Below are 140422 nucleotides of genomic sequence, written 5' to 3' on the forward strand. Positions count from 1 at the left end.
TGCTTATAGTCTGCTGGAGGTACACTTACAGTACAAATGGGATCATGGAGGCCTGAACAATTAGGTTGGAAAAGAAATATCTAAGTAGAGTAGGGGTCAATAAATCACAGATCGTGGAGCAAATCTAGCTCACTGTCTGTTTTTATACATAAAGTTTTATTGCTGTACAGCCACTCCCGTTTGTCTATTGTCTCTTGACTGCTTTTGCACTGCAACGGTAGAGTGCCGTCATCGAGACTGAGGCATTAAGTGGCACTCTCATTGCTCTTGGCTTGTATAGCATAAAATGTTTACTCTCTGGTTCTTTACTAAAAATGTTTGCCAACCCCAGGCTAGGGGAATTAAAGACTGCTTCCCACACAGGGGACATTGGAGATGAGATTGGAGGAGCATGAAAGTACTTTCACTGAAGGGAGCATCCTGAGATAAGCTATGAAGAGATATAGCATAATACACTGGAGTGGAGCATTTAGTGGCGTAAGACTACACTAGGTTAACCCTCAATCACTGCAGCTTACAACCATAGGAACTGAAGGAACAAGATGCTAACAGGAAAACATGAGATACAACATAAACACGGCACCACAGCTCCCAGCCCACATCCCTACTTTCCCCTCCTCCTCACACCAAGATCCAAAGAAAAGCTTTGAAGGCTACATTATTGACTTTAGTTAACTTTTAGTTCAACTGAGTTTTGACCACAACTGAGTTTTGACCCCAAATTTGATGGGGTAGAGCATCTGAAGAAAGGAGAACCCCTAGAATCCCAACCCCGCTGACCACATCGAAGATGAGATGTTTCACATCTTCTAGGCAAAAAGTAGTAGGTGTGCAGAAGGCCAAGCAATAGACAAAGCTAGAAATGTGAAAATCTGAAGGGAAAAAAGTCAAGGAAAAAACGCAAAACCCAACCCAAGGATGGAGTTGGCTAAAGAGTCATGGAATAGTATGGCTAACTGGGTAGAAGCGGTGTGGGTAGAAACTCTAATGCGGTAGTATACATGTCATTTATAACACAGCCTACAACTAACCTAAGGCAGAAGCAGAAAATAGAAGAAAACAGGAATTAACTGAGGAAACTAGAATTGGTGCTTGTCACGATTAATGGGATAAGGAAGAAACACTAAAGAATCAAAGGCTTCAAAAAGCTGCTGTAAATACTAAATAAGAACTGAGACAAGCACAATTCTTATTGTCATGTATTCATCAGAGGCCCATGCCATCGGCTGACGGACCGTGTGAATAGGTCCTGTGACTTAAGTCATCTCATATATCTGCATGGAAGACCCTGTCTGCTTTAAACCAGATTGACCCTCTACCTATCTTCCAGAAACAGGTATTTTAGAAAATTGCCCAAGATTTCTTCTTCTTCTTTTTTTTAAGATTTACTTATTTATTAAAGTAATCTCCACACCCAAAGTGGGGCTTCGAATTCACAATCCTGAGATTAAGAGTCGCGTGTTCTTCTGACCGAACTATCAGCGGCTTCATCTAAGATTTCTTCTTATTGAACTATTTCTGTACTTGTTCTCACCAAAATTTCAACTCTATATTCCATCAACCCAATATTTGCCTTTGCATCTGAATGGGGTGTTCATATCCCTGAGAGCCTAATATTTGAGCATTTGGCTTTCCTCAGATGGCTTTAGGTCTGCTCTTATGAAACCCAATAATGGCCTTTTAAACATACAACCTTTGGCTCAAGCTGGGCTGGTCCAAGTCATCCCCAACCCCTCCTTCAAGGGGAGATTCTAGTGGCTGAAAAGAACCACTTTCACTTTATCTTCAAATAATAATTGTTGATTACAGACACGGCTGGTTGGTTACATTTATCACCAATAGGCCCATGGTCAAGTTGACCACAATTATCAGAATACATGCTGAATACCCTCCTATTACCTCTCAAACAATCGTAGAAGGAAGGCAGTTTGGCTTAATAGAAAGGATGCAGACTTTGAGAGTAGCTTTCTAGGTACGGGAATGAGGAGTGAGGTGGGTAGAATTAGGGAGATGGGCATCCCTGGTCCCTAACCCTCATTCATCCAGGGGCATCCAGATCCCCTATTTCTCCTTTCTCTCAACACATGGGCATTTGAATTTTCCTTGCCTGCTCCTGTTTGGCCACTGCCAATCCAGAGCAAGTTGGAACAGATGTGTCTGAGACTGAGTTTTGACCATGTAAAGAGGTGAAATCCCCATAAAAGAGAGCAAAACATCAATATGAAAAGAACCCAAGTCCTTGATTGACCAGGTGGAGCAGAGCTGCCTGCAGTCCAGAATCTTCTAGACCATTATTTGACAAGTAAATTTTTGTTTTCTGTTTTTATTTTTATTTTTTTAAAGATTTTGTGTATTTATTTGACAGAGAGAGAGAGACAGTCGGCGAGAGAGGGAACACAAGCAGGGGGAGTGGGAGAGGAAGAAGCAGGCTTCCAGCAGAGGAGCCTGATGCGGGGCTCGATCCCAGAACATCGGGATCATGCCCTGAGCTGAAGGCAGACGCTTAATGAATGAGCCACCCAGGCACCCCTGTTTTCTGTTTTTAAAAAGAAAAAAGAAAAGAGAGTCCAGACCGTTGATTCAGGATTGGATTTGAATCTCGGCTCTTATACTTATTATTCCTATAACCCTGTTTAAGTCACTTAATGTCTATTAGCTTTAGCTTCCCACAAATGTAAATTAGGGTTGTTACATATTTTGCAGAGATGTTCTAAGTAGAGAGAAGAAAATATGTACACCTGGCATATATTGGACGCTCAATGTAAAATGGCAGTTGTAACATTTTTTAAATTGAGTATGTTGGTTTTATCTTTTTATTTTTAAAGATTTTATTTATTTATTTGACAGAGAGAGAGTGTGTACAAGCAGGGGGAGCAGCAGAGGGAGAGGGGGAAGCAGGCTCTCTGCTGAGCAGCGAGGCTGATGTGGGGCTCTATGCTGGGACCCTGAGATCATGACCTGAGCCAAAGGCAGACACTTAACCTACTGAGCCACCCAGATGGTTTTAACTTGGTTTTAACTTAAAACTACAACTCAGACGTTTTTCTTTTCAGAAAAAAATATCGTATTTTGAAAATTCTCTGTAATCTACAAGATCTTGAAATTTTACCAGGTTTCTAAGTTATTTAGGTTTTCTTTATGCCCATATTGGAAGGACTAATGGTTTCTAAATCAGAAATAAGGAGGAACTAAAAAGAATAGTTTAGAAACAAAGAAGAACTTTAAAAAATATATTTTATTATTTTTTATTTGAGAGAGAGAGAGCAGGAGCAGGGGGAGGGGGAGGGGCAGAGGGAGAAGCAGACTCCTTGCTGAGCAGCGAGCCTGACATGGGGCTCGGTCCCAGAACTCTGGGATCATGACCTGAGTGGAAGGCAGATGCCTAACCAACTGAGCCACCCAGGTGCCCCACCAAGAACTTTTGATGAAAAAAAAATCGCATCTGGCTGATAGCCAGATGTTAGCAGAAAAGTATTGTGATAACACCTCAGTTTTCTAAAGAAAGTAATTTATCTAACAATCTAGGGTATCTGTAGGGAATTGAGAATATTGTAGCAAATAAAAAAGAACATTGAGGGGCACCTGGGTAGCTCAGTTGGTTAAGCATCTGCCTTTGGCTCAGGTCATGATCCCAGGATCCTGGGATCAAGCCCTGTGTCAGGCTCCCTGCTCAGCGGAGAGCCTGCTTCTCCCTCTCCCTCTGCTGCTCCCCCTGCTTGTGCGCTCTCTCTCTGTCAAATAAATAAATAAAATCTTAAGAAAAATTTTTTAAAAAAAGGAACATTGAACTGCTTTGAAAAGCCAGTACTACTCATTTTTAGGAAAGACTCTCAGATTCAAAACCTATTTGCTCTCACTTTACACACAATGCTAATAAACTTGGTTATCTGGTTTCCGAGGACACAGATTAGGTAGAGGACTGCCAAAGCCAGGCACCCAGGAAGTAGTAAGAGGTACTATTTAATATCTTAACAAAATAGGGGGCAAAAAGCCAGAAAGAAAGTTATTAGTGTGGAAGCAGCCCAAGTGTTCATTGATAGACGAATGGATAAAGATAAAGATGTGGCGTATGTGTGCGGTGCGTAATGGAATATTACTCAGCCATAAAAAAGAATGAAATCTTGCCATTTTCAACAATGGGTAGATCTGCATAGTATTATGCTAAGTGAAATAAGTCGGTCAGAGAAAGACAAAAACCATATGATTTCACTCATCTGTGGAACTTAAGAAACAAAACAAATGAACAGAGAAAAAAAGAGATAAACCAAAAGCAGATTCTTAACTATAGAGAACAAACAGATGGTTACCAGAGGGGAGGTGGATGGGGGGGATGGGCGAAACAGGTGAAGTGGATTAAGAGTACACTTATTGCGATGAGCATTGAGTAATGTATGGAAATGTTGAATCACTACATTGTACACCTGAAACTAGTATACCACTGTGTGTTAACTCTACTGGAATTAAAATTTAAAAATAAATAAAGTGAAGATTAGGAATGCAAAAAAAAAAAAAAAGAAGAAAAGAAAAAAGAAAATTATTAGAAGGACATAAAAGAACATGAAAACACACCAACCTTGGACCATTTGGGTTAGAGCAAAAAGCCTAGACTATATCTGTGTTTCTTGAAGATGCATCACTTTGCACTGTAGTTCTTTTTTTTTTAAGGTTTTATTTATTTATTTGAGAGAGAGAGTGTGTGAGAGAAAGCATGAGAGAGAAAGAGGGAGCACAAGCAGAGGGGGAGGGATAAAGGGAGAAGCAGACTCCCCACCAAGCAGGGAGCCCGATGCGGGGATTTGATCCCAGGACCCTGGGATCATGACCTGAGCCAAAGACAAGACACATAACGGACTGAGCCACCCAGGCGCCCACACTCTAGTTATGAATGCTAATAATAACCAAGAAAATAACAAGTTAAATTAAATTTGCTATATGTTTCAAGAATGCAGAAATCTATTTTATTTAAAATAATATTTTATTAAAGGCAGATTTTTAAGCATTTTATTCTTAAAGGGATTACTTTCAATTATTTAGAAAACAGATTCAGACTTTTCACATTTTTCAAAGATGTAGATAAATGGAGCTTTTCTGAATTGTAATAGCAAAGACAGAGCAAATACACACCAGTTTATGTTGACAGGTCTTCTAAATGCGTCTTTAGATCTGGTTGGTTGCTTTGACCCCCAAGCAAGAGAAAATAAAGAATGCATTCCACTACAAGCTGACCAACGGTAAAAGTTTAACAAGCTCCCATTGGCACGCCCCGCTCTGTGGAAGACAAAAAGTAGAAAATAGAAAAGGTATGCAACACCTTTTCTTTTCTTTATTTTTTTTTAAAGATTTTATTTTATTTATGTGACAGAGAGACAGCCAGCGAGAGAGGGAACATAGCAGGGGAGTGGGAGAGGAAGAAGCAGGCTTCCAGCGGAGAAGCCCAATGTGGGGCTCGATCCCAGAACGCCGGGGTCTTGCCCTGAGCCGAAGGCAGAGGCTTAACGACTGCGGTACCCAGGCGCCCCGCAATGCCTTTTCTAAGTTCCCAAGAATTAAAGATGATCATACAAACAAACCCACAATGTGAATTATGTTTGCTGCTACATAATATGAAACCATATAAATTCACAGAGATTATACATAAGAATAATGTCTAAGCAATGCCTAATACACATAAGCTATTATTTAAGAACTCAGTAATATCACGAAGTCCATGAGCACTATGGTTCTTAGCCTTTGTGATACCTCTGTGGCTCTCAGGTTATTCGAGTGTCAGAGTAAGTTGAAGGCAGAAGGTTCTGCAAGGCTACCAGCCAGGACCACACGAGTCCATCTGCTTTTCTTCCTGATGTCCAAGACAGCAAGGTCTTTCTTGCCTGCTTTCACTCAGAGAGAGCGGGATTCATTAAGACACACTGAGGGAATCCGCCAAACACATGACAGGTCTACTAGGGCTGCAGGGTACCATCAGACACCCTCCTCCACATCTCCTTGCGCAGAACAAGGGAGACGGACGGGATCCTTGTCTGCCTTGCGTACAGCACAGGGCTGCTGTGTGGTAGCGTCCAAACATTTCTTGAAGGACTGCGAGGATTGGCGATGAGAGCTCGAGGTACCCGAAGCCTTAGCTTGGAAACCCTTCCCCAGGGCTAAGGGCATGGCCTGGGGACATCTGGGCTGCTCAGGGAGTACAGGGCAGTGTACGACAATCTGCAGTCAAGCTACATACCCCGAGATGAACTCAGGCAAGGTTCCAAATCCGGCTGCCAGCAACAAGGGGAAGTGTTTTTGTTATTATGCTAGTTTTTCTTTGGGACTGATCATTTACGTTTCGTATCAAGAATTCTTCATTTATTAAAGAGCATCTTGATTTTGGAGAACAAAAAAAAACCTTTTCCTTGATCTGCTGTTTAGCGGGGCAGAATGTAGAGACCGACTCTGTCTTTTAAGAAGTAACTTGGCATACCCAAATGCCTAAGTACCCAACCGTTGTGCTACTGGAAGCACAAGAGAAAACAATCCAGGTAGAAAGGAAAGGGGAGAGATGTTTAGGTTCCCTATTCTGTGAAGACTAGCATAGGGAAATGAAAGTGAACTGAAGAGAGGAAGAGAAATGGTAGCTGGAGAAACAGCCGAGAGAATCAGGAAGAGAGATTGCAAAATCATGTCCCCTTTAGCCCCAAGTGCGTTTGCACTTGTTTCTTTCTCTGCCTGTCGGTTGTTTGAAGGTACCAGGAGTGTGTTTCCACACAGCACACCCTCGACCTCTCCTGGTCACACTCTGTCATGAGTCACAACCTTGACTGCTGGGGAAACAGCAAAGAGCAGGGCTCTGGGGAGGAAGACAGTGCCTGACCCCGTGTCCACTGCTTCAAGAAATGGGCATAAGGTGGCAGCACTGGTAGTGGCTGCAGGTGTTGTGGAGAGAAACTTGGCCAAGGGCCAGCTGTACTTGAGCTGCGAAATCCCAGGGAGAAGATGGGAAAAGGGAACTCTGTGAAAGACCTCCTTATTAGGACAGCTAGTAATGGGAAGAGCAAGGCTTCTCCTAGGGGAGCAGGGGCACTCGGGAGTTGCCCAGGGAGGAGTGGCTGATGGGTCCCATTGCCTGGCACCCACACCTCTGTTGAAGGAGTAACTACCACTTATGAGGAAGGATTAAGACGGACTGATGAACAACATGGATGAAGTCTGAGAACATGGTAAGTGAAAGAAGCCAATCACAAAAGACCATATATTGTTTTGTATTGTATTGCATGAGAGGTCCAAAAGAGGCAAACCTGTAGAGACAGAAAGATTAGTGGTTGCCTAGGGTTGGGGCTGGGGCGAATGGGGGTGACTGCTAAAGAGTATGGGGTTTCATTTGGGGGTGATGAAATGTTCTAAAATTGTGGTGACAGTTGCACAACTCTGAGTAAGCTAAAAACCATTGAATTGTGCACTTTAATGGGTGAGTTTTAATATACCTCAACAAAGCTGTTACTAAAAAAAAAAAAAAGAATGACTGATGAACATTTAGTTAAAAAACAGAGAGGAAAGGTAATAATGTGAGTTTATTCTTACCATTCCCTCCCTCCCTGGTCTTAGGAATAAGGACGGCCTCAGTATGGGGGAAAGGTATCCCTTTTTCTGGAATCACCCATCTCTAAGACAGTGCCACTTAAACTTTAAGTTTCATACAAAGCACCTAAGGATCTTGTCAGGATGCAGATTACGGGGGCGCCTGGGTGGTGCAGTCGTTAAGCGTCTGCCTTCAGCTCAGGGCGTGATCCCGGCGTTATGGGATCGAGCCCCACATCAGGCTCCTCCACTAGGAGCCTGCTTCTTCCTCTCCCACTCCCCCTGCTTGTGTTCCCTCTCCCGCTGGCTGTCTCTATCTCTGTCGAATAAATACATAAAATCTTAAAAAAAAAAAAAAAAGAATGCAGATTATGTTTCAGAAGGTCTGAAATGGGACCTGACATTGTGCATTTCTAAGAAGCTCCTAGGTGAATCTGAAACTTCTAGTCTTAGAACCACATTTTGAATAGAGAGACTCTAAGACACCCAATGAAATTATGTTTATTGTCTGATTGGGATCAGTATTATGTCAGCTCTGAACTAAAGTTAAGAGATCTGGGGCGCCTGGGTGGCACAGTTGATGAAGGAGTCTGACTCTTGTTTTTGGTCAAGTCTGATCTCAGAGTCCTGAGATAGAGCCCCGCATCAGTCTCCACTCTCAGTGCGGAGTCTGCTTGAGTTTCTCCCTCTTCCTCTGCCAGTCCCTCCCCCCATCCCCACTTGTGCTTTCTCCCTTTGAAATAAGTAAATAAATCTTTAAAAATAATAATAAAGTGAAAAGACCAGTTAAATAGTTTTATTTTGACCTCATACTTGATAGTGGCATTTATATGTATAGTGGCATATATATATATATGATGCTTTTAATAACAGTTTATACTAATGTCTTGAAAAAGCACATTACTAAAGTACACTATGGAATTTATTATCTATTTTTATTGAAAAGTTAAGATTTGGAATTTGTAAGAGAGCTAGGTTTGAATCCTGACTCTGTCATTTACCGGTGTCAGGGCCTTGGATTACTTTATCTGAGTGTCAGTATCGTCGTTTCTAGATTGGAGACAATGCTATCTATCTCAGTGGATTTTGTGAGTATTAGAGACTATATGGTGTGCACATAGTGGTCACTCATAAGATTACTATTATTTTTTTAAAGATTTTATTTATTTATTTGAGAGAGAGCATGAGCAGGGGGAGGGGCAGAGGGAGAAGCTCAATCCTAGGACCCCAGGATCATGATCTGAGCCGAAGGCAGATGCTTAACTGACTGAGCCACCCAGGCGTCCCAGGAGCGCTTCTTTAAGATTATTTTTCTTTATCCATTTGAAAAAGGCATTGTTGTTTAGAGCTCTAGTAAAATCCATATGAAATATAATTTTTCATACATAGAGTTATTTTTTTAATTCGTTCTGATATGAAGGAATTCAAAGTAGAAGTTCAGATATTCGATAAGGAATTTTTGTCTCCTTGATTCTCTCTTTTTTTTTTTTACATTTTGTTTATTTAGGTAATCTCTACACCCAACGTGGGGCTTGAACTCATGACTCCAAGATCAAGAGTCACATGCTCTTGAATGAACCAGCCAGGCGCCCCAGTCTCCTTGGTTCTTAAGTGTGAAGCTGAAATAATTCAACAACAAGGATCTTTACTTCTGTTGAAAAAATTTTCAAACTGAGTTGCTTACTTTCATTTTAGGGCCTCTGTTATTTTCCTTTTCCTTTACAGGTACCGCAGGCAAGTTCTCCTAATGCCTGGCCCTTGGGGAAGCCTAGAGAGAGAGGCAATTTGGAAAACCCTGTTTTGGAACGGAGCTGCTCCTTAAAAGCTCCCCGTGGAAGAGGGATTCCTGCTGCAAACGACATGACACCCCAGGCACGCGGCTTGGGCTGGTGCAAGGATTGTCACTCCTTCCTTCTTGAGGCTCTCTGACCTAGTAGGTCCATGGCCTGCACTGCTAGGTGAGTACCCAGGTGACTTGTTCCCTTATGTTATGCTTGGGCTCTTCTCTGGAAGTTACAGAGATACAGAGGCTGCCCAATGTGTCTGTTTACTTTTCATATGCTTTTGACTTTTACGCTGACTTCATCTCCTTGTGTTTCCTGGTTTCTGGAAGAAAATGTGGCAAACATTGTCACTGGCAAGTTCCCGCCATGCAGCATTAGTAAAATGGATTTCTTCCCTTTATTTACACTTTTATAAATTTAACCTCTTGCCAACACATCCTATCACCATGTACTCTTCATCACCTATATGAAGGCCTAAGCAGTATGGAGACGAGACTTTGTTTTCTTCCCTATTTGATTTTTAAATTATAGAAGATTCTAATGCTGTCAACTGGTAAATGTTTAGAGTTTAAGGTAAACATCACTCCAACTTTTATAATGTTTAGAGTTTAAGGTAAACATCACTCCTACGGAAAACTGGTTTTGAAGATGACCTTTTTTAAAAACCTACTTTACAAAGAGTTTTCTCGAACACATATTTTCAAATTTGATAAAGAAAACAAGGGGTTCTACCTGTTCAATGCAGCTTTGAATATTTAGAATTTCTTCTGTTAACTGTTCTGTTTTCTCATCCCTGCTGCACTCGGTGCTCAAAGAGACTGAACTGGAGACACCAGCCCCCTGCCAGGAAAAGCCACACGTTCTTGGAGTGAGGAAGTGCTAGCTGCTGGCTGGGGACTTCCCAGGTCACTCATTTTGAAACCCTCCAAACACTGACCTAAAGATCAAATTCTTGTCCTCAACAGCAAGGATCAAAAGGTTGGAAGGCTGTGTGCTGTTTCCTCATCCAGCACCAGGGTTCTGTTGCAGAGCTGCAGTTAAAGGGACACTAAGTCCGGCTTGTTCTTTTCTTCCTCATCTTTCCAATTAAGGACATTATTTGATTTGGTGCATCTTAGCCATTCATTTTGGCGGACAGTCGTTTCTCTTGTTAAAAAGACCAAAGACCGTCCTAAACTTGGAGTCAGCCAAGTAGGTAGAGCAAGTGTGTCATCATTCCACAGAGCTGCCCGAGGAGCACCGGGTTCCAGTCTACGCGGGAGCCCCTGTTATGAGCGGTGTTACGTACGGGAGCCGGAGCTCGGAGAGCAGCCACGTGGCATAAGTCGTACCTCGTGGACACTTTTGTACTGTTTAGTCCAAGCACAGGTGCCAGACATGAGAGCCTATGTGACCCTGAGACCAAAAAAGAGGGAAGAGAGAAAAGAGGGAGGAGCAGGAGAAGTTCTCCTAATTCACTTCTCTTAATTCTCACTAGGGGAAGAGAATGACTAAAACAGAACCTGCATCTAAGAGCATTAGTATTATTAATAATAATGCCTTTGATAACTAGGCCAGTGATCTCACAGCACTTTTATCATCCATTATTTTCTCTGTACTCACCCAAATCTCAAGGACCTATAGAATGGGTATCGCCGTGTCTTAAGTTTTTGTTTCTCTTTTCTCTTTCTTCATCAGCTTTGTTTGAAAATGAGGGATCTTGACCTGAGCGCTAAGAACTTATAGATTTTGAATGAAAAAAAGCCTCTACTATTTTGGAGGCATCGTCTTTCCTCTTAGGTAGACATCAGCCTACAGTACTTTATAGGAGGTACAAAGGTAGTGTATATGCAATATCGGACATCACAGCAGAGTGATGTCCAAGGGCTCCCATTCATAGTAAACTCAATGAGAGAATTTATATCCCAAATCAAAAAGTGGAAAATTCTAGACTGGTTTTAAAGCATCATAGCCCAGAGATAGTCAGTTGACTCATGGAGAGCCTCTGTTCTGATGTATCTGAGCATACATAGTTCACATGATTAGATTTCCTGAGTCTGTTTAAAATCTTGGAGGTGCCTGGTGGCTCAGTCGGATAAACGTCTGCCTTCGGCTCAGGTCATGATCCCAGGGTCCTGGGATTGAGCCCCGCATCAGGCTCCTTGCACAGCGGGAGCCTGCTTCTCCCTCTCCCTCTCCCCTTCGCCCTTCTTGTGATTTCTCTCTCTCACATAAATAAATAAAATCTTTTTAAAAAATAAAATCTTGATCATTACGGTTTATAAACGAATTCAGCCATTTGGAAATCTGACTTAAAATGAAAGTCTGGACATTTGTCTCAAATGTTGAGATAGCTCTCTCAAATGGTAGGCTCTTTGCCTTGAATATTAGGTAGGTCATCCTCCTTTAAATCTTGTCCTTCCTAACTCACCCCCACCCCACTCATCTCCCAAAAGAAGACCCCTAACAGAGTTTTCATCTGTCTTTGTAGTACTCCATTCCTATAAATTCCTTCTCCATGTTTTTGTTCTGTTTCACTTAGTTTGGAAAATGGCAGCACAGAATATGTTTGGTAATGTTTGGTATAACCCTAATCCTGGCTGGCACCTGTGATCCCTTTTTTAAAAAAAAATGAAGAAGCCTTTTTTAAAAAACCTATTTTATAAAGAATTCTCTGAATTCTTTATGTATGTGGAATATGTATATTTGTGTTTGTGTATATTTGTGTGTGTGTGTCCTGGGGTTGAAGTATAGGAGTAAAAACCTTAAATAAAGTAGAAAACAAGTGTCCTTTATTATCCAGTCCCCTTCATATTTTTAGTTGTTTAGAAAATGTTTCTCCGGTTGTTCCTATCAAATATTTCTCATTTTGGCATCGTGATGTCAGAGTGTGTGTGTGTATGTGTTCGTGTGCGGGGTAGAGGTAAGGGAGACACTAGGTCAGATCCTATAATGCGCAACGGTGAAGAGCCTACTAAGTTAATTAATCTTCAATTAGCAGATCATTGAGAATATGAATCACTCACAGGCAGTCAAAAGGTGATGTCAGTGAGTGGTTATGGCTCAGCATGACTGTTCCTGTTTGTTATTGCATTTAGTCTTAGCACTCTTGCTATCACAAGGCTGTCCTGTGAGTTTTACTCTGGGACTTTAGAAATGTCTATGCCAAAGAGGCATCTGGGTGGCTTCCAACTCTTGGCTCTGGTTCAGGAAATCTCAGGGTGGTGAGCTAGATCCCTACATCAGGCTCCACACTCAGCGTGGAGTCTGCTAGAGATTCTCTTTCCCTCTCCCTCTCCTGATCATGCCCTCTCTCTCTCTAAAAATAAATAAATAAATCTTAAAAAAAAAAGTCTATGCCAAACATAGCATAGCTATGAGCTATGGGTAGCTCAGAGAGTTAAGCATCTGCCTTTGGCTCAGGTCATGATCCCAGGGTCCTGGGATCCAGCCCTGCTTCTCCCTCTCCCTCTCCCTCTCCCTCTACTGTTCCCTCTGCTTGTGCTCTCTCACTCTCTCTGTCAAATAAATAAATAAAACCTTAAAAAAAAAAATATATATATATATATATATATGGCAAGGGACAAGAAGGATGTCTGGGTGGCTTAGTCAGTTAAGCATCTGCCTTCAGCTGAGGTCATGATCTCAGGGCCCTGGGCTTCAGGCTCCTTACTCAGCAGGTAGTCTGCTTCTCCCTCTCCCTCCACATCCCCCCTCCCCAACTTGTGTTCTCTTTCTCAAATAAGTAAATAAAATCTTAAAAAAAAAAAAAAAAAGCAAGGAACAAGGTACTGAATGAAGTATATAAATATGGCTTTGGAATGATCTTATTATTAGCAATAGTCATGCTATTTACTTCCAGTTGAAATAGTGACATGCTCGCAAGATTTCTGAGCCTCAGAAGACCCATTTTGGTATAAATTGGGTCAGAACAGCACATGCAACTCAAGGATTGCTGGAGAAGGTCAGGTGCATACGGTAAAGTTGCTTCACCATGAAAGGGGAATATTCAAGGGGGAAACTGAGTGCCCGTGATCTATAGTATTTGGTTAAGTTTATAAAAATGGTTTCTATCAAACCCCTCCACGATCAGTTACAAATTATGCTAATGATGGATTTACTAAGAATCCTCAGTAGCCAGTCAGGGTTACCTCTTTACCTCTAAGTATTTTCCTAGAGAAGATCTTTTTGAAGGCCATGTAGTACTCCAACTCTCCCATGATTCCATCTTAGAAACACTGGCTGCTAGTTCATAAAAAAACAGAGAGTAGGTGTGGAGTCAACTATAATACTCCTTTTCTAGAATACACCAGACTTCCAACTTTGGCTGGGCTAAAGGGGAAACACGCCATTAGCCATAAACTCCAGTTTTTGCTGGACAGAATATCCATATTTTTAGGTAGCTGTGGTTGGTCAGGTAAAAAAAATAAATGAGTTCTTGGACTGTTCTGAGTCAAAAGGGACCTCACATTTAAGAAATGTATAATCTACATCCTGGGCTTGGTGTTCAGGACAAAAATAATGCTTAATGTCGCACGGCATTGTATATTCTTCTATTTGAGGGTAGTTCGTGGATAGATTCTATTAATGAAAACACACTATGGTAGAGAGGAGTATGTGTATGTGTGTGTGGTGGGGGTTCAGTGCTGTTTTTCAATGGCTGGCCGGCTAGGCTCGATGAAGTGTGTTGGGTTGTTTCTCCTTTGTCTCCTGTTTTCTCCCTCCACAGCAAGACTGGCTGAACAACACATTTGTACACAGGTTTCCAGTAGTATCTTTGGAGGAGTAGGCCGATGAGCACTAACCTGCCCGTCCCCACCCTCCAGCCCCTCTGGTAGCTTCTGAATCCAATGTTGTTAAATTTCCAGGCAGAAAGTGATAATTTGGCAAAGTGCCAAAACCCACTGTAGTTTTTCCTGGCAGCTTTCCTTTGGTGTCATTGGTACGTTCTGCATCTCACTGGAGTGCCACAACACTACCACTACAGTATCTCACGGCTCACTTTTTTGTTTGGTCCACTTTTCTTTTATCTTTGGAAGAAGCCACTTTCTTTCTGTAGGGATAGTTGGGTTTCAATTCTATTAAAGCTAGTCAGAATGCTTTCCCTTAGGGGCCATTCACTTCCTGTCTTATGCCTAATAGGTTCCTTTGGATTTTCTTTGATTCTTACATAAAAAGCCTGGGATGATCATGCTGGAGTATTCTCTTGAGGGGGCTGTGTTGCAGAGAACAGGCAGCACATTTGCTGTTTCAGCCTCCCATCCTGTTTTACAGAGCTGCAGGCCTGCCTCCCTCCATTTTGTCAGTATTCACAGTGTTTCCTTCTCTTTCCCACTCTCTTCTACAGAACTTGTGTTGGAGCAAAAGACTCCATTCCAGATCCATTCCAGAGTTGCTACGAGAAATTTCCCCACTGACTCTTTTTCCTATCTCAGTAAAATGGCAGTGTACAAAAGCTTTATGCAATCAGGGCTGAAGGAAATACCCACCTAGAATATTTGATTTTCCTTCTGATTTTCTCCTCTACCCTCAACTTTCAAAAATTTCCCTTACAATCATTCTACATGTGTGAAGTTTTCCTAGATTGGTTTTAAAGTAAACCAAAATAAAAGCAGCCTACATTGGTTTAATATGGGAAGTCAAAGATAACAGACTTTTCCTGTTCCTGAGGAATAGCCTTCAATATTAAGATTGCTGACCTTATCTTTTCTTGGTAATATTGTTGGTACTTAGCTCTCCAAACCTAAAAACAACTTAGTGTAATAAGTACCAAATACAAAATCATTAAGTTTCTCTTCTGATGGACTATAAAGTGGCTTACAAGCTTTTTTGCAAGTAGATTTTTCATATACTATTTTTTTTTTTTATCAGTTAGTGAATACAAACCTTCAGTGAGGCTCAGCAGAAAAGTTCAAATTCCCTATCTGCCTAGTGGTTTTATAAAACTCCAGTTCAGGTATGTTTGCTTGTCTTTAAAATATTGTTAGTAGTTTTACTCTGTCTTCTCCAAAAGACTAGGCAGCAAGCTCACCAATGAGACTGATGGATAAGGAAAAGGTACATATTAGAGTGTGAGAGTTGGTACCTATTTCCTAATGTTAGATTGAACCTGGGTTTTGTTTGAAATCTGCCAAAAACCAGACCAGCCTGGATCTTTATTTTATTTGATAGTGGGTAATTCTCATTTTATATTGGTATAAAAAAAGCAAGTTGATTTACATCCTAAGGTATTTTTGCAGAGCTACTCTTCTCCTAGGGGAAAAAAAGAAAGCCTCATTCAAAAATTAACATTTCTCAAAATGTTTCCCTTATTATTCTAAATGTAAATTCCTCCAAACTGTTTTAAAACTTTGAGACAAGTGGAGGAAAGCATCTACACAAGCAATTGTTGAGCGCCCGGCAAGCTCGATGCCTCTGGGGTTGCTGCTTCAGGATTCTAGGTGCTGGGCAGGCATAATTTTACCGCTAAGAGCTATTGAGAGCCATTTAGACTCCATTCCATTTTTCTCCGTGGCGATCCAGTTCGTATCTTACGGCTCCCATCTGGGAGCAGATAATATAATGAATTGCCTTGACTCTCGCTTCAATCCACTTTCCTCGCTTAATATGCAGCCCAAAGTTTTGCTGCTCGCTGTCAGATGGTAGTGCTAGACTTTCACACTGCTCCCAAAGCCTCCACTGGGGCTGTTTCTGAACACGGAGTTACAAACTTTAAGAAGCAGGCAGTTCCAGACGGAAATCCACGCCAGGATTTGAACTCTGCTTCTGGCTTCCGTCAACTGACATAGTTGCCCTTTTGCTCAAACTCGCAGCTCCAGTTCGTACTCGGGAGAGCTCCGCTGGGTGTCTGCTGCCTTGCCGCGGCGGGGACGCGTGTGGGGGCCACAAGCCAGCTTTCCACCGATACCCCGCGCCTTATTCAGAACCGAAGCAGACCCTCACTAGGATCCCGGGGCTTAAAACGCCTCTTCCCAAAAGAAGTGGGGAAGGGAAGGAGCCGAGCCCGATCTTTTGTTTGTTTGTTGAGTTTTATATTTCGGACACTTAGGGGAAGCAAAATTGCGAGAAAGGAAGGGCTGTCCTCCCAGCAAACGTTTTCCTCTCTTAGCAAGTCCTCCAGGCCTCGGTTCCACATTTTGCATTTGCCTGCGTGGATTTTAATAGGGTTGTTCCCTTATTTCGGGCCCAATCCATGCATACTGTACAAGCCGGATAAAATGAGAGCACATCCTCTGCCATTTTCAGTCGGTTTGTCCTGGCAGCCCTGCCCCCCTCCTTGGCTGCAGCAGCCGCTGGAGTTAAAGCTGAGCGCAGAAACTCCGCCTGATCCGCTGGGCGGGAGATCCAGTCCACGTTTGCCAAGTGCTGTGCGGTCGTGGATGGCGATAAGAACTCTCCTGTGAGGGAGCGAGCAAGACTTTAGTCCGGTTTCCATGTCAACGATTCAGTCCATATTTGCCATCAGGCTGTTGGTGGCTGAGGCGCTTTCGTGAGGGTAGCGCTGTCCTAGTCCTAGTTCTCCAATCTGCGCCGGGATTCCTGAGCTGCCTGGGTGTGGGGTTAAAACACTGGGGCTGTGGGGGAGAAAACTCCACGGGGAGAACCCGCAGCCCCAAACCTGTGTCTTGGAGCTCCGGCCAGCCACGTGCCCAGCTCCTCCCCTCCCCCCCTTTCCCGCTGCCATTGCCCCTAGGGAAAGCTGATGGGCCAGTTTCTAAAAAAGTTCCCTTCAACTCGGCAGTCCCTGGGATAGTGGTATGGGGCTCTAAAGGTAGGGGTGGAAGAGGACCCTAAAGGATTTGAGATTTTTTTTCAAATGATAAAGGAGAAATCCCACATTACCTCCTCCAGCCCAAGTGGATAGATTTTTGTGCACTTTACCTTATTGCTAGATAAAAATGGTGGCTGTTTTCAAAACAGCGTGCCCACGTGTAGGAAAGGGATTTTGGCACTTTCCGAATTTCACAGCCATTGAAAAAAAGGGGATGAGGGCTTTCTCTGGAGACAAATCCATTCTGGCTTCCAGATTTTCACTGGGCTCCAGGTTTCCCATTACACTCCAGCTCTGAGGAAAATGGCAGGGTAATTGCATGTAAAAATTCCTCATTTGTGTGCAGGACTCGGGACTGTTTGCCAGCTCAGAAGCAGTTGATTAAATAGCCAAGCTCCATTTATGAGGCAGCCTATAATTTGGTTTCTAGGACCTAATGCACCAGGAGAGTAGCTGCCCCTGAGGATTGTGAGTGAAATGAGGGCACTGGCCCATTCCAGTCAGTCAGAGCCTGGTAGTTTGGTTCTTGGCTTGAGGGGGAAAAAAAAAACAAACCCACCAGGCTTAGATTAACAGGAAGGTTTTGCCTTTTTAGTGTAAGATGATATTAAGTTTTCTTCAGAGTAGTAACGACCTCAGGTTTTTGGAATTATTCACGGTGACCGGTGGCATGGCCAGAACTTGTCCAAGAGGCCTGCAGGATCTGGAAGTTCTAAGATAATGGATCTGTGGCTATGAAGTCTCCATTTATAAAATCTGAGGGGAAAAGAGGCCCTGGCGTCCAGTGACTACACTGGCCTGGGCCTCTCCCAAGGCAGCCTTGGGCCTGGTGAGGAGCTGGAATCCCCTCTGGCTTTTGTAGCCTGTCACGTCAGAGCATTCCAAGTCAGCTTGGAGGAAAAGGCTGTTGCTGGGATTTGGTAGGGCTGTAGATCTAGAGTTTTCTGTGTATACCTCTAGCTCAATCTGCATCTCTTGGAATATAATAGTAAACCTTGAAGAATCTTTACACTGGAGGATAGAAAACAAATTTGGTTGCGTCCATTTTTTTAAGTGACCTGTTAGACTGCCCCCTTTCTCTCTTGAAGTAAGGAGAAAATGGTTTCCCTCCATGTGGCCATCCCTCTTCTGCATTGGTTCCTTTGAATGCTCAGTTTCCTCCAGTCCCTGGAGCCTTTTCTGTCTGCTGTTCACAGTCTTATAGGTATCGTCTTCGGAGACCGGGATTATGGTCATTGTGGTCTAAGTTCTCTTTTTTTTTTTTTTTTAAAGATTTTATTTATTTATTTGACAGAGATAGAGACAGCCAGCGAGAGAGGGAACACAAGCAGGGGGAGTGGGAGAGGAAGAAGCAGGCTCATAGCGGAAGAGCCTGATGTGGGGCTCGATCCCACAACGCCAGGATCACGCCCTGAGCCGAAGGCAGACGCTTAACCGCTGTGCCACCCAGGCGCCCCTGGTCTAAGTTCTCTTAAGAGGAAAAGACTGGGCTTGGGTTCTCCTGCTAGAAGGCTGTCATTTGCCCCTAAATTAGCTTCAGTGGTGATCACTTTATGTTAGTGTTGAGATAATCTAAGGTTGAGATGATCAGCTTTGATCTCAAACCCATTCTTACATTCTGATCCCATTGCTGAATATGGCACGACTTGATCGTTTTTTGGTTGGTTTTTAAGGCTAAGTAGACGGGGACTCTGCTACTTTTTAAAATCACCCTCCTCTGCCCTCTGACAGGGTAGTCCCTTCACCTCTGTCTTCCAATTCTATAAAATGGGGATAATCGGACCTCACGCGCCCAGGGCCTTACGAGGCCCGTCTAATGAGGGAGGGGAGTGGGAAAACGGAAAGTCTGAACAATGATCTGTCATTCCGCTGGATTTGCAAAGGGGGTAAAATGTAAGGCCCTGCTCGCTCACTCAGCTGGGTCTTTAAGAGCGGGTTTGTAAAAGGCTTTGAAGAAAAGTGCTGTAGAGGTGCTAAGTAGCAGCCAAGACACCAGGCCCGCTGCCAGGGGGTCAGGCCTGGGCCGAGGCGGCCGCGGTCTCGGGCTCAGGCCAATTTTGCAGCCGCGAGTAAAGTTCACGCTGCCCGCTCCCCTCGGTGCGGCCTGGAGGGGACCGACCCGGATAGGAACGCCAGGAGGGAGGCGGAGCAGGCTCCGGGGAGGCGCGGGCTCCGGGCCGGGTTTTTCCCGAAGCCTTCGGCGGCGGCGCTGCCGAGCGAAAGCGGCAGAGGGCCTGCCGCCGCCGCGGCTCGTTCTCTCCCCTCCTCCTTTGTGAGGGGAAGGGAGCGAGTCCGTTCCATGGCCTGCGCCCGCTCCGCGCTCCGTTCCGGGTTTGCCAGGCGGCCGCGACGGCGCTGGGTAAAATGGCAGTGCTGAGCCTCGTGTCGGAGTGAGGGGGACTCGGAGGAGAGTGGGGCGCTCTAGCCGCTCAGTCCGGCCGCCCGCCCGCTCGCCAGCCCGCTGCCGCGCAGCAGCCTCGGTCCGCGCCGCGGCCGGGGAGGGGAGGCAGGGCGCCCGGCCCGGTCAGCGCTCCGACTCTGCCTCCCGGCGCCCGGGCTGCTGCCGCGCGCCCTCCAGCCCGCCCGTCCCGGGTCCCCCTCCCCCCGCTCCCTCCCTCCCTCCCCGCCCCCTCCCCCTCGCCTCCCTCCCTCCCTCCCTCCTCCTTTCTCCGGCAGCAGAAAGCGGAGAGTCACAGCGGGGCCAGGCCCTGGGGAGCGGAGCCTCCACCGCCCCCCTCATTCCCAGGCAAGGGCTTGGGGGGAATGAGCCGGGAGAGCCGGGTCCCGAGCCTACAGAGCCGGGAGCAGCTGAGCCGCCGGCGCCTCGGCCGCCGCCGCCTCCTCCTCCTCCGCCGCCGCCAGCCCGGAGCCTGAGCCGGCGGGGCGGGGGGGAGAGGAGCGAGCGAGCGAGCGCCGCGCAGCAGCGGAGCCCCGCGAGGCCCGCCCGGGCGGGTGGGGAGGGCAGCCCGGGGGACTCGGCCCCGGGGCGGGGTGGGAGGGGGGGAGAAGACGAAGACAGGGCCGGGTCTCTCCGCGGACGAGACAGCGGGGATCATGGCCGCGCAGGTCGCCCCCGCCGCCGCCAGCAGCCTGGGCAACCCGCCGCCGCCGCCCTCGGAGCTGAAGAAAGCGGAGCAGCAGCAGCGGGAGGAGGCGGGGGGCGAGGCGGCGGCGGCGGCGGCAGCGGCCGAGCGCGGGGAAATGAAGGCAGCCGCCGGGCAGGAAAGCGAGGGCCCCGCCGTGGGGCCGCCGCAGCCGCTGGGAAAGGAGCTGCAGGACGGGGCCGAGAGCAATGGGGGTGGCGGCGGCGGTGGAGCCGGCGCCGGCGGCGGGCCCGGCGCGGAGCCGGACCTGAAGAACTCGAACGGGAACGCGGGCCCTAGGCCCGCCCTGAACAATAACCTCACGGAGCCGCCCGGCGGCGGCGGCGGCGGCAGCAGCGATGGGGTGGGGGCGCCTCCTCACTCAGCCGCGGCCGCCTTGCCGCCCCCAGCCTACGGCTTCGGGCAACCCTACGGCCGGAGCCCGTCTGCCGTCGCCGCCGCGGCGGCCGCCGTCTTCCACCAACAACATGGCGGACAACAAAGCCCTGGCCTGGCAGCGCTGCAGAGCGGCGGCGGCGGCGGGGGCCTGGAGCCCTACGCGGGGCCCCAGCAGAACTCGCACGACCACGGCTTCCCCAACCACCAGTACAACTCCTACTACCCCAACCGCAGCGCCTACCCCCCGCCCCCCCAGGCCTACGCGCTGAGCTCCCCGAGAGGTGGCACTCCGGGCTCCGGCGCGGCGGCGGCCGCCGGCTCCAAGCCGCCTCCCTCCTCCAGCGCCTCCGCCTCCTCGTCGTCTTCGTCCTTCGCTCAGCAGCGCTTCGGGGCCATGGGGGGAGGCGGCCCCTCAGCGGCCGGCGGGGGAACCCCCCAGCCCACCGCCACCCCCACCCTCAACCAACTGCTCACGTCGCCCAGCTCGGCCCGGGGCTACCAGGGCTACCCCGGGGGCGACTACGGCGGCGGGCCCCAAGACGGGGGCGCCGGCAAGGGCCCGGCGGACATGGCCTCGCAATGCTGGGGGGCTGCGGCGGCGGCGGCGGCGGCGGCGGCAGCCGCCTCGGGAGGGGCCCAACAAAGGAGCCACCACGCGCCCATGAGCCCCGGGAGCAGCGGCGGCGGGGGGCAGCCGCTCGCCCGGACCCCGCAGGTACACAGCTGAGTGGGGAGGGGGCTGGGGCGAGCGGGGTCCTGGGAGTGGGTGGCGGCTGCGGGGAGCAGACCACAGCCTTGGGCTACCCCCAGTCTGGGGCCCCCACTGCTGGGGAGCTGCCATTGTCTGGCTCTTCTCTTAAAATGGCTGCCTGTCTGCCTTCCTCTCCTTCCCTCCTTCAGCCTTTGTGTGGGGCTTTCCCTGAGGTATATGCTCCCCTTCTCCCTCTCCCCTGGTCCCTTCGAACTCCTGGGGTCTTCAAGGGGGTGCGGGGCAGAATGTGCGGGGAAGGGCCTGGCCCGGGGTGAGGGGGGTGCTGGGGGCTCAGGTTAGTGGTGTGCAGTGGTAGGAGCTCGGGAGTTGAGTGAACAATTCTTTGCTCACCTGCCGCTCCTCTCTGCCCGCCCTCCTGCCTTCCTCTAGGCCGTTCCCCATCTGTGCTTTCAAGGAGGGGCCCCTCGGGCTCTGGGGTATCTCGGGGGAGGGCAGGGGCCTGCTTGGGGGCAGCTAGAGGCCGGCTGCGGTTCACCCAGGGCAGCCCGGGCCATCTCCTGTCTTAGTCTCCGTCGGCCCAGTGGCCTGGGCTTCTCCCTGGAAGTGCTGGTAAACAGCTGAGTGATTGGAGTAGTAAGTGCAGATTGCTTTGGTTTGGGATTTGAATTATGGAGGTAAAATCCTTCTGTCAAAGCCAGGAGACAGTTGGTCTTAGGTTGACATCCTATCTGTGATCTGATTGGCTCCCCATCTCCTGCTCTTGGCCATTTATAATTGCCTCTGATGTAATGGTACAACAATCCTGATGAGCTCATAAACTTTTACACTCTGCTTTTCTGCCAGTGATAACCCAAACCATCGCTGCCACTATCTGCCTTTTATTCCAGAGCTGAAATTGGCTGTGACCTTGAGGAGGGAGGTTTAAGCAGCAATACTGTATCAGCAGGAGCAGAGCCCCAGACAGGCTGCCCTTGTTACATTGTGCCGAAACAAAAGAGGAGGCAGTGGCATTTTGCTTGTACCTTGGATTTATTTTGCTTGTTATGTTTTATGCAGCCTGAAATAGATTCTGTGTTGTCAGAACAGTAGCTGAGTTTTTCTCTACAATGGGTTTGCTGTTTGTTTTGGTTTTGTGACTTTCCTGATGGTATAAATGACTTCTTTGATGGCTCTGAAGATGCGTTTGTCTTGAGTAATTTTGACCCTGTTCGCTTTGCAGAATTGAAATTATTTTACTGGGTTTTTATTGAGTGACAAATGTGGGATCTTTATGGGAGGGGGTAAGAGAAAACTTTTTTTTTTTTTTTTTTTAAAGAACTGGAAGCTTTCTGAGAGAATTTCATATTAGGTTCAAGTGTTCTGTTTTAAGGAAGACTGGCCTCATTCTTTGTTTACATGTTGAATCTTGTTAACACTTCTTTTGTTAATTGAACTTTGGGAAAACAGCTCAATTTAAAGAGAAGCTGACATCTTTCATGATCTTGTGAGGGACTTTCTCCTAAAGGCCTGGTTTGGTAAAATTTATCATTTGTTCCTGGGATATTAAAAAGGCTAGTTTCCTGTTTTGTCGTCAGTCATTTTAGAGCTTTGAAATAGAGGTCATCTATTTTTTTTCTTTGCATTTTAAGGTATGTTCCATTTTTTTCTATCTTCCAAGATAATAAAGATATCACCTATAATGATATTTGATGTTTGCTTAGAAATGACAACTTTTAGGTACATTTTTATGCATTCTGTTTATTTTGCTCTGAGTACCTGTTCATGTTCTTTCTTCAGTATAGTCAGGAATACTGGATATTCTATGGAGTCGTGTATCTTTTGAAAGAGGGGAAAAACTCTTCATGGCCCCAGCCCCCAGCAGTACCCAGTTGTACCTTCCTGTTACGAGATTTTGTTCACTGATTAGCTGTGTTCCTTCCTCATCCTAGAACTGCTTTTCTCTTCTCTTGAGCTGGGAATTTTGAAAATAGCTGTGTTAAATGGCAGATTTAGAGCTCTGTGCCTTGACTCCACATTGTCTATAATGTTGTGTTTGGTCAAGAAACGGGAATTTTAAATGGAATTTCTGGTTCTAGAGGATAAGTTTGTCTTCGAAAAGAGAACATTCTCTTGTCTCTGGATAAGTGACATATTACATCTCTTTCCCCTTGAGGGGAGGGAGTCTGAGCCATTTACCTTTCTTAAACTATTAGAAGAAATAATTTGGGGGTAAGTCAAGACTCATTTAAAAGCAAAAATTAATTTGAATTCAGCTGGTTTGGGGATATTCAGGCAAACACTTTGTTTTTAGGGGGGGATAAAACCAACTTTTGCCATAAAGTGATTTCTGTTTTTCAGTCGTTAAATATTTGAGCACTTTCTGTATGCTAGGTACTGTACTCTGTGCTGAGTAAATGGTAGAAAAATAGATGTAGTCCCTGTCTGGAAGCTTGTTTGTGCTGCCTCTGGGTGAATTTTTGGATTCACTTTTAACATCACCATACCTAGCACTTAATACAACATGGGTTCCTATTCAACTTCAGTTCAGTTGCCTCCTCACTCCCCTGATGCCCAGAGAATGGGCTGGTGAGCATTCACTTGTGGAAGAGACCGCACAACTTGCAGTTTTGTGGTAGTCTCCATGAAGGATGTAGGTGGATAGATTTTGATATGAATTCCTCTTTGCTACTTAAGGATAAAGCTCTTGTCAGACCATGAACCCTTATTCTTAAGCATTCTTAAATAACAGGGTCTTGTTCTGCCCCTTTCTCAGTCTTGGATTAAGACTGTTTTGCAGAGAATTGATTGACACAGCTAAGGTGGTAATGTTCTCATTTGACTCTGCCTTTATGAACTAAAGATTAGCTAAGTGTTTGTGTCGTGGCTCTGTCTTTTTCACAGGAGCGAGAAGATCCCAGCAGGCAAACTTTTCGTTTATTGCTTTCCATAAGTAATACTGTGTCTCAAGGTGTTGAATCCTGCTACTGATGAAATACTTTTTGGTCACCTATGCACTTGAACCTTATGCAAAGCTTTTTATTTGGGATGCTTTTAGCCGTAGTACCTTGAGAGTAGTATCAGCTCATCAAAGTAAAAAATGAAATAGAATATGTAGCCCAGGATCAAAATGGATTTGACTGTAGAAATTTGGCTGTTAGTTCTTGCTATGGAAATATCAAATGATATTTCCGACTCCTGGGAAACAAATACAGGAATCTTGAGCTTATTATGGGAATGCCTACTGGCAGAAATTCTGGGCTGGCTAAAATACAGGACTCTTGGAGCTCTCTCAAGTAGGAGGGACCAGGAAAACCACACTGAGACAGTACTTAGTTGTGAGGCTTCATGTTTCTCTACTGTCCATGAGAGAACTAGGGGTGATGGGGGTTGGGATGGTGGCAAGAGAAGAGAAAGCATCAGGACCAAGGTTGGCTTCTTTATATTGGGCCATAAAAGGACTTTTCAAGGTTCCTTCCTTTGTGTGTGACACAAAGTAACCATGACAGGGGGCACCTGCTGTAATAAGATGTTTTGGATTGCATTAAACTTTCATCTGTTGGGTTGATTCCTGTAGGGTGTGATGTCTACAGTAGGCTTTAGCAACGAGGTTAGTGATCTTTTTTTAAAATGTGGAAATAGGCTAACAAAGTATGGTCAGGCCCCCCCCCCAAGATTGTATTGATTGGCTTCAAATCCCAAAATTCTAGAAGCCACCGAACTAAGCAAATATATGGTTAAAATATGTTTTCAAAATAAATTGGCCCTGAATTGTTCTTTCCTGCCATTGAGCTGGGATACCTCAGTCTCTAAAATGGAGTCCTGATTCCCATGGCTTTTATCTCTGGGTTTCTCCCTGTTTAGATTCGTCATTATCATTATTGATGCACACTGAGTCGTGTGTGACATAGTGGTGAGCGGTAAAGAGCACAAGAGTCAGGAGCGAGAGGCTTTGGTTTCACATGCAGCTCTAGATCAAGCTGTGTGATTTGGGGCAAGCCATTGACCTCGGTTTTATTTTCTCTTCATCAGTCAAGTGAAGTTGGTGGACTGCATGGCCTTCTTCCTCTCTGATGCTACACATTGGGCTGTGCTTCCATACCTGACTTGTTATGAGGACAGCTTCTTCCTGTACATGGACCAGTAGGGGTCTTGAGACCATCTTTCTTCCCTTGGGCCTGAAGAACTCAAGGCTGTTTTCTCCTGAGGATTTACAGGAACCAACTCCGAACAGTTGGGTACCACAGTGATCTGTGGCCCTTTACAGAAAAAGCCCTACCAAACTATTTTGCTTTGAAACTGTTTATGTTGTTATTAATCATTCCACCTGGCTGGTGGATAAAACACTAAACATTAATTGAAAAATTGGGCAAACTTCCTTAAAGCAAGACTTGAAAAATAGTTGCTTCAGAATCCCCAAGAGGGGATTTTGGGAGTAGATTCAGGGTGGGGTAGGGAGTAGATATTCATAACATTAACACTCTGTTTCTTTTAGGGGGGATAGGAAGGTGGGGAGTGGTAGCTTTAAGTTCTCTAGACTCTTTGGGTGTTTGGGCAGGTCTAGGTCTGGTTTGGGCAGTTGGTTGTAATCTGAGTGCCTGAACTTGCCCTGTAAGTTTTGCTGAGAGAGGAGCAAAAGTTCCTGAGACTGGAACAGGAAAAGCTAAGCATTTACGGGGTCAATTTCATAGGCCTGTTGCCTTTTCTCATACCTTTGGTTTTTTAAACGACGTGGTGTGATTTGCAAGTGCTCCTGGAAATGCTGTTCTTGCCCTTCTCCAACACACCTGAGTTTCCATTCTTTCTCCTCCTGGCTTAGTAGTTTAGGCATCTTAGAAGTATGCTAGAAGGAAGCTTTCCTTTATAAAAGAGGGGAAAAGGTAGAGGAAAAGGTGTTTGATAATTCTCCGCTTGACACAGCAGCTTCTTCCTCTCTGAAGGAACCAAATGTTTCAGAGCTTTGTGTAAATACTTGCTGAGCTGTCAATATGTACCCAGGAGGGTTCTGTAGTAAGATGTAAACGGCTCTATAGAATGTTTGACAGGCAAATTAATAAACAGTTTTCAAGCAAAGATAATGCTAGTCTGTTCTCATGTGGTGGAATAAAATAACATTGGAGAGAAAGAAATGTGGGTAGGGAAGGGGGTAGTACAGGGGGTGTGGAGACATGGAGATAGGGAGAGATGATCTAAAAGAGATTGGAAGTGAAAAGATGCTGCCCTGGAAGAGAAGCCTCCATGGTGCTGGCTCCGGGCTAAGTTCAGGGCACATGGAGCCCCTGTTCGAAATGGATTGCAGTTTCAGAGTGAAAATAAACAGAAGTTTGGAAGGAAGATCCTAAGTTTCAGTAGTGAGGTAAGTGCTGCAAAAGCTTGGTTTATGAGACTTTGAGTTTTAAAGCCTTGTTCTTTCGGAAAGGTTTTGTAGTTTGGTGAGATGTTTTTAGGGTTGGGTTTGCATTTTTGGAATACCAGAAAGGAGGAAGAAAAAAAAAAGATACTGCAACTTCAGCGTCATCCTCAGCCTCTGTTTTGCTGTGGCTCTCAGGATTATAAGCCCACTTTATGTGCTGGGTTTATTTGTATAGTTTTTACTGGACTCCTTCTGTGCAGCATATATATATATATGTGTGTGTGTTAAAATTAATGTTCCCAGTTTCCTGGGTTAGTACAAAGTCCAAATGTTGAGGGACTCACTAAATCCTGCCTGAAGGGTTATATGGGTAGATTCAATCTTTGTTTTTGAAATTGCCATTTTAGGATTAAAAACATTTCTGGGTTCCTTCAGTGAAACATTCTTTTTATGGAGGAAGAAATAGTTTAGAAGTATTTTAGCTGTGTGCCTGTGGTACTCTACTTTGGTAGCCTTGTGAGATAACCAGATTTATCTTCTCAAAGTCTCTTTTTAAACAGAATCCACTGACTCTGACACCAGTTTTCTTCACGAGTGTTTTTATAGACCAGAGTCCTGGAAGTGCCTGTTTGACTTAGCATAGTAGTAGGGAATATGAATGTCATCATGGTCCTGACCGTAATTTTTAGGTTCCTCTAACTTAACTTACCAAAGGCTATCAGCTTGTTTTAAAACAAAATATAAAAACTTGGGTTGCACGGACATTGGTTGCCCAGGCCTTTCTCAGTGATGGTGGTGAGGGTATTAGAACATCAGGCTCATTGCTGAGAGCATGATTTCTAGCTCAGGAGGATTCGGAGATTCAACTGGGAGTAGGAAGTAGCCCTGTGTGAACACACCAGTTAGATACTAGGAAGGGACTTAAAAGAGACAGTGTCTACTTCAGAGGAATTTAGTTTTCTTGGGGAAGCATGCTTATGTGCACCCATCTGGAAGACTTGCAAAGCAGGGTTTTATAAATGGGTGTAGACCAAACTAAGCGTATGGGCTGAAGGAGTTCAAGAATAAGGAGCAATCAGAGTTGGGCAGGGTTAACCTGGGACAGCTTTTCAGAGGCGGTGATTCGTGAAGCTTAATGTTCAAGAGGGGGAAAGTTAAAATATTAATTTGCTTTTTCATAATGCTACCCTGAGTGCCATGGGCTTTATAGGATCCACATTACACAACCATTTCCAGACCTGTAGTTGCTTCATGCTGGTGACTTTGAGAATTTGGACTGTAACTGTAAAATTCTGTGAAAGAGAGTGGCTCCAGGGTCTTAGTGGTTCTTGTGGTTATGTGGGGCCTTTAGTACAACCTGCCAAGTTCTTGGCCAGTTTCAGGGGCTCTTTTGTAGTAATTTTGGGTTTGGAAGGTTGTGTCACCTTCAGGGTTGTGTGCCCTGGACAACTCTGCAATGACGGTGGTTCAACTTTGGTTGGAGAGCTTGGGTTTTTTTTTCTTTTTTTGGCAGAGTTAATCAACTTTTCTTAAACAGAACAAGAGCCGCGAAGTACCTGTCCAGACACTTAGGCTGCTGCTATTTCTAAAGAGTTGAGAGCTGTGCTGAAGCTGAGTTGCTTGGATCAGACCTTATATTGAGGGTTGATGGGTGGGTAAGCCTGCACATACGCAGTTTGCCCATCTGTTCACAGAAATGGCCTTTAATATTGTTTTTGATTAGGTTGGCTGTGGCCAGGAAGCTCATAAATGCTGCAAACACATGCTTATTCCTTACGGGAACCTCTGAAATGGCAGTGATTTGGGTTTCTCTTTACCTGCTGGTCCATGTGCAATTGGACCACACATGATTTCTGGCACTTTTCAAGGGCTGTAAGTGGATGCTTAACAGCTGAAGACACATGGAGTCCAGTGCCAGGCTACTACAGTGCTTTCACCTGGAAGAGGAGGCTAGGTCACACTGTTCCAGTATACAAGTATGGAGTCTTGAATGCAGATTCTAGTTTAGAGATCTCTCTTCCAACTTCTTTTGCCTTGGCATTTGGGCATTTTGCAAAGTGAGTTTCCAGTAACTCAGAATTGGGGCACAGTGGCTTATCTGTGATGGATAGCAGGTGAGTAGGGGGCCTGAAATGAACTCCTTAGTCTGTCTAGGTTTTAGAGGAATCCAGGTTAGGGTGAATGTTGACTTAACTACCTTGAGTATTCCCCGAAATTGTTCCTCCCCCCATTCAAATGGGATAGAATTAGTTTTTATTGAATGTTAAAGGACATCTGAGTGAACTTTCATTTGTTTTTGTTAGTCATTTATGCATACCAGAAGATGGTCTTGGGACAGGTTGAGTCTTTATTTCCCAGTGGCTTCTGCATTTTCCAAGGGTGTACTGTGATGAGAGGTCTAATGCCAAGAATGCATTCCAACACGCTGCAGAGTAGGAAATTTGATCCCTAAAATGTTGACTTAGTGTTGGTTATGGTACATATTAGAAATCACCCAGTAATCCAGGACAGATTTTTGTCGCCCTCCAGGAAGTTAACGTTGATATGAAATACTAAGGGGCTTTGGACACCGGGGCTATGTGCTCTGCAGGCCCAGAGTGCTGCTTAAATTGCCACCCATATGAAGAGGAAATGTGCCATGTGCTTTTTTCCCTCTTTTGCATTTGGGCTTCCTTATGGCTTCGTTGCTTCTGGGTTCCCAAGTCTGCAATGTTAGATATTAGACTTCCTCCTCCCTTGGCACGGGCACATTCATGATTTTCTGTGGCTCATCACCAGCCGCCAAGATTTTGTATGCTTTTTCCCTCTTAAACTTGTTAGCTTTCAGCTTGCTTGTTTATAGACATCTCTGTTAAAAGGAACTCCCTGCGCAAGATCTAGCACCAGCATGACGGCAGCAGGGGGGTTTAGGGTTTGGTGTGATATCAGTCATTTAAAAACCCATTTGCTGTGTGCTTGGTGTTTTTTATTTTGCCTCCTGTTTTCCTTGAGGTCACAGCTTGCTTGCCGGGCATGAGTGCATCTGGGTCCAGCTGTTTACTCTCAACGGACTTATGCCTGGTCTACTTTAAGCAGAGTGTGAGTTCAGCCACGTGGTAGATGATTAAAGGCTACATAGTGCCGGGCGCTTCCTTTTAGAGGAAACAGATGTGTCTTTGGGCTCTTCTTGCACGGTGATTTCTCTCTCTCTCTGGGTGGACCTTATTATAGCTTTCTCTTGTCCTTAGTGAACAAGTCACCTGAGCAGAAATGCTGGGAATTAGTTGCTGTTCGTTACCCTGTCTGGTCTGGTGCGTACAGATTGCTTTCTCTCTGTTCTGATCCTCAGGTGGTGAAGTTCTTGGGTTGGACCGGCAGTAGTAGACGTCTAACTTTTTACCTGTTTAGGAATCTGGCTGCCAAAGATAGCTCTTTGGAGCTATTATAAAGGATTTGGGGAACAGTTCTGTCCATAACTTTGTCGTGGGCTGGAGATAGGTTGAGAATCTCACTGATATCCCAATTTTCAAACGATGGCATTCTGAGGATGAGTTTTAATAGTAACAACCATGCATTTGTGCACTTACGATGTGCCAGTTGCTATGCTGGGTCTGTCTATGAATTTACTTATTTAATCTTCAAAACCGTGAGAGGCGAGTTCTATTGTCACTCCTCCACACTACAGATGAGGAAATGGAGTAAAAATTAGAAATTTGCCCTAGAGCAAAAAGCTAGTAAAAGGTAGAGTTCTGATATGAATCCAGGTTTGTCTGATTCTCCAGAGCTGTAACATTATAAAATACTAAATTTGCTTCTTCAAAATAAATTATTTAAGCGCTAAGACTTATTGGGACATTATTTTTGCAATAGCCTGGAACTCTTAAATGGGGTGAAAGACCGAAAAGCCTTTAGTTACAGTTTTACATTATGCCTAGATTTCTGTCCATCTAGAATTTTATTTTAAGTTTCTGATGAACAGCCACGTGCCCCCAATGGTAAGAGTTGGCAGCATTTGGTTGTCAGGCCATTTTTCTTTTTGGGAGGGATCTTTGAGAAGAGTGAGGGTAGGGGTGGATTGAGGCTCAGAGATAGACTCCTTCACTTTGATCTAAGTGAGAGTAACCTGTATTATGAGAGTGTTTGCAGATTGATTTTACTTTCTATGACTTGGAGTACTTGCGGGAGAGGCAAGGATTGTTGTCTTAATTTCCACTTGGGGAAAGTGAACACATAAAGATTAAGTACCTCACACAAAGTTTCACAGCAGAGTCAGCTCTAAAACCAAGGTTTAAATTTCCTTTAGGCTGTGTGACTTTAAGCAAGTCACTTAACTTCTCTGAATCTGTATCCTCAACTATATAATGAGGAAAAATATCTACCTTGCAGATTTCAATAAATATTAATAAGATATGTGAAAGTACTATTATCAAATAAAATTTGAACATGACTCCCAGTTGGTAGAGGCCCTTACTTGATAGGGGAATAGTACTGAGTGGTTAAGGACAGTTGGTCTTCACTGAATTAAAAGCTATCCCATAGTTCTTAGCTACATGTAAGTTATATTAATGCTTAAAAAAAAAAACCAACAAATTTTGTTAAGTACCTCTTATCCTAGTTTGAGAGAGAGATTAGTGCAGTGGTTCTCCTTGGGGTCCCTGACTATTAGCATCAGCATTACATGGGCCCTGTTTAGAAACGTAAAGGGGTGCCTGGGTGACTAAGTTGGCTAAGTGTCCAACTCTTTTTTTTTTTTTTTTCCTAAAGATTTTATTTATTTATTCGACAGAGATAGAGACAGCCAGCGAGAGAGGGAACACAAGCAGGGGGAGTAGGAGAGGAAGAAGCAGGCTCATAGCGGAGGAGCCCGATGTGGGGCTCGATCCCAGAACGCCGGGATCACGCCCTGAGCCGAAGGCAGACGCTTAACTGCTGTGCCACCCAGGCGCCCCTAAGTGTCCAACTCTTGATTTCAGCTCAGGTCTTGATCTCAGGGTCATGAGTTCAAGCTCCACATTGGGCTCCGTGCTGGGTGTGGAACCTACTTAAAAGAGAATGAACAAAATGCAAATACTCATCCAGACCTACTGAATCCAGGACTCTAGCAGGGTGTTTTAACAAGCCCTCCAGGCCATTGTGATGCACACCCAAGTTAGAACTACCGGATTTATGCATTTATGGCCAACTGAGCTACAGAGTATATCTGAATTACTTGAGGGACTTCTTCCAGATTACACCGTAGGCTAGTATCGCAGAGGTATCTGCTCTTCCCACGATGTGAGAATTACTGGATAGAGAAAAGGTTAAAAGTGCTTGGGGTTGGGGGAGAAGAAAGGAAATACTTTTGAGATGAATCTTCTGTGCAATAATGATGAATTCAGTGACTAAACAGGTCTGTTTCTTTATAGGGCTTGGGGACTCCCTGCCTTCCATTTCTCTTTCTCTTAGCTCTTTGGTGACACGCAGCATGAGGATAATCTGAATCTGTGGTACTGGTTGTTTGATGAAGGTGGAAATATTCATTTTAGGATTGTGACTGTGTGGTCAGCAAGTATGACCAGCCAAGTAAATTGCTTAAGAAAGTGAATCCTGAAAATGTTACTCAGCCCAGTTTTGGAAGCTTCAATTACACGCCATGATGTCCCTTCTGCTCGTGATGGCCAGCTGATCTGAGAACAGGGCCTTTGGTGATCTGGTGGTCTCTTAGTAGGTCATCCTCAATGACCTCCCTCCCTCTCTCAACCCTTAGACCCCAGTGGCTAGCCAGAGTTTTGCTGTGATTCCTTTCCTTGTGTCCCTTGTGAAGTCCTAGCAATAAACTCTCTAAGTCAGCTCCTGACAAGCTGCCCATCTTCGAAGTAGCTGAGGTCTCTCTGAGGAGTGGACGTTTGAGCCAAGACCTGTCCCCAGTTGTATGACTTAATAAATAATGATTGTGCTTGGCACAGAAATGGAAGTTTGAGAAATGGTCTGGTAATTAATAGTAACAATGCAAAGACCTAGCAGAGAACCAGTGTTCAGGTACACCTGCGCTTTCTGAAAGCTGATGTGGTTTCTGTATCATTCCCATTAAAAACAAGTTTCCTCGTACCAGGCATCTTTTCCCTCCTGCCTAAGGAGTGAAGCTGTGATCACTATGGCCCAGCTGCGATGAATGCCAGGGGTTCTAGGAGGCAGTGTGCTGACAGTTTGATTTGACATTCGTAGGTACAGACAAATAATTCTAGTAGCGAGTCATGTTCTTTGTCTGTGCTTGTGTGTTTTAATCTCACTTTATCATCCCTCTGCCTTCTAGCTTGATTTTCTGTTTCTTGTTTTTTTCCCTTTTTCATTCTCTCTTTTGATGTCCAACTCTGTTGGTAGAATGCAGAGCACATGGAGGCCTAGTATGTAGAGCTGGTAAAATGTCTTTAAAGTACTGGAGATGCAACTTACACCACTTTCAGATCGGCTGGTACCTGTGTACCTCTGTGGGAGGCGCCTGCCCTAAGTAGAGGCAGGAAGTGCCTTTGTTTAATTAACTAATAAACAGAAGTTTTCCTAAATGATCTCTGCCTCTTCTACTCTCTTTCCCACTTTATTGCCTTTGGTCTGGAGACTGACTGTTTCTTAGCCCTCCTTAATCTGTTTTTGGGGTTGTGTTGGTATAGGACAGATTTGTAACATTATTGTTTTTCTTTCTAGTCTGTGATTTGAATCCTCTGCTTTCCCAATGCAGCTTTGAATCAGCTTCTTTAAAACCCCTACATAAAACCTCAAGTGACCAATATGTGGTTTCGTTATGGTATTTTGGGTTAAAATAAAATGAGATTGAGATAGCTGGGTTCATCCACCCAGACACATTCACCAAAAGGAAATTCTGTGTGCCTTGAATAAGACAATCTCCAAAGAGTGTATGAGCTAAAACTAAAACAGATTTGGGGGTGGGGGGTGAAGAAAAGGAAAATTTTAGCTAGATTTGCATAACTTAGCATGCCAGGTATCCACCTTAATTTGATTATCTGGGCCAGAGATAGCAAATAAAGAGGAGAGACAAACTTCAGAAAAGATAGCTGGTTACTTTGGTCCAGGTATATTTCTGGTATAAATGGTGAAGCCAGCCAGGGTCTCCTGTACACATTTGTGTGAACTGTGCTGTAGAGGAGGTTGGTACCAATGTACTTTTGGAGCTTTGAAAAGAACTGGAGAATTTACAGGACTATATGGCTTTTCATTCAGGGAATTGCTGACCTTAAAAAAGCCTGAGGATTTGGAGGCACCTATAATCTTAATAAGGTTGGCCGTACCTGAGCCATTCTTTAACTTATTTGATTGTGCCTGTTATAGTTGAGAGTGGACTTAGGGGGACCAGGTGAAAGACGGGCATTTTTGGAAAGTGGTCCAAGGCAGCCCCAGGAATTAAATAAACACAGTGGCATTGCTGCTTCTCAGTGTCTTTACAGGACTTGATTGGATTGATGACAAACGGAATCTCCGACTGCATGTAAATCAAGTTCTACAGCTCAGTGATGTGTCACAGATACCTTTTTTAGTACAGAAGGAGAAATTTTGGCAGGATGTAGAACTGTGCACTTAGAGAAATTTAGGATCTTTTTATATAACCCATGCAAGACCAGTCCAAGTTTGGAGTTATAGATAAAATAAAAGGAGTGGGGGAAAATGAGAGCTTTTTAAAGAGAAAGCAAATGAGGCCTTAAAGTTTTGCGACTAGGAGCAGTTTTTGCCTTTGCCTTTTTTGTTTGTTTTTGAGCAGTTACCTGCGAAGTAGTTTAATATGGAAGGAGGAGGAGTATTTTAGAAACTAGGTCAGAAGTAGTAGGTGTGACTTAGAAGTGTTGTCTTTATTGAAAAGTTGCTATGTACCCTCCTGGGTGAAGCTTTGTTTATAAGGTTACGTGACCCTTGGCTCTCTCTGTGTTCCTGAAGTGCACCATATCACTTAATGATAAGGGACAAGTAAACAGGGCAGCAAATGTCTAAGAGACTGTGCCACTCAGTTGGGCTTGTGGTCCATCCACAGTAAGGTCCTTTCCCTAAAAGAAACACGAAAGAATGGTTTGTGGGAGGAAGTACCTTTTCCTGGTGTCAACCCATACCACCTCATGTGGGTAGCAAGGTCTATACATTGTTTTTAATTATTGAGCACATACTGGGATGCAGTATCCCAACCTGTCTTTCTTGCATACCATCAAGATTTCCTAGACACTTCTCAGGAATTTTTGGGATAATAACTTTTTAGCTCACTTAATTGCCCAATCCTGTTATTGACTTACTTGCCAATGTAAGAAGTCTTACGGCAGAACTTTTTTTGGAAAACCTGTGAGTACCTACCTTCCATTTGCAGGTTGCTTACAGTAATGCAACAAATACTTACTGATCATCTACAATGTATCAGTCACTGTGTTGTGAACATAGGATTCATAATTTCTGCTTCCATGGAGTACTTTCTAGTGGGGAAAGATGTAAGTAAATAATTACAAATAACCATGATTAAATTGTAATAAATGTGCTGGAGAAGTACCGCCTTCAGTAAATTATCTTCCAACTACTTTTTAAAGTAAGTTTTTATTTATGATTACCTTGGCTACTGGGTGGCTTTGTAATGTTGGGCTCTTGGGATGGGTACTGGTCAGTTCTGATTCCCTTTCCCTTCACTGCTCCAGGGTCAAGTGTTACAGGAAATTCTCCATCTAAGATTGGACTTGTAATGGGCTAGAGTCCATTGTTTCTCATCGAGGCTCTTCTTTGTGTGGAGATGCATTGCAGGACATTTGGCATCCTGCTCCCCAGGTAATAAATGCCAGTAGCACCACAGAGTTGATGTGATAACCAAAAAAAGGCACTTTCATACATTTATTTCCAAACACTTCTCAGGGGTTTAGTATTGTTCTGGTTGAAAACTATTGGGCTTTACTGTCAGGATTCTTGGGAGGAGATTCCTTGGGCTTGCTTTGGGAGAACAGACTGAAAGTAGGTAGAGCTTGAAAACTGGACTGATCAACCCTTTTGATGTCTGACTTGTGTGTTCTTGATTTTTAAGCAGGTATTTTGAAACTGCTTTCAACCCATTCTACTTTTTCTCTCATTGAGGGTAAAGGGAAGTAGTGTCTGTTGTATGTGTAGTTTATGAACTGGTACGTTAACAAGCATTTCACATATTTAATCGTTTCAGCTCTCTTGTATCTTTGTTAGACAGTTTTTAATCCCCATTTTACAGATGATTCTGGTGCCAAGGGAAGTGACTTGCTCAATGTAGTATCAAAGCCTGTGCTTTTTTCTCTTTTTTAAAAAGCATGACTTCAGTTTGTTAGCTAACCTCTGATTGACCACTTCGGGTTTCTGGTCTTGAGTGTATGGGACCAGACCTTAAGTGTTCTAGTTGCTAAGCTTTGTTTCTAGAAATTTGGGACTTGTGTAGGATGATAATAGCTAACATTTTGGGTGCTAGAGGCTATAGCAGTCAATTAAACACATTCACCTCTAGTATCTCTAGACACATACCCACTTAAATATTTGAGTCTAGGATATAGACATTAAACAAGGTAAATAGTAAACCGTAGAGTATTCTAGTGATACATCCTCGGGAGAAAGGTTAATCATGGACCAGGTCTAAGAGGTGTGCAGGATTGAAATTTTGGATGGGTTTACCAGGGAAGGCCAAGTTAAAGTGTTATTTGATGTGGAAGAGAGCTATACTAATACCTGAAGAAAGCGTATTCCTGGTGGAGAGATGGGTGAGGCCAGAGCATGTCCAGCTGGTTTGAAGGAGAGGGTTTTGCTTTAATGTATTCATTCATTCATTCCGCTCGGAGGGCACTACTACTATTGTCTCTATTCTGTTGATGCAGAAACTGAGGGACAGAAGTTGAAGGCCTCGGAAAGGCAGAGCTCTTAACCATTGTGTAGGACTGGCCGCCCAGGGCCAAAGCATTTCCTCTGCATGAACAAGGTTAGGAATTGCAAGGCCTCTAGAATTTCACTTTCTCTTCCACAGTCCCCTTTCCTTTCCTACTTTTAAAGGAGGAAAGTTTGGTTTACACACACATCTTCACCGTCCCGGAGCGTATATTCTAGTCTAGGATACACACCATGAGCAGGATAAGTAAAGTATTTAGTATGTTAGTGATACGTGTTTAGGTGAACAAGACAACACAGGGACTCGGTGTGGGAATTTGGGAAAGCTTGGCTTTGACTGAGAATCCTGCTTATTTAGAAATCTGGGAATCTGAGGTGCATTCCTGGTGGTTTCTCTATTAGCCAGGCACTGCCCTCTTCAGACCATTGTTTGGCTAAGGAAACTGAACGTGCATCTTTCTAGAGTCACTTGGTACTGGAGATGGGAGGAGTTCGGAAACAGGGCATGTAGCCCAAATGCTCCCAGACTGGACATGAGAATCACCTAAGGAGATTCCTGGCCCTATCCCAGAGCTGCTGATTCAGAATCTGGAGGGCAGGATTCCATTGTGTTGCTGAGGAGGTTAAGGTACAACCTGCCTAGTGCTTTGCTGCTGCCCCTCCCCACCCCTCAGCGCACCCCAGGGAATTGGTCAGAGAACTAGGATGGGGACCCGGGTGTCCTCAGTCTAGTACTTTTCACCATGTTGTGCTGCTGCCTTACTCTTGAGATTAAAAAGTTGTAAAGAAGGGGATGTTTAATTTTATCAAAAGGCATTTCAGTTCCTGTGTAATCGTCTTCTTGGGGCCTTACTGTTTTAAAACCTGGGATTGAGGCAGTACCTAAAGAGGAATTCTTTCTCAAGAAGTTGTGTGGTTTCCTCAGAGGCTTTTGTAATTCATTAGAAATGGGAGAGATTGGTTAGCTAAATTTGGTCTTTCAAAAAAGTGATCTTCATCATTTTCAGAAGAGCATTTTCTCTGTGAAAGGTGGCTAAGGAAAGTGCTCTGGCTGAGAAGGACTTTATCATTTGTTGAGTTCGTTAGTTTGGTGCTGTTGCGGCACTATTTGAAGGGCTCCTTCTGGAACCAAAGAAGAAATAAAGAAAATACCAGCCACCTGGTTGTGGTTTTTCTGGCATGCCTCTTTTGGGTGGACAGCTGTGAGGTGGTTATTACAGTTGGCTCTCATAATCTGTTTGAGTTTTGCTAGATGATTCAATGACTCTTACCCTTTGGTCTCTTTTTTTCTACCCTTAGTAAGTTTTCTTGATCATCTGATCTGGAAGGATGGAGCACAGTAGCCTAAATAATCTCTGTGCAAGGGAGAGAAGCGCCTTGTTCTCCGTCACTTGTAGAGACAGCATGGGTCGAAAGATCAAGTCCGAGGTCTGGGTGCGGCCCCACCTAGGGATTTGGTCAGGCTGGTGCTTCAGGTGACGGCTTTGAAATGAGTTCTTAGTCTGCAAAGAGGAGCATGCCCTAATCTTTAGAATTATTTCTGTAAACAGAATAAGGTTGATAGAACTTTTCATTGAGTTTGGATTTTTTATAAAAGATTTAATTAATTAATTAATTAATTAATTAGAGAGGGCACAAGTGGGCAGAGGGAGAGGGAGAAACAGACCCCCTGATGAGCAGGGAGCCCGATGTGGGACTTGATCCCAGGACTCTGGGATCATGACCCTAGCCAAAGGCAGAGACTTAACTAACTGAGCCACCCAGGCGCCCCTGAGTTTGGATTTTTAAATTTATATTCAATTTGGACACTTAGGGAATTTTGAAAGATTTTTTTTAAACCTCTTTGGAGTGGTAGTTGTTCTCTCTCACCATAGGCAGATGACCAGTTTATTTAGAGCTTGAATGAACTAGAGCTAGAATGAATTGGTTTCTATCTCTTGTGAAGTAGAAAATTTGGGGTGTGATTCTCAGGGTAAGAAGAATAAGAATCTTGGGCCAAGTGGGTTTGATTTCCTGGGTCAGGTGTTGGTATGTCTGAAGAGGTATCTTTCTTTTCCTATTATCAACTTAGCTTTAGAAAATCTTAAATAATGTCTCTGGTGAGGCCAAATAGGAGGTTAAGGAATGTCTTATTGTTGTCCTAGGTCACGAACAGGGAAACCTGACTGTTAAAATGCAAAACAAAAGGAAAGAAGTCTCTTTATTTTAAGAGGCAGAGTTTGGGGATGAGACTATACAAGCAGGTTTCTGGGCAATTTCTCTTCAGGTCGGGTAGGGGTCCTTGACCAGTTTTCAAAGCCATGAAATACTGGAAGAGTAAGAAAAGGATGAGGCGGCTCTGGATACAGATGTCTGTGTGGCCGGGGGGAAGAGTGCACAATGAGAATGATTTATTCTGGTTAGCTAAGGTGTACCAGGGTATAAAGGGTGATTCTTTTTAGGGGAGTCTGCTCTGTCCATCCTAGGATCCCAGTGGAGCCACGTGGAGCTTAGGGGAAGCTGAAAGCGTTGATTGGGAGAGGCCTTACCTTTTATATTTGTCCCTGCCTGGAATGCCCCTCAACAGGGGAGGGTCCCGAATGGGAACTGGATCAACAGCTGCCGCCTGTCCCTGTAATCACAGGAAGCTGAGGCCGGGTGCCTTTGTATGGGAGCTCCGCAGCCAGACAATAGTTTGTGCTGGCGGGGCCATGTGGCGAGTCACGTGACCTGGGGCTGTTTTCTGCCGGGGTCCTTACCCATCTGTTCTCTCGGCTCTTTCTGGGTTATCAGGCGCCAGTCCAAGTCCTCCCAGGCAGCCAGCTTCATGGCCAGAGATTACGAGCACTAACCTTCCTGGCAGGGGCGGTGTGGCTTCGCGTTTATGCAGATTAGCCATGTGTTTCTCACTTCAAGGCGTTCCACAGGAAAAGCCTTTTCCTGTGTTTGGCTCTCAGTGGGCGGTTCCCAGCTTACTGTACTGGGACTCAGCAAGCAGCAGGCGTGCACGAGAGGGATCACAGTACACTGGCCCCCTCCCATTCCACCTCCAGTGCTACGTCACCACAACACAACCGCTCGCGCTCTCATACTGTTGGTGTCATTCATTCGGTGCCAAGATTGCTTTAAAAAATTCCCTTGGCCCCAGTTCAAACAGGAGTACAGCTGGGATGTGTTAGATTTTAGGCAGTCTGCCCTCAATTTGAGATGAGTTATAAATAGCAGTGCCGACTTCCTTAACTACCGCTCTCTGAGGTAAAATGCAGGTTAATTACTGTGGGAATCAATTAGGGGGTTCTTTCGGTTAAAGAGCCAGGGATGCTTTTTTTTATTGTTATTATTAAAAGTCATACAACAAATCTGGCCAGGAATGAATTGAAAGCACAAGGAGTAAGAAATAATATTTAGACGTCCAAATTCCAGGTTGTGGCACTAAGTTTATACTGGCCCCAACTAGTTGGCATTTAGGATGACAGAGCAAGTGGTAGTCAAGACTTCTGCTTTCTGATGGACGCCTTTTCCACAGCCCTGGCCCGTCCCTCTCTATTCCTGTTCTTGCCAGTCTTTGGGTACCAAATCTGGCCCCTTAGGTTTGTTGCCTGGTCACTTCCTTTCTGTATCTTTGGATTGGGACTGAAGTCTGGAGCTTTCCTCCGGTTGGACTTTTATTTCAAGAAAATTAAGTTTATCTTTCTTGGTGTCAGGGGAACATGGAGTGATACATTTTGGTGAATAGTATCTTTCTGCTTGGAAGTTTGAAGGAGGAGGCATTGGGGGCGGTCTTCTCTGCTCGCTTCACAATCAGTCATGGTCAGAAGTTGGAGAATTTGAAGTCCAGTTTGTTATATCTTGGCACCCCTGAGGGTTGTTATGGCTCTCCTTGGTGCAATAAGTTGTTCAGGATTCCATTAGCCCACTGGTCTGGGCTAATTCCTTTTGCCTGGAATAGGGGGATTCTATGCAAATGGTTAGTCCACAAGCTGTTCTGAATATATTCAGAGGGTCCAGCCTACCAGGCATCCTGGCCTTTGATGCCCCTAAACTGCATCTTTTGATGCATTTTTTTTGGCAGGCGGTTTGTAACATGGCCAGTGATCTGGAAAGAGATAAGTGGTGGATGGAGATGGATTTTTTCCCCCTATGGCTCTTTTCCCCTTTTTTACTTTTATTTTTTATGAATGCAGGAGAGTATATAGCAAGGGGCCTGACTTCCCTGATCAAGGGGGCATCATTTTCCTCTCATTTATGTGTCTTTGTGGCAGAGCCTTTGCTTTTGAAGTATAATCACAGTAATCTACTCCTGTGGTTTCCCATTGAAAGGATTTCCTCTCCATCATTCCCGGAGTGGAATCTCTGGCTCTTTGCAGCCAGAGTTTGGTGTTTCCCTGCCTCTTCCTTGGTGCCTGCAGACTGCTGATACTGGCTTTTCTGTCTTGCATTTAGTAGGGATTTTTCTGGCTTGAAATTGCTATTTTCCAATAAAACTGATCAGTGATGATTTAAGGCCCCTTCTCTGTTATGAGAGATTGTAAGATGGCATTTCATCTATAACTGCAAATCACAAATCTTTCACAGTGGTTTTAAATGTCAGAAGTGTGAGTTAGGTCTCTACTTACCTCCCATTCTGATATGAGCAGATGTTTAACTTGACATGAGACCAGAATAGTCAGATTATTTGAACTGAATATGTTTTAGTTTGCAAAGCTGCGTATTCTGTTGATTATAAACCTTTGGTGAAGGGAGGGGGTCAGAAACCTGATGTCTGAGAAGGGGAAAGGTCCTAATTTTATTTTTAGAATAAGAATTTCTTTGACTTGCATTTATTTTTGGTCTGCAAAGATTTCCTAAAGTTGATGGAGGAATCCTTGAAACCTGTATTAACTAGCCCCCTCTAAGTAACTGTCCTCCACTGGGAGTACAGGACCCTAGACGTGAGGGAGGAAAAGGTAACTTGCTTTTTATTTTTAGCCTTTTGTTTCTAAGCTGTGTTCGGGGATACCTTTGCAGTTTGAAGACCTCTCTGGTATACCATGGCACTTAAGATTCTTCTCAAAAGTGTGCGTGTTCTCCCTTGGCTGCCTGTTCTACCCTGCCCTCTTTTTTCTTTCAGTTCAGTCCATATTTTTTTTCTTCCCTCAAAGTCATAGCCTGGTTTAGGGTGTGCTCCTGGACCTATGGCTAGATGGTCTGGCCTGGGCTTTCTCCCCGTAGCATCCCCTACCTACTTCTTACAGTAGGGCAGCCTAGGACATTGAAGTTACTGAGCCCTAGCTCTGCAGTTGGGGTCTGGCAGGGGGTCGAGGGGGATGACTTTGAAGGTAAAACACCCGATCTCTGGCTTCCTAGAACATAGTCTTGAGAGATGCAGTCAGTTAACTAGACAACTAAGTGCCAAATCTTACGATTCTGACAGAATTTACTATAGGAAATTTAGAAATGTGAGAGATCAGAGTGTGCTGAAGAATGGGAAGTGCCTTCATGTTGAGGGGTTGAGTTTCTGCCAGTGGAAGCCGTTGTGGACAGGAGGGCAGGGCAGGGTCCATTGTGCAGAGCTGGGCATGCCCCATGTGGGTGTGAGACTGAAAAATGTGTAGAACTGGAGCACACCGGAGGGCTTTAGAACCAGGCAGCAGCGCTATTTATCATTATTGATAATAGCTACTGTTCATTGGGATTTAAGTGGCACTGTGTGTAGTGTGTTATGTGCATTTTATTTTTTAAAGATTTATTTATTTATTTAGAGAGATTGCGGGGAGGGGCAGAGGGAGAGGGAGAGAATCCCAAGCAGACTCCCATCTGAGGGCAGAGTCCAACGCAGGGCTGGATCTCACAACCCTGAGATCATAACCTGAGCTGAACCCAAGAGTCAGATGCTTACCCAGCTGAGCCACCCAGGCGCTCCAAGTTATGTGCATTTTAGGTGAAAAACTTTTCACTGTTTAGATGGACTTACGATCAAGATCAGACAGTGATAGAGTTAGAATTTGAACCCAAGTCTATAGATTTACTACATTCTTTGCTCTTTCTGTGCAATACTGTATAGGATGTAGACAGGAATTTTGGAGTATTGGTGTGAACAGGGAAAGATGAAAATGATTTGGGAGCACTGCTCTAGAACTGTGCAGTCCAGTATGACAGTCACTAGCTACATGTGGTTATTTGAATTAAAAGGAAATAAAAATAATTTTGTCCCAGGGCATCTTGGTGGCTCAGTCAGTTAAGTGTCTGCCTTTGGCTTGGGTCTTAATCCCAGGATCCTGGGATCAAGCCCAGCATTGGGCTCCCTGCCCATATGGAGTCTGCTTCTTCCTCTCCCTCTATACCCCCCCCCCCCCGTTGGGCTCTAGCTGGCTCTTTCTCACTCTCAAATGAATAAATAAAAAAATCTTTAAAAAAAATAATTCAGTTCCTCAGTCACACTAGCCATATTTCAAGTACCTAATAGTCACATGTCACAGAAAATTTTATTGGACAGCGTGTCTCTAGATCTCACTTAGTAATAATACACATGAGGATCATCCAAGGATCTTAAGGGGTGGAGGGGGTCAGGGAGCCCAAGCCCTTCCAGACTCCCTAAATTGGAATCTATGGGGAGAGACCCAGGCATTTGTGCAGCTTCACAGACAATTCTGACCTGTAGCCCTGGTTGATAGCTACTGCTCTAGAAGCTCCACAGTAACCATGGTAATGACTGCCCCTCTTGTGTTGTGGGGCCACCTGGATTGACAGAGATACCTAGAGTGGGCTGGTCTTTCTGTTGAGCAAATGTAGTCTCTTCACCTGGGGGCCACATGGACAGCAGCCGCAGTTGGGGATGAACTGAGGATCTGGTCGTTGTATGTGGCATAATGTGGCTGTGTAAGCCCCTGAGCTCTTTATGGGAGAGACTGGTGATGTTTTGGCTTCATTGCCAGGTGTACCTGGGGAAGACCACATGCTATTTATTACTTACCAGTCCAGTTGTTGTTAAATTTGAATTTCCTAAATAGTCCCAAAAGAATTCATGTAGCTCCAAAATTAATGACTGAGATTTTATTGGAGCTTCTGATACAGAGGCAGGACTTGGGCAAAAATTTGGTAGGTATGATCGTTGGAAACAGCACTTTAATAATATTGACATGTAGTAGTGATTTGGGATACAGTTTTACTGTGGTTCACTGCAGTTTAGAAACTTGAAGGGTGCTTCCATCCTCACTGTTAACCCTTTTAGCTGAGACTTTGCTGCAGCTTAAGAATTTTGCCTCTCTTTTTTTCCTTTTGGTGTTTAGAAGGATAGTTTCTGTGGCTTTTTGTCTTATCCATTTTCCTCATGACAGCTCAACTTTCCTTCTGTTATAAAACACTTAGGTAGTACTCTGCCCCCCAAAAAAGACATGTACAGAGAACCAGTTATCTGAATGTGCCTCCCTCCACTTATCTTAGAGGGCGTTTATTGTTTTTTAAGGTCTTATCCACCTTTAATTATAGAAAATTACAGAAAAGCAGAACAGGAAGGGACCCTAGGTGTAATCTAGACCAGTGGTTCTTAACAGTGTGGCCCCTGGACCAGCAGCATCAACACCACTGGGAAATTATTACAAGTGCATAGCCTAGGACCAACCCTGAACCTATAGAATCAGACACCCTGGGGGTGGGTCTCATCAGTCTGTATTTTAAAAAGCCCTCTAGGTGATTTTGATGCATGCTAAAGTTTGAGAACCACTGAACTCCTTAATTTGAGAGCTAATGATATTCAGGCCCAGAGCATTAATATCTATTCCCCATTCCCAATTTAAGATTCAGTTTTCAAGTTTTGTGTCAAGTCCAGGCCTACTCTTCAACTCGGGTGTATCTACTTAAAGTGTTTAGAGATGACATCCCCTCCACCCCCAGCCAATCAGTATAGGTAGGCATCTCTGGCTGGAAAACATGCTGGGCTCTGTCCTATATAGCTCCAGTAGGATAGAGTTATGTCAGAAAGTGAATGAGCTGATTGAACCTGTTGTCCCACAAAGAGCTGAAAAGAAAGCTATGTTTGTAACCAAATACTTGTGAATTATACTTTGAGCTTCCATTATTGGTGTACCTTTATATCCTGTCCTATAAGGAGACAAAAGTTCTATCCTCCTTACACATTCAAACTCTTAAATATTAAAGGAGGTGAACTTTTCAGTTGAGATGCCCAAGGCTCTAAATTCAGAGTCAACAACTCTAACTTAGCCATGTTACCCATCTAGAAGCATAAATTTAAGTGCTTGTGCCATAGTGTAAATAAACTACAGATACGCAAGAAAAAAGATTCCATCATTTAAAGAATGGAAGCATCTAGATGCTTATGTATTTGAATCCCCAACCACAGAAGCATTAGTTTTGGTGGTGTTGAACAGATCATGGCAGAGTAGAGCAGCACCACCTTTTCCAGCTGAAGGGCCTTTGTTCTGATTTTCTGTACCAGAGTGTACATGTATTCCTTGCTCCACACCTAGCCTGTCCCTTGCGTCTCAAGGAGTACCGCACTTACAAAGTAGTGCATAGCTTTCGTAGTGGTAATTCCCTTTCGCATATGGTAAAATCAAGGTTATGAGGAAGGTTAAATGACTTGCCCAAGAATTACTGGGTCTGTACCACTACTTTTTCACAATAACTGTTCTCCTGTGTGGCATACAGACCTGTACACTTGGGTTTATGTACATATATTGGCCAGTGGTGACTAAAGCTTTAGGTTAATAAAATGCTTTTTATTTTGTAGCCATCCAGTCCAATGGATCAGATGGGCAAGATGAGACCTCAGCCATATGGCGGGACTAACCCATACTCGCAACAACAGGGACCTTCATCAGGACCGCAGCAAGGACATGGGTACCCAGGGCAGCCATATGGGTCCCAGACCCCACAGCGGTACCCGATGGCCATGCAGGGCCGGGCGCAGAGTGCCATGGGCGGCCTCTCTTATGCACAGCAGGTAGATGGTGACTCCAATTACCTTGACCCTTGTTGCTGTCCGTGATCTGGTCTTGAACTGTAGAATCAGAATGAGTCTTTGGCATGTAAACCTCTCTAAAGGAGCATAGGCCAGTGGGCTCAGTTGTCTGCAGTATGCTGCTTACAAGGCCAAGGTTGTGGGCATCATCTCACATGTACTCGAAGAACTGTTCCCTGGCCACAGGCTGTACATATCTGTGTCCTTTAACCTGGCTGAGATCGTGTAGATCACTACATGAGTAGTGATCTCTGAAGGAGGCGGGGGAGAAGGCAGGGGTCGGGCACCTATCCACTGCAACCAGGAAAAGCCCCTTGTGCCATGTGCCCTGGGGATGGAACAGGCCCTTCTTGTTTCCCAAGGCGTTCGACATATAGCTGTCTGATTTAAAATGAAAGATTAGGAGGGACTGGGAATAGAAGAAAAGGGGAAGATTGAATGGTAGTGATGCTAACAGTGCTGTTATAAATGTTAAGATTTCCTTCATCTCCTTTGTCTGGCCATCTGCACCACTATCTCTTTATTGTCATTTTTTGTTTTGACAGCATTTTCTATCATTTATATTTGAGTAATACTCATACTGAAAATGGTGATGGACAGAATATAAAACCTAACTTCTAAGACTTTAAAGCAAAGTATGCCCTTAAATATGGAAAATAGGATACTGTCACTCTGGGGTTTTTTTTTTTCCCCCTCCAGTGAGCAGATGGGGGAGAGATGGGTGGATATTACTGGGTTGGTTGTTTTTTGTTTTTGCCTACTTACCAGATGTACCCCCAGTGCCTAGAACTGAGCCTGGTACAAGTGAGCAAGTAGGCTTTTAGATATTTTTTTGAATGAAGACAGAATGAAAAAGAGAACCGGAGTAGTTTAGCGATTTGCACACTGTCTGGGTTACTAAACCCTTCGTTTTTAGTCGGCTGAGCCAGGCTGCTGTTGACTATTCGTTGTGGCTAGGATACAGATTCCTAGCACTTACAAAAACAGTCTAGGCCACGATAAAGAGGAGGTTCACTGGTGAAAACGGCTGCTCTCAAACTCTTGTAAGTTGCCCAGATATTAAACGGTATAAATTTTCTGTGGATGAATGCAGTCCACTTGTAAACGAACCAACTAGTAACCCAGCTGGGCTGTCTGTCCTGGCTCAGTTCAGAGAGGGATGATAGGAAAAATCATGGGCCTTCTAAGTGGCAGGCTTGGCTTGCCTGCTTTCTATACCCATCCTCAGACTGTAGTTTCTGACAGAATACCTTTCTTAATCCAGAAGAGTCTGTGCTAAAAGTATCCTTTCCTTTCCTACAGATTCCTCCTTATGGACAACAAGGCCCCAGTGGGTATGGTCAACAGGGCCAGACTCCATATTACAACCAGCAAAGTCCTCACCCCCAGCAGCAGCAGCCGCCCTACTCCCAGCAGCCACCATCCCAGAACCCTCACGCCCAGCCTTCCTATCAGCAGCAGCCGCAGTCTCAGCCACCACAGCTCCAGGCTTCTCAGCCTCCCTATTCCCAGCAGCCATCCCAGCCTCCACATCAGCAGTCCCCGACTCCATACCCCTCCCAGCAGTCCACCACCCAACAGCACCCCCAGAGCCAGCCCCCGTACTCACAGCCGCAGGCACAGTCTCCCTACCAGCAGCAGCAACCTCAGCAGCCAGCCTCCTCGACGCTCTCCCAGCAGGCTGCGTACCCTCAGCCCCAGTCTCAGCAGTCACAGCAAACTGCCTATTCCCAGCAGCGCTTCCCTCCACCACAGGTAAGGTGCCCCTGCCTCTCGCCCTTCCCTGCATGTGACCACAGACAGCTTGGGGCTTGGTGTCAGGAGAACTTTGCCATACAAATTGGTTCTCTAATGTGCACTTAAAAACCAATTAAACTCTGGGTAAACATGCTAACTGGATTGATTGAACTAATAAAGGCATAACCTTCTTAACTGCATAAAAACCCGTGGCTCTTCTAAGTGATGAAGAAATAGGGCAATGGAAAGATGCATAGATCCGATAAGAAATTAAAGATAATGGGACTGGTTTTGTTTTTGTGTTTTATAAACTAGCATTCAGAACTTGAGCATCCAACTGAGTTTGGTGTTCTCAAAAAGTTTCTTTGGGAGGCTGTACTGTACGTTCATTCCAGCTGCCATTACATTCTGCTATTGCTCAAAATATTTTGGACCCCTTCGTTTGAAATTGCCATCAGTGCTGACATCACATTCTTTGGAATATTCTCAGTGGTGGCAAGTCCTTTCATTTGTTGAAGGTGGACTTGATTTTAGGAAATAGCTAAAAATCATTTGTAGCCATGTCTGTGAACAAGGTAGGTGATAAAGCCTAAAAATAACAATTTGGGCTTTATTCTTTGAAGAGCACAAAAGAGGAGAAATGACCGAGTGTTGACAGGTCCACTAAAGATTCTGTGCATTGGTGGCATTATTCAATAAATAACTCATCCCCAGGTAATACCTTTGGAGGAAGCAATACTCAGTTTAATGCAGAGGTTCTAGCATGAGTTTTTTTTTTTTTTTTTAATTAATTGGTTTCCTTACTTGATAGATTAAAAAAACTTGTAGGTAGTCCTACTTTAGCATTTAACCCCAAGGAATAGCTGTCTGTGGCGATAAATGGTCAGCAGTGCTGTTCAGAGTCTTAAATCCACTGTTGACATTCTTTCCTCTTTTTTCTTTTTAATTAAACAACTTTAAGTTTTTATTTTACTTCCAGTTAACGTACAATGTCATATTAGTTTCAGGTCTACAGTATAGTGATCCAACCCTTCTATACGCCACCTGGTGCTCATTGACCTACTTGTCTTAAGAGCCACACCTTGTATTTTTCTGCCTTCAGATAATATTGTGGGCTGTTGGGCAGTTTTGCTCCCTCCTGCCCTCTGTGAGACAGTCCTGTAGCCCTTTCACCATGAAGCAAGCTTGCCTGGTTTACCAATACCGGGCCTTCACAGCATTTGTTTTTCTTATTTTAGGAGTTATCTCAAGATTCATTTGGGTCTCAGGCATCCTCAGCCCCCTCAATGACCTCCAGTAAGGGAGGGCAAGAAGATATGAACCTGAGTCTTCAGTCAAGACCCTCAAGCTTGCCTGTGAGTATTCTTGCCAACCTCTAAAAGATGATGGGACAGAGAGGAAAGCAAAGAAAACTGGTTTCTGGTGGATGTTTTGGTGGTATGACCTAAATAAACAATGAGCTATTCCTTGAATTCAGGTTGAAAATTCTAAATAGGAATTTATGGACTGACCTTGTGGAATGTCTGTTTTGGCTGGCTGCCTGGGGAATAGGTTTGGTGATCGCTATTTAGAGTTTTTTTGGTTTTGCGTTTTGTTTTTTAAATCTTGGGCTCTGAGGCATGGACCAGGTAAGGGACAGAGAAGATGAAGGTATTGTAAGCACTGTCTGCTCTCCATCAAAGTTGAGGGAAGTTTCAGGGTTGTTTTGACCTTATTTTCGAGGGTTTAATTTTTAAGTTTTCGTCTTAGTATTTAGCTAGGAGGTACGATCTGGGGTGCATCCAGCATGGATTGTCCCATTGAGCACGGGCTGAGTCAGAGCAGTTTTTCTGGTGGTTGTGTGTGAATAGGTGCTTTGGTCTAGTAGAGTGCCTGGTGCCCTGATGCTTGATTGCTGTTTATGGATGGACTGACTGTATCCTGAGAAAGGCAGTACACTCTGCTGATGAAGAGCTTGGGCTCTAGAGCCAGAATTCCTGGGTCTGCGTTTTGACTCAGCCACCAACTCCGTAGCCTTGGGCAAGTCGCTTAACCTTCCCCTGCCTTCGTTTTTGCATCTGTAAAATGAACCTAAAAGTACCCACTTCATGGAGTGGTTATTAACATGAGATAGGTTAAAATAGAGCGCTCATGCATTGTGGGCACTCCATAAAGGTCAGAGATTCCCATTATCATCTCAGAGGGCAGAGGGACTCTACTTGATACCTGAGAGACAGCACCAACTAGTTAATAGTAGACTGGTTTTAGGAACATTTACACCTAGTCTTAGCTCTGGGTACTATATGTGGGCAAGTCACACAGACTCTGAAAATTAATCTGCTGGGCACGGGATTAAAATAGGCTGCTCTAAAGTCTAGTAAGACCATTGGTAGCAAACCCTCCATTACAAATCCTGCTTCAGTTAGTAAATAGACATGTTTGGCTGAGTTTCTAGATAAAAAAGTCTTTTGAAATTTTGATTCTACTCCGATTTGAAGTCTACCTCTTCAGTTATTCTGACTTGGGAGAAAATGGTCTCTGGATCTCTAAGGAATAGTTAGGAGGCAGGAACTCTCTTCATCATGAAGCCTCTCCTGGCTTCCCCTGAATATCTCTGAGCCATAATCTGCATAGGGCAAGGTCCCCAGAGTCCCTCAGTACCCGTTGTGCAGGCATCCCAGGCCAGGATGAATAGCCACTGTCAGATGGGACCCCTGAGACTGTTGACTTTCTCAGTTGAGGAATTGGGCGAGGTTGTGTCTGAATAAGGCAGTCCCTCTTTGTTCCCTTTTCATTAACGACTGTTGCAATCCTTTTCTGCATCCCAAACTTCACTGGAATGTGTTTTTTAACCTGATTCAGTCAGAAATGTGTAACTACTCCCTCATCATCTGTGGTCTGTAGCTAAATCTGGGTGAGGTGCTACTGTGGCAAGAAACCAAAGTGTTTGCCAGTGTTTTAAGTTGCTCCCCATCAGAAAGTTTCTGCTTGCTCCTAGTAATCTTCCAGCGGAACTGTATTTGTTATTTTTCAGTCCTGAGAAGCCTAGCCTATAAACACATCTCATGTCTTCTAAGGGTTGAGAGCCTTGTACCGTCAAATCCAGAGTTTCTGATTTGACCCGCTGAAGCGAAGACAGCGGCAGCTCGTGGGCCCAGGGGAGGGTTGTTCCTGGGCAGCCTATCGCAAGGAGCATTCCCAAGCTCAGGCTTCTGCTATAGATTCGTCCAAATGGGTCATTTACTCTGTGGTAGAAGCTCTACATGGGAGGTGAGCTGGCTGGGTTATTGGCATCTTGTTTGTTGAATTGCTTTTTATCCCTCTGCTATTTGGACTAAGAAACAAAAGGTGGTTATTCTTTGAAATTTTGGTTTGATGCCAGGTTTGCCTAGCCAGGCTGGGAAACGGTCACATTTGAAGAACGGAGAAGTCGAGATTCCCTAGAAGGGACCCACTCTTTTCTGAAGCAGTTGTGTCAAGGGATCCCCAGATTTGCGGTGGATTCTTTCACTCAGCAGATGTTTATGGGGCACCTCTTTGTGTTTGGCCCCAGAACAAAAGCTAGGCTGACTGGACGGCCTCTCCAGTTTTCCACATCCTCCTCTTTGCTCATTCACCTTCCCCACTTAGCCCTAAAGGCCTTATGATTGTGACCCTTGATTTAAAGACTCATTATAGTTTTTGATCCTGATTATTACAAAAATTAGATTTTGAGGAATTTTTGCTCAGCTATTAATGCCAAACCATTTAGCTGCTATTATCCTGATTATGTTATCCCTCTATTTAAAACCTCTCAATTATTTTTCATTAATCTTAGAATAAAATCCAAAATCCTTAATATTACGTAGGCTGCCCCCCGCTTCTGATTTCGGTCTGGAATGAGGCCTGAGACTTTGCGTTTCTAACAAATTCCTTGATGCTGCTGATGCTGGTAGGCCAGGGATGGCGCTTTGAGAACCTCTACTTCATCCTTTTTTGCCCTTTGCCTTGTTCGACTTTGTCTCAGTTTTGTAAGGCCCCGTGCTTTTTTCTGCTTCTAGACCTCTGCACAGACCCTTCCCTTTGCCTAATACACATTTCTTCCTAACTCCTTGTTCATATTTCAATAATCTTGTTCAAGATTATTTCCTCAGAAAACTCCTTCCAGGGGCGCCTGGGTGGCACAGCGGTTAAGCGTCTGCCTTCGGCTCAGGGCGTGATCCTGGCGTTGTGGGATCGAGCCCCACATCAGACTCTTCCGCTATGAGCCTGCTTCTTCCTCTCCCACTCCCCCTGCTTGTGTTCCCTCTCTCGCTGGCTGTCTCTATCTCTGTCAAATAAATAAATAAAATCTTTAAAAAAAAAAAAAAAAAAACTCCTTCCTAATCAAATGTCAAAACAGCTTAAATAGCTTCTATGGTGCCCTCACTGAATAAAGTCAGTTTTTATTTTTAAAAAAATGCAATATTTAAGACCTATTAAAAGGTATAAAGAATGATTCAGTGCCAGAGGACCCATCTTTAGAAATCAAACCTTGGTAAAAGCACCTTATACAGCCCTCTGGGATCACTTCCCCATCCGTATACCAGGAGAAACACTATCCTATATCTGAGGTTTCTTTGCTTTATGTCAGCAGAGCAATTTGCTCATACCTCTACACTTGGGTCTCTTCCACTTGATGGTAAGCTTCTGGAGGGCAGGCACTGTGTTACTGACCTGTGTGCCCCTAACATCTATCACGTGAAGTCCCAGACCAGTGGTAATCTACCTTGGTTGCACGTTAGCATTACCTGGGGAGCAGATGATCTTAAAAACCAATGACTGGGGTTCACAGAGTTCTGAATTGTTTGGGGTTGATGGGGCTTGGGCTTTGCTGTGGTTAGAAGCTGCCCCTGATGATTCTGATTTGTAGCCCTGGTAGAGATCCACTAATCCAAACTGTTTTTTGTCAGTATTTATCTCAAGCGTAATTTTAATTACATATTTAACACAAGCTCAGTGAGGGCTGACTGTCTCTGTCTTGCTCATGGCCACCATAGTGCCTGGCACAAAGTAGGCTCCAGTTCAGTGAACAGATGAACCTGAGCAGTATTTATTACAGTGTTCACTCAGAAAGTGTACGTCTGACAGGGGACAGCTTGACCATATTGTAAGATTGTTGTTTTCACTGCGAGGGCAAGGCAGGATCACAGCCTGTTAGGGGAAGGCCTAAACTCCATTTTAGAGGATGGATTAATTTATTTGTGCTTCCTGACAGTGACCTTAGGAAGAAGTGAGGTTAGGGTTTGTCATCTATCTTGTAAAATAGCTACTACTTCACCTTATGGTAAGAAGGTTCTTGTAAGGGATGGGTAAGCAAACCTCTAGATGTTTCATTAAGTCTTTAATTTCCTTTAGTTTGGGCTAAATCTTTAAGGGTCTTTATCTGAAAATTGGTATCTGACTTTTGATTATAATCATTTCTGGGAATGACTTGGAGTTGCATCTTTAAAAGCTTCTGTTTAAGTGATTCATTCAAGTGTATGTGGTTTCCCTAGAATAATGAATGCTTCCCAATTTTTTTCTTACTGAGGCGCATTTGTAAATTTACATTATAGTCTGAAAGTGTACTTGGGATAGAGTTTCCATTCAGTGGTGGAAAATAGATCAGGATTGAAAACCCAGATCTGGAAAGGTTAACTAGATCAACGCTTCTCAAACTTTAGCATGCACTGAGAATCATCTGGAGATTAATTAAAACACAGATTACTGACCTACCCAGAGAGATTCTGATTCAGTGGGTGTAAGGGTGGAAGCTACGAATTTGCATTTCTAGCATGCTCTCAGGTGGTGCTGAAGTTCTAAAAACCATACTTGAATAACTGAGCTTAGGTAGTAGTAGTCCTTTGAAAAGGGAAGAAAAAAATCACAAGACTAGGAAGCCATGGTGGTAATTGAATAACAGTGGTGACTTACACTGTAGTTTGACTCTTGGTGATCTGGAGGGAAGGCCGTGGCTTGAAAATAGTGGAAAGAAAAGAGACTTGGGAGAAACAGACTGCCTGCAGCCGCGGCCTCAGTGCAATCTATTCCTGGGGGTAGAGCAGCCTTTGACTGCAGTACCACCCTGGAAGTTTTCCATGTGGCGCTCACTGGATCCCTTCCAGAAGTTGGTCACCAAATCCCAGTCTACCTCAGAAATGGCTTTTTGAATCTGGTTTCCCCTGTCCTACCCTTTGCCTTTTTTTTTTTTTTTTTTTTTTTTAAGGCCCCTACCTCCCACCTAGTGTCTTACCCCTGGCCGTTCTGTTTCTTTTCCCTCCAAGTCTGTCCTCATCATAATCATCAGAGTACTCATCTTAAAAAATCAAATCTGGGGGCGCCTGGGTGGTTTAGTCAGGTTAAGTGTCCGACTCTTGGTTTCAGCTCAGGTCATGATCTCAGGGTCCTGGGATTGAGCCCTCCATCGTTGTCAGGTTCCCTGCTCAGTGGGGAGTCTGCTTATGTCTCTCTCTCTTTCTCTGACTCTCAGATAAATAAATATATCTTTTTAAAAAAAATCTGGCAAGTTAACATTACTGCTTTAAAAAAACCTCTGGCTACCTGTTGCCTATGGGTTTAAGCCCAAGTATGACACAAGTTCTTTTGTGATCTGGAGGATAAGGATATTTAAAAAAAAAAAGTGGCTACGTTTCCTGTCCCTCGAGTAAAAGCTAGTACACTGTTTGCTGTGGGTATTCTATAGAAGGCAGACAGGCATTAGACAAGGGTTAGGCCTTGATGACTTCTGAGGTAGCCTGTGATTTGAATATGACATGGTTGCTGCCCTCAAATATTCTTCTTTGTTTCGTTAGTAAAACAGATAGAAGAATGTATGCCTGAATGTTACAATGGGTGCTTTCCTAGTTTGGTCAAGTCAGTGATCATTTATGTCTAAATAGTTGAGGGAAAACATGGCAGAAGTTTAGAATGACCTAGACATGGATATACTTGGGTGGTTGGAAAGGAAAAGTACAGCATGAGCAGTGGCCAGGTGGGGGTGGGGTATAGTATATGTGATACTGGGGGACTGGTCAGGATCAGGCTTCTAGGGGGTAGGGAGTAACAGGAAGGAAAACTAGATTACAGGGGTTAAGGCCCTGGTGGGCCAAGTAAGCCATTTTAGTTTGATCTTAGAGGCCTACAGATACGCTATTAGAGCAGTAACATGATAAAACTAATGTTATAAAAAATAATCCATTCATGTGTAGTGTGGTGAGACAAGGGGAAAGTCTGGAAGCAAGGGGAGAAGTTAAACTGTTGAAATAATTCTGGCGAGAAGTGTGGAGTTGTACCCCTCTGTCTTGTTTGCATAGCCAACTAGTCCCAGTTCTGAGCTGTGCAGGAAATATTCTGCAGAACTGAGAGAAAGTGAGTAGAAAATTTAATGATCTTCAAGGGGGGTGGGGAGAAAGATCTCATTGACAGAAATAGAAAGGTTAATAGGAAAACTCATTTTGGGGGAAAAGCTAAGTTCCATGTAGTGAGATGTTTAAAAACAAATGCTTAGCTGCTAGTTGGAAACAGGAGACTGCAACTTGGATAAGAGTTGATTGAGTCTGGGTCGAGTCCAAGAGCAGTCTGTGGAGTGATTCACAGTTAAACCTCGGAATGAAGGAGGCCTCCCAGGCCATGGCTTATGGAGGGAGGAGCCAGTGGGAGCCCTGGACAGTGCCTGTGGTCATCAGGTAGAAGCGCCCAGCAGATAGCTGGTGAGCTTGGAGGAGGACTAGGATTGTGTCCTGTTTATGGAAGCCCAGGGTGGCGGGAGAGGGGGAGGGATGGTCCACATCACATTTATATTTCAAAGAATATAAAGTTGGATTTGTCAGGAAGCAGGTTATGGGGTTCCTTTTTACATGTGGAGAGGATCTGATTTCTGAGGTCTGGAGGAAAGGAACAAGGGAAAGGTGTAAAGGTAAAGAGCATTCCTGAAAGGCATTGAAGGGAAGGGGCAGCTGAATCAGCCCAAATTCCTCTGCTTCACCTGAAGACCCGCATGTGTATAAGGCAGATAGAAGGGTGAAGATGCTGGCAGAATATTAGGAGGGTATAAACAGACTTATCTCTCAGGAGTTGTGAAAGAAAGGAATCAAGGGCACTCACTGGGTTGGCTCACAAAGGACACTGTACCCTTGACTGGAAAAGTCTTAGAGGCTGCTGTTGAAGAGCTGGATCACACTTGTTTCTTCTGGTTAGGTGGTGGTGGAGGTTATTGCTGCTGGGAATGAGGTAGAGAATAGGATTAGGATTTTTAATGTCTATTAAATTATCTACAGATTTTTTTTTAATCATTTGGGTTTCTAAGTCCTTCTTTAGATTTCACATAGTAACACTGTAGCTATTAGCACTCATGTTTTACTACTCTGATGTTCTCAGACCCCAGGAGCTTGGGTTACAGTGATCTGGAAAGAGGAAATGGGAGGGAACTATGTTGTTCCCATAGAATCCAGATCTTAAGAGGGCAGGAGAGAGGCCAGGAACGGAGCTTACAGGCAACACCAGTCCTCCTAGAAGAGCAGGAATTGAAATGTACTGAGCAACCACTCCTTTTTTATATTAGAAGAAACTAAGGGTCAGAACCAGGATTTGAATCCAGCTGTCTCTGCTACTTCAGGTGGAATATTTCCTCTAGCATCCCACCCAGCAGAAGAAAGACAATCTGATCCTCTCTTCAAGTTCAGCCAAAAGCCTCAACCCCTTTGCCATTTAATATTTACTGGTCTTGTCCTGAAAGGATTTCCATTTCTTTCGTTTTCCCAGGCCTTCTTGTCGCGGAGGCACAGATGAGTTGTGAAAAGGGCAGCTGCAGTACAGGGAAGGATGGGAGAGGGAACATGTCCAAATCGATAGGGCAGGTCTGCTGGAGGAACTAACCAACTAGGGAATCCCCTCAAAAAGTGGAAAGTTGACTAGAGTTTGGCTCTTTGGTTCCCCTTGAGTTGGACGGGAGCAAGTACTTTTCTGTGCCTTTCTTCTTAGAGCAGTGTCCTGATTAATGCTAATGTTAATGAAGTAGAGCCTTCCTTCTGAAAAAATGGGGTCCATTATCTACCAGCACAGACATCACCTGGGAATTGTCTTAGAAATGCAGGTTCTTGGGTCCCGCCCAGCTTTATTGAATCCAATACTGTTAACAAGATCCCCAGGTGATTCATTTGTCTAATGGTTTTAGAAGCAAGGAGTTAGACCCAGAGAACGGAGAGTAAAATATTCAAAGGAAGTATCAAGCTGGGGACTTTGGAATACAAGGAGTTTTACTGTGTCTAGTAACATTTAAATAATCTCTGAGTGTGGGGGATGGGAGTGGGAGACCACCACCACTTGTTTCGTGGTGCTTTGGGGTCCTGGTTCCCCATGCCTACAGGCCAGAGCCCACTGTGGGACCATCCGCAGCTCCCAGCAGACCTGTGTAGCCTTCTCTCCAGCCGCCCGGGTGTGCCTCAAGCTCCTCACAATCCCCAGTCCTTCCTGCCTTTGTCTTCGTGCTAGAGATGTCTGCCCATCCACTTTCCTGCTCTCTTAATACCTGGCAAACTCCTATCTTGGCTTCAAAACCTAGCTGAAATACTTTCTCTGGGATTTCCCCAGTTTCTTCATGTTGGCCTGGCATGACGCAGGCGCCTCTGCTTGGGCATCGGGTCTGCATCTAGCACCTGGGCCAGGCAGCTGGCTACTCGGTAAACCTGTGCTGAGCAGCCCCAGGTTCTTGCTGCCCACCTGAGCTTGGAGGCCAGCTTTTTGTTGTCTAGGTTTACTGAGGGGAGTGACAGAAATCCTCTGAAGGCTTAAAAATTCCGAATGCTTGAAGGATTTAAATTTTACACTGTGTTGCCTTTTGTCACATTTCATGGTAAAAGGAAACAGGCTGACAGTTTTTGCCTAGGCTTTTGATGGCTTATTTTTGAGGGACCAACAAAAATGCCACCAGCAATTTTGGTACTCAGAGAAGCTGGGCCTTTCTGAGATTGGTGACCTGTTTTCTTTATATCTGACTGTGTATCTGTGCTTGCTCCCCTTGAATTATAGCCCAGGTGCTCTCAAAAAGTCTCAGAAAGGAAATCCCCACCCCCCTCTGTCATATCTGCCCAGACTGCTCAGAGCAGCGTGTACTTCGTGCAAGTAGCCGTCCCTTCTCTAGAACGCTGGTTCTCTGGCAGGGCTAGCCAATCCGCTTCTCCATCTCAGTCACGCTGCTCCAGCCCTGATACTGCCTGGTGCCTGCTGGAGCCTGTGCTTCTAGCCGTGCATTTCTGTATGCTTGTTCCTGGGCCCATTTCCTGTTTCTATTCTAGTCACTGGTGGCTCAGCTCTGCTTCCTGCCTGTGTGTCTCACACAGATTCCTCTTGCTAGAGCCTTTTGTTTTCTTCAGAACAACTTCAGTCTGAAAACGAACTGAGCCTTACTTCTGGTGTGATGGCCCTCGGGGTCAGTTAGCCCTTCTGAGGACGGGCAGGAAGTTCCTCCTTCCCATCAAGCAAACCATACCCCTTGGATTTGATCTTGTTCTTTAGTTTGTCCCCAGCCCTGCTACAGGAAGCTGGTGGCTCATTGCTTAGACCAGAAATTGCTATAAGAAGACGAGCTGGGATCTTTTGTAGCCAAACCTGTCTTCACTCCTCAGCTGTGCAGGGTTGTCAGGACTGGTTCTTTCTCACCTGGAGCTTATAAACATATTTCTTGCTGCTGCGGAAGATACTTGGTACCGTTTCTAGCCCAAACCTCCCTAAAGTCCAGAGATACTTATACGGGGTTGGGCAGGTAATACTATCCTCAGCAGAGTAAAAGCTTGCAGAGAGTGTAGAGATGGAAAGAAAGCATGTGCTGACTCAGCCTTCTATCCTGTGTGAACAGTTCAGCAGCCCCCCGCACCCCCACTCTGGGGTTCGAGTGGGAGGGAGAAAGTACAGGGAGGTTGTAAAAAAGGGAAGAAGTAAAGGAGCTTGTTCTGGACAAGTGTATTTTAAAGTTCTTAGACTCTTCCATCTTGCCTGTTTCCCATCCAGAAGATGCTGTCTTGGCAGAGAATATGCCTTGTGAATAACTGTTCTCTCTCCTTCACAACTATTCTTTTGGGATCATCTGATAATCCTGTGTCAGGTGGAGTGGTTTCTACAGTGAACCCTAGGCTTAGGTATGTTTAATAGAGAGGGATTTTTTTTTATTTTATTTTTTTAAGATTTTAGTTATTTATTTGACAGAGCCAGTGAGAGAGGGAACACAGGCAGGGGGAGTGGGAGAGGAAGAAGCAGGCTCCCAGCAGATCAGGGAGCCCAATGCAGGGCTCGATCCCAGGACCCTGGGATCATGCCCTGAGCCGAAGGCAGACGCTTAACAACTGAGCCACCCAGGCGCCCCAGAGAGGGATTTAATATAGGGATTTGGGCTTATTGGAAGAGGAAGCCGGCATGCTGTTGCAGGAACGAGTGAAGGAGACAGAAATACGGTCTCTGCCATACTTTGATCTAATCTTGAGTTTGCTCCTAATTAGTAGACCTGAATTGTATCTAAACCCATTCACAAGGGATTCTGGGAAACGTGGTTTTTAGCTTTTGAACCTCTACAATTAAGAGTAGAATGGGGACAGCGTGAGCTGGTCCACAGAATGTTCACTACGCTAACACAGACATTACACTCCTCCCCTTTACCCCTTAATCTTACATATGAGGAACCTAAGACCCAGAAAGGGTAAAGGACTTGTCCAAGGTCATTCAGTAAATGAGGACATTAGGTTCCCTGACTTCCAGTCCAGTGCTTTTACTTTTAGGACCAACTCCTATAAAGGATCGGTAAAAATCTCCTTTAAGAGAAAGAAGAATGCCATATTCTCTTCTCTTTGGAGAGGAGGAAGAGGTATGTAGAGATGTGGGGCTATTTCTAGGCAAAGGTAGTGATACTATAGTTTCTGGATTTAGGTCTGCTCTCCAGGAAGATGTAGGAAATACCCTGGAAGGAAGAAACCTCAAAAACTAGAATTTCCTGCAATTTCCTGAGTCAACATATGGATGGATTCAGTTGCCTTGGTGACCATGGCTTTCTTCCACCCCCCACCCTACTTCCCTTTCTCTCCTATTGGTGCTTTTTTTTTTAAGATTTTATTTATTTGAGACAGAGAGCGAGCCCGAGCAGGAGAAGGGGCAGAGGGAGAGGGAGAAGCAGACTCCCTGCTGAGCAGGGGGCCTTATGTGGGGCTCGATCCCAGGACCCAGGATCACGACCTGAGCTGAAGGCAAATGCTTAACTGACTGAGGCACCCAGGAGCCTCCCTGTTGGTGCTCTTATAACCTTCTGCAAAGCTGTGTGGGAGATTACCTCAGTGAAGTACATGCCCTGGCTTCTGCCATTGTCCTTCTCCAAGAAGACCCAACAAAATCAGAAAGCCAGGCCCCAGATGTGTGCCAAGTTGTGTCTCATCTGTCAGGGGGTGGGGGGACCAGGCTAGAGGAGTGTTGGGCTTTTTGAACAAGAAATAAACCAGGCCGTCCTAGAAATTCTATCCTTCAGAAACCACTAGGGCCCCCTACACCAGAGTGAGAATCTGTTCCACCAAACTTGGTCCAGAGGGGAGGAACCCTGGGTATGGAGCTATAGTAACATACCTGATAAATCAAGCATAGTATTAGTTCTGTTGTCTTTTTTTCATGTTTCTAAGATAGCTGGCATTCAATCTTTGGGGACCAGTGCTTGCTCTCTTGTGCCATCCACGTCCACAGCCTGAACCTCTTCCATCTTCCCCACTTGGTGTCAGCATGGAATTGGCTGGTATTGTGACATAGTCTCTGATTGCCATTGGGCGGAGCTCACCTTCAAGAGGCTAGCTAGCTTGCTTCCCATTTGACCTTTCCCAGGAAAGCTAAGAAGCTGTGCCTTGTTGAAAGTGGAAACTAAGAGTTGAAGGCTCAAGCTGAGAGTCGGCAAACCTGTCCCGTAAGGCCAGCTTTGATGTGGGAGGAATATTGAATATTGTTTACTGAGATAAGTGAAGGTAATTTCCTGACATTCGGGGGAAGGTAGGAGAAAAATCAAGTTCCAAATAAATGGAATCAGTGTTCAGAGGAACTGTTATTAAGAGTATTTGGTCATTTTCCCCTCATCTTTTACTTTTAGAACTTGACTATGTCTTTCCCTATGTTCAGAGTTGTTCTTCTGGTTTAAGATGCTATTCAGTCCTTACTCTCAGGTCTGTTTGTTGCATACCTTCCCTCAAATCTTCAGATTTTATCTAGACCAGTAGGCCATGGTAGGGAAGACCACTGGCAAATATATATTTAGGGGTTTAAATAGCAAATCAAGGAGTCCATCGAGCTCCCTAGACCTTGGTCTAAGCTGTGTTCAGCACAGTGCCAACCTCGCCTTCCCAGTTGTGCACGTTGTATCCTTGCTTGCTTTCTGGTTGCCTATAATTCTGAGGAGCGGCTAGGTGAGGTGGAAGCCTAAGGCCACACCCCCTCTCCCTTACACTTCTCATATCTAGGACTCTGTCTTCTTTTCTGTGTTTCTTTCCTCTCCCCCTTCCCCGCCCCCCGCCCCCGCCTTGCTCGAGTTCTAGGATTTCAGCTGATGATCATGGTGGAACAAGGTCTATGTGGTTGGCTTTCCTAGCAGGAAATGCTTAACTTGGGGAAAGTAGGGAGTTCCTAACTTCTTTGCTTTCTCGAGCTTTACAGTGCTTGTTTCCTGCTGGGATTAGAACAGCCCTTTTCCATAAATATGCACTGTTCTTGACTGCTCTAACTCAGGCCCAGCTCTGACCCAGTTTCATTTTTTTTCAGATTTGAGTCTGTTAGCTAGTGACCCTTAAAACACTGTACATTTTTGGCAAAGAGGTGGTTTCTGACTAATAAGACATTCTCTCCTGGCCCAAGTGAGAAGCCATTGCAGGGGAGGGGTGTGTGTCCAAGGCTGGTCAGGTAGGTAACATGGTAATTTACAGGCCTGGGGGGGACTGTGACAAACTGGAAAACAAAGTTTCAACTGATGGCTGCACTGTGGGGAGTTCTAGGATCTATTTTTTTCACCAGTTGGGAAACTGGAGTTTTTAATGTAGGATCTCGGAATTATTAGAAGGGTCTGTATGCAGTGTTGTTCAGTGGGTTAAAAGGTGCTTTGACACCTGTGGGTCTGTCCCTGCAGCTTCGTGTCGAGAGCCCACGTAGCCTTGGCTCCCTTGGAGCTGGTATTTAGAATTTTCTGGGGGTGGGGGCCAGCTGTGGGGAGAGCCATCTACCCATTGCCGACTCTGCTTGTGTTTGGTGTTTGTTTTATTGGTTTGGGGAGGGGGAGGTGCAGGGGAGATGTTGAGCAGAAGCACTCAATGTGATTAAACCTCTAGCCGAGCAGATCTGTGGGAGCGGAATATCGACCCCTGGAAAATCAATGGCCGCTGCAGTGGCCAGGCTGCTGTTTGCAGGGGCTCCCACCGCAGGGGTGCAGGCAGCGCCACAGTCTTTCTTCTCCCCTTTCTCACCCCAGAAGCGCCCTCGGCCCCCACCCGAAGGGGTAGCTCTACCTCAAGAGATTTTGCTGAGGTGGATTAGGACAGCGGGTTCTCGCATTTTTGCAATTAGATTGAAATTTCTCCAGTGACACAGAGCCCCGCCTCCCAACAGCCTCCTTTCCAGACGTTCCTTCCCTGCACTGCAGTTCTGTCAAGTGCTCTCACCCAAGTGGCTGGGGCCTATTCGGGGTTGTACTTTGCAGTTTTAGATAGGAGAGTTCATTCCCTTGATGGCCAGCACCCAAGAGTCCCTCTCTCCATGTGCAGGTCTAGAGCTCAGGTATGGGATTATGGTGGGGGGGGGGGGTCAAGGTTAAAGGAAAGAGAGAAGACTAATAGCGATTGGGTCTACAGAGGATGCTTTTGAGTAGAACATTCATTGAGTAACTTCTCAAACGTGTTGTCTTTTGTGTGCCTGGCATTTTTCTGGTCACTAATAACATAGGATCTAGCCTGGTCCTGCTGTGGTCCCCCAGGCAGATTCAGCACATTGCCATCAATCCTGCGACAGTGGGTCCAAGAGGAGCCCTTGGAGAGACTCTGAGCATCGCCTCTGGGGTGAGGGTGAAGGGCCAGGGAAGTTGTGCTGACTGTGGAGGCTTTGTCCCCACAAAGCTGTTCTTATCTTTGAAGTCTCCAAGGCAAAAAATGACTTTAGTCATTAGCACCTATAGCTCGACTTGAGGTAATTGGCCTTCCCACCCAGTTCTCTTCAGTGACTGGGCAATGGGCCACCCTGCTTTGTTAGAGGAGAGCTCTGGTGCCTTCCCCCCACCGGCAACCCCGGTGGTTCACAGCTGCGGACAGGGGGTTGAAGCTTGTTTGGCCTCTGCCCCCCAGAAAGTAGCTTCCCCACCTTAGAGTTTGGGGAATGGCGCCCCTAAACAAGGCCTAATTGTCCTACAGTTCAGAAGGGTGACTGCAGGGCTGGGTGAGGGTTTGAAATCGCCTGAGATGAGGCCATCTAGAGGCCACGGATGTTTTGACTTTTCTCTCTGGGCCACACCTCTGTGCCTGATAATAGGGGTAGAGCACATTCAGTATGAATACCAGCAGAGATCAGATACCAGCCTACATGGGACTTAGCTTCCTGAGGGTGTCCCTAGATTCTATGACACTCTCTCCTTCCCCCTACTCCCTGTACATTAAGTACCCTTCTAAGCACTCAGAGGTGAGAAAAAGTACTGTACCATTTATTGTAGCAATAGTAAGTTTAAATTGAGAGTTATGGATGAAAGGGCTGATTTGAAATAAACTATGAAAGAAGGTTTAGAAAGGAAGAATGGTTTATGAGAAAAGCGAGTAGGCAAGAGGGGAGTGTAGCATTGTAGATTTGCAGAGTTAAATTATCTAGTCTTTTCCTTCTACAGAGGAGCCAAGCAAGGCCTGGTGAGGTTGACGTGTTAGAGCCAGGGAGGTAGTCACTCAGCATGTCCGGAGGCAGACTGTGGCCAGGCTTTGTTTGGCGCGTGGAACCTTTAGCGTCTGGTAGTGGCACGCTTCCACCTTACAGTAGAAAGAGCTCTGGAGTCAGAGGAGTGTGGTTTGAACTCGAGTTCTTCACGTCGTATCTCTCTGGCCTTGGGCACGTCGTTTCACTTGTGAGCTCCTTCTCTGGTAAAACGGGAGAGGTATCTGCATCTAAAGGGTGGTTGTGAGAATTACATGTGAGCCAGCCATGTACCTGAGGGCTAAGCACGTGAGAGCCACGTATTTGTGTCCGTTCTGCTTCCCTTCAAGGGGGAAATACAAAGAGACTTCTTATATTCCGCTTTCCAGCATCCTTTAAATTTAGAGATTTGGTCTCCCTGAGTTTTATTTTATGAATTTTGACATATATACATAGGGGATTTCCTCTTGGAGGTGGGCCCCTGAAAAGCGTTCTGGAGACCAGAAGAGTTCTGACACTTCTTTACTGTGCATCCTCCATCAGGCAGCCAGAAGGTACTGGGAAGAAATGACCCATTATCCCCAGAACAATAGCCTATTGTCGAGAGAGAGAAGAGGAGTTTGGTGAGGGATTTTTGGAAACTTGGGGTAGGGGTTAGGAAATCAAGTTCTCTTAGCTTTTCCCAGAGCAGTTCTGCTATTCCAAACAGTGGGTGTAGTTCAAGCAGGAGCTGGTGTTTGGTCCTAAGCTGGAAAGATGGTGCCAGCTTCTGTGTCTTCCCTTTCCCCTTTTCAACCGCCTGCTTAGCCCCTGACTCGAAACTACCGCCGGTAGTAAGGGGCATCCCATTCTGTGTATTGATTCGGTCTTGGCATTTCAGCCAGCGCTGGCTATCCTGCTCTCGGGGCAGAGGTGGCAGCTCATCTGTTGGGCTGTGACCACTCATCAGAGTTCTGTAAGTCTGGAGTCCCCACCAGTCTGGGTGGGTCAGATCACCCTTTCTTCATTTAGCAAAGACTGAGGAAAAGAGAACCTATGAATGAAGCTTTATTGTACTGAATATTTTTTAGAACTGTTTGGTAGAGGTAGCCTCTTCTCCCCTGACCCTTGACAAATAAGTTGCTTAAGGAAGTCTTTATGGTCTCCCCAAAACTTACTTGCCTTAAGTAGTTCCTGTATAATTATGTTTGCCGTACTCCTTTTTCCTTGAAGTTTCTCTCCTTTCCAGACAGAAATGCTGTCTGCCTTTCTTCAAGGGTCAGGTCTCCCAACCTTTTCTGTGTTCTTCAGGATTTCCTCCCATTCTCCGGCATGGGAGCAGCCTCCTGCCGTGGCCATGGATCTGTTAGGTATGCTGCCGGAAAAACACTTGAGAAATGCCAGTGCAGATTTGGTCATTTCAGGCTGTGCGTTTGGTTTTTTTTCGTTCAAGGAAAAGTCATTTAAGTGAGTGTGGCTGAATTGCAATGTTCCCAACACACACACACACACACACACACACACTCTCTCTCTCTCTCTCTCTCTTTCTCTAAGTATATACGTAGAATTTACCTGGTTCTCTTGGTGGGTGGTTTCCCCGCCAGTAGTCAGCACAACTTGGCAAAAGCTCTTCTCAACTGAAAGAGAACGAGAACTCCATCTGGGGGTTAACAAAGCTCCATTTCTCAAGGACTCATCCAAATTTATGAGAAAACCCTGATTTGAGTGTATCCATGAGCCTGTTCTTTAGACTTGCCTGTTGATGTTATTTAATCTGCTCGGCAAAATGAACTGATGTCATCCTCAGGCTCTATCAGGAGACTGTTTAAACTCCCTTCCTCTAACCATGATCTGGTATCTTCCTGCTTGAAAATGTACTTCATCAGGCAGCCAATTCATGTTAGAACTTGCAGCCCTTCATGTGAGAGCACTAGCAAGCCTCCCCCAACCTCCCTCCCCCCAACGAGGTATGGACTGTGTGATTTCAGGCATGGTTTTGTTGTGGTGTGAAGAGAAGGTGTTAGCTGCCGAGTTCTGTTTGTCAGCAGAGCCTGACAAACCCATGCTGGCACTTGCTGGGGCTGGGCAACCAATCACAGCTGGAACGGTTATCGTCATGGAGTCCCTGTGGGCTTCCTCTATCAGGTCACATCCCAAAATAACATTGGGCAGTATTTCAAGTGAAGAAACGAAGGCTTTCGGGGCTGTAGCCAGCCTGGAGTGTGAGATTCTGTGTGAAATAGTTGGACCTGCTCCAACGCTTTTGATCTGCATGGTAGATGAGCAATAAAATGCATGAAACACGTTGGAAACACGTGAGGAAATTCTCCCTGGCCCTTCTGCTTCCTTGGAACTGGCAGGGCACTGAGTGGGCTGATCCTCACCTCCCATCTCTCAGCAGGATTATGCTTGGAAGAGAGCAAACCTGGGAAAAGAGATCTTTCCACGTGAGGGGCATTGCTACAGTTCTTTCAGTAGACCTCCTGGAAGATACCTGTTAGGTGGGCCCATTTGGAAGAACCGAGACAGACACCTGAGTTTTGAAATGCTAAAAGTAGCCCCTGCCAGGGAGAGGAGGGGCTTGGGTTGATTGAACTTTGCGTGATAGGTGTGTTGCGGAAAGCCAGACTTGTCCGGCACATGGAGGTCTGACTCAACAATCAGACATCCGGCTTTTTGTGGAACAAAAGACCTGAAAAACTGGCTTTTTGTGGGGTAGAAAGCAGAGGTGTGTCCCAAGTAGTAAAAGGACATGGAGTTCAGAGCAATATCTGTTCATGTAGAGGGGAGACACTTCTTTTGGAGTCTTCCTCCCCACCAGGCCCTCCCATTGCCCAATGAAAACATTTACTGTGATTAGGCCACTGGGACTGATCGATAGGTCTCACATCTCACACTGCTTGTGCGTTGTCATAGCTCTCGTTCCAGCCTGGTACTGCTGGTACTGCATGTTCCATATGGCCCCAACCATATAGTGCCAGTGGAGTTTCATGCGTATGACCCTGGGTTACCACAAACTCCGATTTGTCCAGTCCCCCTATTGTATAACAGAAAACCAGGCCCAGCTTGTTGCCAGCTTGTCCAAGGCCACAGATGATAAGTACCAAGAACTAGGTCTTGTTCTCTTAACTCAAAGGTGGGGTACTTTTTCTTAGTCCATATAGTATCACAGCATAATGGAAAGAGAAAGAACATAGGCTTTGGAGTTCAGCAGACCTGGGTTCAGAATCTAGTTTCTGCTGCTTACTTGCTGGGTGCCTTGGGCGTGTAACCCGAACTCTCCGAGCATCAGCGCGCACATCTTCAGCATGTTAATTGTAGTAGTGCCTGCTTCCGAGAATAGTAGAAAATTAAGGAACTCCATGAAGTGCCTGGCACATGATACATGCTCAAATGGTAAATGGCAAATGATTTGTCCCTTCCTATGCTAACATTCTGGTTCCTTAAAAAAAAAACAAAAAACAGGGGTGCCTGGGTATCTCAGTCAGTTAAGCACCTCCCTTCAGCTCAGGTCATGATCTCTGGGTCCTGGGATCGAGTCCCGCATCGGGCTCCCTGCTCAGTAAGAAGTCTGCTTCTCCCTCTCTCTCTGCCACTCCCCCCTGCTTGTGTTCTCTCTAGCTCTTTCTAGCTCTCCCCCACAATAAATAAATAAAATATTTTTTTTAAATATTTTATTTATTTATTTAACAGAGATAGAGACAGCCAGCGAGAGAGGGAACAGAAGCAGGGGGAGTGGGAGAGGAAGAAGCAGGCTCACAGTGGAGGAGCCTGATGTGGGGCTCGATCCCGTAACGCCGGGATCACGCCCTGAGCCGAAGGCAGACGCTTAACCGCTGTGCCACCCAGGCGCCCCAATAAAATATTTTTTTAAAAAAACTTTTTCTTTTAAATCAACTACCCCTATGCTGACCAGTAGCCATCTGCTGAAAATGACAGTTTGAGAGATTGGCCTCAAACCAACCAAATCAGAGAGATAAGAAGGTTAATGCTGCTTCCTTCCCCACTATTATTCTGTGCCCAGGCATCCCAGCCCACGTGGGGCTGCTGTTGACAGTGGTTTATTTAGCACTTTTTCTCCAAGGAGCTCAGGGCACTTTACCAAAACTGACAGTCCTGCTCACAGTGCCTCTGTGAGGGAAGCCACCACACTGCCACCACAGATATCTCATCTCCAGGCTCCCGAGAGCCCGGTCCCAGAGTCTGCCAGTGTTTTCTTCCGGCTCCTGGGATCTCTCAGCTGGACTAGCACATTCACTTGTGGATCTGTGGAGAACCTGGTTTTTAACAGAAGTGGGGCTGAAGGAGCCGTCCATAGGCCCTGCCCGTAGCAGTGGTTAGTGGGTTGTTGTTGGGTGTTTTCCTTCCTTTTTAACCACCTCCCCCTCAGTTCCTCAGATTTCCAAGGGTATAAACCAAGTTGAGCAGGGATTCCTCAGTCGAAGGCAGCAGAAGGAGAGCAAAGGGGAACTTTGGCTTTACCTATACCATCTGAACTATTTTTACCATGAGAATATTCATATTTTGTTTAATTAAAAACAAAAATATTCAGGGGTGCCTGGGTGGCTCAGTCGGTTAAGCATCTGACTCTTGGTTTTGGCTCAGGTCTGACCTCAGGGTCCTGGGATCGAGCCCTGCCTAGGGCTCTGCCCTCAGTGGCAAGTCTGCTTGAGAAATCTCTCTTTCCCTCTCCCTCAGCCCCTCCCCCCACTTGCATGTGCAAGCACGTGCACGCAAGCTCTCTCTCCAAATAAATAAATAAATGTCCAAAACACTTAATTTTCCGAAGTCATTTGAATAGGGCCAAGTTCTTATGGATGGACCTTTGATTCCTATTCTGTTTCAAAATACACTGATTTCTTTTTTCTGTGAGCAGGTAGTTCATATTACCGGAAGCTGGCAGATCAATAAGGAATGGGTACTGAAGGAAGGAATGCTTAGGGAACCTACTGGTCCCAAAAGAGAGCTTTGAGCTGTGGTTTATGTTACAGATCAGGGCCTAACAAGTGGCTTTCAGGGTCTACACAGTTGGTTTCTCTTGTCTTCTTGCTGCCTCTTTGAGTTTATTCTCCTGGGCTCAGAAGTCAGGTGTCCCTTGTATAGGTTGGTCTTCAACATGGGGGTGGAATCCTCCTTTCTTGGGATGAATCCAGGGCTTTTTATAGCTCCAGGTACTTTAGTCCTTTGGAAGGGAAGACCCCCTCGTGATACCTACAAAAGAGCCTTCTTGAGTTCTTTTCCATGCTGGGACTAATTCTTATGCATATTTAAAGCATGCTCTGGGGTGCTAGGTCTGCTTCTTACAGGAATGCTAGCATTTTCTGACTTCTGAGCTAACATTGGAGAGCTGGATACAGGCACAAATGCATACCTACCTGCCTGTCTTGCCTTCAGGGCAAGCTTTATTCCATAGAACTCAGCAGAAATGTTCCCAGCTTGGTGAAGTAACCAGCTGATTTGCAGAAGGTCCAACCAGCCTGGTACTTGGGGGAGAGCCTAAGAGGTGCCCTCTGGCCTTCAATGTTATTGTCAGACTCCAGGGTCAGTGTCATCTTGAACTAATCTCATTAGGGTGAGCTTGTTGTAGGAATAGGAATAGACTTAACTCAGGCCATTTTGGATCTCCTTTCTCTTCAGGTGTGTCTCTTTAAGAGAACTTCTTTTTTAACTGTTTGAGCATTAGGTTTTTCCCAGATCTGAGCCCCTACCCAAAGCTCTCATCCTTTGTTCAGGGCATAGTTAGTTCCCAGCCTGAAGTTACTGCGTGGTGTTGAACCAGTGATATTGCTGGAGAATGAAGTTGGGGCTGGGTGTGCATTTCCTGTGGTGAATATTTTTCATATTGAGCTCCTGGTTGCTAATCTCAGGAGTTTACTAACCTAGAGTGAACCTTTTTACTGATAAATTCAAGGTAAGCAAAGCCCCTAATAAGCATCACGTTCTCACTGAAAAAACAAAGCTAGGAGGAAAACTGTGATTTGTTTAGCTGGTGAACATTTGTTCATCCTTGTTATGGGCCACTTGTTAGGAATATAGTCCCAGATTTTCTTGGCAGTTAAGGAATTGTCTTTCCTATACAACATATCCCTTTTCCACGTCCTACCCTGTATGTTTACTGTGTGGTAGCTTGGAGCAAGTGCATCCTTGGTAAATGGAGGTTATAATAATCTGATGGAGAGGGGATCTGTGAATGTTGCCCAAACTTGTTTAACATTCTCCTATAGCTAGCTCCTGGTGCCATCCTGGCAGTGTTTTGTCAAGTTTCCCCATCGGAAAAGAACTAAAGGCTCACTGAAAGAGCAGCTTTCTTAAGACTATAGAAGTTGGGGACAGGAGAGAAGATGAAAGTGCTAGATGATCTGCTCTGGTAGATAGACCATGCGTCAGCAAACTACAGCTTGTGGGCTAGTTACTTGTTTTTATAAATAAAGTTTTATTAGAACACAGTCCACCCACTTGTTGATGTTTATCTGTGACTTCTTTTGCACTATGGTGGCAGAGTTGAGTAGTTGTGACAAAGACTAATGGCTCACAGAGTCTAGAATATTTTCTGTCTGACTCTGAATACTCTGAATAGAGGTTGCCATCTGTAAGCTTTAGTATCATGACTACGTAACTTGTGCAGTGTGTTTGCTCTTGGTTGTCTAGGGAAAATATTAATTGTGTAGTACAGCTGTTGAAAGAATAGTCTTTGTGCCTAACACTGCTAATCCATATCCTTGTGTGTATGTTTCAGGATCTGTCTGGTTCAATAGACGATCTCCCCATGGGGACAGAAGGAGCTCTGAGCCCTGGAGTGAGCACATCAGGGATTTCCAGCAGCCAAGGAGAGCAGAGTAATCCAGCTCAGTCTCCTTTTTCTCCTCATACCTCCCCTCACCTGCCTGGCATCCGAGGCCCCTCCCCGTCCCCTGTTGGCTCTCCCGCCAGTGTTGCTCAGTCTCGCTCAGGACCACTCTCGCCTGCTGCAGTGCCAGGTACCTTCAAGTGCTGGACTTCGGGGAGAGGGAAAAGGGACTGGCCCCCAGTGATATCAGGAAGCCCTAGCCTTCCACTGCCACAAAGAGCATCTCTGGTTCACGTCTGCAAAGTTTCCCTTCAGCATTTGAAGAAGAGAGCTAGGATCCCCTTGGTGGGGTCCCTCTGTATATGTGGTATTGGGAGGTTTGGCCTTGCCAGGAGCCATTTCCAGCTCTGAAATGACCTCCTAGCTAGAATTTCCAGGCTTAGCCATGATTGGCTTCTTTCTCTGTTTGGAGCAGGCAACCAGATGCCACCTCGGCCACCCAGTGGCCAGTCGGACAGCATCATGCATCCTTCCATGAACCAATCGAGCATTGCCCAAGATCGAGGTGAGACCCTGGGCTTTCAGGGAGGTGCAGAAGTCTGAGGGAGCCATTTGATTATCTTGTGCAATTGCTTTTGGAGAATTATATGACCAGGAAGCTTAGGACAATCCCAGCAACAAATTGTGAAGTTAGAGTGGGCTTGACCATGTTGGCGGCTCCAGTACTGTGTTACCCCCAGCGTTGTTCCTCAGTGTTTGTGTTCTGTTGGATTCCTCCCTACGTTGTGTCTAATTTGGTCAGCAAATACTGAAGACTTGGCATCAAATCTTTACCCTTTAAATCCTGTCCTATTTTGTTGTCATTGCTGTTTGTCTTTTCAGACCCCCATTTAGTAGAAACAGTTGGCATGCCCTGGTTAATGACTATGTCACTTTGGAGGGTGCCTAAAAGAGCACATAATTATATAGCAAATAAGATAGAGACTTCATGCAAGTAGTTGCTAAAGAAAATGTAGATGTGAGGTCCTATGTGAGGTCCTATGATAAGGGAGAACTTTGTTCTCATTGTACTGAGGTAATATATGGGCACTACCCACGAACAGGTTACATGCAGAGGAACCCCCAGATGCCCCAGTACAGTTCCCCCCAGCCCGGCTCGGCCTTATCTCCGCGTCAGCCTTCGGGTGGACAGATGCACACAGGCATGGGCTCCTACCAGCAGAACTCCATGGGGAGCTACGGTCCCCAGGGGAGTCAGTACGGCCCGCAGGGTGAGTATGCTACCCTGTTAGGAGTACACAGAGGTGTATACAGACGCTGCTATCTGGGTTGTAAGAGTAGGGCTGCCCTTTGCTTTAAATCCACCAAAGCCAGGCCCTAGAATGGGGCGGGACTGTCGCCATGGGAAAGTCCCTGAATATCCCTGAGCCTCTTTGATCCATAAAATGGGGAGAAGGCGTTTAGCCCAAGACTGGGCAGACACTTAATGGTCATTAAAGTAAATTAGTCTTGGGGCACCTGGGTGGCACAGCGGTTAAGCGTCTGCCTTCGGCTCAGGGCGTGATCCCGGCGTTATGGGATCGAGCCCCACATCAGGCTCCTCCGCTGGGAGCCTGCTTCTTCCTCTCCCACTCCCCCTGCTTGTGTTCCCTCTCTCGCTGGCTGTCTCTATCTCTGTCGAATAAATAAATAAAATCTTAAAAAAAAAAAAAAAAAGTAAGTTAGTCTTAATAGAATGTATCTTTGCTCAGAATGAGCCCTGGATGGATCTAAAGCTGAGTGTCTTACACAGAGCATGGAAGAGACAGGAGATTGCCCATGTAGAAAGGAATGAGTTCTGGGAGTTGGGCCTGGGTAGCAGCAAAGCTACTCTTGCCTGCCAGCCAGCCTTGCTCTGTGCTGTGCTGGCCTTAGGATGAGAGGACAACTGAGGCCTGCCTTTTTATGTTCCTGGCCTCCCCTTTACTTTTTTTTTTTTTAATGGGGTGAAGGCTGCCATGAAGTTGGTCTCTTATCAGACCAAATAGTGAGTGATTCCTATCATTTATTATCTTTGGAGTTTTAGAGCTGAGTGAGATTAAGGAGTTGCTAATGAGTCACTAACCAAGTCTCTGCATCTTCTCTTCTTCTTTCCTTCCCAGGAGGCTACCCCAGGCAACCAAACTATAATGCCTTGCCCAATGCTAACTACCCCAGTGCAGGCATGGCCGGAAGCATGAACCCTATGGGTGCTGGAGGTCAGATGCATGGGCAGCCTGGCATCCCACCTTATGGCACACTCCCTCCAGGGAGAATGAGTCATGCCTCCATGGGCAACCGGCCTTATGGCCCTAACATGGCCAATATGCCACCTCAGGTTGGGTCAGGGATGTGTCCCCCACCAGGGGGCATGAACCGGAAAACTCAAGAAACTGCTGTCGCCATGCATGTTGCTGCCAACTCTATCCAAAACAGGTAAGGCCTGGGAAGTGAAGAGGGTGTCAGCGGAAGGAAATAAATTGTAAAGTGATTTGGGTTGTTGAGATGCTTCTGGATCTGAACCATGCCATCTTGGTAAATATGTATTTTATTGAGAGCTCTTTAGAAAACTGGGTTTCCTTACAGTGGAAAACAACAACAACAACAAAAGTGCTGATTCTTAAGCATCTTCATTTGGTATCCAGTTTCACATGACTAGATATTGTATGTAAAGAACTTCATAAAGCATAGGTTATTTTGATAAGTAAAATAAGTTTTCAGAGTTATCCATTCCTTCTGTCAATCTCGTATTTTCATTTCCAAAAGGATTTTAATGATACACATGATTTGGATCTGTATTGTGAGAAATAGAGGATGGTAGGGTTGTGGTTTGCCATTTCTCTACCGTTCTGTGTGGTTCTTTGTGTTTGAATCTGGCACTGAAGTGCAGAGAGCTCATGTGATTTGGTTTAATGACTTTGAAGATTCATCCGTTCTTCCTTGGACACTCACTTTGGTGGCCGTTCACTTCAGTGAATATGCTTCCACTGGCTTTTGAAGGCTCTGTGTACCCCATTGTTGGTGGCTACAGGTCTTACAGTGACTCTTGTCTTACTGGAATGCTGATGAGCTAAGGTAGACTAGGGTGATTAATGGTAAAGAGATGGGTTTGGTAGTACTTCAGAACGATGGAAGCATAGAGTTTGCAGTAGGTCCATCAAGAAAGCACCTCCAGGTACTACGCAGTGAGGGGTCAAGGTTGGTTGGGATTTGTCATGACAGAGTGGTAAAATCTAGGGCTTTTGCCATAGAGAGGGCCCTTAAATGGAAACACATTTTGGCACTGGAGGTGCCTTAGAGAGAGACAGTACTTAAGAGACACGGTAGGGGTCCCTTCTTCAAGGATTCTATCCTTTAAAATTGAGCTATGTTTTCCTGTTTGGAGCCTGAACCATCTTAGAACCTTTCATGAGAGGTAGTAGGTAGGAATGTCTAGGTCAGGTGGTACGTGGTTGTGGTTTGGGAAACTCATAAACTTTTTCCTTGTAAGCCTTACTAGATGATCTTGGCTCACAAACTCTATTTAGCTCAGGTCCAAATCTGAAAGCTCAGTGTCTCTAACTCTTATCTCTCTCTCACTTTCCACCTTCTTCCTCAGGCCACCAGGCTACCCCAATATGAATCAGGGGGGCATGATGGGAACTGGACCTCCCTACGGACAAGGGATTAATAGTATGGCTGGCATGATCAACCCTCAGGGACCCCCGTATCCCATGGGTGGGACCATGGCCAACAATTCAGCAGGTAGGTCCAAGTCCTTGCTCACCCCAGGAATTTCTTCCAGCATGATCTTCATGTCACAAACTTATTGGACTTGGGACTTTTTTTCTCTTTTATAGGGATGGCAGCCAGCCCAGAGATGATGGGCCTTGGGGATGTCAAGTTAACTCCAGCCACCAAAATGAACAACAAGGCAGATGGGACACCCAAGACAGAATCCAAATCCAAGGTAATGATTTATATCCTGACTCCTCTCAACTCTCTGTCCCATCCTTTCCAGGGATAGGAAGGAAAAAGAAAAGAGGGTGACTAGACTCTAGCCTTTTATGACACGGATTAGATCTTCTCAGAAAAGGCTACTCTTGCCTCTTCTAATCATAAAGGGTCCCAGGCTAATAGCTCATTGAATTAGGTTTCAATTAGCCTAAAGGGTCCTGATGTAAATAACACAATGTTCTCACAGCTGTCTGTGATAGAGGAAATGCCAGGCCTGCAGTGTAGAGTTCTCTGTATTGCCCTTTGTGAAACTGTGCACCCTGTCCTCATGCATTGATAGGTGGTATGTGCCATGGGCAACTAGTTGCTCTTCTCTTCCTGGTCCTTACTCAGAGCAGCAGGAATGGTTGGTGCCCTGTGTTCTATAAAGAGGAAGATGAGGCAGGTGGGGGTTTGGGTCCTTGCTTGGCCTCCCTATAGGATGGTCCTGAGTGTGCTCTCTGTTGGGTCGTGCGGCAGTCTGGGTACCTGCTCAGTGTTTGAATCATTTGAAACATTTCTGCCCTTTGTCATACCCAATTTTCCCTATCTTATAAAGTAGGGGAAATAAAAATGTATAGCTGCCATGTCCTGTGGACCTTCACCTCTGACTCTGAGACCCTTTTAGCCATCCTCCTGTCTGAGACAGGATAGTTAACATCCAAAGCCTTTCAAGCAGGTAGGAGACCCTTCCTTTCTTGAGAGGAGGAAGTTTCTTTTCATTTTAGTCCATCCCATTGTCTGAAAATCACATTTTGAGTTTCTTGAGTTCTCTGAAACACTCTATAAAAGCATGCCCAGGCTCCTGGGTAATAGCATGGGAGTAGTATAGTGACATTGTTGTCAGGTGGATAAGGGTTTGACACTTAGCTCTGTTACTTAAAAAGGATGAGATTTTAGGAATGGCCTCCTGTGCCTGCTTCCTTATCTTTTAAGAGGAGGATTATTAATAATGCCTAGTATATAAAGGCGTCTAGCACGGCACCCTATGCATAATATATAGGCAGTGTTAGCTTCCTTCCTTTACAGGAAGAATTTCTATTTCCCATTTGGTCTTTTGACCTTGCAAAGGCAAGGTACATGTTAGTGTCTACCCCAGAATAAGAAGCTTTACCACTGCCCTAATCAAGGGACTTCTGAGACCACCCTTAGCATAGGCTTTGAATCTGACCGGTTCCTATGAATCTTGACCTGCCCCTTCCAGAAATCCAGTTCTTCTACTACAACCAATGAGAAGATCACCAAGTTGTATGAGCTGGGTGGTGAGCCTGAGAGGAAGATGTGGGTGGACCGTTATCTGGCCTTCACGGAGGAGAAGGCCATGGGCATGACAAATCTGCCTGCTGTGGGTAGGAAACCTCTGGACCTCTATCGCCTCTATGTGTCTGTGAAGGAGATTGGTGGATTGACTCAGGTGAGTGCCTAGCACTTGGCTTCCTCTGTGGTTTCAACAAGCCTCTCTCTAGGTACTCAGTGGCTTCACCTGGTGCCAAGCATCCCACAGGGACATCACCGTCTCCTGCTCTCTGAGGCACATACTGACAGACTGGAAGCACAGGGCTTCCAGAAGATAAGACAAAGACAAGAGGCTGAGCCCTCCCCTGGATAGTATGAAGTAATTAGCGTTGAGTTTACCATACATCTAGGGTCTCACTGGGGTGCGAAGATAGGGAAAATGCAGGAGGCAGTTTGGCATAGTAAGCAAGGGCATGGTTTGGAGAGATGGGTCTGGTTTTGAATTCTTTCTTAGCCACTTAACAACACGTGTGACATTAATCAAGGTGTATGACCACTCTGAGCCCTAATTTGCCTTATTCGTAAAGTAGGGATAGTGTGTATCCTGCTAGACTTGTCAAAAGCTAGAAATAATACGCAAAGCTGGCAGCAAGATTTCTGCCATGTAAATTGGTCTCCAAGATGGTACAGGCGTAGCCAGAGTAGTTGCTGACCCTTTCCTTCCAATCCCAGTGAAGATGGGATTTCAGGAGCTACTTAATAGAAATCGCTTACGAAGGATGAAGCAGGCGGGGAAGTTGTGTTCAGTTATTCCATATGGCAGACTTAAGTGAGTGCATTAATCTGTGCTGAAAACCTCTGAGCTGAACAGCACCCTGAGCCTTGCCCCTGCTCTGACACCTTACAGCTTCGCCTTACACTCCGCCCAGGAGGCCTGTAGTTGAGGCAGTGCTGCAAACTTTCCTCCCGTGTGTGTTCTGTAGTCATCGGATCAGGAGCCTGCTGTTGGATCTGAGTTTGTGGCTGAGCTCAGGGGGAGGCGTGGCAGGGAGAGACGTATTCCAAACCTTCTAAATCAGAAGAGGAAAACAGCTGTCACCAGCAGAAAAGAAAGTGATTGGAATGAAGCCAACCAACAGTCAGTTATGAATTCCTTCTCCCTTCAGGCTTTATTCCCCTCCCCCACAAAGGAAAACAAAACAAAACAAGACACGTGCACACCGCCGCATAACCGGCGTGGGAAGCAAAGCCATAGCAGGCTTCTGAGGTGACCCTGGGCTTATTCCCTGCCATTCTCCCCAGTATTGAGTTCTCCTGGTCGGGCTTCTCCTGCCTGTAGGGAAAGGGAGGGGGCATCAGGTTAGGTTCGACATACTTTTGATTGGCTGGGCTTCTGGATTCACCAAACCTAGGATGCAGTACAGAGGGAATCCCGAAGCCTGCACCTGTCTTCCAGTTTGTGAAAGGATGCCAGCCTTTTAGGTGCTGTGATGTAACCGAATGCTAAAGACCGTGAGAGTTCAGAGGAGAAAGTGCCATTATAAGTTAGTTTGTGAAGCTTCAGGAAGGCAGAAGATGAGTTTGAGTTTCTGTGAAGGATTAGTAGGGTGTAGGTAGAGGAAGGGGTCATCCAGTTGACCAGCCTAGATGGCATGGAGATAGGAGCGAGTTTGGTATATACCCAGCCAGTGCCATCTCTGACCTTCGGGCTTCAGCTCAGATGTTAGCCTGCTCTGGGCAGTGCTCCTGGTCACCTCCCCGCCATCTAGGTTGTCCCTCTCTTTGCTTCCTTATCACTCTTCTCTCTGGTATCACAGGTACCAGGTCAGTAGATACTACAACATGTTGAGCTTTCTTTGTGGGTTGGGACGGGAAAACTGGTGTTCCCAGCCTTTGAGGTGGATGAGTTAGCATAAGAATACATGAAGAAGGAGACCTGCCTGGCTAGAGCAGAAAGACCATCTGATTGTAGGGATTGGGGAATGGTCTTGGTCACTGTGTCCTGAAGCTTAGGAAAGGAGACCAGTGTAGGCTGGCTGCTGGGAGGGCACAGAGAAGTTAGAGGGCCTGAAATGTCTCCTGGGCAGTCAAGACAGTGGTGAGGGAAGGGGGCTTGTAGTTAGTGCCATGTCACTGAGAAGCAGGGCAGCAGTGGCACAAGAATGTACAATTTGCAAAGAGCCCCACGAGAAAACGGCCCAGATATGGAAACTTCCAGTTTGACAAAGTAAGTCAGGCAGAACGGTAGCTGATACTGCCACGACTCCGTTTTGGACAATACTGATGTTTATTGTTGCCTTTGAAGGGGTTTGGATCTGATGGTGATCTCCACACCATTTTTCAGTAGTATATACTTGTGTAAAGCATCGTACCTTCTGAATTCTGTTCTCTCCCATTAATAGTGATGTGAAATTTGCCCTCTTCTGAATAAGCACTGTCTACTCGTTGCAGTGATCTATGGATAGAGCCTGCTGAGGGTAGAGGGAAGCTAGCTTGGATTTAACATTTCTTGTGGACTACGCACTGAGGGGGGTTAACTTTGGTGGTTCACTGAGAACTGTGATTCCATAAGAGATGAGTGCCTGGCAGCCCGACGGGGTTTGGGGCTTGTGAGCAGGAAGACCAGGTGGAAGATGTACCTCGACTCTTCTGGTTGATTGTACAGGTCAACAAGAACAAAAAATGGCGGGAACTTGCGACCAACCTCAATGTGGGCACCTCAAGCAGTGCTGCCAGCTCCTTGAAAAAGCAGTACATCCAGTGTCTCTATGCCTTTGAGTGCAAGATTGAACGGGGAGAAGATCCTCCCCCAGACATCTTTGCAGCTGCTGATTCCAAGAAGTCCCAGCCCAAGATCCAGCCTCCCTCTCCTGGTAAGGATCGGGTGAGCAGCTCTACTAAGGCTCACCCTTCACGGATAGCATGCAAGGGCCCAGGCTCCTTATTCAGCAGTGCCTGGCCCCAAGGACACGTGCTCTGCCCTGCCCTACCCCAGGGCTTACCACGTTGGCAGAACTAAAGGGCGGGCAGTGGCGACTCCCTTGAGAGGTAGTCTGCAGCAGCCCTTAAGTTTTAATTTTCATTGTGCACCTGGCATCTTGCCAAATGTTTGTAAACTAGCGAGTAGGAGGGACACCAGAGGAGTGGGGAAATGTGACAAATCGCAGTGAGGCAGGGCCATCTGGGAGCTTTGGCCCACTGATGTCAGCGCCTCAGAATGCAGCTCAGACTAGAGCCCTGAATTCCCCAGGGAGCTGAGATGCTAATGAATGGGCAGGAGGGGGTGGGGAGGGGATATGAATGGAACTCTCTGATGGGAGTGCCTCTGCCCACCCTCCTTTCTGAGAGGAGGCTGGGGCCTGGGCAAGCTTGGGGAGGGAAGAAGGCCAGGGCTCCTAGAAGGTGGGTGTAAACACATGTGCCCTGGTATTGACCTCTGAGGGTGTAATGAGTGCCTGAGATGACTCATCAGCTGGGGAGGCCTAAGCAGTGGGATATCTGCTGCTGGGAATGGTAACTAATGGAAACATTAATTACTGGTAGTTCTGCTCTCATCAGCTTAGAGGAACATTGGAACCTGAGAGGTGACACTGCTAGATGCTTGTGAGTAGGAGCTCCTAGGTTCCTAAAGTACACTGCCGGTTTGGGGCAAGATGGAGCCTTCCTACCTAGGGTTCCAGGGGCTCTGACTGGGAACTTGTGCACCAGCATTATGGGGTTTAGTAGGTTAGACAGGGTCCTTGGGGAAGTAAAGAAAAGTAGTCAGGGAAGCTGGGAGAGACTCAAGGAAATCACTAGCATGGTGATGGCATCACCACACTACTCCTGTTCTCCAAATGTGAAACAGTAGCAGGGAGCAATAGAAACCTGAAATTCCCCAGGGCACCTGGGTGGCTCAGTCAGTTAAGCGTCCGACTCTTGGTCACAGCTCAGGTCTTGATCTCGGGGTCGTTCAAGCCCCACGTCAGCTTCCATACTGGGTACGGAGCCTTTATTAAAAAAAAGAAAGAAGAAGGAGAACCCTCAAATTTCCTTCATTACTTGGCCTTACATATCCCCTGCTGAGAAGGGTGATTTAGGCTTTAAAGAACCCCAGCTTTAGCCTTCCAAAGAGATCCCAAGGCATTTGTGTATTTCTGTGAAAGTTAAACACTTGCTGGCTCACCCCACATCTCTGTCCACAGCGGGATCTGGGTCTATGCAGGGGCCACAGACACCTCAGTCAACCAGCAGTTCCATGGCAGAAGGAGGAGACCTGAAACCACCAACTCCAGCATCCACACCACACAGTCAGATCCCCCCCTTGCCAGGCATGAGGTAAGGCCAGGTGCTGGGGCAGGTGGTTTGGAGGACCTGGGCAGAAGTGCATGAGCTTCTGTGCAGCCCAGTGTGGTCCCTGCTTTGCCCGCCCAGCCAGGGACTCTCATGTGCCCTGCTTACTGGAGGAATTGCTTTATTTGGGGTTTAATTGTCTTTCCTCACTCTGGAGCAGGAGCAATTCGGTTGGGATCCAGGATGCCTTTCCTGATGGAAGTGACCCCACATTCCAGAAGCGGAATTCCATGACTCCAAACCCTGGGTACCAGCCCAGTATGAATACCTCTGACATGATGGGGCGCATGTCCTACGAGCCAAATAAGGATCCTTATGGCGGCATGAGGAAAGGTGACCAACTGCTTGAGGACGGGGCCAGGAAATGGGGGAATATCTTGAGAGTGGTTCAGGGTTCTTGTCAAGCCATTCTCAGAGATAAGGCCTTTCCAGACCTAACCACCACTCTTCATCCCTACCTCCTTTCTTGTCTCCCTCTCCCTAGGCTCACCTTATCATACCTTAACAAGTATATGCTCTTTGCTGGTTGGAGCCTCTTTAGATCTCTTCTGAACCTGTCAGGGAAACCATAGGAACAAACCCGAGCCCTGAAGAAGGCTTGGTCTTTGGGGCAGGCAAGGTGTAGGTTGCTAGGCCTGCTGGCTTACTAGTTTGCTCACTGCCTTCCTTTCTGCGCACAGCTCCAGGGAGCGATCCCTTCATGTCCTCAGGGCAGGGCCCCAATGGCGGAATGGGAGACCCCTACAGCCGAGCTGCCGGCCCTGGGCTGGGAAATGTGGCGATGGGACCGCGACAGCACTATCCCTATGGAGGTCCTTATGACAGAGTGAGGTGAGCATGGCCCCTGCTCCTGTCCCACCCCAGCCTCCCACAGCTATTGTGGACTCAATCCACTTCTCCAATTGTGTTTAGGACGGAGCCTGGAATAGGACCTGAGGGAAACATGGGCACTGGAGCCCCACAGCCGAATCTCATGCCTTCCAACCCAGACTCGGGGATGTATTCTCCCAGCCGCTACCCCCCGCAGCAGCAGCAGCAGCAGCAACGGTGAGTGAAGGCTGGTGTTCGTGCCGCTCTGGCTCAGGCTTCGCCGTTTCCCACCCTGATCCTCTGTTTCTCTCCCTCCTGCAGACATGATTCCTATGGCAATCAGTTCTCCACTCAAGGCACCCCTTCCGGCAGCCCCTTCCCCAGCCAGCAGACCACAATGTATCAGCAGCAGCAGCAGGTGAGGCGGGCAGCAGGTTCCCCTTGAGAGCCGGTTAGAAGACCAAGTTGAAAAGTTTAAGAAGGGCTTGCTCTAGATACTTCGGTATTCTCCTAGCCACATAGTTCTGCTGAAGAGCCGAGCCCTCCATCTCATCCCTGTTTAGATTCCAGTCCAGTCTCTCTAGTTCTCCAAAAGATCTAGAAACCGACCTTATTTTGATTTTTGAACTTTGCTGCATTTTTCTACCTCAAGAAAGGGGGACCCAGGGGGAAATAGGGACTGATGCTTGCTTTCAGAAACAACTTGAAAAGATCATTTGTAAAGGTGATTCCTTTCTTCCCTTGGAGTCCATGTCCTCTCCTGGGGGCACAGAAGTATACCTGGCAAGTGTCCAGCGTAGCCATCTTGGCGGCTGTGGGTCTTCTGTCCCTGAGTGCAGAATATTAACTTCCCCTCTCCTTGTCCCTGTCTTAGAATTACAAACGGCCAATGGATGGCGCATACGGCCCTCCAGCCAAGCGGCACGAAGGGGAGATGTACGGTGTGCCGTACAGCACGGGGCAGGGGCAGCCCCAACAGCAGCAGTTGCCCCCAGCCCAGCCCCAGCCTGCCAGCCAGCAGCAAGCTGCCCAGCCTTCCCCTCAGCAAGATGTGTACAACCAGTATGGCAACGCCTATCCTGCCACTGCCACTGCTGCTACTGAGCGCCGACCAGCGGGCGGCCCCCAGAACCAGTTTCCATTCCAGTTTGGCCGAGACCGTGTCTCTGCACCCCCCGGCTCCAATGCCCAGCAGAACATGCCACCGCAGATGATGGGCGGCCCCATACAAGCATCAGCTGAGGTTGCTCAGCAAGGCACCATGTGGCAGGGGCGTAATGACATGACCTACAATTACACCAACAGGCAGAGCACTGGCTCTGCCCCCCAGGGCCCCGCCTATCATGGCGTGAACCGAACAGATGAAATGCTGCATACGGATCAGAGGGCCAACCATGAAGGCCCGTGGCCTTCCCATGGCACACGTCAGCCCCCATATGGTCCCTCTGCCCCCGTGCCCCCCATGACAAGGCCCCCTCCATCCAACTACCAGCCCCCGCCAAGCATGCAGAATCACATTCCTCAGGTATCCAGCCCCGCTCCCCTGCCCCGGCCAATGGAGAACCGCACCTCTCCTAGCAAGTCTCCATTCCTACACTCTGGGATGAAGATGCAAAAGGCAGGTCCCCCAGTACCTGCCTCGCACATAGCACCTGCCCCCGTGCAGCCACCCATGATTCGGCGGGACATCACCTTCCCACCTGGCTCTGTCGAAGCAACACAGCCTGTGTTGAAGCAGAGGAGGCGGCTCACGATGAAAGACATCGGTAAGGAGACTCCCTGACCAGGTTGCTTCATCTGCCCCTGAAAAACTTGTCCATTTTTCTTTCTCCATCCTAATACTCTGATGGGTTAAGATCTTGGTCCAATGTTGTCTAAAATAGAGCCAAAGAACTTTGGATAAGGAAAACAGCTGATTTCAGGCTTTACCAAAGCAAGCGCCATGCAATGATGTCCTAAGGGAGCCTAGAAGCAGATATGTGTCCTATCCTAGATAGGAACTGCCTCCCGCCATATGTTATCTTCAGAGTAGCCTGACTGATGGGCCAGCCCTGGGGGAGCATCCGGCCAACCTGGGCTTGGTAGATGGGCGACATGGAGGTTTATTTCAGGAACCCCGGAGGCATGGCGGGTAATGATGTCCCTCAAGTCTGGGCTGCTGGCAGAGAGCACATGGGCATTAGACACCATTAACATCCTGCTGTATGATGACAACAGCATCATGACCTTCAACCTCAGTCAGGTGAGTACAGGTGCCTGGGAAAGATTGGACGAATGGGAGGGCCTGGGATCTTCTGGAAGCAGACTGCACTAAGTGACACAGGGAATTAAGCCATCCCCAGCCAACGTGGTCTCCCCTCTCTCGCTCACTTTCTGGTATCTTCCGTGCCAGTGCTTTGATTCCATGCCAGTACTTTGCCACTGGCCACGGGCCCAGAACACTGAGAACAATAATAATTTGTGTAAGGTATCAGGATTGACTTCAAAGGGAATTTGGGAGAAACTTTTTGGTATAGGTAAGAAATGCAGATTCTGTTGATGTGAGTGAAGACACCAACTTTCAAGACTACCAAGAAAAACCTGTGGTCTTCATTAGTGAGCACGGCAGTTTCTTCTTCCCTGTCTTCATCCGCTGTGAATATAGGAGCTCTCTATTGAGCCCATTTTCCTAAGGTGTAGAAGGGGAAGTGGAGTGAAGTCTGCTTGCGGGTGGTGGTGGTGGTGGTGGTGGTGGTATTTTAATTCTGTTCTTGCCGAGGTGATTCTCCAGATCCTCTCCCCCCAGGACGTGCACCTCGAGTCTCCCCAACAGCTGGGAAGAGTTGCGCTGCACCATCCCACTCTTTCTTTTGATCCTCCTTAGTCCCCAACCCATCTATCAGGGAACTGACTAGAGGGCATTGTTATTAAGAGTTAGCCATTTCTTGTGCCCTCACTTTGTGCTAGGTCCTTCATATATTTTCTTTCAAGTCATCCTCACAACAGCTTTCTGAGACACATGTGGCCTCTTAGAGATGAGGAAACAGGCTCAGAGTCTTCTCTTTGCCCAAGTTCACGCAGCCGTCAGCAGTCTTTCTGATTCCAAAGCCTGACTTTATGTCCATTACATAAAATTGCCCCCCGTGAAAAGGAAAGGAACAGCTATTGATTGAGCAATTCCCATATGCCAGGCATTTGGTATATTCCATTTAGACCTCAGAACAACTGTGTCAGGTGTAGGAATTTCCATCGTGTTCAATGGAAAGATAGGAGTAGTATAGGTTAGAGAGTATAAATTACATGCCTAGTTCCTAGAAAAGCCAGAACGCAAACCTAGATCTTTCTAATTCTAAAGCCCTTATTTTTTCCATTCTGCTTTACTCTCTTCAGCCGGGATTAATCTTGACTGGAGGTTAGTGTTTTCTTCTAGAGGTAAATGGCCTATACAGATCCAAGCTGGAATTTGGGTCTACCTAGCACCAGCTTGGACCAATGTTTGGAGGACTGAAGCCTCATCCCACTCATTACGTTGCATGATTGATTCATGGAGGTCCAGCCTCCTGGAATGTTGGGGAGCTTGAAGAAGAGAGCAGGTGAACATCTGTCCACACTGCTTTCCCTCTCTCAGCTCGTGTTGAAGGGGTCATCCCACCATGCCTAGTCTTGGGCTATACTTGACAGTGGAATGTAGAGTGTCCCAAGAGAGACAGTGGCAAAGACCAGCAGGTAGGAAACTGGGCCTGGTGAAGAAAAGCAGGAATTGGTTGGGAAAAAGAAGGCCAAGAGATGGTGAGGTACAGAGCTGTTGGTCAGCATGTCCATTCTGGAGGCAGGCTTACATGAAGGTAGGCTGAGCAGAAGGAAGAACTGTGTGCTGGACGTAGGAGAGATTGAATGACTTGCTGTGTGGAGAGCCTTCGGGAAAGGAGCAGCTCGGTCTCTCCCAGGGATACTGATGTCTGACCTACAAGGAGAGTGGGGGAGATTAAGTAGAAGACCGTGGGAGGCCTCTCAGGTCAAGGATTCTCTCCTTTGGCCCACTCTTCTCCCTTCATTTATTTCCTGTTTTTCTCTTTTAGCTCCCAGGTTTGCTAGAGCTCCTTGTGGAATATTTCCGACGTTGCCTGATCGAGATCTTTGGCATTTTAAAGGAGTATGAGGTGGGTGACCCAGGACAGAGAACACTACTGGACCCTGGGAGATTCAGCAAGGCGTCTAGTCCAGCCCCCGTGGAGGGGGAGGAGGAGGAAGACCTTCTAGGTCCTAAACTAGAGGAGGAAGAAGAGGAGGAAGTAGTGGAAAATGACGAGGAGATGGCCTTTTCGGGCAAGGACAAGGCAGCCTCAGAGAGTAGTGAGGAGAAACTGATTAGTAAGTTTGACAAGCTTCCAGTAAAGATCGTGCAGAAGAATGACCCGTTTGTGGTGGACTGCTCAGATAAGCTTGGGCGCGTGCAGGAGTTTGACAGTGGCCTGCTGCACTGGCGGATTGGTGGGGGGGACACCACTGAGCATATCCAGACCCACTTTGAGAGCAAGACAGAGCTGCTGCCGACCCGGCCTCATGTGCCCTGCCCACCAGTCACCCGGAAACATGTCACAGCAGCAGAGGGTACACCAGGGACAACAGAACAGGAGGGCCCCCCGCCTGACGGCCCTCCAGAAAAACGGATCACAGCCACAATGGATGACATGTTGTCCACCCGGTCCAGCACGTTGACCGAGGAGGGAGCTAAGAGTGCAGAGGCCACCAAGGAGAGCAGCAAGTTTCCATTCGGCATCAGCCCGGCACAGAGCCACCGGAACATCAAGATCCTAGAGGACGAACCCCACAGTAAAGATGAGACCCCACTGTGTACCCTTCTGGACTGGCAGGATTCCCTCGCCAAGCGCTGCGTCTGTGTCTCCAATACCATCCGAAGCCTGTCGTTTGTGCCAGGCAACGACTTTGAGATGTCCAAACACCCAGGGCTGCTGCTGATCCTGGGCAAGCTGATCCTCCTGCACCACAAGCACCCAGAGCGGAAGCAGGCCCCACTGACTTACGAGAAGGAGGAGGAGCAGGACCAAGGGGTGAGCTGCAACAAAGTGGAGTGGTGGTGGGACTGCTTGGAGATGCTCCGGGAAAACACCTTGGTCACGCTCGCCAACATCTCGGGGCAGTTGGACCTCTCCCCGTACCCCGAGAGCATTTGCCTGCCTGTCCTGGACGGACTCCTACACTGGGCAGTCTGCCCTTCCGCTGAAGCCCAGGACCCCTTCTCCACCCTGGGCCCCAACGCCGTCCTCTCCCCCCAGAGACTGGTCTTGGAAACCCTCAGCAAACTCAGCATCCAGGACAACAATGTGGACCTGATCCTGGCCACGCCCCCCTTCAGCCGCCTGGAGAAGTTGTATAGCACCATGGTGCGCTTCCTCAGTGACCGAAAGAACCCGGTATGCCGGGAGATGGCCGTGGTACTGCTGGCCAACCTGGCGCAGGGCGACAGCCTGGCAGCCCGCGCCATCGCCGTGCAGAAGGGCAGCATCGGCAACCTCCTCGGCTTCCTGGAGGACAGCCTTGCTGCCACCCAGTTCCAGCAGAGCCAGGCCAGCCTGCTCCACATGCAGAACCCGCCCTTCGAGCCAACTAGCGTGGACATGATGCGGCGGGCTGCCCGCGCGCTGCTGGCCCTGGCCAAGGTGGACGAGAACCACTCGGAGTTCACGCTGTACGAGTCACGGCTGTTGGACATCTCGGTATCACCGTTGATGAACTCATTGGTTTCACAAGTCATTTGTGATGTACTGTTTTTGATTGGCCAGTCATGACAGCCGTGGGACACCTCCCTCCCTGTGTGTGTGTGCGTGTGTGGAGAACTTAGAAACTGACTGTTGCCCTTTATTTATGCAAAACCACCTCAGAATCCAGTTTACCCTGTGCTGTCCAGCTTCTCCCTTGGGTAAAAAGTCTCTCCTGTTTCTCTTTCCTCCTCCTCTCCCCCCCTCCCCCCTCACACCTTTCTGTTCCTTGTCCTCACCTTACCCCCCTCAGGACCCCACCCTATTTGAAAAGACAAAGCTCTGCCTACATAGAAGACTTTTTTATTTTAACCAAAGTTACTGTCGTTTACAGTGAGTTTGGGGAAAAAAAATAAAATAAAAATGGCTTTCCCGGCCCTTGCATCAACGGGATGCCACATTTCATAACTGTTTTTAATGGTAAAAAAAAAAAAAAAAAAAAGGAAAAAAATACAAAAAAAAAAACCTCTGAAGGACAAAAAAGGTGACTGCTGAACTGTGTGTGGTTTATTGTTGTACATTCACAATCTTGCAGGAGCCGAGAAGTTCGCAGTTGTGGACAGACCCTGTTCACTGGAGAGGCCTGTGCAGTAGAGTGTAGACCCTTTCATGTACTGTACTGTACACCTGATACTGTAAACATACTGTAATAATAATGTCTCACATGGAAACAAGAGAAAACGCTGGGTCAGCAGCAAGCTGTAGTTTTTAAAAATGTTTTTAGTTAAATGTTGAGGAGAAAAAAAAAAAAAAGGCTTTTCCCCCAAAGTATCATGTGTGAACCTACAACACCCTGACCTCTTTCTCTCCTCCTTGATTGTATGAATAACCCTGAGATCACCTCTTAGAACTGGTTTTAACCTTTAGCTGCAGCGGCTGCGCTGCCACGTGTGTATATATATGACGTTGTACATTGCACATACCCTTGGATCCCCACAGTTTGGTCCCCCTCCCAGCTGCCCCTTTATAGTATGACGAGTTAACAAGTTGGTGACCTGCACAAAGCGAGACACAGCTATTTAATCTCTTGCCAGACATCGCCCCTCTTGGCGCGATGCTGTACAGGTCTCTGTAAAAAGTCCTTGCTGTCTCAGCAGCCAATCAACTTATAGTTTATTTTTTTCTGGGTTTTTGTTTTGTTTTGTTTTCTTTCTAATCGAGGTGTGAAAAAGTTCTAGATTCAGTTGAAGTTCCTGATGAAGAAACACAATTGAGATTTTTTCAGTGATAAAATCTGCATATTTGTATTTCAAACAATGTAGCTAAAACTTGATGTAAATTCCTCCTTTTTTCCTTTTTTGGCTTAATGAATATCATTTATTCAGTATGAAATCTTTATACTATATGTTCCACGTGTTAAGAATAAATGTACATTAAATCTTGGTAAGACGTTTGTGAGGCTTTTTGCTGTTTTCAAACTATTTAACAGCTTGACCTTTGGCAGGTGGGGAGGGTGGGAGTTGCTGGTTCTGTTCTTGGAAATCTCCCTTGGTGTGCTCTCTTCCCTGAATGGTGGCATCCTGGACCCTGTCATTTCTATACCATATTCCGCTTTACCTTCCACAGTGTAAGTAAATTTAAGAAAGCATCTGCGATGATTTCACCTGCAAGGGGAAGTTCTAGGCATAAAAGGCACGTTAGCCTCTTGAAATAAAATGGGTATAAATAGCCAAAGAAATTGGTGATACTCTAGAAAAAAAAATTTTTTTTGTTTTTGGAAATAGCTGGCTAAGGGAGGATATCTGCTTTTCTAAGAAATTTTTAACAGACAAGCATTTATCTCAAGGCAGCCTCCAATTTAACTGTGTGGAAGTTTAATTTGAACACCTCCGAGCTAAAATGCCCTATCTTTCCCTAGAAATCTGCTTTTCCCATACTTTTCCCAGTAAACAGCTCCATTGCTTGGGAAAACAAAAAACTGCTTTCATTTCCACATCCAGTGTGTTCGCCCTTTCCAAAAAAGAACCCTCAGTTGAGCCACTACCACTGTAGTTCAAGACACTATCGTATCGTTCTTAAATCCTGACGTATCCTCCAAACTGACCTTGTTTCTGCTTCGCCTGGTTGAACCTATTCACATAGCACTCAGACACTCCCTTTAAAACCCAAGATCAAAATCCTTCAGTCTTCTCACTCTGAGTAAATACTTAGAATGACCTGCGAGGCCCTCAGTTGTCTGGCTTGCTGTTAGCTCTCTGGGCCCCTTTTCTCTTCCCCGTTGCTCACTCCCCCACATAGGAATGATTCCATCTCGGGCCTTTGCACCTCCTGTCCCCTCCGTCCAGAATACTCTTTGACCAGATAACTCCGTGGCTGAAGTCCTCTTCTTTGGATCTTTGCTCAAATACTATGTCGGTGAACCATTCTCTAGCCACCTTATTTAAAATAGCAATGTCTGCTCCCCTACCTTATTTCCCTCTCTGCCTTATTTTTTGTGGCCCTTGTTACTTGCGGCCTATTATACGGTTGCCCCTTGAACAGTGCGGAGACTGGGGGTGCCAACACCCCACCCAGGCAAAAATACTCTTATTTTTTTTCAAATTTTACAAATGTTGCTTTTATTTATTTTTACTTTTTGTTTTTTAAGTAATCTTTACCCGCAACATGGGGCTTGAAGTCATGAGCTCATGAGCCCGAGATCAAGAGTCACATCCTTTACCAACTGAGCCAGCCAGGCAACCCCCAGAAATACATGTATTAACTTTTGACTCCCCCCAAACCTAACATTAATAGCCTTCTGTTGACCGGAAGCCTTACTGATACATAAACAGTGGATTAACACATATTTTGTATGTTACGTGTATTACACACAGTATGCCTACAATCAAGGGAGAGGGAAAAAATGTTAAGAAAATCGTAAGGAAGAGAGAATACATTTATAGTACTGCACTGTATAAAAAAAAAAATTAAGTGGACCCACGCAGTTAAAACCCTGTTTGCTGTTCAAGGGTCAACCGTATGTTATACTCACCTGTCATCTCCCACTAGAATGTAAGCTCTCTCAGGGCATTATTTTGTTCACTGCTACATCCGGGTCCTACGACACAGGGTGACCACTGAAGTAGTTGTTGAATAAAATTGTAGATGTTGGCTAGATGCAGTTACTTTTATAAGGTTAACGTTGCAATATATGGCTTCTCTGTTCATCTCCTTCCTTAGGGAAACAATGGAGGGACCAGAAGCAGTAACAGAGAAAATACCGTTGTTGTGGACACTTAGAAGTGAAACTTGAAACAACAGTTTCCTAGTGAGTACCTACTTGTGTACCAGACACAGTACATCAAATAATCCTACAAGGAAGGATTGAAGATTGTACCTGTGAGTCAGTATTCTGGCTCCCATTTTACACTTGAGGAAAGTGGCTGGTTTGAGCTCACACACCAAGCGAGGTCCCATGACCAAAGCCCTCCTTCCTGGGTCAGAGGACAACCAGGAGTAACTGAATCTGGCTGTGGAGCTCAGTAGGCAACATTTGTTTTTGTCATATTCAGCATGAGGTAAAAATTGTCCCAAGAATTTCAATCAGGTGTTCATCGAACTAAGTGTGGTTGTTAATATTTGGGTCAGGGTCAGGAATGAATAATCATTATTCCCCTATTGATTGAGGGGGAGGTAGAGACAATGGCTAACCTTCGTCAACCCAGATGCCTTCCAAGGACTCTTCTGGAAAAAAACTACATGGGAAACTTTTCATATCTATATTTTGGTGAGTGGTGTTGCTAATGGCTATTTTTGTACTGGGCCTCTTGAACTCCATTTTCTAGTCTAGAAAGTGCATTTCTGGGCTATGTGTGGAGCATTACCTAGGAGTTTGGTTTCCTGGGTTCCTTTCATCTGCTCCCCTGCAATGCAGGGGGAGCCTTGCCTGGTCTCCAGTTTCTGACTGGAGTTACCACAGGCTGAGAGAACTGCTAGCCACTGAGCTGTGAGTAATTTGCTTTTGAGAAGTAAATAGAACCTCGCCAGTAGAGAACCCAGAGGTGTGGCCAGTAGTTCTTTTCCCAGGCTCCTCCCTCCCCACCCCCCAAATGACCTTAACCTTCTTTCATAGCTGGAGAGCTGCCAAGTCTGGCCTAAACAATACTCTCAACCTCATTGGCTCTTTTGCCTTGCAGCCCCTGCCACCCCCAAGTGGCTAAGGCCCTTCCCACTAGGCCTCTCAGTGGGGTCAAGGTTTTCTAACTACTGAAAGGCAAACACCGAAGGAAGGGTGAAAAATATTTAGTGTCCATGGCCTTTAAAGGATCAGTGTTTGGCTCCTGCAATTGAGAGGCAGGGTGGGGTCTTTGTCCCGCGGTGGTTGGACATCTTCAAATGATACAACAGAGGCCAAAAGGAATGTCCAAAACCTGACTGGTGCCACCCCAGATTTCAGGATGGATGTAAATGTCACCCAGCACCCTTGGAAACTGCCAGTGAATGCCCACAAAGAAAAGATGGAGCATAAAGTTCTGCCTGTCATCACAGGCATTAGTCCCTGCCTGCTAAGCTGGCAGTGACAGAATCAGAAGCCAGTGTGGTCACTTTTGTCCCATAATGGCGTGGCCTCAAAGCCAAGATCAGGGTCAGCTATCCCATCATTCACATAGGACTGGGGCCATGGAAAGGTTTGTGTCTGAAACTGAATTACTGAGAATGGATACACTGGTCTGTTCCTCTGCCCATTCTGGGGCCAAGGCCATCTTCGGACATGGTACAGGAGCCAAGCAAGGCAGCTGCAGAAAGAAATGAGTTGTCAGGTTGCTCCAGCATGGTGAGTGCTCCATGAGAACTACCGAACTTCCTTCTTCACACCTCCAGTGGGAACATCGCTCTTCCCCCTTTTTGTTCAGGGAATTACAACAGCCCGTCTTCATCGAGCGCTTTGGGCCAAGCACTATAGAACCCATGAGGTAGATATTACCGTCATCTCCATGAGGACGAGGACTGTGTTTGTCTTGCTCAGTGGTACTACTGCCTCATCCCCTGTCACGTAGTAGGCACTCCTATTCTGTGGACTAAATCAAAGAGGTAAGATAGGAATTTAGTAGAGGAAAGAGTGCATGGGAGCTGTTAAGACACGGTGTGCCCAATGCAGGGTTCTTGGCATAGCCTGTACAGATTCTTAGTTGTACGGAACAAAAGGAAGAGAGGGAAAGAAGTAAACCTGAGAAAGTTTAAAATAGTGTGGAATGGCAGGAAAAAACCAGCCTGGAGATCTGAATTCAAGTCTTGCCTGTGCCACCAGCCCTGTAACTTCAGGCTAGCCACTTCCCTTTTCTGAGCCTAGTTCCCACATCCATAAAATTTAGGTATCAGGTTAAACAAACTGATTTATAAACCAGATCTTTACCGTACACACAATGTGCGAAGCACTGTTCTGAATGCTGGTAATACTTTGGTGAATGTGGCCCCTGCTCTCACAAGCATATTTTCCATAAGAGGGAAACAGACAATGAAAGCAGTAAAATTCATAGACAGGACAATCAGGTGGTGATAGGTGCTACGAAGATAACAGAACAGAGTGATGGGTTAGTACAGGGTGCTGGATGTGGCTGGGTAGTGGGAGAAAGCCTCCCTGAGGAGGCCACCTTTCCGCTGAGACCTGAAGGTAGTGGGCTGGCCAAAGGGTGGTCTGGCAGTGAGGCACTTCAAGCAGGGGAAGCAGCAAGAGCAGAGCCAGGCAAGGTCAAGAAACAAATGCTGTAACTCTCTTACCTTCTAGGATTCTAGAAACAGTGATGCATTGCTTGTATTGTTTAGGTCAGGGATTTGTATTATGAAACCATTTATTGGTGGCACGGGGATATTTGCTTCTTACTGGTACTGGCTGGGTGGTATAGAGTCTTTCTGGGGCCCTTGGATACATCTCTGTCTCCCTGGCTCTCCCACAGTGCTGGTTGCTCAGCTGGCTCCCTGTGTAGATGCAGGCTCCATTTTAGCTGCAGACTCTAAAAGCAGACTGGAGAGAGCTGCCGCCTCAATTACTTACCCACAGTCTTGGAGGCCCTTGTAGAACCCCCTCCCATCCCACCCAGTCTTCCTCCATTCTGACAAGCCAGGGCTTTGAGAGCACAAGGTTCAGCTTTCTTGTTTTCCTGTCAGAGCAGGAGCCAGAAAATGAAACAGGAAACAGAGCGGAAGAGGAGGGGGGTGGGTAGCAGAGAAGGAAAGGAAGGAGAAATTGCTGGAAAGTAGAGCTGAAGATCTGGACAAAGTTCTGCCTCTAACGGGTGACAGTTGAGCCGTTGGAAAACATTCTGACTTGTCACAGGAGACCCCTGTCCTTTTTACAAACAGATTTTTGAGGGAATTTGGTATGGATGAAGGAAACCTTAAGAATGCATGTCTTTTTCCCTTGTGAATTCACAAAGCAAGTACAGTTCATTGCTCGGTTTTGTCTCTGCAAACAGAGTGCTGCTGGGAGCCTCATGGACTTCTAGAGATTCAAGCCACAACCTCAGGCCCCAGTCACGAGTGTGCACCACAGCTTTGCGGATTCACTGACAGGCCTCTGGAGCTGAGAACAAGTGTGTGTCACTGAAATAACTGGGGAAGAGTCTTCTCCATCTTTTTCCCTCCTCCAACTCAGGACTAACATGTGATTTCTACTTGATCCACCTTACACACAACAGTATCTTAGGACAGCTTCGGTGTCAGAGCCTGAAATGAGTCAGAATCAGAAAGAGCCATCCCTGGCCCCCACAGAACTGATGTAGGCTAGTCTTCTCTGCCTGGAGAGATAGCAACCATCCCTTTGTTCCCACCCACGTTCGTAGCTGTGGCAGAAGATAAACCCCTCCCTCGCCAGGTCTGTGGCCAGAGGCTAACCCAGACCCCAGCTCCGTTTAGAGGGCCGATAACTGAAACCACAGAAGGCTTTGGAATCCTGAGAAACAAGAAATCCACCAACGGAGTAGGATTTATTATCTATTTCCTTGAAGGAGGGTGCAAAGTTGTTCTAACAGTTTCCGTTACAGGGGTACCCACTGGCCGCTCCTCCGCTCCTCCCTAACAGCCGGTTTTGTTGAGTTAGCTGCCGCTGCTTCTTCTTTTTTGGCCCCACTTCCTACGAAAGCAACTGTTTGAATGAGGAAGAAGAGTCCTGGGGGGCGTTCTGGGCACCGTCCTCACTAGCCACCTGAGAGGGGGCTGAGGATCGAAGTAGGACACGAGGTCCCCGGTATCTGGAGGAGGGGAAAGGCAGGGGGATCCCCCACTTTCCTCACACCCGGGACGTAGGGTGCCACTGCCGGCCACAGAAACCCCAACGCTTCTTTCTATTCAGAGACCATCGATTGTGTGCCAGGCCCTGTGCTGAGCGGTTGATGCCTGACAGCGGGGAAAGTGCGGCTCTGGCTGCTGTGAAGAGGCCGCGGGGCGGCCCCCAACTCCGAGAGCCTCCTCCGCACACACACATTGGGGAACTCAGTGGATGTTTGCGGGATGCAACCCGGCCGAGAGCGCCGACTCTGCCACAGCAGCACGGACGGGCTAACTGAAGGCGGGGGAGGGGACTTGAGGCGCGCGAAGCGCCAGAGGAAACTCTTCAGGTGTCACCAAGGCGGGAAGGTGCCAAGGCGGAGGGCACGGAGTCTTGAGGCTACGCCGTCCCCGCCCCGCGCGCCCGGAGTCAACATGGCCGCCGCGGAGGGGGGCGGGGCAGCTCCGAGTCCGGGCAGGAGGGGGGCGGGGCCGCCTCGGCGGAGCCGGTGCGCAGGCGCGGGCCGCTCGGGGTCCCGGATGGAGGAGCTGAGGTTCGGGCCCCGCCTGGGAGGTCGAGACGGGCCGGCGCTGTGGACCCGGCGCCAGCTCGGGAGCCTTGGAGTTCTCGGGGTGGGGGGAGGGAAGTCGTCAAACGGAGGCCGAGGGAAATGAGGCGGAGGCCGCCGAGAAGCGGGGAGCCCCGCCCCTCCGCCATAGCGGCCTCCCGGTGCCGCCACTTCCTTTACAGACTCCTGCCCTCCCCTGCCTTCCGGCCGTAGGCCGGGTCGGGCCGGCCCAGCCGGCCCCCTCGGGAGTAGCCCCTGAGCCGCGGCCCCTTTGGGGAGAGGAGGTGCCCACTGCCCGTTTGGGACTGTGTCCGAAAGGAAAGGTTTAGAATGGGCTTCGGACCCGGCTGGGGCTGGCAGAAGTCACGGAGACTTCCCCACTCTACAGAGGACGTTGTCTTACTCCAAGGGTCCAGGGCTCCAACTTAGGCTTCCCCGGAGTCTCAGCTAGGGCCTTGCCTTCCCTAAGCGTACCCAGTAAGAGCATGCGCTGTCTTTGGACAAGTATTGGACTTGGAGTCCTGGGTGGTTACCCTGGCTCTGGAAGAGCACATCCCCTTTAGCCCGGTTGAAGGCCGGTGGGAAGACCATGAGGTTCCAGGAGGGGAAAAGATGACATTCTCTTTAAATATAGCCTAGGGTGTGTCACTTGACCCCAATGAGCCTCAGTTTCCACATCCATAAAATGGCGATGGTAATTATACTGGCCTCACAGGGTCTAATGAGATCTCTGATGTAAAAACCATGGAGATTTTTATTACTCAGTACTTGGCATATTTATCTCACGGGAAAATACGGTAAAACTAGTTGATCTAAGTGTCCTGCCAATTCAAGAGTCTGATTTCGCAAAGGGGTTGTTGGGAAGTGAGGTCTTCAACTACCCGAGAGGGACAACTCACTGGCTTTATTTTGTTTTTACTTGGTTTACCTGTAAGCTAAGTGTAGGTTACAAGTCTCCTGTGGTCGCTGGGGCTAGTGCTTGACTCTGGAGAAAGGAAAGGAAGAATGGAAGCCTGGTGAAGAGGCAGAGGTGGGTTAAGTGCTTTTCTGTCCCCAACTTTTCTTCCCCATGTGGGTGGGAAGTGAAGGAAGGGAAAAAGTGAATTCACCGTAGCCTACAGAATCAGCGGCCGTGTGAGGTTGGCCGTACTTGTTTCTACAATTCCTCTAGATTCCGCGAGTCGGATGCTGGAAATGTTGGGTGGATTCACAAACTACCGCGGCTCTGTGGGGTTTTCAAAAGCTTGCCTTTGAACTGAATTTTGATGAGCAAACCGGTGTGGCGTTGTCGGCCCCTCCCTTCCTCCAGGCCTCCTCGTGATGGAGTGAGCAGCAGGCGCCCCCTTGTGCTGAGGAAAGTGTACTGTTGCTATTGGCCGATACACCAAGTGTATTGTTGCTATTGCACCCTTGCTGGAGAAATTGTATTTTCCTGTGGCTTCTGTGACTTAGGTCTCGATCTTAACGTGAGATATAGTGGGAGGAATACTTAAAGCAGTGATTTTATATCCCAAGCCAGTGAACTGGTGATGCCATATCTTGTTTTTACCCCTTCCACTCACACAGGCTTGAAATGCCTGTTGTAATGCCAGGCCCTGGAGGTATGGTTGGGAGCAAGATAGACAAAGCCGCTGCCCTCACAAGCAACTTAAATAAGCCATAACAGTAAAGACGACGAAGCAGAGTATAATGAGAGCATATCCAATAGTCTGGTGAGCATCAGAGAATTCCAGAAATAAATGATACCTACAGGTTTGATAGATATTAGTCAGATAAGAAAGAAAAGTCTTCCTGCCCTCCCTGTTAATTTCTCAGTTGAAATGTTTTTTCCTTTAGGGATAGTTCACCCCAAATCAGTGAGCTGCCTCTGGTGCTCTTGCCCCCACTTCTGGTTTCCCAGACTGGTGTTTGAATGTTCTGTAGGAGCCATTGCTACTTCTTTTAGCCCAAGGAGTTGTGTTTAAGGGAAAAAAAAAAAAGCTTTAAAGTTCATTCCTTGCCTCAGAATGGCTTTGCAATTGTTTATACATTGCTCCCATTCCAACAAAGAGATGGGGAAATAGCAGTTTTCTCCATCCCTAGTAGTCGACTCTGTCTTCCCCCTCAGTTTGTTTTAGCAATGTGAGCTGGCTGAAGTCCTGCTGAGTGGTGGTTTTCTTTTCCTTCTCCACTTAATTTAACAGACCAGCTGAACACACATCAGAGAGCTAGGCTAGAGTGTGTAGTCATTATGGTCTTCCAGTTGAGTTCTGTGCCCCACTTTTGGGACTCTGGTTTGGGATCTAGTTTATTATTCTGGGCAAGGGGAAAAGGGCACACACCAAATAATAGCAACCACAACATGGATTTGGTGGTACTTCTTCACACTTTCGTCCACTTCACCATCATGACAATTTTGTGAGAGAAAATAGTCTGGGGAAAAAAAACCCAACAGCAGTCTGATCCCATTTTATACCTAAAGAACTGAGGCTCAGAAGGACTGAATGAGAACTTGCGAGTGACAAAGTCAGGACTTGAACCCGAGTTTTTAGTTCCTGCACAGGGGTAGCCAACAGGCTTTTGAAGATTTTCTGTGAGCCTAGTTGCCAACTGCATGCCTATCTGTGTAGAATTTTCCTGACAATACAGTGCTTCAAAGTGACACCAAGTGGTCCCATCTGTCTTCAAGATGCTTTTCCCTCATCGGGGCAGTTAGGCAGTTAAATTTGCCCTGTAATGCTGAAGGGGGAGTCTCCTGTGGAGAATGCTTTCAAGGATTTAGTTTTGTGGAAAAAAAAAAAATAACAATTTACTTTCGTCCCATGTGTGACATTTCCTCCTTGGGTTTTGGAGTTTAGAAGCCTGAGGAAGCTCAGTCCAGGCAGCAACACCCCTGAATTCCCGGTGGTGAGAGGATGTGGCCCCTGGACCCGTCCAGGAAAGAGGTGCTGAGGTTTGCAGTCAGCTGCCGCGTCCTGACTCTGGTGCTGCAGGTCAGTCTCTGATCTTTTGTCCTGAACATGCTGTTGCCACGTGACTGGGCTAGGCACTAAGAATCGTCCCCATATTCTTTCTCCCTCCCAGTTGTGCCCTTCCATGTGTTTGAAACTGTAGACACCCATACCTGATAACCGAAAGGTGGGCAGGACTCTTAGAAATGGTCTGTGGTTTTTTAAAAGATTTTATTTATTTATTTTAAGTAAACTCCACACCCAACATGGAGCTCGAACTTAGGACCCCAAGATTAAGAGTCGCATGCTCTACCAACCGAGCCAGCCAGGTGCCCCAGAAATGGTCTATTAATCCCTTGTTTTACACATGAAGCAGCAGAGGCCCGAAAGGTTCAATGGCTTCCCTAAAGATACATAGCAGGTTAGAGAAGGGCCGGAATCAGACCCCAGCTTTCCTAACTCCTGAGCTAGTGGCCTTTCCAATAGACCATGAGGTTCTGTAACCACAGATACCTTTAGAGCTAGACAGCCCAAGGCATTGCCCTGGGTCCCCTTACCAGGAGACTGAGCACGGTGGCAGTCAGTTCAGTGACACTGTCCTGAGGCCGTCTGTGTGTATTCGGTTAGTCAGCAGAGTCCCCCACTCTTCCCCCAGGTGTCTCCCCTTGCTGCCTCACCCACCAAAAGCCTCAGAGTGCATTTGCACTTTTGCAACTTCCTTCCCCCCTCAGCCTCTTCTTGATACATATTTTAATCAAATTTCACATATATATGAATTCTCTCTGGTGCCTAGCACAGTGCGCAGTGCTTAGTATGTTCTCAGTATGTGTTGTTGAATGTATGTCAACAATCTAGGGGTGTTATATTAGCATAATTATGTGTGCTCTTTTTCCACAAATGCCATCTTCTCAGGGTTCTCTTTTTCCTTTCTGGAAACCTCCTTTCTCCCTTCCTGCACTATGAGGCATAGCAGCCTCTGCTGGGTCCCAGGTTTAGTTAAAAGTAGCTTCAGCTTGGAGTCTAGGGCTGTTATCTGTGACTGTCACTCCTGTCCCATTCGTTTTCACTGTTTAAAGTGGCCTGATAAAGAAACTGACCAAAAAGAGAAAGAGCCCTAAGAATGGGGTTATACCCCAGTTGTGGGGCTGGGGAAACGGACCCAGTGATGGCTTTGAACAGCATCTGATGAGTGATTGGCAGGCCCCCCCGGGGCAGGACTGTGAACTGGCATCTGGGATAGGGAGGCAGGACTAATTCAGATGGTGATTTGGAAATGCGTATGTCTCCTCTCCTCTCACTCAACCACCAGGGTTGTATCAAGTGCCTGCTCTGTTCCCAGAGCTGTGCTTGGTGGTGAGAAGGAAAAGTCATGGTCTCTTTTCCTTTGAGTAGCTGACAGTCTAATGATGCAAAAAGACATTTGACAATAATGCTATTTCATTATCCCTCTCTCTCCCCCACCCCTCTTCCAGCTTTAAAGCTCATGCCATCAGATGATCTCCCCAGTTACCCTTCATTGTTGCTGTCATCTCTGTTAGTGACAGCTCATTCCTTGAAGGTTTTAGCTCCTGATTCACTGTTGCTCTTTCCAGCACTCCTGTTGATTTCTTGGTGGTTTCAATATTAATAAAGCTGATACAACTAACCACTATCTCCTATCTTTCCAGCTCACTCCCTCTAATACCCCAGTTCTAACGGCTCTTCCACCCCCTCAGGACTTCTGATCCACTGATTCTACCTCCGTTTCACTGTGCCTCACCCACCTTCTGGCTTCTGCACCCCTCCTTACCCAGCTAGATTCCATGATCCACCAGGCACACGTGCACAACTTGCTTGCTCCCTTCTCCCCGGCTTAGTCACAAGACAGAAGCCCAGCCACGGTTCAGTTTCATTCTCTCTCTACTTCTGCATCATGCCTAGAGAGAAACACACAGCTTTATTGACTAGTCTCTTTTTCTTCAAGATCTTTGGCCCAAGCGAGTTCTTTAGTGCTACCTGGCGATCTTACTGTAGTTCCCTGGCCCGTTCATCCTGCCATTCTCTGAAATTGTTCTGTACATCAGAATCACCTGGGGGAGCTTAGAAAAAAAAATCTCAATGTCCAGGCTGTATCCCATACCAGTTGAATCATTAATTCTGGGGGAGGGACCCCGACATCCAGACATCAGTATTTTTGAAACGCCCGGGATGATTCCAGTGCACAGCCTATTTCGAGAACTAGGGTCATAGATGACTTATTTTACATGTTTATCTTTTTATTCAAGTCCCTAAGACCTTTTCCCCAACTTGCTTCCCTGAGCGAAAACTCAGAAAAATAGATGCAATCAGAAGTGACCTTGTGCCTGCTCCCACCACTTCCTTCCCATGCCTGCATCTGCACCTGTGTGCCTCCACTGCCAAAGCGGGCCGAACCCTGCTGTCCTTTCTCAGCCTTGCTCCTCCACCTGCGTAGCAGTTCCCACCCCCTTTTGCCTGCTCCAGCAATTCTCCCCTCGCCCCTGCATGCTCAGTGGTTTTCTTTCCACCGGATTATTCCCATTCATAAATACTTCTGTCCCATATTGTCATTTACCTACTACCCCATTTACAGCCAAACTCATCCAGATAGTTGTCTGTGTGCGCCGTCTTCCTTCTCCCCTTCTCTGCCGGACCCAGTCCCGGCAGTCTTCTCTAGCCTCCACTCCACTGAAATAGCTCTTTCAAATTTAGTGACCTACACATTTCTAAATCCAGCGGTCGCTTTTCAGTCCCCATCTTCCTTGACCTGCTAGCAGCATTTAACAGAATTGATCACTCCTTTGCTTCACTTGGTTCTAAGATACCCTGCTCTCCTGGTTTTCCTCGTACCTCAATGACTGTTCCTTCTTTATCTTCCCTCTGGATCCTCACGCTCCTTCAAGCCTCTAGATGTTGACACGGCCAGGGCCCAATCCTCAGATCTCTTTTCTCTAGCCCTGCTTCCGCCCTCCCCAGGTGATCTCATTCAGTCTCGTGTCTTTGAATACCTTCTGTGCAATTATGACATCTAAATTTATGTCTCCAGCCCTGATAGCTCTCCTGACCCTCAGACTCCTCTATCTCACTGCCTCGTTGACCTCTGCCCTGGAATGTATAACTCAAACTTGCTAGTCTAGAACTGAACTCCTGGTTGTCCTCCAACAAGTCTGTTCTTCCTCATTTTATTAAATGGTAATTCTTTCCTTCCAATTGCTCAACCGACATCCTAGTTCTCCTTCATCCCACAGGCTCTCTTCAATGCCATCGTCCCCGATCACCGTGCAGAAGCCTTCTCTCCTCCTCGCCTCGCCCCCTCAGGCTCTGTGGACCACCTTGTGGAAGGTCTCCTGGGTGGCCTGTCTCGCTGGGACGCCGAACACTTCCTGTTCATTGCCGAGCATGGCTATCTGTATGAGCACAACTTTGCCTTCTTCCCTGGCTTCCCCCTGGCTCTCTTGGTGGGAGCTGAACTACTGAGGCCTCTGCGGGCATTACTGAACCTACGGAGTTGCCTGTTAATCTCAGTAGCGTTGTTCAATTCCTTGTTCTCTGTGCTGGCCGCTGTTGCACTTCACGACCTGGGCTGTCTGGTTTTGTGCTGTCCCCGCCAGGCCTTCTATGGTGCCCTACTCTTCTGCCTCAGCCCCGCCAATGTCTTTCTGGCAGCTGGTTACTCAGAAGCTTTGTTTGCCCTCTTGACATTCAGCGCCATGGGGCAGCTGGAAAGGGGCCGAAGCTGGACTAGTGGACTCCTCTTTGCCCTCGCCACTGGCGTACGCTCCAATGGGCTGGTCAGCATTGGCTTCCTCGTGTATTCTCAGTGCCAAGGCTTTCTGTCCTCTCTCATGGTGCTGAATCCTCTGAGACCGCTCTCGAAGCTGATGGGCTCTGTGTTCCTGTCTGTGTTCATGCTTGGCCTTCCCTTTGCCCTCTTTCAGTATTATGCCTATACCCAGTTCTGTCTGTCAGGCTCAGCCCGCCCCATCCCTAAGCCCTTGCTGCAGTTAGCTGCGGACAAGGGCTACCGGATTGTGGAAGGAAATGAGCCGCCTTGGTGCTCCTGGGAACTTCCCCTAATATATAGCTATATCCAGGATGTCTACTGGAATGTTGGCTTTTTGAGATACTATGAGCTCAAGCAGGTGCCCAACTTCCTACTGGCCGTGCCAGTGGCTATACTGGTTGCCTGGGCAACATGGACATATGTGACCACCCACCCTTGGCTCTGCCTTACACTTGGGATGCAAAGGAGCAAGAACAGTAAGACCCTGGAGAAACCTGACCCTGGATTCCTCGGCCCTCGGGTGTTTGTGTACCTGGTCCACGCTGTGGCGCTGTTGCTGTTTGGCGGTCTGTGCATGCATGTTCAGGTGAGGTGGGCTCCTGACTGGGGTAGGGGCGTGAATACAGGCAGAACCCCTTGGCCAGGGTCAAGGAAGCCTGCTAGCTTCTCCCATTTGAGTGACCTGTGCCTAATTTATTCAGTCACCAACCCTTTGGGGGCTTTCTTTGTCCAGACCCTGGGTCAGACCACTGAGGAATGGAACATGAGTGAGATAAGATTGCTGCCCTAGTGGGTCTCATGGTAGAAACTGGGAGACAGAAACTTAACAGATAAAATTCTAGTACAGTGGGATGGAAGAGGAGTTGCTGTTTTGCGATAAATATTGTGGAAACACAGAGGAAAAAGAAGCTAATAGACTAAAGGAGTTGAGGAGGGTGTCCTATTAAGGCTGGGTCCTAAAGAGTAAGAAGGAATTGCATTTAAGAAGCAGAGGAAGAGTATTCTGGGCAAATGAAGGGTGCGTGCAGAGACACGAGAGTCGTGGAAGGACCTGATGTGATGGAGATAAAGGAGTAAGCACAGAGGAGAGCGCGGGAACTTCCCCGACTGTACAGTTACACCGGTTATAGCGAGTGTCTCCTTGGATGTTGACTTGAGGCGCTCTCAGCTCTGGCAGGTGCTCAGTCTTTGGAGGAGATCCCTTGTGCAATGTTTGGGGTGGGGGAGGCGATCGAGGGGTGGGCAGCCTTTGATACTTCCCATTTTTTTATTCCTGGCTATGGCCCCCGTTCCCACATAACCCCGAGGTTGTCGGTTCCCCCATGCTGGCCACTCCTTAGCAGCTTCTGCCTCTTGGAGGTGCACATCAGCTGTTTGTGGAGTTCTCCAGGCTGCGTGAGTAAGAGGCACAGGGGAAATAGAAAGTAGCATTCTGTGTTTGCAGCTGGATTAACTAGTAGAGTGAGTGCCAGCATAGCTTCGAGTTTCCAGCTTAGATGAGGGAGGCCATGGGGAGACTTGGCTCTGAATTCCCCTAGGAGGGAAAATGTTGAGCCACAGGATCCCCTGCCCCCTTTCCCTCTGTTTTGCCTTCCCCCTGGGGGATGAGGGAACCACTTCAGGTTCCCAAAGCCCTGTGGCACAGCCTAGCGGTTAGAGTCCAGGCTCTAGGCTAAAATTGGACCCCATAGTTTTTAGTATTGATTGGCCCATTACTGTGGTAATAAGTCTGTAGCTCTGCTTATTTGTAACATTGAGGTCACCTGGCTGGTGTCACGCACAGCTCTTTATGAGGCAGGTCCTAAGTTCTACTGAATCTCTTTTCCAGAACAATCCATTTCTAGTCATGGGGCTGTAGTTTACCCAGCAGCAGGAAAGCCCCGGGCTGGTCCAAGGAAGCAGTGATATTCCAATAAATGTGTGGGTTTTCCCCCTCTTATGCTTTCCAGGTTCTTACCAGGTTTCTGGGTTCCTCTACTCCTGTTGTATACTGGTTTCCAGCTTATTTGCTTCAGAATCATGAGCCACTGCTGAGATCCCTAGAGACTGTGCCTTGGAAGCCCCTTGCAGGGGACTCCCTACCAGGACAAAAGGTCCCCAGAAATTCTATCATGGGACTTTTATACAACTGGAAAACCTGTTCTCTAGTTACACGATGCATTCTGGGTTACTTCCTGTCTTACTGGCTCCTGGGACTGCTCCTACATTGCAACTTCCTACCTTGGACTTGACCTGGAGTCTCAGGGGTCTGGAAGTACAGATACACACTGGGACTCTGTTGCCCTGGGACCCTTGCTTTGTCCTTTAGGAACCTCCAGTCTCTCTGAAGGTTGGTCAGGAATGGAAGAAGTGTGAGCCACTGGAGAGCCATCTGGTCCTGGCTATGGCAAATTTTAGAGTAGTACCTATTTTCTCTGTAAGTGAAGAAATCTTACTCTCCAAGTCAAAAGTACACTTGCATTTGTCTCGTCAACCAAACATAGCAGAGATAGTTGTAAACTTACCGCTGACCCACATGTAAATTTAAATGTAAAGTATTTAAATGTCAGTTTCGTCAAAGGCTCTAGCTGACAGGCTGGTAATAGTCCACACATGATGGTGGAGGCCTGAACAGTGTACTGGCAGTAATAAGTAGGACGATCTTTTTAAAATGGGACATTGTTTCTGATTATTTTCATGATTTGTTCATTTATTTATATGAAAAATCTTACAAAGATATGCAAATTAAACAACTTTTGGTTATGCATGCAATGAATTGCATTTCTATTTATTTATTTATTTTTAAGTAGGCTTCACACTGGGCAGGACTTGAACTCATGACCCTGAGATCAAGACCTGAGCTGAGATCAAGAGTCACACACTTAACTGGCTGAGCTACCCAGGCGCCCCTGAATTACATTTTTTAAAATAATACAAAATACTTAAGGAAAAAATCATGGTAAAAAGAAAATTGCACAAAGAACCGGGAGACCTGGATTCTAGTCCTCTCAGTAAAACCCCATTTACCAGTTGTATGACCTTGGGAGAGTTTCCACAGCCTTAGTGACCTCTTCTGAAACTGGGGGAAATGATAGTATCCTCCTGGGAGAGGCGAGGCGGGTGGGCCATATAATCTAGGAGGTCCCTTTCTGCTCTAAGATCTTAAGAGCTGCCTTAAGCAATGGATCATCCTGGTCTAAACTCTTATGTAGAAGCTCAAACATGTGATTTTAAGAGAAGATATCCAGTTCTCCTGCTTCCAGTGCTCAGAAGAAACTCCCCCTCTTCAGGGGCAACTCTGAGGAGTAACTTAAGCAACCTTTCCTTTGAATGAGGGAAAGCAGTGACACGTGGCAAATAAGGCTCCCTGTCCTGGGTGAGTCAGTCTGTGCCAGCCAAGTAAACGGTCAAGGTGGTGATGGGTTTTCCTGCCGTGCCCAAGTGCCCGTGCTTGATTGGGAGCCAACAGGGCAGCATGAATTGATAAATTGTGGGTAAGTCCAAGGTTGAATGAAATGGTGTCTTCCTGGCCCCCGTTTGGTTATGAGCGCATCACTGTGCTGGTGGTAAGAGCATTGACCCCTGCTGAGCTGTCTGTGCTCACCCTTTGAGCGAGGTAAGAGGCTCTGCGTCATCACCCCTCATTCCCTATTTGAGCTAAAGATTCCAACAAGCAGAAACTTCAAAATAGATGGGTAATCATAGCTTCTGGAGAGCACCAAGAATTGGAATTTTGACACACTCCCTCTGACCATGACAGAGAGCTGAACTTGCCAGCTGAAGGGAAGCTCCTGGCCGAGCCCCAGCACCCTCTGTTGGAGCTTCTAGTCAGCCTGCCCAATAAGCATTTCCCATCCATCGCCCCGGCTTTAGCACAGCTGAGAGCATTTGGTCCAGAGTCAAATGCTTCTGAAAATGTACACACAGATCAGGGCAGCCCTCTGCCTTCTGCCAAGACACCCGAGTGCCCTTCTTGGCAAAAGAGGATAACCCCTGCCCTAGTGTCCCTCCAGTTGGCAGGAACTGTTCCCTCCCTCCTCACCAACAGCTGCAAATCCAGGGACTTCCACCCTGTGTGCAGGAAGACTTGAGGTCCTGTTTCAGCCCTGTTTCAGAGGTAGGAACGCTAGATCCTTTGCTCTCATGGAGTCTCTTCTTTACCTCTTTTTGGGGGATGATCAGGATGGATTGCTCCCAGAAACAAATAATTTCAAGGACCAGAAACCCTATAAATGGAAATCCCACCTCAACTAATACCAAGGAACCAAATTTTGGTATTCTGAAAAGGCCATTGTGGTTACAGTTGATCATAGAGGAGATAACTGAGGACCCCAGCTAGGTGGACGCACCTGGTGTGCGACCTGGAGACGGACATAGTTTTCTTTCTGAACTTGGAGGGATCTAGTTGCTATTCTCCAAGGATCTAAGGAGTGCGCTGATTTTATGGCCAGCAGCTGTCCTTTTACCATCCTATTAACAGTCTTTAATAGTCTGGGAGAGGGACATGAAGGGCCCAAGGCGGGAAGCTTCCTGTTTACCCTGAGGCCTAACAATGCTGCAGCTGGGTTGGGCGTCTACAATTTCAGAGAAAAGTCATTTCCTTCTGAGACCCAGCTAAAACAGAAACCAGACGCTTCATACACCTAAGAAGTAGATGCTTTTTTGTTCTTTAATGAAGGTGGGAGGAGAGGGAGTGTTTGACATGTCTTTACCAGTCCCCTTGGGGAAAAATCGCTTCTTTTCCTGAACAGACCTTCTCACCTTCGTCTAAAAATGTAGTGTGTGCAGGCTCAGAGGCTTTGAAATTGATCAATTCTTTCAACAATTGTTTATGAATGCCTATTTTAGGGACTAAAGATGACATGACTTGCTATGCGTCCTGTCCTCAAATAATCGTCTAATAGAGTTGGTAGCAGATACACAGAAACTTTAATCAACATAGAAACTGGTAGGGGCGCCTGGGTGGCTCAGTTGGTTAAGTGTCTGTCTTTGGCTCAGGTCATGATTTCAGGGTTCTGGGATTGAGTCCCATATCCAGTTCCCCGCTCAGCAGGAAGTCTGTCCCTCTCCCTCTGCTCCGCCCCCCACTCGTGCCTTCTCTCAGATAAATAAATACAATCTTTTTTTTAAACATATTTTAAAAAATATTTATTTATTTATTTGTCAGAGAGAGAGAGAGTGAGCCCAAGCAGGGGGAGTGGCAAGGAGAGCAGACAGAACAGGCAGAGGGAGAAGCAGGGTCCCTGCTGAGCAGGGAGCCTGACGCGGGACTCAATCCCAGGACCCTGTAATCATGACCTGAGCCAGAGGCAGTCGCTTAACCCACTGGGCCAGCCAGGCATCCCAAATAAATAAAATCTTAAAAAAAAAAGGTAGAAACTGATAAATCCTGGGGACCAAAGGGCCACATAAACTTCTTGCTCTGTACCTTTCTCGAACTTTTTATGGTGAGGAGGAATTAAAGTTTTGCTTGTATGCTTACGAAAAGATAAGTGAGGTACAGAGTAAGTCCTCTGTAAATTCACACAAGGTGAAGATCCCTTCCAGCTTGGACTACCCGAACAGACCTGGTGGGGGAATAGCCTTCGAGCTGGGCTCTGAAGGACGGGGAGGATTTGGAAGTTAAGGGCAGAGAATGAGTATAGGAAGCAGGCAGTTGAACAGGACAGGGAGAGCTCAGTTGGAGTAGAACTGAGGTATTGTCGTGGAGAGCTGCTGTGTCCTCATGTGTAAACTTGAGCCAGATACTGAACCTCTGGGCCCCAGTTCACTCGTCTGTGAAATGTGGATAACCCTGTCTACCTCGTAGATATAAATAACATCTATCTCAGGGTTGTCGTGGAAATTAAGTGAAAAGTATTCAGAACAGTGTGACACAGGAGTAGCTGCACACTTGGGACAAGCTGAGTTTGCGATGCCATCAGCACATTCACATGCCAGGAAACGTGCAAGTGGAGACCAGGAGAGGTCAGGGAGCCATCCACACAAGACATGATCATTACAGCAGCCACGATTGGATGGGACTGTCAAAAGGTGTAGAGAGAGGAGGAGGGCCCGTAAGACCTTGGGCAAGTGATTCAGCTTCTCTACACCTGTTTTCTCACCCTGAAAATGGGGGTGATAGCACCTACTACACAGAGTAGTTAAGAGGATTAAATGAGGGGCGCCTGGGTGGCACAGCGGTTAAGCGTCTGCCTTCAGCTCAGGGCGCGATCCCGGCGTTCTGGGATCGAGCCCCACATCAGGCTCTTCCGCTATGAGCCTGCTTCTTCCTCTCCTACTCCCCCTGCTTGTGTTCCCTCTCTCGCTGGCTGTCTCTATCTCTGTTGAATAAATAAATAAAATCTTTAAAAAAAAAAAAAAAGGATTAAATGAGATACTAGATGAAGCACTAGCAGAGCACCTGGCCCGTAGTAAGAACTTCGTGAACGGTGGCTATTCCTCCTCCTCCTCATCATCATCATTAAAGGACTAGAAAAAAAATAGTATTGGGGAAGGGAGAGTTTCTTTTTTAAGAGATTTTATTTATTAGAGAGCGACAGCGAGAGAGGGAACACAAGCAGGGGGAGTGGGAGAGGGAGAAGGAGCTTCCCATTGAGCAGGGAGCCTGGTGTGGGGCTCAATCCCAGGACCCTGGGACCATGACCTGAGCCCAAGGCAGACGGTCTACCCAGGTGCCCCAAGGGAGAGTTTCAAAAAGAAAGAAATGGCTACCAGGGTCATTCGCTGTTAAGGAAAGGATGAGAAGAGCTATTGAATTTAGGGATTAGGGATATTATTCAAGATAGACTAACTGCTGTAATCAACAACTTCCAAAACTCAGTGGCTTCATCATACAAGTTCCTTTTTCGTTTACATGGTGGTCTAGTGCAGGTTTGGGCAGAGAGGCCTATCCTACCCAGTCATCTGGGACCCAGGCTCCTTCCATTTTGTGACTCGAGAAGGTCAAAGTCCTCTGCTTTCGGAGAGGTTTTAAGAGGCCAGCCAGACCTCAGTCACCCACCGCGTCTAACTGCAAGGGAGGCTGGGAAGTCGGGTTGCCAGATGAGAAGCAGGATGCTCAGTGAAATTTGAATTTAGGGTAAACAGATATTTTTTTCAGTAAAATTATGTCCCAAATGTTGCACAGGACATACTTATACTAAGAAATTCTTGGTTGTTTATCTGAAATTCAAATTTCACTGGGCATCCTGTGTTTTTATTTGCTAAATCTGGCAACCATACTGGGACATGAAGTCTGGATGTGGGTTTAGGAAGAAGAAAACACAGATTTTTGTGTGGCCCAGTCTGCCTCAGTCTGTCTTTCTGAGCCAAATACCTGTTTTTGCTCTTCTCACACAGAGAACACACCCCTTCCCAAGGGAGATAACCCCAGATCCCATCCAGTAACTATATTCAGCTCCAAGTCTCTCAGTCAGCTTCTGATATGGTTCCTTATGAACTAAAGAAACAAAATATACAATGATAGAGCAAGAGTAACCTCAGTCCAAACATGTATCCAGGAAAGGGAAGAATTGAAGATGTGTAGCAGTCTCTGGTCCAAAGCAGTTCTGAATCCCCACTGGTCAGACTGACAAAGCCCTCTTCCCTGGGGCTGGGGGACATTCCTTGATTAGGCCCTGAGTTCTCGGAGGGACTCCTTTGTCCAGCGTTCTCCATGCCTCCTGGCTGTGCCCTCTGGCCCCTTGACTATCCTTCATGGCCCCATCCGAGATGGGCTTTGGGGAGGATGACCTCCTTGGAGAATGTGCAGCTTTCCCAGTTCACTTCCTGCTGGTGCAAGCATAGGGCCTAAAAGTTATTTTAAATCTTAGCCAGCCAGAGGCACCCATGCACGGGTGTGGTGTGTGTGTGTGTGTGTGTGTGTGTGTGTGTTGAAATATACATAGCGTGAAATTTACCATTTTAATCACTTTTAAGGTAAAGTTCAGTGGCATTAGTATATTCACATTATCATGCAACCATCATCCATCTCTAGAACTTCTTCATCTTCCCAAACTAAAACTCGATACCCATTCAGCAGTAACTCCCCATTCCCCATACCCTCCCAGACTCTGGCCGTTATCATTCTGCTTTCTGTGTCTATGAATCTGACTATTCTATCACAATCTTTGTCTTTTTGTGACGAGCTTATTTCACTCCACACAGTGTCTTCAAGGTTCATCCATATTGTAGCATGTGTCCAATTGTCCTTTACTTTTATGGCTGAATAACATTCCATTGATTCCATTGTATCACATTGCACATTTTGTTTATCCATTCATCTGTCAATGGATATTTCGGTTGCTTCCACCTTTTGGCTGTTATGAGTAATACTGCTATGAATATTGGTAGGCAAGGATCTGTTCAAGGCCCTACTTTCAGTTCTTTTGGGTATATACCCAGAATTAGAATTTCTGGATTGTATGGTAATTCTATGTTTAATTTTTTGAGAAACTGTCGTGCTGTTTTCCACAGCATCTGCACCATTTTACATTCCCACTAGCAATGCACAAAGGTTCAGACTTCTCCACATCCTCCCCAACACTTGTTTTATTTTTTTTAAGTACGCTGCACACCCAACATGGGACTTGAACTCATGACCCTGAGATTAAGAGTGGCATGCTCTATGACCGAGCCAGCCAGGCTCCCCTGTTTTGTTTTGTAGCCATCCCGGTTGGGGTGAGGTGGTATCTCATTGTCATTTTGATTTGTAGTCCCTAATGATAAGCGATGTTGGGCATCTTTTCATGTGCTTACTGGCACATGAAATATAGGTCTCTTCGGAGAAATGTTCATCCAGACCCTTTGCCCATTTGTAAATCAGGTTGCTTGCTTTTTGTTGTTGTTGAGTTGTTGAAGTTCTTTATATATTTCGGATATTAATTGGATATATGATTTGCAAATATTCTCTCCCATTCCATAGGTCGCCTGGTTGCCTTATCACTCTGGGCATAGTGTGCTTTGATGGACAAAAGGTTTTAATTTTGATGAAGTCCAATTTGTCTGCTTTTCTCTTGTTGCCTGTAATTTCAGTGTCATTGTAAAAAATCATCACCAAATCCAGTGTCATGAAGTTTTTCTATTTTCTTCTAAGAGTTTTATGGTTTTAGCTCTTATGTTTAGGTCTTTTATGCATCAGGGGTTAATTTTTGTCTGTGGTGTGAGATAAAAATCGAACTTCATTCTTTTGCATGTGGATCTCCAGTTTTCCCAGCACCATTTGTTGAAAGACTGTCTTTTCCCCATTGACTGGTCATGGAGCCCTTGTCAAAATTATTTGACCATCCATGCAAAGGTTTATTTCTAGGCTCTTTATTTTATTCCATTGGTCTATATGTCTGTCTTTATGCCAGTACTGTTTTGATTCCTGTAGCTTTGTAGTACATTTTGAAATCAGGAAGTATGAGACCTCCAATTTGATTCTTCTTGTTCAAAATTGTTTTGACTATTCAAGTGTCCCCTTGAGATTTCATATGAATTTTAGGCAGACAAAGGCTTTTTAAAATTTGGTCTCATGGTTTCTTTGGCAGTACAGTTACCTCAAAACCTTTTTGGTGTATAAGTCAGAGTTTTCCAGAGAAACATAACTAGTGGGTTGTTTATGCATATATGTATGTGTGCATATATATAAGCGCAGGGGAGATAACTGGCTCATGATCGTAGGGGTTGCCAAGTCCAAAATCTGCAGGGTAGGCCAGCAGCTATGGACCATGGAGGCAATGATATTGCCACTGAAGTCTGCTGGCAGAATTCCTTCTTTCTTAGGGGAAGGCAGTCTTTTTTTCCCATTAAGGCCTTTGACTGATTGGATGAGGCCCACCTGGTTTATGGAGAATAATCTACCAAAGTCTACTGATTTAAATGTTAATCTCACCTTATGGGGCGCCTGACGGGTTCAGTTGGTGGAGCCTGTGACTCTTGACCTTGGGGTCATGAGTTTGACCCCCACATTGGGTGTGGAGATTACTTAAAAAAATATTTAAAAAATGTTAATCTCACCTTACAAACACCTTCACAGAAACATCTAGAATAGTATTTGACTACACATCTGTGGACTGTGGCTTAGCCAGACTGACCGAAAAATTAATACAACAATTTCTGCTCTATTTGCTTCTAGTCAGATCCTTGTGACACTAACCCCAAGCTCTTTCCTAGACAGAATTCTCAAGCTTCTATATTTATTTGCTTTGACACCCTTGCTTCTTCTTTTAAAGATTTTATTTATTTATTGAGAGAGAAGCATGAGTCCATGTGAGTGGGGGGAGGCGCAGAGGGCAAGGGAGAGAATCTGAAGCCGACTCTGCACTGAGCACAGCCTGACAGAGGGCTGGATCTCACAACTCAGAGATCACAACCTGAGCTGAAATCAGGAGTTGAATGCTTAACCAACTGAGCCACCCAGGTGCCCCACCCTTTGCTCACTCTTTTTTAAAGATTTTATTTATTTGAGAGAGAGAGAGCATGAGCCCTGGTGGGGGGGGTGGCTGCGGGGAAGGGGGTTGCAGAGGGAGAGGGAGAAGCAGGCTCCCCGCTGATCAGGGTGCCCCCTGTGGGGCTCGATGTGGGGCTCAATTCCAGGACCCCAGCATCATGACCTGAGTGGAAGGTGGACACTTAACCAACTGAGCCACCCAGGCGCTCCCCCTTGCCTCACTCTTAATTTAATGATGGCTACACCAAAGTCATGGGAAATAAGAGGGAAGGCCACACTCTTCAGCTAATATTTGCCTTACAGGTGTTCACATCTTTCAAGACCTCTTTCAGTCTTACACTACTTGTCGTCTAGAAGCAGTTAGCTTTTCTGACTCTGAAAGGACGATTGTCTCTGGACTTTCTTTATTTCCCTTCCATCTCTGCTTGAAAACCAACTAATTCTCACCTAAGTTCACCTCTTTTTTCTAATGCTTTATAAAAGCGCCCATACTAATTAGTGGGTTATTGTCTCTCGGCTCTAAGCCCACCGTTCTGCTTTCTACTACAAGATAGTGGAGCTGGGACTCTGCAAAATCACGTTTCTGCTTTGTCAGCGGGCTCTGTGTGTGCCTCTGCCAATAAGGGCCACTAGAGGGAGATAGTGAGTCCAGAGGAGGAAGAGAAGCTCCCTCCGTCTGCTGGCTTCCTTTTCCTGTGAGGTCACTCTAGCAAAGCTCCTTCACCTGGGCAGCAGCTGTTCCTTCCTGTAGCCACCGCTGAATCCACTTTGCAGAGTTTTTCAACAGCTGGTTTTGCAGAACCAGCTTCATGGTGTCCCAGTCAGAGACACCAGCATCAGCCAGGTGGCACTCCTTCCTCCACGGTGTTGGTCCTTCCTCCACTCTCAGAGACACCAGACACCAGCACCAGACTTAGAGGTCTGAGTGTCAGCTCTGTGGAGCCCCTATTCTAAGTTTATAAGTTTTCGTACTTACAAATGCTTCCCTTTGTTCTCCTAGCTCTATGAGTTGTAGATGCCTCCTGCTGTTGCTGCTTCATGATATCTCAGAGTTGTCTTTTTACCCTTTCAGTTAGTTAACAGTTTTATACTTAGTTAACTCTTCCCACTATTCTTTATATTAAATTCCCTCTGTCTAATCACTGGTATGGTTTCTGTCTCATTGGCCGGACCCTGACTGATACAGAAGTTGGTACTAGGAGGAAGTCCCAGGAAATAGACCTCAAAAGATGGGAATAGGGATCTGGTTTGGTTGTGTCATTGGGTTTCAATGTGCTGAGCTCCTTGCCAATGAGAAACACAAGGCGACTAATCCACAGCATGCCGTGGCATCGTGATTAATCAAATTATCACCTGCGGTTATTGGGGATGATGTGCCAACTCAAGCAAGTGCCTTGGGGGCCCAAGTGGTTGTTACGCTCGACTGTTAACGGCAGTGATGATGACTATGGGGACTTGGTATGGCAAGAATGCTTCCGAATGCATCAGAGTCCTTGCACGAAGAAGATGACAAGCTTGGGTCTTTAAACTCTCAACCTAAGTCGTGGTCAGAGAGTCATAGAGCTTCCAGGATAACCATAAGAGAATCTCTTATTCCTCCTAGCCCCAGAATTATTTGCTACAAATAAAACAAAATATTGCACATGTTGCAGAATTACAACACTTGAATTCAGTCTTATTTTTTTTTTAAGATTTATTTATTTATTTGACAGAGAGACAAGCAGGCAGAGCGGCAGCAGAGGGAGAGGGAGAAGCAGGCTCCCCACTGAGCAGAGAGCCCGACATTGGTCTCGATCCCAGAACCCTGGGATCATGACCTGAGCCAAAGGCAGATGCTTAACTGACTGAGCCACCCAGGTGCCCCTTGAATTCAGTCTTACTATGTCTTTCCAGTGATTGAGGAGGAGTGGGGCCCTGAAATTTGGAATGGGCACATCTGGTTTGACTCTGAGTCTCTTCCATTCTGCTAGCAGATGGGAAGGGGAGCAAAGATCAGCACCTGGAGTTTTATGAGCCAACTTGTCACTTTCACTTGCATTTCATTAGCCAGAATTCAGTCACTTGGTCACACCCATCTGTAAGAGAGGCTGGGAACTGTGGGTGTTGGTGAGAATGAGTAGTTTATGTCACACTAAATGGGCCACTAGTGACATTTAAGATGGAAGGGTTTTTTTTTTTTTAATTTAAGATTTTATTTTATTTTTTTTTAATTTTTTTTTTTAAAGATTTTATTTATTTATTTAACAGAGAGACAGCCAGCGAGAGAGGGCACACAGCAGGGGGAGTGGGAGAGGAAGAAGCAGGCTCATAGCGGAGGAGCCCGATGTGGGACTCGATCCCGGTACGCCGGGATCACGCCCTGAGCCGAAGGCAGACGCTTTAACGACTGCGCTACCCAGGCGCCCCTAAGATTTTATTTTTAAGCAATCTCTACACCCAATGTGGGGCTTTAAGTTACAACCCTGAGACCAAGAGTTGCATGCTGTACCCACTGAGCCAGCCAGGTGCCCCTAGATAGAAGTTTTGGGGGAGTGATATAAACAGAGTCTAAATTTAAAAAGTGATAAGTGAATAGGTGATATGGAAATGGGAGCTACTCTTTAAATGAGAGAGAAAAAGATAAACCTGACAGTAGAGTGAGGAGGTAGCCGAACATGGAATGCTGTTTCTGTTGTTGGTATTTTAGTTTAGTTTTGCTATTTACTTAATTACTTATTTATTTTTAAAGATTTATTTATTAGAGAGTGTGCATGCCCATGCACAAGCTGGGGGGAAGGGGCAGAAGGAGAGGGAGAGAGAGAATCTTAGGCAGGTTCCATGCCCAGCTTTGAGCCCAATGTGGGGCTCGATCTCAGGATCCTGAGATCATGACGTGAGCCAAAATCAAGAGTCTGAGGCTTAACCAACTGAGCCACTCAGGTGCCCCTGCTTTTTAATTGATAGAGAATGGAGTGTGTGTTTGCAGTCTCTTTGAACAGAGAGAGAGATAGGACATGGGCAGAAAGAGACCCACATCTTTAAGATGAGAGGCAAGGATTGATGCAAACAGGGAGAAATTATGAGGTAGAGAGGAGGGAAGCTGAAATCAAGCAAGATAGTTTGAGTTTCTGTAAAGTGACAAGGAGCAAGCAAAGGTTTAGGGTTGCAAAATAACCCAGTTGGGTGGGACAACAGAACTCTATACTGAAACCAGTATGTCTAGTTTTTAACTTTGTTCTACAGCCAAGGAACAAGACGGGAGGAAGCCCACAACATGGTTCACTCCAAGGTGGGGCTCATCAAACCCAGAATCTTTGGCACCAAGGGCATGGCTGGGCAGCCTCTGGCATATGTAACAATTAGTGATCCTTGAGGTCACTGTTGTTATCTTTCTATCCCTCTGCATTATGTATTTGTTTTTTCTAAGATTGATTTATCTTATAGCGAGAGGGTACAGGAGGAAGGGGGAGAGGGAGAAAGAGAATCCCAGGCAGACTCCATGCTAAGCATGGAACCCGACCTGGGACTTGATCTTACAACCCTGAGATCATGACCTGAGCGGAAACCAAGAGTCAGATGCTCAACCGACTGAGTCACCCAGGTGCCCCTGCATCCTGTATTCTTTCTTTCTTTTCTTTCTTTCTTTCTTTCTTTCTTTCTTTCTTTCTTTCTTTCTTTCTTTCTTTCTTTCTTTCTTTCTCTTTCTTATAGATTTTATTAATTTATTTATTTATTTGACAGAGAGAGAGAGAACACAAGCAGGGGGAGAGGCAGGCAGAGGGAGAGGGAGAAGCAAGCTCCCCACTGAGCAGGGAGCCTGACATGGGGCTCGATCCCAGGACCCTGGGATCATGACCTGAGCTGAAGGCAGACGCTTAGTTGACTGAGCCACCCATATGTCCCATGCATCCTGTATTTTCATTTTGTTTCTTACTCTCTCCTAGTCTCCAGTTCTCTCTCTTCTTATACCTTTCCTTAGGTTTTCCAGTAATCCCAATGTGGTGGACAGAACCCAAGGTAACCCCCAGTGATTCCTGCCTCCTGGTATTCATACAAAGGTGTGATCCTCTTTTTGAGTTCAAGTGGGATCTGTGGCTTTCTTCTAACTATAGAATATGGCAAAAGTGATAGGAAAGTAGTCACTCCTACTACATACATAATAAGTGTCATTATGTGAAACTCTCTTAGCAGACTGGAACTAGAGACTCTCCTTGTAGGCCTGATACAGTAAGCAGCCATGTTGGAGAAGCCCACATGGCAAGGAACTGCGGTAACCCCCAGAAACTGCAGATGGCCTTTGGAACTGTTTTGCTGTTTTGCTGATAGCCAGCAAAAACCCCAGGCCCTGAGTCATACAGTCAAAAGGAAATCAGTTCGGCCAACAAAACCTGAATGGGCTTGCAGGTGGATTCTTCCCCAGCTGAGTCTCCAGATGAGCATGTAGCCTTGCTGATACCTTGATTACAGCCTTCTGAGACTCAAAGCAAAGGATTCAGCCGAGGGGCTGGGGCTCCTGACCTGGAATCTATGAGACAATAATGTGTGTTGTTTTAAGCCACTGAATTTATGATAATTGATTACACCGCAATTTGGAAAATGAATACACCCAAAATTCTTGAAAAATACTGGGGCTGTGTGGCATCAACCCTACATCAACCCTGATATCTAGAAAACCCTTGGTCTGGGTCCAGATCACAGAGCTGGGTGAGGGAGGCCAGAGGATGTGCTGCACACACCGGCTAGACACTTTGAACTTCAAGACAGTAGTTAACAGGTCCCTGGGTTTGTTTCACAGCAGATTGTCTCCCACCTCTACCCCTGCCTTCCCCCCCCCCACCAAATACCTATCCGGTCAGTACAGAGGTGGGTGAAGCCTGGCCCTGGAATTACAGATCGTCAGAAGTAGATCAAGAAGTCCACCACTCGAATCTCGGCGCTTGGCAGGGTGCCTGGCACACAGGGGACGCCCAACAAATGTTTTCATTGCAAAACAACAGAAAGCTCCCGGGAGCGCGCATCTGCAGGCCCGTCGTGGTGCAAAAGGGACCGCCGCGGTTCACGGTCAGCAGGGACAGGTCAGGGCCCTGCAGCGGAGCCGGACCCCGCGGCGGGGCGCGAGCGCCATCCCGGGCCCAGGCGGAGGGGGCGCTGCGGCGGGAGGCCGCGCCGGGCGGGGGCGGGGCGGGGCGGCGGCGGGACCGCCCCCAGCGAGCGAGCGCCGCGCGCCGCCGCCGCCGCCACCGCCACCACCTCCGCTGCTCGGCCCCGGTCCCGGTGCGGCCCGGCCGGCCCGCGGGGCGCCGAGCCGAGGCCCGCGGCCGGCCGCATGAAGGACTGCGAGTACCAGCAGATCAGCCCCGGGGCCGCCCCGCCGCCCGCCTCCCCTGGGGCGCGCCGCCCCGGCCCCGCCGCGCCCCCCGGCCCGGGCCCCGGGCCCCCGCCGCCCGCCGCCGCGCCGCGCTGGAGCAGCAGTGGCAGCGGCAGCGGGAGCATCGGCCGCCGCCCGCGGCGCAAGTGGGAGGTGTTCCCGGGCCGCAACCGCTTCTACTGCGGCGGCCGCCTCATGCTGGCCGGCCACGGCGGCGTCTTCGCACTCACGCTGCTGCTCATCCTCACCACCACCGTCCTCTTCTTCGTCTTCGAGTGAGTCCGGCGGCGGCCCCGGCCCCGCCCCCTCGGGCGCCCGGTCCCCTCCGCCCCCTGCCGCGCGCCCCACCTGCCCGGGTCCTGCGTGGGCACTCCAGCCCCTCTGGGTCCCCGCTGGGTCCCGCGTCCTCTCCCACATCCCCGGGCGCTCCACCCTTCCCTGCACCTGTCAGGCACCCTCCCCTCCCTGCTCCTCCGGGGCCTGCGTCCTCCGCGCTCCGCTCGGGATCTGCCCCCAGGCCTTCCCAGTCCCCTTGCATATCTCTCACCTGCTCTCCTGGGCCCTCTCCTCTACCCCCACCCCACTCTCCATCCTCTCTTGCCCGTCTGGATGCCCCATCCTCTGTGGCCCGCCCCCCCAATCCTTCCCTGCCTTTCCCTGGCACCCTGCCTTTGCCAGCCTCTGCCAGGAGCGCCACCCTCCCGTGTCCCTCCACAGCCCCATTCTCTGTGCCCTCTCAGAACCTGGCTCAGGCCTTCCGGACCTCCTTGCCCTCGCTTTTCCCTCACCTCTCCCCCGGACCACCTCTTGCCTACCCCATCCCCCACCCCCCAGCTTCTTTTCGACCCCTCCAGGTGTCTTTGCTTTCCGTCCCTTCCCTACAACTTCTGAATTTCTTTCGTGTCCTTTGGCTTTATAGTCCCCATCACAAATCTCCTAGCTGCCTTTGGGCCCCCTCTGGGGTCCCCTCTTATCTCTCTGTGCTCAGACCTTTCTCCCTTGCTTTCCCCTCAGTCTTTCTCCCTCTAGGCCCTCAGGCAACCTTCCAAACAGCTTTGGGCCTCTCAGGCCTCTCTCCTCCCCCTTCCCTCCAGCACCTTCCTTAGCTTCCCCATCGTTTCCCAGCCTTCCCTCAGACTCTGCCAAGCCCCTGCCCCCCACCTCTGACCTCCTGGTTTTCTTTGCCTTCTCAACATTCTGGAGCATACCCTGCCTGTCCCACGGCAGGAACAGCCGCAGGGCCTTGTTATTTCTCCAGAGAGTCCACAGTGCTTTGGCGTGATTTGCCCCTGTGGGGGCTTTTGATCCCCAGTGACCCAGGATTGGCCCACACAGTATCTCCATTTTCTGGTTGGAGGAAGGGATGCTTGTCACTTCCCAGGGTCACATTTTTGTATGGGAAGTTTTCCAGCTTGGAAAACTTGGTGTCTGGCTTGAGCCATCTGCTGCGTGAGTCTTTGCACACACACTCACACTTCCCCTCCTACTTCTCTCCATCCTTTGTGGTCTTCCTTAACTGTGCGGTGTGGTGAACAACTCCATCTCCGCAGCCAGCAGACCTGCTTCCAGTCCCGCCCCACCACGCACCACCTGCTGACTGCATGACCTGGGGGCAGTCCCTTCACCTCAGAGCCCCAGTGCCCTCGTCTATAAAACGGGGTTTATAATAGGTCGTCATGAGGGTGGCACAAGGTCATGTATGTAAGCTTTTAATCAGGAACAAGCACTTCATGCTGGTTTCTGCTCTTAGCTGTTGTCTCCACCATAAAGCACTGCCTAAGGGCCTGTGGCCACGCTAAGACTACCACAAAGACACCGCCCCCAGGGACTCTTTCCAGCTGCCAGATCATATATCTGCAACCTTGGGTTTCCCCTTGAAGCAAGGTGAGGACTTCGTATGAATTAGCTTCTCCCTTTCCCCGCTTCCTTTCTGAGTCAGGGTGGATAAAAAGTTCCAGAATAATATAACAAGCAGAAGCTCTGGGCAGCCCCCCAACCTCCAGCATGTTCCCGGAGCTGAGTTTCAGATCCATCTCGCTGGGCTGACCTGCATGAGTGTTTTGAAAGTTCCTTTTCCAGTCCCCCCCGGGTCGCAGTGTGGGCAGGAGGAAGTTGACCCCCATGACCCTGCAGCATGGGTTTCAGTCAGTTCAGAAGCACGATCTTCTCTGGGCTGCGTGGGTATCTTAACTGTTGACAGATTTGTCTCCCAGAGAAGGGAGAAAGGAGGACTTCTAGGTTTGGGGATGGCTTATGAATCATCTCGCCTTGTCTCTGCTCTCCCTCAGTTGGGCTGGTGGAGTTGGCAGGAGGGTTTGGGTTTGGACTGAGAGCACCTCTGGGTCTGAACTGGGCTGAAACCTCAGTAGGGACCCGGCACATGGAAATGCTGGGGAGGGAGGGAGCTCACACTCTCCCATTGCTCTGGGGCTTTTCTTGCTGAGAGTGGTTTTGCTTCATTGTTTGGTTTGGTGGATTATTGCACAGGGCTGTCAGCAGGGTGCCTGGCTTTGGCCCCACTTCCCACACCACAGGGAGGCCACAGTGCCCCTTTAATTCTAAGTCAGATCCCAGTCCCCGCCCTGAAATCTTCCCTGGCTCTCGAATAAGAGCTAGAACCCTGATGATAGGCTTCCTCTCTGTCCCTCTCCTCCCACTCCCCCCACCCCCCCATGCATCCTCCTCCAGGCACATTGGCCTCTTTGCACATTCCTGCCTCCGGGCCTTTGCACTGATTGCAATACACTTCCTTTAGATAGTCTCGTGGCTCACTCCCTCACTTTTCTTCCCTCCTTCCCAGACTGTCCCTATAAGATAACAAACCACCCCCCTGGGGGCGCCTGGGTGGCACAGCGGTTAAGCTCTCCCTTCGGCTCAGGGCGTGATCCCAGCGTTCTGGGATCGAGCCCCACATCAGGCTCCTCTGCTGGGAGCCTGCTTCTTCCTCTCCCACTCCCCCTGCTTGTGTTCCCTCTCTCGCTGGCTGTCTCTATCTCTGTCGAATAAATAAATAAAATCTTTAAAAACAAACAAACAAACAAACAAACAAACCACTCCCCTCCCTCCTATCCCTCTTTCTTGACTACTTGTTTTCTGGAAGCACTTGCCACCATCTGAACATACTATATGCATACTTTCTGCTAGTTTGTTGCCTGTCTCTTCACCAAGGCAGGACTTCGTTCTCCTCACAGTTGTGTCTCCAGTGCCTGGAACAGGGCCTGGTGTGTAGTAGGCACTCAATACAGTAAATATTTGTTGAGTGAATATAAGAGTTTTTGCTGAGGGCCTGGAGGTCCCAGTCCTGTTGTTGGCTGCTAGGTGACCTTGGATGTGGCTGCGGGCCTCAGGGCCCCCCTGTATAAAATCAGGGAGCCAGGACTTGGTGTTTCTGAGGGTTCTGTAAGTCTCAGACTTCAAGTCTCCATCCCCCAAAGAGTCCGGCTATCTATGAACTGGTTGATTGTCATGTGGGTGACACAGAGGACCCAGCTTTGTTTGAGGCTTGGACCCAGGGACCACTGAAGTGTTTGGGGCAGAATGTGTGGTCCCGTTGGAGCCCTTGGTCTTGGCAGTCTCTGCTCTTCAAGGGGAGGGCCTCTCTGGAGGCCAGAGCCTCTGGCAGTGGAGGCTCTGGACAGAGTGTGCAGATGTCCACAGGTCTGCTTTCCGCAGCTGTGCCAGCTCCTTGGCTGATTCTAGCCTCCCAGCAGTCTGTCATTTCCCCGAGTAGCAGCTCCTCACCCCATCAGGTGCCACTCTGGCCCTGGAGGGAAGACAGCCGGGGACAGCAGTTAATCGCGTGGGCAGGCCTCAAAGTCAGCCCGTGCACAGGCCATTCTCCACCAGCTGGGCTCCGGGACCTGAACGCACTGACTTGGGATGCCAGCCCTTGGATGACAGTGGCAGTGCCCGGACCATGCTCTTCCGCCTAACCGCCTTCACCTGGCTGACCGTTTTCATTCTTCAGATTTTAGCTTAGGCATTATCTCAGTCAGCCAGACTTTCCTGACTGTTTGGCTGTTTTCCTCTTTCCCATGTTAGCACACACAGGCCTATGTGGCTCTTCTCTGTTCACAGGTCTGTTTTCCCCAGTAGACCAAAGCCTCATGGGGGGTGGGGAACAACGCTCTTGCTCACTGCTGTTTGGTGAAGGTGTTGCCTGGCATATGTAAGACCTCGCTAAATATTTGTGGAGTGAGTGAGTGAACATTGTTATGGATGGTCAACTCAAGCGAGTTGGTAGTGGCTGCCTGAAGCTTTGTGTTTAGAAGGATTCTGAGGCTGCAGCTAAGTGCGGGGGTTAAGGGTGCTGGGATCTAGATCCCTCTCCTTAGCTCATTAAAAAAAAAAAAAAAAGTGCTGGGATCTATTGATCATGTCTGCTGTTGGCTCAGAGGGAAAGTGCAAGGATGAATTAGTGATGTCTGCTCTGGGCACTGGCCTCGGAGCTGTCCCTCTTCCTCAGGGAAAGGCTCTCCCCGCTGCGCTGCGAACTCTGGTGTTTCTGGGATGATGACACCTGCCTGGTGCTGTAGCCCCGTGGTGCTGTAGCCCTGTGCCCCAGGGAGCCCTCCGGGTATCTGCTCATCTCTCTCTCCCCCCCCTCTCTCTCTAGCTGTCCCTTCCTGGCCCGCCAGCTGACCCTCGCCATCCCCATCATCGCCGCCATCCTCTTCTTCTTCGTCATGAGCTGCCTGCTGCAGACAAGTTTCACCGACCCCGGGATCCTGCCCCGGGCCACCGTCTGCGAGGCGGCCGCCCTGGAGAAACAGATCGGTGAGGCTGCCCCTCCAGCTGGAGCTGTGTCTCCCAGCTCCATCCTACTTGATTTGAGAAGAGGCCTGATGTTCTCTTCCCACACCGTGCCAGAAACTGAGGGCACAGTAGTCAGTAAGGCAGGCCGGAGCTGACCCCAGAGTGGACACACGTGATAAACCCGTGAGCAACTAAGCAAGCAAGAGATGCTAGCCCGTGAAGGCTGCAGTGGCCGCCGGCTTAGTCCTGAGTGCTCACGGGGGCCAGGCAGGGTTTTTACCTCTCTACGTGCATGATCTGATTTAATCTGCCAGTAATCCTATGAGACAAGGACTGTTGTTACTGTCCTTTGACTGATTACGTTGAGTCTCAGAGGAGTCAAGTAAGTGGCCCAAGACCACCCAGTAGGTGGAGTAGCTGGGATGAGATCTCATACAGTCTGACCAGAGTCTCTGCCCTTAAACATTCGTGTACTTACTCATTCTCTCATCAGACGTTGGTTGAACCCCTGTTATGTGCCAGGTACTTTTCTAGATGCTGACGATGCAGAAGTGAACAAATGTGACAGTAATGCCCTGCCCTCTTGGAGCTGATGTTCCAGCAGGAGGAGAAGGACACTGAACAATTAAACATTTAGGATGTCGAAGAGGAAAGCAGGGAGGAAGGGTGAGAGCTGGGCGGTGGGTATATGTTTTAAGTAGGGTGATCAGGGAAGGCTTCGTAAAGGGGGTGACTTCTGAGCAAAGAAGCAAAGATGTGACGAGATGAGGGACTGAGCTGTGTGGGTGTCTAGAGGAAGAGCACAGTAGGTGTAGGGAGTGGGCTCGTTTGGAGTAGGTGACCTGGGAAAGCTTCTAGGAGGAGGTGGTCCTAGAGAGGAGCCCTGAATGGTGTGATGGAGCCAGTAATATGCTGTCCAGAAACAGTAAAAGCGAAAGCCTGGAATGGCGAACAAGCTGGTATGTGTAATGAACAGCAGGAAGGCCAGTGTGGGTAGAAAGAACCTGTGCTCCGGGGCACCGCAGACAGCCCTCGATTCCTCGCAGACCAGTGTGGGGCCCCCTGGGAGGCTGGGTGCTGGGGCGAGGGCCCTCATCTCAGCTTGCTCCACCCCAGCTCCTTCCTGGGGAGAAGTGACGTGGCTGTTTGCACACCTCAGGGGTTTCCGGTCCGTGGTCGGTTCCTTCCCCTAACAGGGTGGCTTTTAGACAGGCTTTTAAACATCTAACTGGCCTTGAAGAGACCTGTGGCCTGTAAATGTCAGAGCCTGCTGCATCCGTCTCTGGAAGTCATTCCCGTGATTTTCTGGAGCAACTCAGGAGGGCGGGCAGGAAGGGGGAGGATGTTCTCTCTCGCCCTTTGTTCTTCATCTCATTCCTCTGCCTAGGCCTGTCCTCGCCCCGCCTCGGTTGCTATCTTCCTCTATCTGCCTCCAGCTTCCTCCCCCCTTGTGCCCCTGGGCTGCTCACCGCTTGGCCTCCTAGACCCAACTGTGCTCCTCAGAAGCCTGCAGTCTGAGCTGGGCGCTCCACCTCACAACGGGGGAGGCCAAGGGGCAGCCCGTTTCTCCTCCCTCCAGGTCGGGGCTAATCGTGGGGCAGGATTATGATCCAACTCAGCCTGAGCTTGGAGATCCGGCCGCCTGGAATCCTCTGGCCTCCTGTGAGCGGCGTGGGTGATAATGACAACTGTAATCCCCCATGTTTGGGGAGTGCTTGACCGTGTACCGAGTGCTTCCCATCCATTATCCCCACGAATCCTCCCACAGCCCTGCTATGCTGATGCAGAAACTGAGGCAGGTGGGCACAGGGCCCGGGAGTGGAGGCATGGAGACGGACTGTGTGCCTCGACTCCCAACCCCCTTGCTTTCTCTTCTGAGATGGCCACAGGGACACGTCTCCGGTGGCCACACTGACTTCATTCTTAGATCTCAACACCGGTATTCCGTACCCCGAGACGCTTTCATGACCCCAGTTGGGCCAGACCTTCCATGACACGTTCCCAGAGTTTCTTGTCCTTCTTTTCTAGGCCCTGTACTGCATGGTGATTGTTACAAAGTGTTGGGCAGGCCTAGCAGCCTCTCTTGGACAGTGAAGGTCTTGTTCACCTAGTCTGCCACTTGGAGGGCCCGGGGATGTTGGCTGAATGGATGAGCCTCTGTAGGGGCCCTCCTTGGTGTCCCCAGGTGACTGATGGAGAGACAGTTGGAACTTCTCCCAATTAGGCATTATGGGTTTAATCATTTATGTGTTAATTCTGTATGCTGACTCCTGAGTACAGGGGGAGGAGGTGGGAGGCCACAAACAAATCTGATATAGACCCTGACTTCTGGTGGTTTCCAGGCTAGCTCAGTCCAGGGTGGGAGGCCTGACCAGCTGCCACAGGTAAGATTAGGCTTTGGAAGAGGATCAGAGAAACCAGGAGTATCTTCTGCCTGGGGGATATGGAGAGGCTTCATAGAGAGGTGCCTTGAGCCAAACCTTAAAGTTTGGGTGCAGTTCAAGCACAGGGATATGTGTGAAGGGAGCCCTCCAGGCAGAAGGAACAGAGGAGGAGAGGACAGAATGGGCAGGAGCGGGGACAGGCATGGAACCCTGAGCAGGCCATGTTGGCTGGAACAGGAGGAATACTTCAGAGAATTAGAGAAATTCTGGTTGGAGAATGGGGTGGAATTAGTCACGTAGGGCCCTAAATGTCAGGGTTGGAGACTTTCGTTTGAAAACAGCTGCCAAGCCTGGAAAGTGACATCTCTGAGGCCTTTGAACTCTGAAACTTGAACGGGAGCCAGATTTGAGGGTGGGGCCAGGAGGTTTCTAATCAGGGTGAAATATATTTTCTCAAAAAGGACTAAGGTCACTGAGCCTTTTCGAGAAGGTTGGGGACCAGCTTTGAGGTGGATGGTGCTGGTCACATAAACATGAGCTGATGATTACCGGGGCCCGTGCAGACTGTGGGCTGCTCACTTTGGCCCCGTAGGCCAGCAACTCCAGCCCAACAGGCTCTAGCCCAAGGTTGCCGCCCTGCAAGGACTATCTGAGGTGGGCTGACTGGCTCCTTCCAGTCTTGTGTCCTGGGAAACCCCTCGGTCATAGGCAAACCAGGGCGGTTGGTCACCCTGGTCTGAGATCTTGACTTGTCAGCTGGCGAGCCATGCAGCTGGGTCACCCTACAGGGTCATACAGAGTCCAGGCACTCTGGCAAGTTGGAAAAGTGGTAGGAGGTGGCAACATTGCCCCCAAGAGGCTCCCAGTGCGATGGGAGACGATAGCAACACCCAGATCGGAGCGACAGACACTGACCTAGACACGTTTACAGCTGACAGAACAGACATAAAGGCTGCCTGTCCCTCTGCCACCTCCCAGCAGGTCACAAACTGCAGCCTTTCTGTGCCCAGAGTGTCTCCCCTCAGGTCCTTCTGAAGCCCACTGCCCTAGGGCAGACCTGCCTCATTTACTACCTGGATTGGCCCTGCCGAGCAGGCCCCAACACCTGGCTTCTCCCTTCAATCACAGTTGTCTTTCCAAGACCCAGATTTGGGCCCAGCCCTCCCTGGCTTAGAATTTGGGTGACTCTCTCGTGGCGTCAGCAGCATTTCCTAAAGTTCGGTCATTTGGGTACAGCCTTTATGATTTTTGCCCTTTCTGCATCTCACCTTGTACCTTCATTTCCTTAGTATTTTCCTTTAAGTGACTCGTTTTTAAATGTATCTTACAAGGAAAATTTTTATCACCCTCATAAGCGAAAGGAAAGCCTCTTACTCCGAGTAGAAGATAATCATAAAAACCAAACATAACAATGTTACAGAATTCTTGGTGGTTACAGTTGCCTACAGAAATAGTCACTTTAAGGCTTGATCAGAGCTATTAGGTATTAGAAATCAAGAGTTTTCCCCTTGATGGAATCAAAGGCTTGAAAGAAAATTGAAAAGGGAATAACTTTCTGATCACCTGAATCAGTGTTACTTAGTGTTATGGCCAAGAAACAGACTTCTTCCACCTTCCTGAAAACTTGCCCACAGAGGCGCACTTGCTTGCAGACTCAAGGCCAACGCCAGCCCCGACCCCCCGGAGCCCCCAGCCACGCTGCGCATGTTCATGCCTCTGTGCCTTTGCTTTGGTCGCACAGCCTGCTCTAGCCCTCCTTCCCTGGTGAGTCATTCCTCCTGGTCTGGCTTAATTGGGCTTCACCTTTTGTTGCGTCCTTGCATGCCGCCTCCCGCCCCCCACCCCACACATTCCCCCTGAGTATGACACCAGCAATACCATTGATCCCCGAGCTGTGGGTTAGGCCTTTGTATTTCTCATCCCAGCACAATCTTACAGGTCTGATACGATTATCACCCAGGGAGGAACTGAGGCCCAGAGAGGTTAGGCTGCTTCCTCAAAGTCACAAGCCAGCAAGTGGCCAGACCAGGTTTCAGAATGAGATCAGACTGCCCCACAGTCACCAGACGTGACGCACAGTGCCTCTTACACGGACTCTGTAATTACCCACTTCACCCGCTCCCTCTGCCCTCAGGCCATGCTCTTCCTGTGTCCTCCAGCCTGTCCCTTAGCTGGTAGGTGGCGGGCGCTCCATAAGCCTGTGGAATGAACAGAAATGGTCGGATGGGGGTTACAGTGACCCACGGCCTGGGCACCGTGGCTGACCTCGAAGCTGGGGAGACCACAGCCCTGCAGCTGTTTCCTCCACAGGTGGGGGCAACGAAGGCCAACAGTGAGGACCCAGCAAGGCAGGTGGGGATCCCAGCCTTCCCTCCCTGCAGCCTGCTCAGTGGCTCATGCCTGCCCCCGGGGACTCTCACGCCAGCCATTGGCTTCAGTCACAGAGCCAGCCATTGGCTTCAGTCACAGAGCCAGCCATCTGGCTGTGACTGTAGAATGCCTGCCTGCTCCCCTTCACGGGCTGGGGTTGGGGTGGAGGGACCCACAGCACGCCCCTTGGTGAGGGGGAAAGTACGGGGAGATTCATTTGCTTCCCACAGGTGCTCAGTGAGGAGGAGCCTTGCCCCTCATTACCACAGCCCCAGGGGCTTTGGAGTCCCAGTTACAAGGCAGCAGGAAGGCCCTGCTAGCAGGAGAGTGTCTTTTTACTTGGGGAAAAGCCCAAAGCGGAAAGCCTTGGAGTAGATCTTAGACTCCCTTAGGTTAGAGATAACATCTCTTAGCACTCTTTCTTCCTTCTTTTCTTCAGCAAATATTTTCTAGACTGATTGAGCAAAGCTAATGCGTTTTTTTTGTCTCGTTTAAAGGAAGCACTAGGCCCAACGTGGGGCTTGAACTCATAACCCCGAGTTCAAGAGTCAGACACTCTACTGACAGAGCCAGCCAGGCACCCCGCCCCCGCCGTTTTTTCCTAATTTTTATTTTAAATTTATTTTTCAATTTTATTTTTTATATATGTATTTTTAAGGTGGTCGTTTTTTGTTTTTTTAGTAGTCTCCACGCCATGGAGCCCAAAGCGGGGCTTGAACTCACAACCTTGCGATCAAGACCTGAGCTGAAATCATGAGTCAGACGCTCAACCGCCTGAGCCACCCAGGCGCCCCAGGATTTGATTTGATTTGATTTGAAGTAATCTCTACATCCAATGTGGGGCTCAAACTTACAACTCCAAGATTGAGAGTCGCATGTTGTACCGACTGAGCCAGCCAGGAGCCCCTTTAAATTTTTTTTTAAAGGAACCATATTTGATTTATCTGTGTGTACTTGCCTTTTCCCCCCTCACTGCCCCCCCCAGGCCTTGTACAGTATCTTGACATAGTAGTTGGCAATGTTTGAGAGAATGTTTGGAAGGGTTCTAATTTCGGCCCCACCTTATACTCTTGAGGCGAAGTCCTCATCTGTAGAATGTGGGTACATACCCCCTCACCCAGCCCAGAGCAACTTGGTGCATCAGGTGAGACAGGGAATATCAGTACACTTTGAAAATTGTTTTTCTCTATTGAAACTTAAGAGGCTGAACCTTGTGGTCAGGAATGGCAAAGGGCCTTGCTCCGGGCACAAATAAGGGCCCTGATTGGTCTGCGTGGTCTGGCCTGAGAATAAACAGTGGGACGGCGGCTTGCCTTCCTCCCCGGTGGGGGCCGGTCTCCACAGCGGTATCCCTGTGTGGCCTCCTTTGACCCAACTTTTGAGGGCCCCGCGGTTGGCGCATGTGGGTGGCTCCCTTGCTCCAGGGGTCACTTTCTCTCCCCCACCCCTGGCTCTTGGCAACCCAGGGAAGTTGGGTGTGCAGAGCTTCACTTCCTCTTTGTCAGAGTTCTAGAGAGGAGGAAGCCTGCCCCCCCCCCCCAGAACATACTGATAGGGAGTCCCCTCCCTGCCTGGGGGAGGGCCTGTGGGAACCCAGTGAGGATTCCAGGAACTTTTCTCCTCCTCTTTCCTCAAGTGGGTCTGTGGCTGCCCTTCACTCACAGATGAGTTGGGTTCTGAAGTTTGGTAAATAAGTTGTTTGGAATGTAGTTTTTTGTAGAAAGAACAATAATGCTCGTGTTTATTCAGCTCTGGCCTGGTGCTAAATGTTTTGCTAATAAGCCCACTTGCTGAGTTCTCGCTTCATCTTCCTTCACAACACTAGGAGGCCAGTTTGATTATGTCCTGTATTCTTTTTTAGCAGATGAGGGCACAGAGTTAAGCCACTTGACTCACATCGTGTAGCTAGTTGCGGTTGGACCCCACGTCTGGTCTGGCTCTAGAGCCTGTGTCCAAGCCTGGAAGCCAGCAGTGGGCAGGGACGGGAGCTGGACCTGGGGCCCATGGGGTAGGGTTATAGGTTGGGTTTGGAGTAGCATCGGGAGTTTTGGAAGGAGCTGGAGAATTCTGCCTGCCGGAACGTCCCGGTGTGAATTGTGTTAGGACTGAGACTCCTGTGGGTCTAGCACCGGGCTCAGGGCTGTCCTGCGTCATCTCACTGAGCACTCACCACAATCCTGTGAGACTGAGACTGTCTTCTCTCTAGTTCACGGCTGAGGAAACCGAGGCTCCAGAAAGTGAAGGGACTTCCTTCCGTAGTGAGTGGGTAGCAAAATCATGATTCAGACCTAGGGTTGCAGACTCCAGAGCCCATGCCTTGTGACCCTTCTGAGAACAGCTATTAGGAAGTACTCATCAAGCGCCAGTTCCTTCCAGGTACTCTTTCTGATCCTTCTATACGCCTTCCAGACAGCTGTTATTTGCTCTTTCAGATGCAACAACAGGCTCACAGAGGTTAAGTAACTTCTCTGACGGCACTGGCGGGTAAATGGAGGGGTCAGGATTTGACAGGCCTGCCTGAGTCCGGAGTGTATTCTCTGCTCTGTGCCCGCTCCCTCATGGTCTCTAAGCCTGGAACTGCCTGTTTACTCGGCCATCCCTGCCCTCAGGGGCCATGCAGTCTAGGTGGAGAGACACAGAGGCGTCAGTCCCATCACAGCCCCCGGCAGGAAGCAGGTGCGAGTGCAAGGCCCAAGAGCCCCGTGGCAGCAGTGCTCAGAGGAGCTGCTGGGGACTGCACAGGGAGCAGAAGAGTCCCGGTGAGCAAGGAGAAGGCAGGGGCCAGGGCTTGGTTGGAACAGGGGCAGGAAGCCGAGGCTGCAGGGACTCGGGGAAGAGTAGTGGGAAAAAAGCCGGGAGCGGAGGTCGGGCCCAATTGTGGAGGGCCCTGGGATCAGGACGGAAAGCTGTCCTTTATCTGGTTTTTAGGGGAGGCCAGTGAAGGGCTGTAACTCCAAGGCATTATTGACAGAAATGTGGGGGTGTGTGCAAGGGGGGCTGGAACACAGAGGGGCTGGAAGCAGGGAGTCTTCTGGGGAAGCCTGTTCGGTGACAGGAGCCTGGCCTGGGTTAGGGCATTGGGAGGAGAGTGAAAGGTTATGAAGGAAGATCCTCATGACACTTAGTGACTGGCCATGAAGGGGTCAGGGAGAAGGAAGGGTCTGCAGAGGGTGTCCAAACGGAGTTTCCCTGCCTCTGCCACTCACTGGCTGTGTGGCCTTGGGCACCTTCCCTGACCTCTCTGGGCCTGTTTTCTCATTTGTAAACTGAAGGGGTTAGAAGAGAGGCAGGCAGTGAAGGGACAATGATCAAGTGTCTGCTAGGTGCTAGGGGCTGTGTTATATGCTCTTTGAGGTTCTTTCCAGCCCTTGGATTGGGCCACTGGCAGAAATAAGGAACCAGGCAGGGTTAAATAACACTCATTGTGACACTTTAAATTTTACAAAAAGACCTCGAACCCAAGTTCTGGAAACTTGGGTTCACATCCTGGTTCTGCCACTTCCTAGCTGGGAATGGAGCACGTCACTTCACCTCACTAAAAAGGCTCCTTAACCGTAGCCTGGAGATGGCAGTGATAACCTTACCTGCTGGGATGTTCTCAGGATTCAAGGAGATAATGTATACAGCGTGCTTAGCATACAGTCGGCGCTCAGTGAAGTGTTTCCTCTTCCTTGCCTCTTGCTTTCCTTCTCGTAATTCTGTGTACTTCTCGGGCATTACTTTGTGCCACATCACGTATGTTAACTCATTTAACCCTCACCACAACCCTATGATGTGGGTACTACTATTATCCCCATTTCAGTGATCAAGGAAACACAGGCACAGAGATGAGATGATTTGCCTGGTCGAACATCTAGCAAATGATACTGTTAGGAAAAACCCAGCTAGTAAGTGGTGGAGCCCGGACTCATGCTCCATTCTGCCTGTTACTTCCATTTTACAAGTGAGAAAACCGAGGCTCAGAGAAGTTCATTTGACTTCAACATTTCCCATAACCAGAGAGTGGCAAAACCGGGTTTCAGAGTGTGTCCACTGGCCTCACACCCCACCGGCCTTTACCCTGCTGCCGCTTTTAAAGAAGAAATGTTCGGGTGCTTAGTTCCATTTTTTTTTTTTTTTAAGATTTTATTTTTCAGTGATCTCTACACCCAACATGGGGCTAGAACTCACAATCCCGAGATCAAGAGTCACATGCCCTTCTGACTGAGCCAGCCAAGTGCCCCTATACTTATAATTCTTATTAAACCATTTCATAGTAAATTATAGATATTATAGACCCTTTATCCATAAATACTTCAACATGTGTCTTCAAAATCTAAAGACAGCCTCCTGCATGACCACAGTTCCATTATTATAGCTAGGAAAATTAATAGTTCCCAAATTCCTAATCTATAGTCCTTTTCCAGTTTCCTGCCAAATGTCTTTCTTGTTGTGTTTTGGTTTGGTTTTCAAAACAGGATCCAATCTAGGATCGTGCATTGCATTTGTTCACGTCTCTTAATTTAGAACTATCTCCCTCTCTTTTTGGAAGTGACACTGATTTTGTTAGACATCAGGCCAGTGGTCTCGTAGGTGTCCCACATTCTGGATCTCATTATTTTCTCATAGTGTTGCTCACTTTGTCCTTCCATCGCCTGAACCTCCTGGAAACTGGACCTTAGATCTGGGCTTGACTAGATTCAGATAAACCTCCCTAAATCTTCCCAGGGTCTCCTTCACGAAGTTGTGTAAGGCCAGCGGTGTGTGAGCCGGTGTGTAAAGCTTTAGCACAGGGCTTGGCACACAGTAAGTTTCAGTAGCTGGTAGCAGATCTTAGTATTTTTCCCCGCCTTGGGCCCGCATTTTATCCCAGTGGCTTGTTCCCAGAAAGCGGTTTCCCTAAGCCTTCTCTTGTCCCTGCTAGGCAGCAGTGGCTTCTCCCCAGCTGGGGCTCCTGGCTTGAACATCCCCCATCTTTCTCTCCTCCCACCCTCAGATAACACAGGCAGTTCCACATACCGGCCACCCCCTCGGACCCGGGAGGTGATGATCAATGGGCAGATGGTCAAGTTGAAGTACTGCTTCACCTGCAAGATGTTTCGGCCACCCCGGACCTCACACTGCAGTGTCTGTGACAACTGTGTGGGTAAGTGGGAGGCAGCAGGGAGCGCTGCAGGGAGCCCTGGAGACAGAGGAGTCACTCATGGGAGTGGGGCTGTGTCTGAATCAGCCAGAGCTGGGCAGGAAGTCTGGTTCACCCAAATTTGCTCTGACGGAGGAGGGCTTCAGGGGAGAGGCGCAGAGAGTGACCAGTGGTATCTTGGCTTCAGCCCAGGACTGGTGGATTCCTTTCCCCCATCTCTGCAGTATGGGGCAGATACAGACAGGCCCTGGACCCTTCTTCCAGGCCTCAGCCTGGTTCTCAGTAGGTCCAAGTTTCCAGGAACCAGAGACTGGAGCAATAACATTCTAGATATTTTTGGTCCAGAGAGAGAATGGTTTACCATCCAGTGGCCCAGGACCAGCTATACTCAACGACTTTGATCTGATTCCCAGGGTTTGGGAGGGACAAGAATCTCGGAACAGAGGAGTTCAAGCTGGTAAAGTGGAGAGGACGCAGCCAGGATCGGAAGCTAAGCTCCTGACCCACAACCACAGCGGTTGCTGGGGAACCAGAAACTGTTTTGTCTCCTCTTGCTCGCCAGCGGCCGGGCAGCCTTGCTGGGGACTGAGGGTGTGCCCCTGGGAGGGGGTCATAAGGGAAACGCTACGCAAGAGGACCCAGGCAAGCTGAGCCACGGTGACTGTGCATGGTCCCTAGGCAGTGAGCTCATCACACTAGCTCAGCACTCCCTGAGTGAGAGAACAGCAGGGAACACCCATGACAGTAGGCAGGGAAGTGGGTGACTCAGGGAGTGTTATTCATCCCTGAGAACCCGCCCCACCCACCCCCTGTGAAGAGGGCCGGCCATGGTGTGAGGCCTGCAGTGGGCTTGTGATCCATATTCTCACAGACCACTTTCCTTACCAGTCTGGGTGGGATCCCCGCCCCTGGGGACATGGTGCTGGTGTGAGCTCAGCCCTCTGACGAGGCCTTTCATGCCCGCTCTCCACAAGTTACAGAGCCGCCCAGCCCCTCCCTGGACCTCTAGTTCTAGAGCAAGGAATGGGGATCATTGGTTGTTGGCATGTGGCCGGGGTCATAGGCCAGGCAACAAGTACTTTTTTGTGGATCTTTGTACCAGGCACTGCTGGACCCTGGGATTGGGATTCGGCTCAGTGTGAGTCCAAAACAGGCCCCCTCCTGGAGCTGACAATCGAGCAGGGGTCCTTGGCCAGGCCACTCATTATAAATAAGTATGTAAACACATGGGCAAAGAGCTGCAGAAGATACGTAACGGGGCAGATAACAGAGGGCCCTCACCTTGTCTGGGACCAGGGGAGGCTTTCTCAAGGAAGTGGCTTTGCAGCTGAGACATGAAGGGGGAACTAGCCTTAACCAGGTGAAGAGACAGAGAATGTGAGGCCGTAGGAACCTGTGCACAGAGGTCCAGAAGCAGGGAGCGTCTGAGGAACTGTGTGGGGCCCGGGGCGGGGGGAGGGGGTCGGAGGAAAGCCCCAGCTGTGGCGGGAGGCCTCTGAACACCGGTGCTGGTTGCAGGCCAGGCACGCTAACCCATCTCCCCTGGCCCTTTTCCAGAGCGGTTTGACCATCACTGCCCCTGGGTGGGCAACTGTGTGGGGAGACGGAACTACCGCTTCTTCTACGCGTTTATTCTCTCCCTCTCATTCCTGACGGCCTTCATCTTCGCCTGTGTGGTCACCCACCTGACGCTGCGTGAGTTGGGGGTGGGGCAGGGGTGAACGGGAGGGGTGGGCCAGCAAGCTCAGCCAAGTCAAGGGGCTGCGGTCACTGTCCCTCTGAGCTGGCCCTGCCCTGTTTTTTCTTCCCCAGGCTCTCAGGGAAGCAACTTCCTCTCCACTCTGAAGGAGACACCAGCAAGATATCCTTTGTCAGCGGGTGGATGCCCTGGTGGGAGCAAGGCCCCTTCACTGGGGGGGGGGGGGGATGGTCCCCACACCTCCTATAAACAGAGGGGAATGGTGTAGAGCTAGTGTTTGTCCTCAAGAATAATCTATACCAGCCGCTTCTGTTCCCGCCCGGGCTAGAACTGATCCTAAGTGCTGTGGTCAGGGGGCTGGAGTGGCCAGGAACTCTCAGGAGCCACGGTCCCTGTCTTCCCTCGAGACACCAAACTCCCTGGACCATGTCCTGTGTTTGGTTCTTGGTGCCTGGAATCCTCATTTCCCTCTACTGTCCATCACCCATCCTGCTCTTGAAGGGGCTCCCAAACCCTCCCTGGGGCCCAGGAGGTGATCCTGCTGAGAAGTGAGTGGACCACAGGAAGGTTACAAACTCCCTTCCTTTCTGAGGAAATAGCTTGTGGAAGGACAGGGGAGAAAGGTGGAGCGTGGCAAGCTCCCAGACCCCAGGAAGGCTCCCGGCCCTGTCCCCGTGTGGGTCCTTGACCACCCTGCTCACTGTGCTGGAGTTGGTGATCTGCTTCTTCTCCATCTGGTCCATCCTGGGCCTCTCAGGGTTTCATACTTACCTCGTCGCCTCCAACCTGACAACTAACGAAGACGTGAGTAAGGCTGGAGCCATCCCCATGCCTGGGCAGGGTCCTGGGAAGGCGGCAGGGCTGAGGGAGCTGGAGCGGCCGCAGGGCAGCCTGACTTTCGGGCCGCTGGGGTAACATGGGTGGAGACGGAAGGCGGCCAGGCTTTGCCTTCCGGCACTCACGGCTTGGCCCTGGGAGACGCAGTGCAGGCTTCTAGGGCCCCGGTAGGCCTCGGACCCTCGGCACGGGCTTTCTCCCTAACCCAGCGGCGGTGCTCCGCCGTAAGTCATGACACTGGCCAGCATGTGACTGTTGCCAGAGTTCTTTTGGGGTCCTTTTGCCAACTCTGAGGCAGAAGGAGAAGGGATGCTTTTCTCCTGTTTGATGGCTGAGTGACTTGCCCCAAGGTCACACAGCTGGAAAGGGACAGAGCCAGGGTTGCGGCCGGAAGCCATGGCTACGCTTGCCGTGCCCCCAGCCACACTGCACTTAGAGGCAGTAGAGCCGTGATGGTTGTCAGGGTGTCCCTGGGGCTCCCGGAGACATCCTTATTGAGGGGGACAGCGAGGACAGGACCGGGAGGCTGTCTTGCAGACCTCCACCAGCAAGCATTGTTTGAGCACCCACTGTGTGCCCAGCCCTGGGCCAGACCTGACCTCCCCTTCCTGTTCTCGCAAACGGTAAGAAAGCAAATGAGAGTGTTTGTGCCTGGGCCACCGTCAGCTACCGCTCAGAGGCCCATGACCAACAGAAAATACATTTTTTGAACTCAGCTTCTCATTCTGGGAAACAAAACTTCGCTCTCATGATAGGGTATCATGTGCTGGGTGATTGGTACAGAGCAGAAATGACATCAGCCAGCATCTCCCAAGGCGGTTTCGTGGGCATTACTAGGGGTTGAGTAAAAAGAAGTGTGATGAACAAATAAGTTTGGGAAACTGGGGGTTAAAGTCAAGCAGGTATGCTTCCTTGCTAAACTCCTCAGTGCCTTCGAAAGCTGGCTTCACAGATCTAGAGACAGGCAAAGATTTCATCGAATGTTCCACTGATGCCATCAGAGTTCCCTATTTTTCAAATGAGGACTGAGATTCAGAGGAGTGGCCTGTCCAGGGTCATGCAGTGTGTCGGTGGCAGGGCCAGGGTTCACAGCCAGGTCAGTCTGAGCCCTGTCCCCTTTCACGACCTTCACTCACAGGTGGCTGGTCAGAGAAGAGAGGATGCAACTCAAAAAGTTGCCTTTGGAGGCTTCTCTGCCTGGGCTCTCTTTTCTGTCCTGGTTAGGGCTTCTTCCTCTCTGCCAGGTCCCCCCCACATCCAGCAGTCCCCCAGACTTGCTGAATAGCCTGGGTTAAAGATGCGTCCCCTCCAATAGTCTATCCAGAACTGGTTTCAGAATTCACCAGTTTTTCCCAGGCTCTTAGACCTCCCTCCTAGAAAATGGAAGCAAAGGGAGGTGCCTGATTCAGACCTCCTTCCTGCTCGGCAGATCAAAGGCTCGTGGTCCAGCAAGAGGGGCGGTGAGGCCTCCGTCAACCCCTACAGCCACAAAAGTGTTATCACCAACTGCTGTGCTGTGCTCTGCGGCCCCCTACCCCCCAGGTAAGCCACGGGTGCCAGGGAGAGGTCACAGGGCCTGGCCTGGCCAGTGCAGGGCAGCCCTGTGAGTCCACACCTCTCAAAGAGGTTCTGGAAGCAGCAGTCCTCTCCTTACACCAGAGAAGCCCTCTGTCCACCATCCCCTGCAGGGTGCACTCAAGACATTTGTCACATAAAAGAATTGTGTGTAATTGTTAATCACATATACTCATTGTAGAAAAAAATTAAGTGCAAAATATTAAGAAGAGTATTAGATATCACATGTAATCTTATTTCCCAGGGATCACCACAGTTAATGTTTTGGCCACGCTTGAGCAACGCTGGCCTGCTGCTGCTGATGGCTGCACTGGGCGGGGCCTCCCTCCTCCTTCCTGGCCGAAGAGCCCTGGTGGCTCAGACCTGCTGGGAAGTGCCCCTCTGTCTTCACACCAGGGGGCGCCAGAGTGCCAGAACAGGAGTTAAATTCCCACACTGTCCACCCCCACGCCACCAGTTTGTCCTGCCTGATATGCCTGTCATGCTTGCGGTGGGGAGTGGGTAACAGTGGGCATCCCACTATTTCCAAATGCCTTTCATCCTACTTTCCCCCTTACCCGCAGCCTGGCTCTGTGGCAGCCAGACAGCAGATGGGCCGCTTTGAATTAACGGTGAATAAATCCGGTGGCCAAAACCAGGTGTCCAGAGTATAGAGAGGGCCCTTCTGGAAGGGAAGGGTCTTGAGCCCCAGATGGAGATCAGCTGCCCTTTCTCAGGCTTTCTGGGACTGGGTCTTCCCTTGGCTGGGAAATGGACTCTGCCATTCGGCCCCCAGCCTGGATCACTGGTGTTGGGCAGGGCCCTCACGGGTTCCCTCTTGTGTTTTGGAAGCCTGATCGACCGAAGGGGATTTGTGCAGTCCGACACCGTGTTGCCCTCGCCCATCAGAAGCGATGAGCCAGCCTGTGGAGCCAAGCCCGACGCCAGCATGGTAGGAGGCCACCCCTGAACTGGGCTCAGTACTTGCCAGCTGCTGGCCTGTCCACCCCTCCGCACTCACCTGCCGCGCTCTACACCTGCCGGGACCCTCCCCATTCCACCCAAGGAAAGCAGAGCCGCCAAAGACTCTTTCGTATTTATTTCCCTCCCTGCGTGGCTTTCCCCACACTTCCATGGCTGTACCCTCTGCTCCCCAAACCCAAGTTCCTGCAGCCTTGGGTCCTAGATCCCCCCAAGCTGATCAGTGGCAGGGGTGACAGGAGAGAGAGGCCAGGGCCCTTGAGGCCGCGAGGGGACCATGCCAAGTCTCTGCCTGTGCCAGGGCAAGCCCCGTGTGAGTGAGGATGCCGACTGAGTGCGATACCTCCCAGGTGGGGGAGCTGCTGGGCTCTGCTCAGCCCCGAGGCCTGGGGGCGCAGCAGGACCTAAGAGCATTGGACAGCAGGCTATAGGAGAGGACGCCTCCTCCGTGGGCTGCTTTGGTGTGTGGGCTTCTTCATTCTTTTTGTGATGATCATTATTCTTTCTTCCGTTTTTGTTCTTGTTTTTTGTATGGAATTGGCCAATAGGATAGAGCTGGGGTTCCAGATAGAAAGGGCAGAGGTGGGGGTGGGTGGGGGACAGCCTGTGTCAGAGGAAGCCACACCAGCCAGCCGGGCACCCAAGACCTCAGCTCCTGCATGATTCCTGGGCGGCACACTAGGAAGTGGGGGCCTTGTCCTCTTGCTCCCCACAGAGGGTTCTCTAAGGGATCCCAGTCTGGCCCCCCACCTCTCTCCCAAGTGGGGTCTTGGGCTAGGCAGGTTATACTCATGCTGGCAATACTTGAAACGGGTTTATTAATGCTGGGTATTTTGCACAATTTTATAGACCTCTTTTCTACATAGCATTTTTTAAATGGAAGAAGAAAAAAAAAGTCAGCCACATTTCTATCTGTGTAGTGCCAGGCTAAGGATTAACAGAGGGCAAGTTGGTTTTAATAAATTTATAAGAGAACTTCTGGCTATGAGTGTGTGAGTGTGTGTGTGTGTGTGTGTGTGTGTGTGTGTGTGTGTGTTCGCATGTGCCCTCGTACGAATGTGGCTGGCTCCCACTTCCCTACATCCCCTGGGCTGTCCCTGTCCCCGCCATCCCCCTCGGGTGTCAGCCAGCAGCAGCGGGAGCAGCCTGAGCCATGGCCACAGGGAGCCCGTGCCTTGATCACAAGAGATCCCTGGGTTCCCGCTGCAGCTCAGCCCCTGTCCTCCTGTCTTTCCCTCCTCCTCGGACATTAGGAAGCCTGGGACCTGCCCAGACAGGCTGAGGCTGGGCGTGGAGGATGGGGTAATGGCCGTGGGGAGGAGCTGCCATTCTACAAGCCACACTCCCTCCTCTGGGCTCTGAGTATGGGACCTAGTGCCAGTGGCTAGAGGACAGGGAGTCTCTGCCAACTGGAGAACTCCGTCCAGAGAAAAGGGAGGAAAGAGCAGGTTGGTCCAAGAAGTGAGTGAAGGTTGGCCTAAATCTGGACCAGAGACTCAAAGGAAACTTCTCTGCTGGAAACTATAGCTTCTTATCAAAATAGATAGGAAACTGTCCCATCCCCCTCCTTGGCCCTTCAAGTGGCCTGAAGCCCTTGGAAAGAGACGAGGAAGTCCTCGCATCTTGCCCGTCCTTGCTGCAGAGGCTAGTGGGTCACAGGCAGCTGAGAAATGGCAGCCCCAGCAGGTCCCCTCTGGGAGAAGCTGCTCTGCCCTAGTGTCAGGACCCTGGGCCATGCTCCAGTGGTACTGGGAAGTGGGGAGGGAGCTGGCTAGAGGAGGGGAGCTCCCACCTGCCTTTTATTTAAGCCAGTATTCTTTGTTCCTGCTTGTAATAAAGTTTTTGTTTTTAAGAGTTGATTTGCTTTGGTTTGGTTTTTGTTTGCCCTTCCTTTGCTGAGGCCCCAGCCGGCAGCCCTCTATTCTTTCAGCCGATCTTGCTCTTTCCCGGGGAGGCAGAAGGCAGGAAGCCCGGTGATATGGCTAAAGTTCTCCTCTCCTGGCTGAGTCTGTCTGCTGGAGGCTGGGCAAGGGGGCGAGGTCCCCATAGGCATGTAAGAAGAGGCCATCCTGTCCCCTCTTTGTCCCCTCTGTTTTTCCCCTGCCTCAGGGACTCGGAGACTCCCAAGTTCTTTTCCCTTGCTGTGTTTTCGCTCTGACCTCCAGGCAGTGCCCAGCGAAGGAAATATTTCCGAGACAGTAGATTCCAGTTTGTGGGCCAGAGCCTCCCGGCCCCCAGCCCCACCTGGGCGGCAGGGCCCAGCCAGACAGCTCATAACACTGGCCCGCCTCTCTGGTATCTCCCCCAGGAGGACACGTGTCAGGACTTTGCCATCTCCTGCACAGCCTGAGGGGAGCTAACAGGCCTCTTGGCAGAGGGTTAGCGGGTAAGACCGTATCTCCCCTGTCAGCCAGCACTGCCCGCTCCCCTCAACACCATCTCATCCGCATCGCATGCCTTGCCAACCCCATGGAGCTCATCCATCTGTCTGGTGTGTGGTGTGGTGTGTGTGCTGGCGGTGGTAGGGCCGCCAGGGCTTCCCCCCAAGCAGAAGGATCGGGGCGTGAGGGCAGGGCCAAGAGCCCAGCCCTGCTCTGGACTGAGGAAGTAGCTTCACGCAGAGCAGCTCTCCCACTGGAGCAGGAGGGGAAGGGTGAGGTTGGGGAGAGGGTGGCATACCTGCTGTGAGGTGCTTGGGCCTGTTCTGGTGGTGTCCTGGTGTGCAGGAGCCCTCAGTCACCAACACTCGTGCCCTGGCTTTCTGTCCCTGCCCAGCTCTCACCTGCCCGTTTTCTTTCCTGCTTTGTTGTCTGCTGCCCAAGCCTCGGCCCTTCTGTGGGGAAGAGGCAAGTGCTGGGGTAGCGCCTGTCCCCACCAGCACCCCTGCAGGCCTCCTCTCTCCCAATCCTGCTAATCCTCTCTCTTCTCCTTCTTTGCTGTCCTGCTGGGATCTCCAGTGTGTGCGGGGGCTTAAGGACCTCCTGAGGACCGCTGCTCTCTGCCTCTCCAGGAGTGGCCTGAGGGGAGCCAGGCACCCGGCACCTCCACCTGCCTAACCCGTGGCCCATCTGCCACCGTCTGTGCCTACAGGGTCTGCCCCCAAGCCTGCCCCACACGTGTGCTCTCTAGAGCCCCCCACAGGGGGCAGGGGCTGGCCTCTTTGCCCCCGTCCCCACTCCATGCCAGCCAGAGTGTAGAAAGCCATAATGCAGCTGTCAGCACAATGATGTAATACTATGCTGAAACTTGCCCCCTTTCCACTCCCCTTCCCCCTCCCCAGATCTGTAAGGTGTCCAGACTCTTCAGGAATCTGGCCTTACAGCCCGCCCGCTCCCAGAATCAGGCATAGCCATAGTGGAGCTGAGCAGGTTTCTTCAGGAGCCTCTGGGGTGTTGGTGGTTGATGACGCTGCTGAACAAGTTTGGTGACTGTTCTAAGCACAACCGGTTTGACACTGTTCCCACGGCCCCTCCATCCCCACTGCCCCAAGTAGGTGAGATGCAAGGAGGATGCTTGGACCCTTTGCCCCGGGCACTGCGGCACTGCGCTAGCTCTGACTGCCCTGCGTTCTTCAGAGGAACTAAAGGAAACCGGGCTGGGCCTAGGAAATCTGCTGAGTCCACGGCTGGGGGCTGCTTGTCTGCGGTCCTGTACCTTTTTTAACCAAAATAAAGATTTCCCTCTTCTTGCCATATCCTTGGCTGTCTGGTGCCACCTTTACTTGGGGTCCAGGGGTGAGGCCTGTGATGAGTGTGCAGAACATCTGGCTTAACCCTCACTGCCAGCTTTGTTCTAGTTGGTTAGTTAGTGCCGTTCCGGAGAGTTAAAGATTTATTTATTTAGCGAGTTGGGGGGGGTGAGGGAGAGAATCTTCAAGCAGACTCCCCGCTGAGCACGGAGCCCAGTTTGGGGCTCCGATCCATGAGATCATGACCTGAGCTGAAACCAAGAGTCAGTCGCTTGACTGACTGAGCATCCAGGCGCCCCCATTCTGGAGATTTAAAAGAAGAGGCGCGGTGAAGCCAGAAATGACACCAGAGAGTAGCCAGTGTCCTCTTCACTCTGCTCTTCTAGAATTGGTTTCAGTGCCAGAGACCTTCAAGCCTTAGCTGGCCTCAACTCTGAAAAGTCCCAAACCAAGCTGGGACTGTCACCCCTTGAACTGAACCCAGTCCAGGTTAACAATCTCGTGGAACCTTCCCTCCCCCAGCTGCTGCCCCACATTGAGATACAGACACAGTATGCTAAGAGCCAGGAAATAATGGCGGCAGCCGTTGAGCAAGCGCTAGCCGAGTGCCAGGCCCGTTTTCTCACCTAGACCTACGAGGAAGGTGATGGCAGCCTTTTCACAGATGAGGGAACTGAGGCGCAAGGAAGACGCAGGAGTTGTGCGGGGTCTCCCAGCTGATAAAGCAGCAAATCTCAAGAGTTGAACCCAATCTCTGCCCTAACCTCTGACCCTTCTGCGTTACCCAAGGAATGAATGGGGCTGCTTCAGGAGGAGGGGCGCTCAAGGGAAAAACCCAATTAGAAGCTGTTATTCAGGGGCGCCTGGGTGGCTCAGTTGTTAAGCGTCTGCTTTCAGCTCAGGGCGTGATCCCAGAGTCCTGGGATCGAGCCCCGCATCAGGCTCCTCCGCTG

General features: G+C 48.0%; 3 protein-coding genes and 1 long non-coding RNA gene across 12 annotated transcripts; all 4 read left to right on the forward strand.

Moving 5' to 3' along the window:
* Positions 1 to 6615: 6615 nt before the first annotated feature.
* LOC123002001 (uncharacterized) lies at positions 6616 to 11562 on the forward strand. The gene is made up of 3 exons (XR_006411454.2): positions 6616 to 7196; positions 9280 to 9512; positions 10154 to 11562. It is a non-coding gene; the product is annotated as an uncharacterized LOC123002001 (long non-coding RNA).
* An 8538-nt stretch (positions 11563 to 20100) lies between these two features.
* On the forward strand, positions 20101 to 87269 carry ARID1A (AT-rich interaction domain 1A). 4 transcript variants are annotated; one of them, XM_026516951.4, is made up of 20 exons: positions 20101 to 21285; positions 45150 to 45362; positions 46683 to 47135; positions 48356 to 48472; positions 69697 to 69937; positions 70223 to 70312; positions 70851 to 71018; positions 71889 to 72201; positions 73364 to 73509; positions 73605 to 73714; positions 74945 to 75154; positions 77642 to 77849; positions 79161 to 79293; positions 79466 to 79641; positions 79989 to 80139; positions 80221 to 80355; positions 80440 to 80536; positions 80993 to 81884; positions 82230 to 82360; positions 84177 to 87269. In XM_026516951.4, the coding sequence occupies exons 1-20, from the start codon at positions 20143 to 20145 to the stop codon at positions 85905 to 85907; spliced, it is 6858 nt and encodes a 2285-aa protein (XP_026372736.1). In that variant the 5' UTR covers positions 20101 to 20142; the 3' UTR covers positions 85908 to 87269. The 4 variants fall into 4 exon arrangements, with proteins under 4 accessions (XP_026372736.1, XP_026372737.1, XP_044246543.1 ...); XM_026516952.4 differs by having other exon boundaries at positions 79469 to 79641; XM_044390608.3 differs by lacking the exon at positions 74945 to 75154.
* Positions 87270 to 92970: 5701 nt separating this feature from the next.
* On the forward strand, positions 92971 to 103090 carry PIGV (phosphatidylinositol glycan anchor biosynthesis class V). Of its 6 annotated transcripts, none has more exons than XM_057305107.1 (5): positions 92971 to 93409; positions 94564 to 94658; positions 96466 to 96600; positions 99804 to 100925; positions 102289 to 103090. In XM_057305107.1, exons 3-5 carry the CDS (start codon positions 96523 to 96525, stop codon positions 102568 to 102570), a joined length of 1482 nt encoding a protein of 493 aa, XP_057161090.1. In that variant the 5' UTR covers positions 92971 to 93409; positions 94564 to 94658; positions 96466 to 96522; the 3' UTR covers positions 102571 to 103090. The 6 variants fall into 6 exon arrangements, with proteins under 6 accessions (XP_057161090.1, XP_026372735.1, XP_026372731.1 ...); XM_026516950.4 differs by lacking the exon at positions 92971 to 93409 and adding an exon at positions 93541 to 93613; XM_026516948.4 differs by lacking the exon at positions 92971 to 93409 and adding an exon at positions 93580 to 94105.
* Positions 103091 to 115980: 12890 nt separating this feature from the next.
* Positions 115981 to 137638, forward strand: ZDHHC18 (zinc finger DHHC-type palmitoyltransferase 18). Its single transcript, XM_044390635.3, has 8 exons — positions 115981 to 116354; positions 120695 to 120855; positions 130564 to 130713; positions 132268 to 132405; positions 132523 to 132571; positions 133111 to 133213; positions 134676 to 134788; positions 135653 to 137638. Exons 1-8 carry the CDS (start codon positions 116038 to 116040, stop codon positions 135768 to 135770), a joined length of 1149 nt encoding a protein of 382 aa, XP_044246570.2. The 5' UTR covers positions 115981 to 116037; the 3' UTR covers positions 135771 to 137638.
* Positions 137639 to 140422: the final 2784 nt, after the last annotated feature.

This window comes from Ursus arctos, unplaced genomic scaffold (genome assembly GCF_023065955.2).
Source record: "Ursus arctos isolate Adak ecotype North America unplaced genomic scaffold, UrsArc2.0 scaffold_32, whole genome shotgun sequence".
NCBI lineage: Eukaryota > Metazoa > Chordata > Mammalia > Carnivora > Ursidae > Ursus > Ursus arctos.

Coding starts and splice junctions, on each gene's coding strand:
- ARID1A (XM_026516951.4), top strand. CDS start 20,143: ATGGCCGCGCAGGTCGCCCCCGCCGCCGCCAGCAGCCTGGGCAACCCG. Junction 48,473..69,696: donor CAAGACCCTCAAGCTTGCCT/GTGAGTATTCTT, acceptor TGTATGTTTCAG/GATCTGTCTGGTTCAATAGA. Junction 79,294..79,465: donor CCCCCCTTGCCAGGCATGAG/GTAAGGCCAGGT, acceptor CTCACTCTGGAG/CAGGAGCAATTCGGTTGGGA.
- PIGV (XM_057305107.1), top strand. CDS start 96,523: ATGTGGCCCCTGGACCCGTCCAGGAAAGAGGTGCTGAGGTTTGCAGTC. Junction 96,601..99,803: donor TCCTGACTCTGGTGCTGCAG/GTCAGTCTCTGA, acceptor TTCATCCCACAG/GCTCTCTTCAATGCCATCGT. Junction 100,926..102,288: donor GTCTGTGCATGCATGTTCAG/GTGAGGTGGGCT, acceptor TATGCTTTCCAG/GTTCTTACCAGGTTTCTGGG.
- ZDHHC18 (XM_044390635.3), top strand. CDS start 116,038: ATGAAGGACTGCGAGTACCAGCAGATCAGCCCCGGGGCCGCCCCGCCG. Junction 120,856..130,563: donor CGCCCTGGAGAAACAGATCG/GTGAGGCTGCCC, acceptor TCCCACCCTCAG/ATAACACAGGCAGTTCCACA. Junction 132,572..133,110: donor CTGAAGGAGACACCAGCAAG/ATATCCTTTGTC, acceptor CACCCTGCTCAC/TGTGCTGGAGTTGGTGATCT.